This window comes from Leopardus geoffroyi, chromosome E2, assembly GCF_018350155.1.
Source record: "Leopardus geoffroyi isolate Oge1 chromosome E2, O.geoffroyi_Oge1_pat1.0, whole genome shotgun sequence".
NCBI lineage: Eukaryota > Metazoa > Chordata > Mammalia > Carnivora > Felidae > Leopardus > Leopardus geoffroyi.
Genome location: NC_059335.1, coordinates 35,701,253 through 35,845,431, shown reverse-complemented (window position 1 = coordinate 35,845,431; position 144,179 = coordinate 35,701,253). Strand labels below are relative to the sequence as shown.

Here is a 144,179-nt window from a genome sequence, read left to right as displayed (position 1 = left end):
AGCTCATCATGGGTCACTCACCCTCTCTTCTCAATCACAGTGCATGACACTATGCCTCCTATTAAATCCCTGGACAAGTACCAAGGTCAATCAAGATGGCTATGTCCTGAAGGAACACTTATTAAACATGCTTATGACTACATGCCAAGAGGCAACTGCTCTTCTGTTCTATCAGATCCTCTGTTCTCATCGGAGATTTTACAACACTTCTCTTAGATTTCCAGATTAAATTGTGCATCTGGTAGGCTCTCTTATCACTCAGCATGTCACGGAGACAATATTAGGAGCACCTTAAATTACACTGTTGCCCCCTCTACCTCTAAAACGAAGGAATCAAAATGGACCTCATTTTTCTAATCCCTACAATCACAGAAGCCTTCTTTCCTGAAGACTTGTATAATGCTGGTTTCTTAGTCATAGATCTGAACATATGGCTTGGTAATATCACAGAGAGAGAAAGAAAAGAATTAGCATGCAAATGGAGATGAGTCTTAGTATTTCTTTATATATACCCCCATATCATTATAAACATGATGTGCCCTAGCCCACAGAACATACATACAATAGTTCATCTTCAGGCAGTCCTTTTAGGGAACTTTTTAAAAAATAAGACAGGCCATTTTATTTTTATTGACAATAGAAGGAAACCCTAAATCATATTCTTAATTGATCCATGTGACTCTACCATCCATTAATGTATCTAATTCCATTTTCCAAAAATACAATTTCATTAGAAAAATGAAAATACAGTTATACAGAATAAGTGGATGTCCCACTTCCTTCAACATATCTGATAATTTGATTCTTTTTCTAAGTTGCTTATATTAACTACCTGACCTATCTGATCAAATAATGTGGTAGACAGAATAATGAGTTTCCAAAAATGTCCACATCCTAATATCTGGAACCTGGTGACTATAAAAGAACTGTGCAGATATAATTAAGGACCTTGAAGTGAGAAGATTATCTTAGATAATCTAAATGGGCCCAATATAATCCCAAGGGTCCTTATAAGAATGAGATGGGGGGGGGGGCAGGGAAAGAGTTGTTATTCAATGGGTATAGTTTCAGTGTTCCAAGATGAAACTGTTCTAGAGTCCTGATGCAAACAAATGTGCATAGAGTTAACACTACTGTAATACACTATTAAAAATGGTTAAGATGGTAAATTTTATGTTGTGTTTTTTTTTTTTTACAATAAAAAAGGGTAAGGAGGAGGCAAGAGAATTAACGTCAGAGAAGGCAAGGTGACAACAGCTGAGGTTGGAGTGGTGCAGGGCTACAAGCCAAGGAATATGGGAAGCCCCTCTAAACTTGGAAAGGGCAAGAAATGGATTCTTCCCTAGAGCCTCCAAAAGGAACATAGCCCTACTTACACCCTAATTTTATCCCTACAAGATTCATTTAGGACTTCTGACCTCCAGAATGTAAGATAACAAATTTGTGTTGTTTTAAGCTAAAAATTAATTTGTTACAGCAGCCCTAGGAAATTAATACAGATAATGATAATTCCATTTGCCCATTATTTGACACGACTTTTATACATTATACCCTTGTGTTCTTGTAACCTTCATCTGAGTTCAGCAAAATCTATGATTTCTTTTCTTCAGATAAGGAAATCTAGCTTTAGAGAGTTGAACAGATGTGTCCATGAGCAAACAATGAGTTAGGACTGTACAGCAAATCTGAGTCTTATCCAGTCACCTCTTTGCTCTAGCACACTGTCTGTGATAACAGGTCCCATGTTCACCAATTGTTGTATCAAGACTTCCGTTTATTGCCTACTCTCTCAAGATATGAAATGATAGAAATGGACATCGTGGTCCTACTATTCTGGAAGTTCCCCTTTGTATACCTGTCATGATTTATAGGCTTTAGGGATATGCTCTCATAACCCTTGGTATGGACTGAATGTTTATGGCCTCAAAATTCATAGCCTAAAGCCCCAACTCCCAATATGATGGTATTAGGAGATGGGGCCTTTGGGAAGTAATTAGATTTAGATGAGGGCATGATGGTGGGGCCCTCATGATGGGTTTAGCGTCCTTAGAAGAAAAGAAGGTGACACCAGAGCTGCACTTTCTTTGGTTGGAGACAACATCCCCAGGGGATGCAGGTGTTCTTCACCGCATCACTTCCTCCTAAGTGGAGGAAGCCCAATTGATTGGTCACCACACAACTAACTCTGGGGCAACACTTGAAATGACGCTTTCTAGGTAGAACCAACAGGACACTGGGTGTTTTATGAACTTCATTTCATTTACTCTTCACAATCATCTGGTGATGCACATGCTCCAGGAATGCTGGAATGATTGATCAAGCAATGAAATGACTGATTTTACTATTTTCACTACATAAGACAAACTACTTTTTGAAGACATCAAAATCTTAGCTGCCTTTGTATATCCGTGGCCTGCCCATAAGTATTAGCCACATTTGTACATTTTAAATCTTACCTGCTTCAGCCTTCACAGTTAAGAGTTACAGGAATGGCAGGGATGCTTTGCAATTAGATTTTTACATCAGAATGGATTTGATTTTTGACATCAATGAACAAACCCATTTGTCTATTCCTGCATTTCAGTACTAGAAATCCATCATAGTTATCTGCCAGCTGTTGGTTCACCCCACTCATGGCTTCTTACTGAAAAATGCTTCCTAACCTCCAGCAAAGTCCTCACTACATTTGTAGTTTGCAGGTATCTAAAGAGCTTGCATTTTTAATGAATTCCTAATGTACTCACTCAAGCAAACAAGGAAATTATAACCATGGAACATTACATTTCAAACATTAATCATAATTACTTAATAATACCAAACAAGGAGATTTTATTACAAACTGAGACTTCTTATTTAACTTCAGAATCAGAATAATTGTCACATTTGCACATATTCTAAATGATACCACATATTTCCAAATGCCTACATTAAACAGTTTAGTCATAAAGAAATATTTTGTCAGCTAATTTAATTTAATTGCATGGCATAATCATTTCACCCATTTCTCTAAAAACAGATATTTTAATAGGAGAACTGCAAGGAGGTTATAAAAATCTCACTTTCTCAATTGCCAGGAAAGGTCTCTGCTGAAAGTTACCAGACAATTACAGATTCAGGGGGGTTCTATAGTTCTTCAATGTATTTGTTATATACCATTAGTCACCAGGTGAAGCCCTTCACTAATAGCAATACCCTTCAACAATAGCCCCAGAGAATTTAACACTGATTGATGGCAGGTCACCTGGAATTGGTTGGCAGAATTTCCAATTTTCTGTTGGGAAATTGCTTATTTCTCCAAGTCTATTCCCATTTTTACAAGTGGACAGAAGCTGAGATTATACATTATTATGTGTCTAAATATAAAATTGTGATGGATGGTGTCACACATTTAAAGAGAGTTAAGCATTTAATTTAAGATTTTAAAAGTTTAAAGAAGTTTAAAATGTATTTTTAATCTTTCTTGGGAATTCATGGGCTGATCCATATTGGGAGAAATATTGAGAGATTGCCTGAGGATTGCCACTTATATGGAGAATTATTTTCATAAAATTATCCTTTTAGATTCTCAAAGCTATAGTACCATAACTTTCTTTGTAAATGTATCTGAGAATCCCAGCTTATCAAAGGACCGAAGGGATAAATAGATTCTTTTCATGAGGGCACTACACTAAATGTGACAGAGAGGAGAGGAAAGTAAACAAAACTCAAAAGTCACATTAAAATCAGAAGACAAAGTATGCTATTTACATTAGATTGTTATTTCTTTGAAAACATATATTAGGTGTCAATCTTATTTTTATTGTTATTTTTTAAGTAAACTCTACGCCCGGTGTGTAGTTCAAACTCACAACCCAGAGATCAAGAGTCCCATGCTCTACCAACTGAGTCAGCCAGGCACCCCTTAGGTGCCAACTTTTAAGTGTGTATTTAGGAAGCTACAATATCATATACTACAGTAATATTACTCTGCAAGTATTTTTGCACACAGAAACGTTACCAAATTCTTGAATTTAATAACTGGCTACCTATATAAAGATCTTAGAGGTAGCAGGTAACAATCCAATGACAAATTTAAAATTTAGTCAATATGGGTCACTCTGCAGAAACAAACTAGCAAAACCCTCAAAATCCTTAACGCTCAACATGATTGCTTAACCTACCTGGGGACTAAAAATGCCTTTATGACTTTAGATTTTTTTACACACAAAAAACTAACTATAAAAATATAGAGAGGCACAAAGAACAAATATAAAATATTACAAAAAAATTCAAAGAATAAATGAAACTGAACTCTCTCCACTCAGAAATAATTACCATTAACATTTTTGTTTCTTTTTCACACACACACAAAAACACACAAATATGTATGTATATGGGGAGAGAGAGAAAGAAAATTATACTGAACAGTGAAAAGGCTTCTTTGCAAACTATACCTTTTTTTACTATTATGAACAACCTATCACATTAAAAAAAAAAAAAAGAAAACCATATATATTTATAAAAATGCCATTTTAAAGGCTGCACAGAATTTCATTATATGGTTATCCAATGCATTTGGTCAATAACCTACTGGTGAACATTTTGTTTGTTTTGCTTTTGTTATTTATTCATTCAACAAATATTTATGGAATATGTGTTCATTGCTCAATAGTTACCTCGTCCCAGACTGGAAATGCAAGGCCCCTGTTCTCATAGAGTTTACATTGTGGGGACTGAAAGATAAACAAGAAAAACAATGCACACAAATAAATATGGCAGTTGGTGTTTAAGTCCTGCAATAAAACTATCGTAATCATAATAAAGATAATCATAATCATAATAAAAATAAGAAGATAGAGAGTAGCAAGAAGCAGTGGCTGCTCTCTAGCAGGTGACCTACAATCAAGGATCTGAATGGGGTATATGGTGCTAGCCATGTGGAAATCTGAGTGACGAGCCTTTCAAATTCAGTTTATGAAAGACAAAAGAGGGAGTGTGTTTGACTTGTTAGTATAACAACAATTGTTTAAAAAATTAAAAACAAACCTTTGCATCTAGCTCTTTACACATACATTTATATCCATGGAAGACATTCCTAGGACCATATTTGTGAGGTCAAAGTTATGCTCATTTTTAAAAAATCAGAATCTCTCAATATTTTGTGAAAAGAATTTTTATGGAAATAGATTGAAAAACAGAAACCCTCCATGTTATACCTCATTACTTCTTGAGAATCTCTGCAGATTAGTGCACTCTCAAGCATCTGCTATGTATATTTCTGTCTTTTACATGTACAGCCAAGCCTATCATTTGACATTATTCAACAGTTGTTGGTGATGAAATGTCAGCATGCTGTGATTTGCAGGACAGTTACTTTGCACACGTTCCCTACCAGACTATGAGCTCAGAAAGGATAAGACCCTGACTGCACCACTATACATGACAGCACTGCACATTCTAGAGATCCTATGACTGTGTGACTGATGTTGTATTACATTACCTTTTTTATATTAAATTTACTCCTGAAGCAGTAAGAATGGTGACCATATAGTCTCTGTCTCCTCAGCATCCAACATAAATGCCTACCACGCAGTAGGTGCTCTACATGTACTTTGGATGAATGAGTAAATAAAAACATCTTCACCAGGGGTGCCTGGGTGGCTCAGTCGGTCAAGCATCCGACTCTTGATTTCAGAGCAAGTCATGATCTGATGGTCATGAGATTGAACCCCATATCAGGCTCCATGCTGGGTGTGGAGCCTGCTTGAGATTCTTTCTTTCCCTCTCCCTCTGCTGTTTCCCCTCAAATTAAAATATATATATACATCTTTACCAATATTATAACTGAGATAAGGACTAGCTAATAGCCAGAGTAATAATGATTTTTAAATGTTCAATAAGTCATCAAAATGGACCAATGATCTTTAGCCCCAGGAGTCTCTATGACTTCTACTTGTTCAGTGGTCACTCAAAGAATGGATATTGTCTTAAAGGTCTCTCATCTTAAAAATCATTTTAATCGTATGTACTAATACCACAGTTCCCAGCATGCTTTACAAAACAAGAAATATAAAATACTTCCCAGCAATTACAAATCATGTGTGTATATGTATTGAATGCCTACTATCGGCCAGGCATTGAATTAGGAGCTAGAGATGGTGTGCTGACATGGTTCGTGTGCATGAGAGGAGACACGTGAGCACATAGTTCCAAGGATGTGATACTTTCCCTTCTAGTTTTAGAAAGACAGTCTTCCCAGAGAATACAAAAATACTAATTCAAAGGGATACATGTACCCCAATGTTTATAGCAACACTCTCAACAATAGCCAAATTATGGAAACAGCCCAAATGCCCATTGACTGATGAATGGATAAAGAAGGTGTGGAATACTACTGAGCCATAAAAAAGGAATTAAATCTTGCCATTTGCAACAAATGGAGGGAACTAGAGAGTATTATGGTAATTGAAGTAAGTCAGATTATATTATTTCACTCATATGTGGAATTTAAGAAATAAAACAATCATAGGGGAAGAAAAGTAAGAGTAAACCAAGACACAGACTCTTAACTATAGAGAACTGATGATTACCAAAGGGAACGTGGGTGGGGATATGGATGAGACAGGTGATGGCGAGTAAGTGGTGCTCTTGTGATGAGCACCAGGTGTTTTAAGTGTTGAGTCACTATTTTGTACATCTGAAACTACTATCACACTATGTTTACTAACTGGAATTTAAATAAAAACTTAAAAAAAACAGTCTTGTTGTTTGTTTGTTTTGCATTAAGGAAGGGGATAAAAAAGGAAAGTTAAATTTACTGTCTCACATAAATATCAAACTGGCCAAATCAGCAGAAGTGGAGCCTCAAAGGCCCTGCCTGGTCTGTCTCCTGCCCATCTTTTCCATTTCTCCCGACACTCCTCACCTTTACTCATGATTTATTAAAAATAGATCTACCCTATGACGCAGCAATAGCACTGCTAGGAATTTACCCAAGGGATTCAGGAGTACTGATGCATAGGGGCACTTGTACCCCAATGTTTATAGCAGCACTCTCAACAATAGCCAAATTATGGAAAGCGCCTAAATGTCCATCAACTGATGAATGGATAAAAAAAATTGTGGTTTATATACACAATGGAGTACTACGTGGCAATGAGAAAGAATGAAATATGGCCCTTTGTAGCAATGTGGATGGAACTGGAGAGTGTTATGCTAAGTGAAATAAGCCATACAGAGAAAGACAGATACAGTATGGTTTCACTCTTAATGTGTATCCTGAGAAACTTAACAGAAACCCATGGGGGAGGGGAAGGAAAAAAAAAAAGAGGTTAGAGTGGGAGAGAGCCAAAGCATAAGAGACTCTTAAAAACTGAGAACAAACTGAGGGTTGATGGGGGGTGGGAGGGAGGGGAGGGTAGGTGATGGGTATTGAGGAGGGCACCTTTTGGGATGAGCACTGGGTGTTGTATGGAAACCAATTTGACAATACATTTCATATAGTGAAAAAAAAAAAAAACTTAAGGGTGTTGTATGCAAGCGATGAATCACAGGAATCTACTCCTGAAGCCAAGACTATACTGTATGTTAGCTAACTTGACTACAAAAAAACAAAAAACAAAAAAAACCCTACGATAAACCAAGCCCTTTCCCAGACTCAAGACCTTGGTATTACCTATCTTCTATGCTCATGCTCTGAACAATCTGCTCCTCACTTTCCAGCATGATGGGTCCCTGGTCTTTGAGACCCCACCATCAAAGTCCCCTTACCAGTGATGCATTTCCTGACCACCCCATGTTGTGTCTCCCTTCTCCCATACATGCTTATTTCTCCTTCACAGCCCCCATTTCATTTCCATCATAATTCTTATAACTAGCTGTGGTGCCTTTGTTCATTACTTTCTTGTTTCCCTGTTGGCTCCTCCCATCTCTGAACTATGAGTTCCAGTTACCAGGCTTCTCCTGCTGACCTCAGTGCCCAGTGCCGTACCTGCTGTATAAGGGACACTCAGTAAATATGAGGATAAAAATACATCTAAAGGAATGCAAGAATGCAGGAGGAGACTTTGATTATAGGCATCCCACAACAAACCAGTTTCCAAATATGACCTACAGCATGTAACTTGAACAACATTCCACAGAAAGGAGCATGCCCTAAAGAACTTCTTAATGCCTGCTCCTAAGTTACCATATATTTGAGCACACACTCACTAAAGTGAATGATACACAACATGCAATGATACACTTTTAATCTTTATGCAAAGCATAATATAGCATAATATAAGAAACCAGTTTTTTCTTGCAAAACATCACAATTCACCATTCTAGTCAGAATAGCTACACACCAAGCCCTGCTGGCAACATGTTTACAATTTCTCTTTTTTTATGTAGTTGTTTTTTGATTTTTTTAACATTTACTTATTTTTGAGAGATAGAGTCAGAGGACAAGCAGGGAAGGGCAGAGAGAGAGGGAGACAAAATCTGAAGCAGGCTCCAGGCTCAGGGCTGTCAGCACAGAGTCTGACACGGGGCTCGAACTCACAGAGCACGAAATCATGACTTGGGCTGAAATCAGATGCTTAACTGACTGAGCCACACCCCTGTTTACAATTTCTTTATCCACCTCTTCTTTGTGTGCTGCCATCCACTTGCTAACTACACAGTCCTCAATATCAGATCAATTCCAGGAATCTGACTCCGGTAAGAAGCGAAGGTGCCCTTTTTCTTTAGCAAGTCCAAGAACTACTTTTACTGTAATTAGTCACAATGTAATTCTATTTCATTCAATGTATTCACTGTCATTTGAAATTATATTTTTTATTTATTTTGTCTCTTTCCAATCACATGGCAGATACATGAGAATAGAAATCTTGTCCCAATTGTCCTCCTTATATCTCATATACCTCTCCTTATATCCGCTCCTTTTATCTCCTCACCCTACACCATCCCCAGTGCAAATAGTACTGGACTCAAATCTGGCACTTGATAAATTTCTGAATGAAAGAACTGATTCAATTCATTCTGAATTGAATGAATGAACAAATGAACTGGCTCTCAGTGTTGCCTATGGATTCCATGTGTAAGGCAACTTTTTCTTTCAGTTTGTTTCATCAACTTTAGCTGTTCTGGGGTTACCCATGTAAATCGGAAAAATGTAGAATCCTAGCTTCAGTCAACAGTCTATAGTTCTAGAATAAATCCAAATTACATGATGTTAGAATTGTGTCCTATGTTCCTCATATGCAAACTAAGTGCAGCAGATGCTGCCATGGCTCTGAGACCATCTGCAGCTCCTTATATACCAAGGACTGCTTCCTGGGTCTGTTTTTAGAATATGGTAATACGACAGTGTGTAGGAATTAATGCCCCAGAAGCAGCTCTCAATCAATGAGCGGTAGATGTTGGAGGATTAAATCCCCGGCTTCCCCAGCCTTCAGTGGAACAATTCTGAGGCATGTTCTATAGAGGACCTCCAGTGGTATTTGAGCTCCGGTTGCCCACAGCAGACACCACTAATTAATAGAATTTTATTTGGTTTTCCTCCCTTCCTGTCTACCTTCCCCATTCCCTCAAAGAAAATAGAAAACCTGGGATCATTTCCCTGAGATTGAACCCAAAACCCTGTCTTTGGGTTTCCTCTTAGGACATTACAAGGTTAGACATTGGAAAATAATACAAGTACCTATCACATAAGGCTGTTGAAAAGATTCATGGAGTTAACACAAGTAAAGAATTCCTGGGATGTAGTCTGTGGTCCGTGAGTGTTATCTACTAGTTATTTCTAGTATTACTTATCTCCTCTAACCTCAAAATTCCCCTTAAATTTGCCAATCTTGGTTCTCTATTTAAGCCCACACCCTTATTCTTGATAGTTGTCTCAATCCCCAATTAGTCTCTGAAATTTCCAGACTAAGTTGAACTCCTTCTGAACCATTGGTAGTTGCCATTCTATTTGTCCTTCCCAGAAATAAACCAAGGGCCATCCTCAACAGCTTCAGAGGCAGCAAAGCAAAATTGCACAGATACAATTAAAAAGACTTACATTACTGCTAAAAAATAGATGAAAAGACTCAGATTTTCCAGCATGGACTTTTTTCCTCTGGAAAAAATGTATTGCTAAAGCAACTCCTAGGTGGGCATTTAAGGACCGTTATAGTAGATCCAACTGACCAAGTATATATGTTGCTGGGTAACTCACTCTCCTTTTTTACTGGTATCAGGGCTCTAACTTTCTTGGATTAATTTTCAGCTAGGATTCATTCTAGAACAACTACAGAATGTATGACTTTACAAAGCAGCTGTGTCAATTCCCTTAAGGTGTTATGAGCAATGACTTCACTATATAAAAATCCTCTGAATGTAGGCTGGTAGTCAGCTTCTTGCTGTCCATTTTTATCCTCTCTCCCAACCATCAAAGGATATCAAACATTATGAGTATACAACAAATACATCTTGATGGGTTGGTATTAAAATTATGAAACAGTAAATTGTCTTTTACATACTGGTATCTATGAAACAATCAGATGATCTTTATGTAGACTAGTTGCCCCCAAATAGAGATATTAAAATACCTTTATGATGGATTAGTCGACATAATTGTGATGTGTAAAATGACGATGACTTCATTTTTTTTCAATTATTTTAAATTGTGGTAAAAGATACATAACACAAAATTTACCATCTTAACTATTTTTAAGTGTATACTTCAGCAGTGTTAAGTGCATTCACACTGTTATACAATCAACATCCAAAATTCTTTTCACCTTACAAAACTAAAACACTATACCATATTACACAATTCTTTTCCCCTCCCTCTGAGACCCTGTCAACCAGCCTTCTATTTCCATCTGTATGACTCTGACTATTCCAAGAATCTCATATCAGTGGAATCCATAAAGCATTTGTCTTTTTGTGTCTTAACATTATGTCCTCGAGGTTCATCCATGTTGTAGCATGCATCAGATTTTCCTTCCTTTTTAAGGCTGAATAACATTCCGTTGTATGCATATACCACATTTTGTTTATCCAGTCATGTGTCAGTGAGCACTTAGTTTGCTCCCAACTTTTGGTGATTATGAATAATGTTCTTATGAACATCATTGTGCGAATACCTCTTCGAGACCCTGCTTTCAACTGTTAGGTATATACATACAAAGGGAATTGGTGAATCATATAGTAATTATGTTTTTAATTTTTCTGAAGAATTGCTATGCTGCTTTCCCGAACAGCTTTGCCATTTTATATTTTTACCAACAGTGCACATGGCTTCCAAGTTCTCCACAGGCGACTCCATTTTTTAAGCTCTGAATGTTACCACATCTTGGACTTCATTTTCTTTTAAGCTTACTTATTCACTATAAGGATCCTGTTTGCATACTCTTATTTACCTTCGAACAATTTTTGAAAACTAATATTCACTGAGTATCTACTTTTAGTCCTGGGTGTTTTTTTTAATAAGTACTAGCCCCTATCCTCTAGAATCTCTCTGACTAGTTAAGACATAAAAAGATACTTGAAAAAAAAAATGTAATATGAAACTGTCATCATACACATATATAAAAAATACTATAAGAACTTGTAGAGAGTGATTACCTTTGTTAAAAGAATGTCCGTTGAAGTTTCAAAAAGAAGATAGCATTGTGGTTAAATCTAGACTGCTGAAAAATTTCAAGTTGAAAAAAACAGTGTAAGGGAAAAGTGCATTACAAATTCGCCATAACATATACTAAGGTAGATGAGTATGAGAGACTAAGATCAAGCCAGTGGCAAAGACAATTAAATGTCATGCAAATGTCTTTTTTATGTTTGCATCAACAACGCATGTATAAAAATTTCATTCATGAAAATATAAAATGGAATGGAGATAAAGTCTACCTACCAGGATTAGTTGCTTTTTCTAAACCAAGCCCAACCCAGACTCAGACTACAAAGCTTAACACTGTTGTCAAGCCACTGAAATTCACTAAGTCACCTGGGATTGTGACAGGGGCAGAAAGTAGACATCCCACAGTCAATCTGATATGGAGTGTTTAAAGTGTTTAAAAAGCCTAATGAACCATGCATCCATTAATCTGGTTATGTCGTAGAACCATTGTTACCCTAATTAAGGGCCTCTCGGTATGGGGCACCATGATAGACACTCCTGAAAAAGAGTCCTCATCATACTTGCATGATTAAAATCAAAGTCACAGAAAACTGATGCAGACAGATTCCAAGGACATCCAAATGTAAAGTTCCATCCAATTATAAACCCATATAAAGGTATATTTTACCTACATGTGCACATACATATATATTGCACATATATATATCTTTCAAAACTATTACTGAGAGTATATACATATATCTTAGGAAAGAATGCATACTGTAGAACAGAGGATAAGTAGGTGTCATTGGCAGGTATGTATACTAATAGAGTGGATCAGTGGACCTTTGGGGAAAAGTCATTACTTCTTGCATTTATCAGGAAAGTTCACTCAAGGATGTTTTGGGAAAGTTCAATTTTTAAAGATAATCATCTCCTTCCTACACTTTGCACATAAAGAGGTAACCATTAAGGTAGTAAATCATAGATCACAGTTAGCATAACCTAGATAGCAGAAAAAGGCATTTTTCACAGGTAAGAAGTAAGAAATTTACTACCTAAGTAATTTTATCAGGTGACTGATAATTTTCACCCATGGAAATAAAGTATGAAACACAAACCTCTCCCTCATATTTGGGTGCATATGAGCTAACCTTATTTTCTCTGTCCCCAGAGCCAACACTTGTGTAATTATTTGATATATATAATTTTTTTTTATCAAAGGCATTGGTGCACATCAGTGAGAACTTTCAACCACCTTGAAAATGACTTTTAGAATATTTCATTAGCAGACTGTCTTTCAGAGCCTGAGTTGACATTCATGTTTCTTCATACCAGTCTTTCATCCATAAAACCCTTTGTTCTACTGAACAGTTTCCAGACAATGTAGGCAATAAAAAAAAAAAAGAAAGGAAAGAAAGCATCCATTCCCGTATTTGATCAGTTTTATTCAAATCTCATCTATTAATAATCTTTTGAGATCTTTCTAAGAATTTTATTTCCTTTCTTTTGGTATCATATTATTTCCTAAAAAAAGCTCTCCAAATTTAATGAAATGGAAACTTGCTATTTCATAGGAAATAGGCAAAACTCATGGTTAAATTTTTTTCTATTTCTATCACTTTCAATAAAGTTTATGGGAAAATAACTGCTGTGATGAGCTCAAAGATTTATTTTTAATTACAAAAAGTTGAATTTTTAGCAAATAATTAGGAAAAAACACCCAGTTGCTTAAATAGCATTTTATACGCACCAAAATAAATGTTTAAAATGAGATAATCTGAATAGCCAATTAGATATTTTTAATATTTTAATAAAAATAAAATGTCAAATGAGTATTTTGAGGAACAAAAATATTTATAACATATCCTATAAATTGGGTTTGTTTTAGAACCACAAAGACAGGACTATGTACAACATAGAAATCCATGTGTCTAGTCTCTGCAATGCAAGAATCATGCTGGCTTCTTCAACTCTTCCAATATTTATGTGCAGATCTATATCATTTTAGCTGATGTAGTTTGGAAGCTTAAAAATGAAGCTGTTACTAAACAGGTAAAATTTTGATGTGTCTTGGCATGCACATGTACACACTGTGTGAAATATGTACATTTCAGAAGCAGAAAATTCTGCTTCTGCCTCACAGCTAGGCCTAATAATTCTACTACAGTAATTTAAACAACCATTTGGAGTTTGCTCTTAAAAGTTAAACGCAAGCCATTAAAATCTGAGAAAGAGCAAGCTCAATTTGATTTATTATCTTTTATATGTTATGCTTCTGCCTATTGGATAAAAGGCTCCAGCAGCCAGACTGAAATTTGCCAGGTTCGTTTTCTTAATAGAGATATTGATTTTGCCTTTTGTTCTAGAACTTAGAATATCCCAGTTTTATTATGTTTTAATATTTTGTTGTTCAAGCTAGTTTACTTTTATGGTACTTCATAATATTATGTTTTGTGAATGAAAGAAGAAGAAGAAATAGAATTTGCTTTCAAACAATGTAACTTAGAAGAGAGAAATGGAAATTATCAAAAAATTGAAGAGTTAGAAGCAGCAAGATTCTCTTTATACTTTTCTTTCAAAAAATATAACTGAAAGCTCCTAAACATGTCAAAATACTTCTTTCTTAATTTAAGCTTTTACTTTAATTCTAGTTAGTTATCATACAGTGTTATATTAGTTTCAGTTATACAATATAGTAATTCAGCAGTTCCATAAATCATCCTGTGCTCATCATGACAAGTGCACTCCTTAATCCCCATCACCTATTTAACCCATCATCCCCATGTCCCCTCACTTCTGGTAACCATCAATTTGTTCTCTATAGTTAAGAGTCTGTTTCTTGCTTTGTCTCTCTTATTTTATTTCCCCTTTGCTTGTTTGCTTTGTTTCTTAAATTCCACATATGAGTGAAATCATATGGTGTTTGTCTTTCTCTGACTTATTTTGCTTAGCATAATACACTCTAGCTCCACCCATGTCATTTTAAATGGCAAGATTTCATTCTTTTTTATGGCTGAGTATGGCATTGTATATATAAACCATATCTGCTTTATTCACTCATCATTCAATGGACACTTGAGCTGCTTCCACATCTTGGCCATTGTAAATAATGCTGCTATAAACAGAGGCTCATGTATCCCTTTGAATTAGTGTTTTTGTATTCTTTCAGTAAATACCAAGTAGTGTGATTGTTGGATCCTCAGATAGTTCCATTTTTAACTTTTTGAGGAACCTCCATACTGTTTTCCACAGTGACTACACCAGTTGACATTCCCACCAATGGTGTATGAGTGCTCCTTTTTGCATGTTACTGTCCAGTTTTCCAAACACAGTTTGTTGAAGAGATATTCTTTTTCCCACTGGCTATTCTTCCTGCTCTGTCAAAAATTAACAGACCATATGAGTTCATTTATGGATTTTCTATTCTGTTTCATTGATCTATGTGTCTATTTTTATGCCAGTACCATACTATTTTACTACTGTTTTGAAATATAATTTGAAGTCTGGAGTTGTGATGCCTCAAGCTTTGCTTTTCTTTTTCAAGGTTGTTTTAGCTATTCGGGGTCTTTTGTGGTTCCATATGAATTTTAGGATTGTTTGTTCTAGTTCTGTGAAAAACACTATTGGTATTTTGATAGGGATTGCATTAAATGTATAGATTGCTTTGGATAATATAGACATTTTAACGATAATTGTTCTTCCAATCCATGAGCATGGAATACCTTTCCATTTCCTTGTTTCATCTCGAATTTCTTTCACCAGTGTTTTATGGTTTTCAGAGTACAGGTCTTTCACCTCTTTGGTTCAGTTTATTCCTAGATATTTTATTATTTTGGGTGCAACTGTAAATAGAATCGATTCCTTGATTTCTCTTTCTGCTGCTTCATTATTGGTGTAAAGAAATACAACAGATTTCTATACATTGATTTTGTATCCTGCAACTTTACTGAATTTGTGTATCAGTTCTAGCAGTTTTTTGGGGGAGTCTTTAGGGTTTTCTATATATATTATCATGTCACCTCCATATAGTTAAAGTTTTACTTCTTCCTTACTGATTTAGATGCATTTTATTTCTTTTTGTTGGCTGATTGCTGAGGCAAGGACTTCCAGTACTATGCTGAGTACAAGTGGTGAGTGTAGACATCCTTGTCTTGTTCTTAACCATAGGGGAAAAGCTCTTAGTTTTTACCCATTAAGAATGATGTCAGCGGTGGACTTTCCATAGATGGCCTTTATTATGTTGAGATATGTTCCCTCTAAACCTAATTTCCTGAGGGTTTTTATCATGAATGGATGTTGTGCTTTGTCAAATGCTTTTTCTGCATCTACTGAAATGATTGTATGGTTCTTATCCTTTCTCTTATTGATGTGATGTATCACATTGATCGATTTGTCAATATTGAACCACCTTTGCAACCCAGGAATAAGTACCACTTGATCATGGTGAAGTATTTTTTAATGTATTGTTGGATATGGTTTACTAGTATTTTATCGGGAATTTTTACATCTGTGTTCATCAGGGATAATGGCCTGTAGTTCTCTTTTTTAGTGGTGTCTTTATCTAGTTTTGGTATCAGGGTAATGCTGGCATCACGGAATGAATTTGGAAGTTTTTCTTCCTCTTCTATATTTTGGAATAGTTTAAGAAGAATAGGAATTAACTATTCTTTAAATGTTTGGTAGAACATGAAGCCATGTGGTCCTGCACTTTTGTTTGCTGGGAATTTATTGATTACTGACTCAATTTCTTTGCTGGTTTTCAGTCTGTTCAAATTTTCTATTTCCTCCTGTTTCAGTTTTGGTAGTATTTATGTTTCTAGGAATTTATCCATTTCTTCCAAGTTGTCCAATCTGTTGGCATATAGGTTTTTGAAATATCCTCTTCTGATTGTTTGTATTTCTGTGGTGTTGGTTTCAAACTACTTCTTAAACAAGAGAATGAGATGCTCATGGAGTACCTTATAGCCAGTTAGACAGGAACTACTTTTCAGTCTTAGACATCAGATACTGTAATATCAGACTGGAAATGGAACCAGTTAAATTGGAGGAAAAAACATCAAAAAAGCCTTCTGAAGGAAACTCATGGAGAGAAACAGCTTAGTAATTAACTTAAATTCACATGACAGGTGTTCCAACATTTACAAAGTTAAGATGACTTGTCAAACAAGAATCAAACTCTGTCCTAATAAGAGGGGTTAAAGCTCATTTAAAGAAACTACTTACTGAAGGTGCAAACAGGATGGTAAACATGAGATGTAGAGTATATACTGAAGACATATGGGGTCATCAATGACTTTTTTTAGCTTTCCTAAATATAACCAAATCGTGTTCATATGTCAGATTATGCTTTTGGAATGTTTCTACGGGTTTTGAACATTTGAACATTTTTGTATTCAGTAATTTTCACTGAGCACCTTTGATGTTTCAAACAGTGAACTAGGCATTGAGGTTATATTGACATTTAAAGTAGAGTCCCTACTCTGGGGCTGACAGACCTTACATGCTCATACATCCTCTTACAGACTGGTCCTAATGAATGCCTCATTATACTGGCCTGGATTGTATCCTATTCACAACCGAGGAAAACTAGAGAGAGAGATCATGGGAAACTGAGGCACTATTTTGAGTGAGTCACTTTGCATTTCTCACCATATAATCATAAATAAGGGTCTGCCATCTTAATTCATATCTGCCATACATTACCCAAAATTAATTTCCAGTCACTCCCCAAGCTCTCCCTTAACAGCATCTCCTCCTCTTCACTGCTGCTGCATCCCTGATTTACTCTCCACAATCTACATGCTACCCCACTGTTGCCCTGAAAGCTCTTCCACCAGAGTCCCCAGTGACCTCTTGTGATGAATTCCAATAGATATTTCTCAGTCTGTGCTGTATTTCATTTGCCCCTTTGATGTGCACTCCCATCTCTCTCCCAATCTGCTCCACACCAGAGGCTGATCTGTACAGACTACTTCACAGATTCTCTTGCTTCTGATTGGGCGTGGCCAGTGGAGAGTACATGCAAGAGAGTGAGGGAAGAATCAAGATAGTGTCAGGGTAATCCCCATCCAGCCTCAACCTGCAACGTCTCTCAATCCAAGGTTGGAGCTCTCTTGTGCCAGGTTCTGGTAACTGCTCCCTCTTCTTGCCCCATTGGGCTGAGAAGCAGTCATGATCTCACCCTCTTACCCTCGCCCCAGTGAAAGCCACTGTCACATGGAATTTCCCCCACACTTTGGTAAACAGTCACTTTATTAAGTTCTCCTCAAATTAACCCATTTGAGAGCTCAATCCGTTTCTGGCTGGCAACCTGACAAACTACAGTCCTTATCGCACTTGCCTGCTCTCCAACATTTGATAACCAATGTCCACTCTCTTCTTATCTCTGACTACTTGCTCAGTCTCCTTAATGAGTCTGTCTTAGTGTGGTCAAGAAAGAGTGACAACATTAATCTTCAACAGCCCTCCCCCATAAACATAAACATAACAGTCTGAATAAAAACAATGTGCTTTGATGGAAACATAACTTCAAGACAAGTTCCCTGTGCAGCGCCCTTTCTCTCCCTCCCTCCCTCCCTCCCTCCCTCTCTCTCTCTCTCTCTCTCTCTCTCTCTCTCACACACACACACACACACACACACCCACACACACACACACACAATCCAAGTTTATTTTATGCTCTTGGGCACCTCCAAAGAATAAATTCTAGATTCACTCAGTGATTTCTCATGCTCTGCTTATCCCTTAAGTAATGTCACTTTCCACATGTACATTTTACATTCTCCATGCTTTTTTTTTATTTTATACATTCTTACTGTGATACTTTAAGTATATGGGTTCAATTTACATACAAATGCTGAACACTTTCCAAATTCTTACCACTAAACCAGTCCTGTCCTTCTGAGTACTGGGCAGTCCCTTTAGGAGGCTCCAAAGAACCTGAAACTCAACAAATTCAAGCCAGAATCATTAAGATCTCCCAAAAACTTTTGCATTCTCCTATTCCCTATCCCAGTGAATGGCACTGATATCAGCTCAGAAGTGCAAGACAGAAATCTGTGAGCTGGCCTTGATGCCTCTTACTCCACTGCCCTTTACCCATTAAATCAGCCAGACATGACCACTGCTTCCATCCTCTTTTTTTTTTTAATGTTTTATTTTTTAGAGAGAAAGAGGCAAAGTATGAGTGAGCAGGGGGAGGAGCAGGGAAAGAGGGAGACACAGAATCTAAAACAGGCTCCAGGCTCTGAGCTGTCAGCACAGAGCTGATCGCAGGGCTTGAACTCATGAACCGTAAGATCATGATCTGAGCCAAAGTCAGACACTTAACTGACTGAGCCACCGAGGCACTCTAGTTCTATCCTCTTAATTACATCTTAAACCTACCTTTCTCCTTTCCTCAACCTCATGGCCTCCTGACTATACCACCTGAATCAAACCTCACCATTCTATAATCCACCTTCCATATCTCATCTTTCTAAAGAAAAAAAAATCTTATCCTGTTACTCTCCCTCTATATCCTTCAATGACTATATTGCATTCAGGAAAATATATTTGAACTTTCAAAACCCTGGAAGACCCCTACCTACATTTCTAGTCTCATATCTTCACAATACATATATATCATAAAATCTTGTCACTTACAATTAACGTTATATGATCACGTACACGTATATATGTACAGGCATATTTCCAGACTCTCCATTCTGTTACAGTGTTCTATTTGTCTATCTTTATGCCAATAACTGTCTTTATTGTAGACTTATAAAATTCTCTTTGCTACCAACACACACAAGCCATAGTCTGGGTGCTCAGTGCTGTATATTTCCTCATTGGTACCACTTAGTTCACATGTCACAAGTTTGTGTGTTGTATTTTCCTTTTCATTCAGCTCAAAATACTTTCTAATATCCAAAAAATAGAAATGGAAGGAAAACTTCCAAACTCTTTCTATGAAGGCAGCATTACCTTGATTCCAAAACCAGAAAAAGACCCCACTAAAAAGGAGAACTACAGACCAATTTCCCTGATGAACATGGATGCAAAAATCCTCAGCAAGATTTTAGCCAACCAGATCCAACAATACATTAAAAAATTACTCACCACGACCAAGTGTGACTTATACCTGGGATGCAGGGCTGGTTCAATATCTGCAAAACAATCAATATGATTCATCACATCAATAAAAGAAAGGACAAGAACCACATAATCCTGTCAACAGATGCAGAGAAAGCATTTGACAAAATACAGCATCCTTTCTTGATAAAAACTCTTAAGTAGGGATAGAAGAATCATACCTCGAGATTATACAAGCCATATGTCGAAGACCCAATGCTAATATCATCCTCAACGGGGAAAAACTGAGAACTTTCCCCCCTAAGGTCAGGGACAAGACAAGCATTTCCACTCTCATCACTGTTATTCAACATAATATTGGAAGTCACAGCCTCAGCAGTCAGAGAACACAAAGAGATAAAAGCATCCAAATTGGCCAGGAGGAGGTCAAATCCTTCACTCTTCGCAAATGACATGATACTCAATATGGAAAACCCAAAAGATTCCATATCTAATTCATTCATGCCATAATTAATCCATGAATTCAGCAAAGTGGCAGGATATAAAATTAATGCACAGAAACAAGTTGCATTACTATACACCAAGAATAAAGCAACAGAAAGAGAAATCAAGGCATCGATCCCATTTACAATTGCACCAAAAACCATAAAATACCTAGGAATAAATCTAACCAAAGAGGTGAAAAATCTATACGCTGAAAACTATAGAAAACGTATGAAAGAAATTGAAGAAGACACAATAAAAATGAGAAAATATTCCATGCTTCTGGATAGGAAGAACCAATATTGTCAAAATGTCTATACTACCCAAAGCAATCTACATATTCAATGCAATCCCTATCAAAATAACACAAGCATTCTTCACAGAGCTAGAACAAACAATCCTAAAATATGTATGAAACCAGAAAAGACCCCGAATAGCCAAAACAGTCTCGAAAAAGAAAACCAAAGCAGGAGACATCACAATCCCAAACTTCAAGCTGTATTACAAAGCTGTAATCATCAAGACAGTATGGTATTGGCACAAAAAGAGACACTCAGATCAATGGAACAGAACAGAGAACCCAGAAATGGACCCACAAACATATGGCTAACTAATCTTTGACAAAGCAGGAAAGAACACCAAATGGAATCAAGACAGTCTCTTCCGCAAGTGGTGCTGGGAAAACTGGACAGCGACATGCAGAAGAATGAACCTGGACCACTTTCTTACACCATACACAAAAATAAACTCAAAATGGATGAAACACCTCAATGTAAGACAGGAAGCCACCAAAATCCTCAAGGAGAAAGCAGGCAAAAACCTCTTTGACCTTGGCCACAGCAGCTTCTTATTCTACATGTCTCCAGAGGTAAGGGAAACAAAAGCAAAAATGAACTATTGGGACCTCATCAAAATAAAAAGCTTCTGCACAGTGAAGGAAACAATCAGCAAAACTACAAGGCAACCGACAGAATGGGAGAAGATATATGTAAATGACATATCAGATAAAGGGTTAGTATCCAAAATCTATAAAGAACTTATCAAACTCAACACCCAAAAAACAAATAATTCATTGAAGAAATGGGCAAAAGACATGAGTAGACACTTCTCCAAAGAAGACATCCAGATGGCCAACAGACACATGAAAACATGCTCAACATCACTCATCAGGGAAATACAAATCAAAACCACAATAAGATACCACCTCACACTTGTAAGAATGGCAAACATTAATAACTCAGGCAACAACAGATGTTGGCAAGGATGCGGAAAAAGAGGATCTCTTTTGCATTGCTGGTGGGAAGGCAAATTGGTGCAGCCACTCTGGAAAAGAGTATGGAGGTTCCTCAAAAAATTAAAAAGAGAACTACCCTATGACCCAGCAATTGCAATACTAGGTATTTATCCAAGGGATACAGGTGTGCTGTTTCAAAGGGGCACATGCACCCCCATGTTTATAGCAGCACTATCAACAATAGCCAAAGTATGGAAACAGGCCAAATGTCCATCAATGGATGAGTGGATAAAGAAGATGTGGTATATATACACAATGGGTATTACTCAGCAATCAAAAAGAATGAAATCTTGCCATTTGCAACTACATGGATGGAACTAGAGGGTATTATGCTAAGTGAAATTAGTCAGAGAAAGACAAATATCATATGACTTCATTCATATGAGGACTTTAGGATACAAAACAGATGAACATAAGGGAAGGAAAGTAAAAATAATATAAAAACAGGGAGGGGGACAAAACATAAGAGACCCTTAAATATGGGGAACAAACAGAGGGTTGCTGGAGGAGCTGTGGGAGGGAGGATGGGCTAAATGGGTGAGGGGCATTAAAGAATCTACTCCCGAAATCATTGTTGCACTACATGCTAACTTGGATGTAAATTAAAAAATAAATTAAATAAAAAATTTTTTAAATGCTTTCTAACATTCCTTTTGATTTCTTCTTTAATCCATGGGTAATTTAGAAATGTGCCATCGAGTTTCCAAGTATTTAAGGGTTTTCCAGGTATCTTTTTGTCATTCGTTGGTAATTCAATTCTGACATGGTCAGAGAACACACGTCATGTTTTGATTCCTTTTAAGTTTATTGGGATTCATTTTATGGTACAGAATATGGTCTAACCTGATAAATGTTCCATGACTCAAAAAAAATCTGTTTATAGGAGTATTGTTTAAATTTCATTTAGATCAAGGTGGTTGATTAGTACAATCAGTAAGCCTTCCATAGTTTTATTGACCTTTTAATTTTCCTTTTCAGTTACTGAGAAGAGATACTAAAATAACCAACTATAATTGTGAATTTGTCTAGTTCCCCTTGCAGTTCCACCAGTTTTTACCTCATATATTTTGAAACTCTGTTATTAGATGCTTGAACAAATAGATTGTTATGTCCTCCTAATGAAATTGAGCCCTTTTTATCATTATGAAATGATCTTCATTTACCCTTGTAATATTCTTTGCTCTGAATCCTATTTTATCTGATATTAATATACAGTCTAGCTTTCTTTAGCTAAGTGTTAGCATTGTATACCTTTTTCATTTCTTTTATTTTAAATCTATTTCCATCTTTGTAAATTGTGTGTCCTATAGGCAGCATATAGTGGGATAACGCTTTTCTATTCAATCTGATCATCTCTGTCATTTAGTTGTTTTTTTTTTTTATTTTAGCAATTACCTTGGGGCTATACACACACACACACACACACATATATATAGACACATATATATACATATATCTTATGTTTAAGTTATCACAGTTGATCTTCAAGGTGTATTTTATCACTCCATACGAAGAATTAATATCTCACAAGAGTATATTTTCATTTATCTCTACTCAGCATTTGTCATACATTTCATTCTTACATGTTACAAATTCCACAATACAATGTTTTATTTTTAAGAGTCTACGACCTCCTATATCAATTTTAAAAATTAGAACATAGGGGCGCCTGGGTGGCTTAGTCGGTTAAGCGTCTGACTTTGGCTCAGGTCATGATCTCACGGTCTGTGAGTTTGAGCCCCGCATCCGGCTCTGTGCCGACAGCTCAGAGCCTGGAGCCTGTTTCAGATTCTGTGTCTCCCTCTCTCTCTGCCCGTCCCCTGTTCATTCTCTGTCTCTCTCTGTCTCAAAAATTAATAAACGTTAAAAAATTTTTTTAAATAAGAACATAATCTTGTACATTTATCAATGTAGTTAGCATTTCCAGTGCTTTCCATTCCTTTGTGTAGATTCATGCTTCCATCTAATATGATTTTCTTTCTTCCTGAAGAATTTCCTCTAGCAATTTTTATAATAGAAGTCTACTGGTAATTAGTTATTTCAGCTTCTGTAATTCTGAAAGTCTTTATTTTATCTTCCATTTTCAAATACATTTTACTAGGCATAAACTCTAAGTTGACATAGTTATTTTGTTTAATTATATAAAGATGATATGCCTCCATTTTCTCAATTACATTCTCCAATGAAAAGTCTACTGTTATCTTTCTCTTGTAGTGTATGTATTGTGGCTTTTTCTTCTGCCTCCTTTAAGAATTTCTCTTTATTAGTGGTTTTAAGCGATTTGCTTATGATGTGCCTTGGTGTAATTTTCTTCATTTTCTTTATGCTTGGCATTATTTGAGATTCCTGCATTTTGGGTTTATAGTTTTCAACAAATTTGGAAAATTTTTAACAATTATGTCTTCAACTATACGTTCTGTGTCCCTCTTCTTGCAGACTCTAATTACATGAATATTAGGCCATAAGTTGTCCCACAGCTGATTCTTTTTCTCGTTGCCTTCTGTTTTGGATATTTCCTATTGTTTTATCTTCAAGTTCACTAATCATTTTTTCTGCAATGTTTACTTAATGTTACATTAATTTCATTGTGTTTTTTTCATTTGAGACACTGTAGCTTTCATCTCTAGAAGGTTTATTTGGTTTTTTTTTAATTTTTCATATTTCTATTTAACTTTATGAGTGTATGGAATAAAGTTATTGGAACTTTTTAGTGTCATTTTTGGTTAATTCTATTATTTGTTAGTTCTGGGTTAGTTTCAATTGGTTAATTTTTTTCAATATAGATTGTATTTTCCTGCTTCTTTATCTGCCTCACAGTATTTTATTGGATGTCAGACATTGTGAATTTTACCTTCTTAGGTGTGGGTATTTTTGTGTCCACAGAAATGTTCTTGAGCTTTGTTTGGGGATGCAGTTAAGTTACTTGGAAACAGTTTGATCCTTTCAGGTTCCACCTTTAATCCTTATTAGATAGGACCAGAGCCATGTTTAGTCTGATGATAATTATTTCCCAACACTAAGGCAAGACCTTTCTTAGTATTCTAACTCATTGCACCATGATTTATGAAATCTTCCACTCCAATTTGTGGGAATAAGCACTATTCCTGGCCCTGTGTAAGATCTGAGTACTGTTCTCTTTAATCCTTTCAAGTGGCTCTTTTCCCAGCTGTGGGTAGATTTCTCACACACAAGATGCTGATCAATAAATACTTAGCTAAATACTCAAAAAATACTCTACAGATCCCTAGATTTCTCTCTGTAAGCAAAGCTCTTGCAGCTTCGGTACTTTTTCCTGAAAACTAGTTGCCCGTGTCTCTCCAGACACAAAGCCCCATCTTCTCAACTCAGGGAGTCTTCTAGGCTCCATATGAGTTTTCCCTCCAGCATTGGAGCCCAGAGACTCTCAGAGGAAATCATAGAGTTCATCTCATTTTTCCCCATCTCCCCAGGATCACTGTCCTGCATCACCTTATGCCCAGTGTCTCGAAAACAAGTTTTGTATTTTTTGTCCAGTTTTTGTTTCTCGGGTGGGATGGTAAATCCATTATTTGTCACTCCATCTTGATCAGAAGTATCTCTGAATAACCTAATTTAATCATTTATGAGAGCCCTAATATTACTACTATTTTGAGTTCACTATGTGCTAATTTCTTGACATGTTCCTTTCCACTTAATCCATTTAAATTTTCAACAACCCAGTTAGATGCTGTAAGTGTTTTATAAATGGGAAAACGGAGTTCAAGAGAATTTTTCTTCATCATCCAGCCAGTAAATGCTGAAGCCATGTTTCAAACCTGGACAAGTTGATTCAAGTTGATATCCATACCTGTATATATACCACATTATAAGACTAACCACAACTACAACATTTTTAATCATATGAAAGATTTATAAATCTATTTTTGAGTCTTTGGCTGCATGATGATTAATTTTGTGTGTCAACTTAACAGAACTTAGGGATGGATGCCCAAATAGATGGTAAAACATTATTTCTGGATGTGCCTGTGAGGGTTGTTCTGGGAGAGATTAGCATTTGAATTGGTGAAGAGAGTAAAGCAGCTGGCTCTCCCCAGTATGGGCATCTCTTGAGCAAGCAAAACAAAAAGATGGAGGAATGATGAATTCATCTTCTTTCTGCCTGAGCTGAGCCATCTACCTTCTATCTCAGACATCAGCTCTCCTGGCTCTTAGGCTTTCACACTCAGATCAAAATTTGCAACACCAGCCCCTCCCCCTCCCTGATTATCAGGCTTTCAAACTCAGATTGAATTAGACCACCAACTTTCCTGGTTTTCAAGCTTGCAGATGGCAGATCATGGGACTTATCGGTCTCCAGAACATATTTATAATATGTAATTATAAATTATGATAATATAAATGTATATGTTATATATTTATATCATATATATTATATTGTATTATATTATGTATTCGTTCTGGAGATATATAGAGAGGGGTGAGGGAGAGAGAAAGAGAGAATCCAACTGGTTCTCTTTCTCTGGAGAACCTTGACTAATACAAGCTGTTACTTAATAGAAATATAGTTCATACCACCATCTGGCACAACACACACACACCCCTGTATAACAAAACTAAAACCAAAATTTCATGCCAAAATATTTACTGTTATTATCGCTGCTGATCACTTATTTTTCTTTTTTCTCTTAAGGCCTATCTGAATTCCTAAAGTAATTTTATGATTAATAGGTTTGACTCTCAGAAAGACAAAATGATATAATGTTAATTGAATCATTTATTCTAAGCCCTCCTTCCGAAATTGCAATCTTTCCTCCTGACTTTTGTTTTAATTTTCTTTGATTGAAATTCTGCAGGAATCAAGTAGATTCAAGGACTAATTATAAGTTGGTCATACTTATCCCAAGCCTTGAAGTTTTGAATTATTATTAATAGTCTCACTCTTATTGTCTTTATTTTTCAGCTTCATGAATTTTACCACAAATTGGTGCAGGTATACCTTGTTTTATTGCACATTGTTTTACCTTGCTTCATAGGTGGTATTTAAAATTTGAGAAGAGAGTTTATCTTAAATATAAGAATATTAATTAATACTTTAGCACTCTTCTCTTTTGGTGCCTCACATGGGGTTTCTTATTATCACCTGTGTGCTCTCTATTTTTCATATTTAAACTTCCAGATAAATAATATTATTGGTTCAGAGCATCATGAATACTCCTCGTGGGTCACAGTTTTGTTCTATATCATTTTATAGGTCAACTGGACCTCCAAGTGCAATCAGTTATGACCAGAGAAACAAGTTACAGAGACAGGGAGAATGACAAATTCTTTAACAACCCCATCCACAGAGGGGCATATTTTTTTCTGGCAGAAATTCAGAGCAAAATCATCTTCCCTCCTCCATTTTATTTTAAACTACATTTCACTGTATGTAAATAGCATTGAATAAATTTTATGCAACCACTGGTCATGTGATTTCTTATTTCTTAATGTTAATAATACTGTATTCCAAGTTTAGAATAAATAAAAATGCAAATATTATTTAGCAGAAAAATATTTAATTAACGTGGTATTTTTATTTCCTATTTGCTTGAATCAAGCAACTCTGAAGTTGGGAGAGTATGTTGAAAATCCTTAAATCACTTAAAATAATTTACACCTGGGGCGCCTGGGTGGCGCAGTCGGTTAAGCGTCTGACTTCAGCCAGGTCACGATCTCACGGTCCGTGAGTTCAAGCCCCGCGTCGGGCTCTGAGCTGATGGCTCAGAGCCTGGAGCCTGTTTCCGATTCTGTGTCTCCCTCTCTCTCTTCCCCTCCCCCGTTCATGCTCTGTCTCTCTCTGTCCCAAAAATAAATAAACGTTGAAAAAATAATAATAATAATTTACACCTGCTATTAATTTTATTTCATAAGTGAGTAGTTAATGCAGAGTAAGCAAGTTTGTCACTGCTTTTTAATTAAACATAAGTTGAATGTAAAGAGCGAATTATTCAGCATATGAGAGATATATCTAATGGCTATATAATTAGATGAAAATCACATAAAAAAGGAATGCCCAATTTACTTCTTGGTATACTAGTTACATAGGAAATATGCAGATATTTCACTCACATTTATCAAAATAGCCTACAGCAAGATAATTACAGATCACCTTTGAAAATAGTGGCATTCAATATACATATTGATATCAATCTTCCTTCAAATAGCCCATTAAGTGGAAAACTCTGACACAGAAAATAGTTTATCTATAAAAATCAAAATGCATATCTCTATTTGCAATCTTAATTGACTATCACTCATATATCTTCATTTATTAAAGTTAAATAATTATTTTCTTTGCTTTGTTGATAATTAAACAGCGATAACAAAGTTTCTCAATTAAATCATGATGGTAGCTATCAATTTATAACAATAATAATGATGATATACCAGGCAATCAGAAACAATAAAATCTGAATTCATTGTACTAAAATAAAACTATATGACTAAGTTTTATTTGAGTGTATTTAAAATTGGGTAAACTTTTAATAACAATTTTTTAAATAATCTTTTTGAGAAGGTTGCAATAAATTGGTGAAATATAATATCAGAACTTTTGTTCTGTGAAAGTAACTGGCTGGCTAAGTACTGCTATTAGGAAAAATAAACATGTCCAGTCAATTCACAGTATCTACTACCTACAAGAATACCTCACAGATATTTGGGTTTGGTTCCAAACTACCACAATTAAACGAGTAACACAATAAAGTGAATCAAAGGTATTTTTTGGTCTTTCAATGCATATAAAAGCTGTTGACACTATACTATAGTCTATTAAGTGTACAGAGCATTATGTGTAAAAAAAACACAACAGTGTATTTAAGCAATTTATTAAAGACAACAGTGGAGTTTGCTACATTGATTGATTCTTCTTTCATAAACAATTTTTCTATAGCATGTCATTTGTTTGATTACATTTTACCCACAGTAGAACCTTTTTCAAAATTGGGAGTCAATCCTCACAAACCCTGGTGCTGCTTTACCAACTAAGTTTACAGAGTATTCTAAATCCTTTGTTGCCATTCCAACAATCACAGAATCATCACCAGGAGCAGATTCCTTCTTGAGAAACCATATTCTTTGTTCTTCCATAAGAAGCAACTCCTCATCTGTTAAAGTTTTATCAAGAGATTGCAGAAATTCAGTAACATCTCCAGGCCCCACTTCTGATTCTAGTTCTCCTGATATTTCCACCATATCAGATACTTCCTCATCTGAATCCCTTATAATCATCCATGGGGAGTTGGAATCAACTTCTTCCAAACCCCTGTTCATGTTGCCATTTTGACCTCTTCCCATAAGCCATAAATGTTCTTCATGGCATCTAGAATGATGACTCCTTTCCACGAAGTTTTCAATTTACTTTGCCCAGATCCATCAAAGGAATCACTCACTATCTATGACAGCTATAGTTTCATGAAATGTATTTCTTTTTTTTTAATTTTTTTTAATCTTTATTTTTGAAAGAGAGACAGAGTGTGAGCAGGGGAGGAGCAGAGAGAGAGGGAGACACCAAATCCAAAGCAGGCTCCAGGCCCTGAGCTGTCAGCACAGAGCCCAACGTGGGGCTCGAACTCAAGAACCGTGAGATCATGACCTGAGCCAAAATCAGACGCTCAACCGACTGAGCCACCCAGGCACCCCACGTGAAATGTATTTCTTAAATAATAAGACCTGAAAGTCAAAATGATTCCTTGATTCAGCAGCTACAGAGTGAATGCTGTATTAGCAGGCATGAAAACATTAATCTCATTATACATCTCCATCAGAGCTTTTGGGTGATCAGGTGAATTGTCAATAATCAGTAATATTTTTCAAGTTACCTTTTTTTCTGAGCAGGTCTCAACAGTGGGTTTAAAATATTCAGTAAACCATGTTACAAACAGATGTGCTGTCATCTGGGCTTTTTGTTCCATTTATAGAGCACAGGCAGGGTCAATTTAGCATAATTTTTAAGGGCTCTAGAATTTTTGGAATAGTAAATGAGCATTGGCTTCAACTTAAAGTCATCAGCTGCATTAGCCCCTAAGAGAGTCAGCTTGTCCCTTGAAGCTTTGAAGCCAGCCTTTGACTTCTCTCTAGTTGTGAAAGTCCTAGGTAACATCTTCTAATGGAAGGCTGTTTCATCTACATAGAGAATCTGTTGTTTAGTGTAACCACCTTCGTTGATTTTCTTGGCTAGATCTTCTGGATAACTTGCTGCAACTTCTACATCAGCATTTGCCGCTTCACCTTACACATTTATGTTTCCCTTAAACCTCATGAACCAACCTCTGCCGGTTTCAAACTTTTCTTCTGCAGCTTCCTGCAGAAGAAAAAGAAGTCTCAGCCTTCATAAAATTAGAGTTAGTGTCTTGCTCTGGATTTGGTTTGGTTTAAGGGAATATTGTGGCTGACTTAATCTTCTATCCAGACCACTCAAACTTTCTCCATATCAGCAGTAAGCCTATTTCACTTTCTTATCATTTATGTGTTCACTGGAGTAGCACTTTTTTTTTTTAATTTTTTTTTTCAACGTTTATTTATTTTTGGGACAGAGAGAGACAGAGCATGAATGGGGGAGGGGCAGAGAGAGAGGGAGACACAGAATCAGAAACAGGCTCCAGGCTCTGAGCCATCAGCCCAGAGCCTGACGCGGGGCTCGAACTCACGGACCGCGAGATCGTGACCTGGCTGAAGTCGGACGCTTAACCGACTGCGCCACCCAGGCGCCCCTGGAGTAGCGCTTCTAATTTCCTTCAGGGACTTCTCCTTTGCATTCACACCTTGGTTGTTTGGCACAAGAAGCCTACCTTTTGACCTATTTCAGCTTCAAACATGCCTTCCTCACTAAGCTTAATAATTTCCAGGTCTTGATTCAAAGTGAGATACATGTGGCTCTTCCTTCCACTTGAACACTTAGAGGCCACTGTAGGGTTATTAACTGGCTTAATTTCAACATTGTTGTGTCCAGGAATAGGGAGGCCCCAGGAAAGGAAGAGACAGGGAACAGCTGTTTGGTGGAGCGGTCAGAACACACAACAACAATTATGGATTAAGTCTGCCACCTTACCATGGACATAATTCATGGTGCCTCAATACAATTATAATAATAATATTCGAGATCACTGATCATAGATCACCATAACAAATGTAACAACAGTAATGAAAAAGCTTGAAATGTTGCAAGAATTACCAAGATGTCACACAGAGACACAAAGTGAGCAAACGCTGTTGGAAAAAACCGGGCTTATAGACTTGCTCAACACAGGCTTGTATAAACCTTCAATTTGTAAAAATGCAATACAGTGCATTTGCACTGTTAATATTGCAATATAGCAATATTAACTATCATCACCATGCTATAGATTAGATCTCCAGATGTATTCATCTTATAACTGAAAGTTTGTACCCATCTCCACACTTCCTCAACCCACCCCATTTCCTGGTAACCACCATTCAACTCTGCTTTTGTAAGTTTGACTTTTTTAGATTCCACATATATAAGTGAGATCATATAGTACTTTTTTCACTTTGTGTGGCTGATTTAATTTAGCATAATGTCCTCCAGGATCATCCAAGTTCTCACAATTGACAGAATTGTATACAGGCCACCACATTTTCTTTATCCATTCATCTTTTGATGGACACTTAGGTTGTTTCCATATCTTGGCTACTATAAATAATGCTGCAATAAACATGCGGATGCAGATATCTATTCAAGATAGAGATGTTTTTTTCCCTTGGATATATACCCAGAGGTGGGATTGTTGGATCATATGGTAGTTCTATTTTTAATTTTTTGAGGAGCATCCATACTGTTTCCATTATAGCTATTACCACTATACATTCCACCAACAGCACACAAGGCTTCCCTTTTCTTCCCATCTCACCAACACTCACTTTCTTTTCTCTTTTTGGTAAAACCTGTCCCAACAAATGTGGGGTGGTATCACACTGTGATTTTGATTTGAATTTCCCTGATGATGAGTGACGTTGAGCACCTTTTTATATACCTGTTGGCCATTTGTATGTCTTCTTTTAAGAAATGTCTATTCAGGTCCTTAGCTGAGTTATTTGCTTTTCTGCTGTCACATTGTTTGAATTCCTCTCAGTCTTTTCTACTATACATGTTGTACTACATATAAAAGCTGAGTTTTTAAATTTTAAGAATAAAATAAAATGTTAAAAAAATTTAACTCTCTTACTAAGAGCAGAAGATGAGAAGAAGTGATAGCTAGAGTTGTACTTCAACTCGAATAACCATCCTCTATCCAACTCAGTATCAGGCTCCTTGGTGCCTGGCTTTTCTATTATCTTATGAGGTCCAGTTAACACAACATTCCTCACAAAATCTTCATTACACCAAGTAATGTAAATGAATATCTGTTCCTTCTAACCAAATTGTGTTAACACAGTGAGGTTCCCCTTTTTGATCAGGACAATACAAATATGTGTGTAATTATATATAATGCCCAAGCATGATGATATACAGTATAACATGACAATTCATATACTCTCAGTTGGAATGAAAACTGTTCTACTTTCCTGCACAAAAATTTTACTTGTAGTAAGTTATCCAAAAATTATAACTAAGATTAGGTGTAAGGATTTAGTGAAGAAATTTTTTAGAGGTTTGTATACAAAATTCCAGTAATAATGGGGCGCCTGGGTGGCTCAGTCGGTTAAGCGTCCAACTTCGGCTCAGGTCATGATCTCGCGGTTCGTGAGTTCGAGCCCCGCGTCGGGCTCTGGGCTGATGGCTCAGAGCCTGGAGCCTGTTTCAGATTCTGGGTCTCCCTCTCTCTGACCCTCCCCCATTCATGCTCTGTCTCTCTCTGTCTCAAAAATAAATAAACGTTAAAAAAAAAATTTCAAAATTCCAGTAATAAAAGATTGGTGTGGTGCCTGAGTGGCTCAGTCAGTTAAGCATCCAACTCTTGATTTTGGTTCAGGTCATGATCTCAGGGTTCATGAGATCAAGCCCCATGTTGGGCTCTGAGCTGACAGCACAAAGCCTGCTTGGGATTCTCTCTCTCCCTCTCTCTCTCTCTGCCCCACCCTCTCCACCCCCTTCCCCAGCCTCTCTCTCTCTCTCTCAAAATAAACAAATATTTTCAAAAATAAAATAATTAAATATTGGTAAAATAAATTGTCATATGATAGATTTCTATAGACTCCATGAAACTAGTGTTATAAAATAGTTTTATAGGCCTAGAAATATGAAAATGAAGTATTAAATGACAAAAAAATTATCACAATATGTATAGTTCCCTTAGTTAAAAATAAAATGCAGATCTTAAATATGTATATACAAATACATAATCTAGATAAGTACTGAGGCCAACATGTTAAAAGTAGGTATCTCTTAGTGGTGAAATTGTGAGTGATTTCATTTCCTTATTTTTTGCATGACTAAATTTTCTAAATTTCTTCTCTAAACATGTTTAACTTGTATAATCAGAACAAATTAAAGTTTTAGAAATATGAAACCAGTGATTGTCCCTAGGTGTTTAGGATTATGCTTTTCCCTTACTTGTCTATAATAAGCAAGTATTACTTTTATAATTGAAAAATAAATTGTATTTTTAAAAAACGGCCTAAGTATAATGTAAAATGAGAGAAAAAGTTTTATTCTAAAAGAGACTTTATCAGGATTATGATATGCTGTTGATAGATCCTGCATGATGAGCCATTCCAGTGTTACACATACCACTGTAGAAACAATTTTCCCCCCAAAATTAGTACAATATAACCTGGTTCAGTGGCAAGGATTTCCAATTACAAACTGATCTTCATTGCCTTTGTAATATACAAAGGTAATTGTCCTCTATGGATATGAAAAACAAACTCAAAGCTATGTTACAATAAATCCACCATCACTAGCATTGCTTCCAGGAATGCCATTCACCATCCTCCCAGAATAAATCGTTCTCTCTGAAATCCAAAAGTTTGGTGGTAATTCGAACATTGTCAACGCATCAAACTATATTGTTGCTAACATCATCAACAGGATATGTTACCTACATGGCAACATGTGAAAGTGCTCATTTAATAAGAAAAATGTTGGTTTTGGATGGCTATAGGAGTACTTTTAGTGTTAAAAGACCAATCAAGGCTTTCAAATAGATACCTTTCTGGAACTTCCAGTCCCTTACCATGGTTTTAGTACAGAGTATTACTGCTTCACTTATTTATGTTTCTTTATATATGAGTCAAAAAAAATCCAGCATTGTGTCTGTACTAATATGTCTAATTTTTCTCCATAGAATCTCACAAAATTATTTCCCCCCACAATAAATAATTCTTTTTCAGACTCCATGTTTCATGGATTTCATTCATCCCCAGTCATTTTCATGTTTGTGTCAAAAAAATTCTCAGTTAAAGGATATTTCTCCATAGACTGATGTTATGGGTTTGATTCTCCAAAATCAGCTAATACTGCTTGATTTGAGGCTAACAGACTGGCCTTCTAATCATCTATTTTACAAATGGTGATAGTGACAAAGGGACTAAGACAAATCAAAACTACCCTTTCCCAATTTACTGAAAAACAAATAGCAACACAGCACCTTCATTCATTCAACAAACACTGAGACCTAACATGTGCCAAGCACTCTTAGAAGTTCTAGAAATATAGGGGCACCTGGGTAGCTCAGCTGAGCGTCTGACTCTTGATTTCAGCTCAGATGATGATCTCATGGTTTGTGGGATGGAGCCCCACACTGGGTTCTGCACTGACAGCTCAGAACCTGCTTAGGATTCTCTCTCTGCCCCTCCCCTGCACTTACTAGCTCTCTCTCTAAAACTACATTAATTAATTTTTTAAAAAAAAGAAGTTCTAGAAATACACAAGTGACTATAACAATGTCATTACCTTTACGGAGCTCATATTTTAGAATTGGCTTTAAATATTGTAAAAGATCAGAATCCTTAACTGCTGCCCCAAGGCAAGAATTCTCTAACTGCTCGATTGACTCTTAGTGGATTTTTAAAATACCTCAGGGGTATCCAAAAGAGACAAGATAAGGATCCCCATACCCTTTCCTCTCCATTCTCCAGCATTCAAATATCTAAGAAATTACCTGCTTCAAGCAGGGGAACTTCATTTTAAGTTCAACATATTAGAGTTCTGCAAAAGATTTCACTTGCCAATTAGATTCCATTTGAGGTGGGGGGGGGGGAGGCTATAGATAGAGGAAAAGCAATGACCCCAATGACTAAGGTTTCATAATGGCCCTCCAAAGAATCAGATGTCACTCAGGCCACAGAGTGTCACTGTTTTCTGAACTGCAGAGCTTCCTGAGGATATATCCTCGAGGATATAACCCTGTGCCTGCATAGACTCTATGAACTTCTAGAGACAAGAGACTCACTGACTCCAACACACCACAGCACTGCCCAGGGACTCAGTGAATTCATAAAAATGACCCACTTTGACCCACACAAAAGGCCCCCCTGAATTCTAATTCTATTCACTTCTCTAATGTAGAGAAGTTTTTCACTGTCACCACTATCCATTTTGCTTCCACACTAAACCTCTCTTTCCTTTTTTTTTTTTTTTATCATTTTATTTTTTTCATCATGAGAAGTGTACTCTTTAATCCCCATCCCCTCCATATTGACCATCTCTTAAGCACTGGTTCAAAACCTATCACCCTCAACTCTTTTTCCAACCACTAACATTATAAATAGATTTGTGCAGATGCAACCTGACAGCACACTTCTCACCCTTCTCCGGGTGTCTCTGATGCTCTGCTCAACACTTATGCAGGAGCAACCTGAAATGCACCTTTTGAGATACTTATTAAGATTTTCAAAAGGTCCTAAAGAACCAGCTGTCCTGCATCCCTGACAAAGTTGGTTACACATCCTTGTATTGACAGTCCATTTTTCCCTGTTCTGCCACCTCAATCCCTCACACCTGCTCCTTGGGATCACATTCTTAAATTAACAACCTGTGCAAATAAGCCTTTGACTCTGGCTTTGAATAGAGGGAGGGGTAGCTTCTCTGTTGTCTTAGAAGGCAGCTTGAAAAGTGACGTCAGCAGATGGCCTTCTAGGAGGTCTCAATGCTTGTCCCCCAACAAAAACAATGATTAAATAACTACCTACCAATGAAAATAGCTATGGGAGAACTCAAGTACAATGAAGAGGCTGTAACAACTGGAGAATAGCTATGTGAAAAAACACAGGAAGCATCTTACCTATGTTACCCTATCTCCTAGTCCAGCACATCTCTTCCCCACCATGGGGGATAAAGAGTGCAAGACCCCCAAAAGGCTTCACCACTAAGGACCCAGGCAGCCCTTACCACAGTCCTGGACACCCGCAGCCTTGGTCACCTAGGAACCAAGCAGTCTTTGCCAACACTGACATCAGTGATAGAGCTACTCTCCCAGAGCCAGAGATAAGGCACTCCCCCCAGCTGCCGCCCTTGCATCCACCCACAGGAGAAGGTCTTTCCCTACTGAAGCCCTTTTAAGTCAAGAAGAAGTGACTGCTCCTTAGGGGTGCCTGGGTGGCTCAGTTGGTTGGGCAGTCAACTTCAGCTCAGGTCATGATCTTGCGGCCTGTGAGTTCAAGTCCGGCATGGGGCTCTGTGCTGACAGCTCAGAGCCTGGAGCCTACTTTGGATTCTGTGTCTCCTCTTTCTCTGCCTCTCTGCCTCTCTCTCTCTCTCTCTCTCTCTCTCTCTCTCTCAAAAAAAATAAACATTTAAAAAAAATTTTTAAAAAGAAGTGACTGCTCCTTAAATTCACACAGTATAGAAGTTCTTCAAAAAATTTAAAAAATACAATGGCAATATGATCCAGCATCCCATTTCTGGGTATTTATCCAAAGGCACTGAAAGCAGGATATTGAAAAGATACTGCATCCCTATGTTCATTATAGCATTATTCACAATAATCGACATATGGAAACAACCTAAATGTCCATCAGTGGATAGATGGATAAAGAAGATGTAGTATATACATACAATGAAATATCATTCGGCTTTTAAAATGAAGGAAATCTGCCATTTGTGACAACATGGATGTTGTCCATGTTGAGGTATTACGCTAAGCGAAATAAGCCAGACTCAGAATGACAATACTGCATAATCTCACTTCTATGTAGCGTTTCAAAAAAGTCAAAGTTAGAGAAGTAGAGAGCAGAATGATGGTTATCAGGGGCTGGTGTGAAGGAGAAATGGGGAGATGTTGGTCAAAGTGTACCAACTTTCAGTTATAAGATGATGAAATTCTTGGAATCTAATGTACAGCATGGTGACTATAATGAACAATACTGTACTCTTTACTTGAATCTTGATAAAAGGGTGTATCTTCAGTGCTCTCATCATATACAAAAAAAACAAAGATGGAAACTGTGAAATGATGAATATGTTAATTAGCTTGATTGTGATTATTTCACAATGTACACATATATAAATTACCAAGTTGTCCCCATAAATATATACAATTTTTAATGGTCAATTATACCTCAATAAAGCTGGGGGAAAATAAGAAGGCAATTTGATGTGGAGAACATAGAACCATGCAGACCCAGGTTCCAACCTTTGTTTACAACTGGTTAGCTGTAGGACTTTGGACAAGGCTCATAATCTAGGCACCTTTTAAGAAATATGAAGAATAAATAAGGTAATATAGTTGTTAGCTTCCAGATACCAAGACTTCCTTCCCTAACCCACAAACAGCCATTTTCAGCAGCTTATAGACTCCCTAAAAATAAGAAAGTAAAGGGTCGCCTGGGTGGCTCAGTTGGTTAAGTATACAACTTCAGTACAGGTCATGATTTCACAGTTCCTGAGTTTGAGCTCCGCATTGGGCTCTCTGCTATCAGCGCAGAGCCCGCCTGGGATCCTCTGTCCCCCTTTCTCTCTGCTCCTCCCCCACTAGTTCTCTCTTTCTGTCTCTCTCCCCCAAACTAAATAAACTTAAAAAAAAAAACTAGAAATTCAATAAAAGAACAACTGAAACATACAAAATATTCTCTTATAAATGGCGTTTCCTCTTTTTTCCCATAAGTTTACTTGTTTATTTGGGAGATTTTCCCCCTTTAGAATTAGATATCCTTATCAAACATGCCTTTCAGGTAATGTTAGTTCCGAGTAGCTACTATTTTAAGAACATTTCAGATTCTGCAGTGGAGGTCCTTTTAATTTTTCAATGAAATTACCTGAGCTTGGCAGTAACTCTTTCGAGAAAATAGGTAAAGCAAGAAGTAAAAAAAATAATAATAATAAACAGTGGTTTGAGAAGATAGCAGGAACAGAGGAATGTGACCAAGGGTCAGCTGGAAAATAGAAGAATTGCTGAGAGTCACTGAGGTCCCAGCTGCTATTAGCTTGCAGGTAAATTCTGGTGAATTCAATCAGCAAAGTTATAAGAATGTGCCTTCTCTGATCCTACCAAAGCATCCTTCACTGGCTTACTATTCTCAACCCCATCATAAATAGCACTTACCACACTAAAATTTCATTGTTTATTTCCTTGTCTATATCATTCATTAGAAAACTCTACAAAACATAGGGACCTTCTACCCAGGGAAAAAAGTAGGTGTTCACATATCCACTATTTTGCATATACTTTCAAGAAGTTCATTTACCTAGATTAAGGATCTCTGTATTTGACTCTGAACATCTTGACAGAAGTGCTCAAATCATGGCAAACTCTGTCTCCAATGCCCAGTTCCCAGTACACGGAATCTACTCGAAAGTATTTTGGGAAGAATTAACGAAGAAATGTTTTTCAACCTGGGAAAAGAACTGAATAAATCATAAAAGGGCTAAGGTTTGGCAGAGCAGGAATCATGAATAAACAAAGGGATGAGGAGGTGTCAAGATGAAATGGTTTAGGTTGTGTGAAAAGGCAGATAGATAAATGAGAGAAAGGCAAAGAAGATTGACGATCTGAGAAAATTATGAGCATGTTCAGTATACACGAAGAGAGTGAAAAAGAAACTGGGGAATCTTGTAGTCAAAGAAAGCAATCTCTGGGGCACCTGGGTGGCTCAGTCAGTTAAGCATCTGACTTCTGCTCACGTCATAGTCTCACGGTTGCTGAGTATGAGCCCTGCATCAGGCTCACTGCTGTCAGCATGGAGTCCACTTTGGATCCTCTGTCTCCTTCTCTCTCTGCTCCTCTCCCCCGCCTCAAAAAGAAATAAACATTTAAATATACATCTATATTTAAGAAAGCAATCTCTGACACTGGAAATATTTTGAATTGTTGTCACATGACTGTCAGCAAGAGAAATAAATTCTTTGTGTAGTGGGTAAACTAGTCTTTGTATACAAATAGAAATGTAGGCTGGGAAAATTATTCAAGACTCAATATATAAGGAGTAGGTCAGTAGATCTTATTTATCCTATAAAGTGGAGATTTTAGACCTTTCAGATCTTTGTTGTTTCAAAAAAAAAAAAAAACAGGAATCAGAATAAGACTTTAGCATCCTATGAAGAAGGTTTATCAAGTTGTCTTCATTGAGGTTCAATCTTAATTATTTTCTACAGCCTAAAAGCCATGACCAGGAAAATAATTATGTGGTGGATTTTGTTCTTGCAAAATAATTCTTTAGCTCTCTAAAATATAGAAATCTAAGAAAATACTGAATATAGCCACCCATCCATCCACCCACCCACCCATCCAATTATTCATTGAACAAGCATTGTTTACCAATATATCCCAAACACTAGTACATAGAAGTTCCTCAATGAATCAAACACTTAAGAACTGAGCATTGTGCTGATGGTAAGTTTACAAAGATAAACAAGGCACCATCCAAAGCATTGAAGAGCTCACATTTTTTTTTATTTTTTTTTACATTTATTTATTTTTCAGAGACAGAGAGAGGCAGAGCATGAGCAGGGGAGGGAGAGAGAGACACACACACACAGAATCCGAAGCAGGCTCCAGCCTCTGAGCCGTTTGTTAGCACAGAGCCCGACGTGGGGCTCGAACCCACCAACTGTGAGACCATGACCCAACCCAAAGTCGGACACTCAACCGACTGAGCCACCCAGGTACGCGGAAGAGCTCACAATTTAGAAGAGAATTAGAAATGTAAACGAATAGCTATAATGCATTTTGAAGATGGATATGTAGCTGGGGGTGTATAACTCTCCCTTTTTAAAAACTACTTTATTAAGATTATGATAAATTCAGATTAATTGGGGGCAGATGTGGAGAGAGATTGGCAAGAATCATTAACATTTATAAACAATATATTAGTCAAGTCAGATCAAATTTTAAAAGTAATTTTTGTACTTATGTGCATTTGAAAGACTCTTTACCATAAAACTGATAGTCTTAACCATCACGACTTAACTATGGTTTTTTTCCAGTGGGGCTAAATAGGTTACACAGACTTCATTTCTGGGCAAGACATGCTGTGATGTGTCTTGAGTCAGCATTGCAAAGGCTAGTCAAGGTTTCATATCAACAGCCCTCCTCACCCAGCATCTGTGGGTGACTGATACTAAGCCTTTTAACAACTTGCAAGGAATCATGTTTAAAAAGAAAAATAGTAAAAGAAAAAAAGAATAAAAATAAAATAAATTTATGACCTTGGCTTTCCAACTTTTATCTGTGCACTTCTTGTTCAAATCATGTCTCCTGGGTCTCTCTCTGCACAAAGGGGAATGTTTCTCTCTTCTGTATGACTAGGATGCCTGCATTTCTCTCTACTCCCAGCCCCAGTAGGATGTCGACTTGTGATCAACAGAAAGAATAGATCATGGAGAAATGGGCTATTTTTCCACATGGCATGTTTCCCCATGACTGCCTTTTTCCTGGTCTGGAAGAAAAGTTTCCATGACAACCAAGTAGCTAACATTCACTCCCCACCAGCTGACTTGCTTGCCTACCAAATGATCAGCTGGATATTGTGTTAAAATTATTTTACAGAGACTGGCTAATCTGCAGGGATTATTTGTCTGTTTATTTTTGAGAAACTGGCTCCTTGGTGAAACTTCGTAAGTGGACCTAACTTCCTTTTCTGGTGCTTTAAAAGCATCATCTCAACTAAACAAAACAAGCTTAAGCCAACATTAGACAGTCACCTCCTGGGACATAAAATATGAATGTGAACCTTCCTTCCCCATGAAGGGCACATAAGTGCTTTGAGCAAGAACTAAGCTGTATTTTTTTCTCCGTCCTCATGTGCCTAACACATGGTCTGGCAGGTGGTATACATAAAATAAATGTTGAACATCCCATCACCTGATCTTCTCCAAACAGAGTATTTATGTTTAGGCTGATGGGCTGAGGCAGAATCAACTTCCTAATAATGTAATAATCTTAATTTTTTAAATGTCTGTCTATAAAAAGGATGAAAAAAATCACAGTAGAGTATCAGTATATACAAATTGTTAAGCCTGTGCATATAAGAAAGACTGGAAGGAAATATACCAAAATATTTACAATTGTTATGTTTTGTAGGTTGAACTATGACCGTGTCTTCTGATTTTTCTCATTTTAATTTTTTTTCTTTTTTGCTAAACAAACTTTTCTGTTGAGTACTGTTTTGGTCCCTTCAGGCTGCTGTAACAAGATACCACAGACTGGGTGGTTTGTAAATAAGAAACATTCATTTCTCACAGTTCTGGAAGCTGGGAAATCCAGTATCAAGGCACCAGTACGACCACATTTTGTTAAGGGCCCTCTTCCTGGCTCTTATCTTATGCCTTCTTGCTGTGTCCTCACATGGTAGGAGGTCTGAGGAATCTCTAGGGGTCTCTTCTTTTTGTTTGTCTGTTTGTTTGTTTGTTTGTTTATATTGAGAGAGAGAGTGAGCAGGGGAGGGGCAGATAGAGGGAAAGACAGAATCCCAAGCAGGCTCTGAGCTGTCAGTGCAGAGCCTGATGTAGGGCTCAAATTTACGAACCATGAGATCATGACCTAAGCCAAGGTCAAGAGTCAGATGCTTAACCGACTGAGCCACCCAGGTGCCCCTCTTGGAGGGAGGGGGTCTTTTCTATAAAAACATTAATCCCATTGAAGAGGGCTCCACTCTCAAGACCTAAGCACCTCCCAGGGCCCTACCTCATAATACTAACACAACAGGCATTGGGACATCACCATTTGAATTCTGGAAAGACACAAACACAGATCACAGCAAGAATCTACAATGTTCAAGGCACTGTACTATCACCCAGGATAAGAAAGATTAACAAACCTCTCTCATATTCAGAGTCATGAAAAGAAGAGGTAAACTAGGCAGAAAACAACTTTCTAGGATTATCTACTCTGACATGCATATCAACTGGTATTATAACTACATCCTGTGGTGTGATGAACATCAGATAGGGTTGTGGAGGGAAAAGCATGAACAAATCCTTTTCTCGTTCTCTAAAGACAAATCTGATCTTAAGTTAACTTGCTTACTTTCTCCTGAAAAATCTGATAAAGGTGAAATCTCATCTGTATTACAGGCAACATTTTTTATACAATGGATAAAAATGGCCCATTATAAATAAATTTCATCTGGCCTGGAGAAGTGTGAATAAAGTATAAATACCTGGTGGGAAGCCATAACTTTATGATTCCTTGAATACACAGATTCATAACTGGGCATATCCTTTGTGGAGGCCTGACAGCTATGCATAAGCCTATTAAGAGAGACCTTGGTCCCTATGGGGTGAGAGGCCTCTATGTCAGGGCAGCTATTCCATCTGTCTAATAGAAGTTGTGTTCCCTCACACCCAAATTCTCCTGGAGCACGGAGAAGAGAAAGGGTACAGGTGGCAGGAAGAGTCAAAGAGTGGACTATTATAAGGATTATTCCCTCTGAAAATAAATGCCTGACACCCAGCTAGATGCTGTTTATGCTTCTGGACCAATATCCACCTGATTAAACTGGCACCAGGTGCTACCTGTTCAAGTCTTGTGAGTCTGAAAGTCTAGTTAAGAACATCCCCCTCTAGCACTTGCACAGAGTATGAGGAGGAAAGCCAATTTTAAAAGAGCTGAGATCATTTCCTCCATTATTTTTTCACCAGTAAACACATAAGCATGACTCCACATGAGCTCCCCAAGGGGATGTTTCTATAGCTTTTACAACATTCTTTACTGAAGTCAGTCCTGAAGCTAGTGGGTCCAAGTGAGGACACTAGATGTGCCACTCAAATCCCCTTCAGAAAGGTAAGAGTATTTCCCTAGTTGCTAGTCATGCTACTGGCAGGCAGGCAGCCCTCAGCTATCAGCCCCCTTTGGAGACTGATTGCCTTGGTGGAAGAGAGCCCTTGCACCCAATCATTGAACAACACAGGTGTATAAAAACCCAGGCCCCTGACCCCAACCAGAGATCCCCCTAAAGGATTATCCCAGCTTCAGAGCCCCCTATAGCATAGCTGAAGCTTCCACGAGGCTGTGCCAAAGTCCAATCCCTCCTTCTGCCCAATCTCTATTCTAAGAGGGCTCCCTGAGAAATCTGCACAGCCATTTCCATCTGTGACAACCCCTGATCAGAAATGTTTGTTAGGCACCTTTCATGTTTCAGGTACCAGAATCAGCATCGGTAAATAAGATACAGTCTTTGCATCCAGGAAGCCTCCAATTTAGGGGCAGGGGTATATCCATTAAAAGCAGTGTAATAAGTGCTGTGATGGGTAAATGTTATGAGGGCCATACGAAGTATTCCTAACTGAATCTTTGGACAGTTAAGAAAGGATCTGTAGAGGAAGATATATCTATACTGGCTTCTAGGACATATGTGGAAGCTAGGTAGTCTAGAAAAAAAAAAAGGAAAGAAAGAAAAGCAGAACAGTATGAAATATGATGACACTGTAGAAGAGGCAACTTCTTTTCACTTATAGAGTAGAAAGTAGGAGAGAGGTGATATCCCATGCAAAATATTTATTAAAAAATACTCATTTAATGACTATTAAAAATACTCATCAAAATACATTGAACTGTATGCTAAAGGAAAGGAGAGGCATGGATGGTTGGTATACATTTGTACTTTATCAATATCTCTATGCCTACAATATGGAAAGTGGATTGGAGGAGAGGGGGATGGAAGACGGGCCAGTGAAGATTGTGCTGGAGTGTTCTTGGCAGGAGGGGAAGTTAGCCTGAACCAAACTGGGATAGAAGGAGTGAAAAGAAAAATTGAGATATTTTGGAGGTAGAATTGATAAGACTTGGAGATTCACCGAACATGGGATTAACAGAAATCAAGGGATCAAGGGAAACCTCAAATTTGTGATTTAAGCAAATGGGCAGAGAAGGCAAAATGTAACAATCAAGGCAGGATGTTTTAGTGATTTCTAGTGTTTTAGTGACCTGTTTGTGGGACACCCAAATAGATATATAAAGTTAGCAGCTTAATGTGGGGCTAGGAGAAAGAGGAGAGAAAAAGAGAGAGAGAGAGAGGCAGGGAGTGTTTGTGTGTGTATACATGAGTAATAGAGAAAAACACTTAAGAGTACTGGCCCAGCCATAACCAGAATTTGTAACAGTCTTTTGGATCTCCACAGTACAATATTACTCAGCAGTTATGAGAACATATTTAGAGAGAACAAAGCTTTGAAGTCAGGCGTACCTCAGCTTTTATCTCAGCTCCATTACTTACTTGCTACAAAGACTTGGGCAGCTTGCATATCTGGGACTCATTCTCCCCATTTCCCCATTAGAAATGGGGCTGCCAGGGTGCCTGGGTGGCTCAGTCGGCTCAGGTCATGATCTCACAGTTCATGGGTTCAGGTCAGAACTTGCCTGGAATACTCTCTCTCTCCCTCTCTCTGCTCCTCCCCCATTCATGCATGTGCTTCTCTCTCTCTCTCTCTCTCTCTCTCTCCCAAAATAAATACATAAACTTAAAAAAAAAAAAAGAAATGGGGCAGCTAATCACACTTTATAAGGTTGTCATAAAGGTTACATGAGATAATACACATAAAACAATCTGACACATAGCAGGCCTTCTGTGATTCTTTAGTTCACCAACTCAAATGAATTCTAGTGATCTCTGCAGTGTCCCTCCCCCTTCTCAGTACCTCCTGACTCCAGTTTCTACTTTAAACTCATACTGTTAACATAAAGCATTGTTTCAATTACCTGATAAAGATAAGATCCTGCCCCCACTCTCCCTTTCTGCGGTCTGGCCCTGCAGGTGTTCTAAGCCTCTCCCGCCTTGTCTACATCTAATTTACTTCCCTTCAGTTGAATGTTATCACAAGTCATGAATTATTCTCACTTCGTGTTTACTGCAAACAGATAACCATTATCTCCAACGTGCCTGCTTGGTTTTATCTTGGTTCACATTCTGCAACTTTTTAATTATTTCATTTTATTTCTCTACATTAGGTTGTTTCTCTTCTGCATTGACACTTGGATTAAGAGAGGAAAACAAATTTGTAATTTTATACGCCTTTTCAAACATATTACTGCTGGAAACAAGCTGAGGCCTGTAAAGTATGTTTTGATTGTAAAGTTCAACGACCGTATCAAGATTCTTTGGCTGGTAAAGGCGAGGTCTTTCAGATTCTCCTTTACAGGGAGCTGAGTTAATTTCAGCAAGGGATCACAGTCAAGTGAACCAAGGCTTGGTTGGTTCCAGAAGACAGGGCTCCCTCATTTGAGGGTTTACGCAGGGCAGCAGAAGTAGATGGGATCAAAGGGTAGGTATCAGACCATATCCAGGAAGGGGAACAATGGCCAAACCAGAGAAGAGAAAGCAGTTGCCTTATTTAAGGGAAAGGCATAAAATGAGGGGTGGATAAAGGAATCAATACTGTGGAATTAAGTAAACCTAAGAATATTTGGAGAGGGTTCAAGTCTGAAACTTTGAACATGGGGCAGGGACATTTAAGTACCCTTTAAGGGATATGGTCAAATATCTGCAAGTAATACAACTCAAACTGTAATAGAAAAGGACAGGTCTTTTTGTTCGCAGCCTCAGGGTGGCTCTTTGATTCCCATTCAAGACAATTCTATTAGAGCCTATAAAGGATCCTGCATTCTATCCTTACCTGCTCCACTTTGCCCTGTCCATCCCAACCCTCCACCTATGTGTCCACTTCCCACCCCTCACAACACACACCTAAAGGATTTAGTTTCTCCTTTCTCTGCTCTTGATCACTCCACCTGACTACACATGCCATCTATCCTCCCCTGGATTGTACCTCCCATGGATCTTTCTGCCGATTAAGTGCTCTGAAAGAAAATATAAAGATAAAACAACAAACTCCTCCTCACCTTCCTTGTTAGCCACACGAATCAGCCCTGAGCAATGGAACTGAGGAGAAAGGGAACCAGAATTTTCTGAGCATCATCGATCTGAGTGCCCAGCACTCAAATACTTTACATTCCCTATCCCACTGAATCCTCATGATGCTGCAATATTTACATCTGGGGAAACTAAAAGTCCCTTGATTGACAAAGCTGGTGGATAGAAGACCTGGAATTTAGACACTGGCCCTTCTGAGCCCAAACTCCATTTTTGACAAATCCTAATTTACGAATTTCACTTTGATGGTGCAATATTAATCGTTTCTCCACAGTGAATTGACAGCCCTCCATTACGAGCTATTTCTCCCCTTGTGTCAATGTCTTTCTGGTCCAGCGTAAGCACAAAGTGAACTAGGGAATCATATTAGAGAGCAAATAGCTCCCAAGTCCTTTATTCACAACTCTGAGTCTCTAGTACGCTTCCCTTTGCTCCTATATACACTGAAATATAATGTATTTTGTGATGTTAATACTGGAGTGGCATTTACAGACCCAAAAGCTGACACTCAGCTTTAAAATTCTATCATGAGATAAATATCCCTCTTCTGTGCCAAAAGGAAAAAAAAAAAAAAAAAACCTCAAAATGAAAAAGCAAGACATTTAATCATCATCCAAATGAACAGGAATGTGAGGCGCTGTGCTGGCTAGTTTGATGCCAAGTCACCTCTGCCCTGTCTGAAGCTCATCCACCACTTCTGTCCTCAGCTGTTTGTTTATTCAGTCCAAGGGCTTCACTTCCTGTTTGATATGCATCCCATGAGCTGCCCGTGCCAGACATCCTGAAATAAATTACCAAATGGACTCTAGGCAAACTTCTTATTCTTGTTATGAATTTTGAGAAGTATAAAGAACTTCCCATGGACCACAGTGTCATCCTTTCAGTTACACTGAGGCAAGGTCAGTTCTCCTCTTCTGGAGGATGTATCTCCAAGAGCCCAAGAACAAAGAGCCGTAGTAAGACCTCCAGTGTTTACAACCCCTTTTGCAACATGGTTCAGAGAAAAGATCATGGGCTTTGGAGTCAGAAAGATTGAGTTCAAGTCTGAGTTTTGCTACCTACTTACTCTATCTGCAACCTAATGCAATGGCACTAATTTCTTTTTTTGTTTGTTTATGTTTATTTATTTTTGAGAGATAGAGACAGAATATGAGCTGGGGAGGGGCAGAAAGAGCGGGAAACACAGAATCTGACTTAGGCTCCACGCTCTGAGCTGTTAGCACAGAGCCTGACATGGGGTTCTAACTCATGGACCGCGAGATCATCAAGTGAGCCAAAATCAGACTCTTAACCGCCATCCAGGTGCCCTGGTACTAATTTCAATGACCCTTGGGATCTTCCCATATAAGGTAGATAAGCAATCACAGTGGAAAGAGTGGTGCAGTAATTCAGTGAGACCATGTCTGAAGGGATCCTGAGCATATATATGGTCTATGTCCAAGAAATGCTGGGCCCCTCCCTGCTTTGAAAAGAGGTATCAATCACCTTCATCTTCCTAGCAACTCAATGGAACAGAAAAAAGATGCAACATGTGGAATATGTTGATGGAATTGATAATATATGATGAGGTAAAATAATATGCTAACTGCCCTTCAGAAAATGGAGGGAAAATTTTTAGTTTTGCCAGGTCACCTGAATAGTCTCCCCAACCTCAGAATTTTTTTCCCATTAATCTGGTTTCAGAAGCAATTAATGGTAGGATTACTGGGGTAGGACTCAGCTTCACCCCTTCCCTAGCTCCCAAGAGAGTTAGACAGTTATAAAGCTGAGCCATATTCTTTGTTTACCCAGAACACAGCACCACTGGGGGGACATTGCAAGGATCCTTCAACACAGGGTGGGGAAGAGGGGAAAGAGCACTGGCAGAAGAGCCAGGAAGCTTATGTTCCACTGCTGCCTCTGCCCTTAACTCACCCAGCATTCCTTCTCTCTTCTTCTGTTTCTCAAATTTGCATCTGAAAAGATGGCATGGGATCAGTTCAGCTGGTGTCATATATGCTCTGCATCATAATCATGTGGTCAACATTTTTTTTTAAGTTAACAGACTTTAGGGGCACCTGGGTGGCTCAGTCAGTTAAAGATCTGCCTCTTCAGTTCTGCTCAGGTCATGATCTCATGGTGTGTGAGTTCGAGACCCATTTGGAGCTGTGTGCTGACAGCACAGAGCCTGCTTCGGATTCTCTGTCTCCCTCTCTCTCTCTCTCTCTGCCCCTCCCTCACTCTCTCTCCTAAATAAATAATTAAGCAAACAAATTTTTTTAAAAATTAATAGGGCGCCTGGGTGGCTCAGTGGGTTAAGCATCCAAATTCAACTCAGGTCATGATCTCATGGTTTGCAAGTTCGAGCCTTTCATCAGGCTCTCTGCTGTCAGCAAGGAGCCTGCTTCAGATCCTCTGTCCCGCTCTCTCTCTGTCCCTTTACTGTTTATGCACATTCTCTCTATCAAAAATAAATAAACTTTTTTTATAAAAATTAACAGACTTTCACGTTTAGACTAGTTTTGGGCTCACACAATATTGAGGGAAAAAGAGAGTTTCCCACCTGCCCCTCCAGGCACACATAGGCAGCTTCCTCCCACATTCACATCCAACACTAGTGTAGTACCTTTGTTACCAATGATGAACCAACAATCACACATTTTTGTCAACTAAAGTCCATAGTCTATATCAGAGTTCACTCTTGGTGTTGCACATTTTATGGGTTTGGACACTGTATAATGATATGTATCCACCATTATAATATCATATAAAATAGTTTCACTGCCTACAAATCCTTTGTGCTCTGCCTATTCATCCCTCCCCACCCCCACCCCTGTCAACCACTGATCTTTTTACTGTCTCCATTGTTTTGCCTTCTCTGGAATGTAATGTAATTGGAACCATATAGTATATAGTCTTTTCAGACTGGCTTCTTTCACTTGGTAATATGCATTTAAGTTTCCTCCATGTCTTTTCATGGCTTAATAACTTGTTTCTTTTTAGCCCTGAATCTGCTGTATGAATGTACTATCATGGTGAACGTTTTTTAAATAGGAAGCCCAAGATTTACTGCATCAGAGTTTTTGCATGTATCTTAACAAGGTCCTCAAGGTGATTCTGATGTACATCTGGGCTAGATGATTGGAAAGATTTCTCCTGGATTGAAAAAGTATATGCATTAATACTCCCTAGATTTGATTATTTTCCTTTGAGGGAAAATATTTATTTCCTCTAAGATGGGCATGGCTATGCTCCACCCCACAGCCTCTACTCAGCCAGTGAGGCCCAGCCCAGGGAGAATATAGGAGAAAGAGTAAGTTTTGCTTTCAGCTCTTGATCAGTTGGAAGGAAGGAAGGAAGGAAGGAAGGAAGGAAGGAAGGAAGGAAGGAAGGAAGGTAAGGTGTAAAGACAGAGTGGTAGAGAACAGTAAAAGTAATAAGATATCTGATACCCTAATTTTTGCCACATGACAGACACTCTACAGAAATGGTCTCTTTAGCTTTATTTCTAAGGTAATATTTACCCATTTATAAGGAAACCAAGATCAGCGACCTCAGGTAACATTTGCAGTTAAGAGGTCAAGATTTCATCTAATGTCTGCCTGTATTCCTGTATTATTATTTTACCCATTTTAATCTAGAGGACAAGGACTACATATGTCCATTTTAAGCTAAGTATCTGACAGACACAAAGTACACAATACTTACAAAATATGTCCTAAATGAGTAATTGTTCACAAGGAGTATACTGCCTCCTTTTGAATAGATTGACCATAAAAGAAAATAGAGAAAAATTAGTTAATATTCCTGGTATTTTTATGTGACTCAACTTTTGACATTTCTTGATAGCACAGGCTTCAGACAGAGACCTCTCTTAAAGCCACAGATGATTCGTAAAGTCTGTTAAACCCCCAATTCATAATCACACTAGGTAATGGTGGTTCATTTTCCTTAGCTCAACTTGACACACCTTTTGATCAAGGAGAGCTAGGCTAATGGTGTCTGCAATTTATCATGCTTCCAGAAGAACCACGGATTCCATTCTACTATGCCTCAAACACATTTCCAGCTTCTTTAGACTAAGCATCAATTCCCTCAACATTAAAAAACAGCCGACAATGAATAAAGAAGAGGGTTTGCTTCTAACTATACAGAGTGTGTTTCTTTATAAATCCTCTCCGAGGGCTCCTAACGACATATAACTCATATTGTAGTCATAGAATGAGCCACATTTGCCCCTGGGCCTTCTCAGTCTAGTAACACATTAGACATTTGGGATGTGCTTTAATTCTCTCATACCACTCACCGCCTTATATTTCCAAAGAGCTAGTAGCTCAGTGCGAATGAGGTCAAGGTCCCAAGCTTGATTTCTCATGGGCACAAATGATTATCCCTCTCTTGTTTAGACATATAAATATCACTGAACCTTGCCAGTTCTGACTGTTTTTTCTTCACAGACAAATTTTTATAGAGAAAAGAGGGTCATTTCATCCTCTGGGTCTCAATGTCCTACTCCATAAAAGGAGAATAATAAGTCCTTATTACCTAGCATGAAATATCCAAAGAAGTATCTAAGAATATATTTTTTATGAATGTACTTATTAAACATTATAGAAAGAAAAAAAGGAGGAAGGGGAAGAAGGAGAGGGGGAGAGAGGGTAAAAAGTAAGGAAAAGCTTTGGTAGGACGATACTAATTGAGTATCATAGCGGCTTTTCATTATTCTTCCATACCCAATGTCCATCTTCCATGTGCGTTTTAATAGCAGCCTGCTAGTTTTCTCAAAAACTCACATCCTCCCACTTTGTGTTTATGTGCTTTGATACATCTCCTAGATCTAGAGGTGGGCCTAGGTCACAGGTCTCACCCATCCATTGAGTTCCATTTTTTGGCCACGGTGACTATTTCAGGATTGGCACAGACCTACGTCAATCCAAAGTCAGTCTCAGAACTTATCCAAGACAGTTGGGCAAGGGGCCTTCTCCATTGACTTGGAAAGAGAAAAAGTGAGTCAGCAACATCTTGGAACCATCCTGAGTTGACAGCCTGCCTGAAAATGAAACCCAATAGAACAGCAGAATCTAAGGATGCAGAGAACTCACCTGTGATGATACTGATTGAGCCCCTAGATCTAGCTATACCTAAAGCTAATATTTTCAATTGTCAACCTATAAATTCCCTGCTTATCTGAAGCTGTTTTAGAGTTGGCTTTCAGTCACCAAGCCTGGAAGAGTCCTGAGTGACAGGAGGAGAGAAAGTAGGAAAGAGGTTTGAGTACCTCAGATCAGCTACCACATGCACTTCTGCCAGCCTGCACATGGAAAGAGAAAGAACAAAAGCAGCACTCACAACTCATTTCAATCTTGACTCTACTAACCACTAGTGTTGTAAGCAGTGCTGAGCAAATTATTTAATCTCCCTGAGCTCTATCTTTGCAGTAAAAAGGAGAGATAGTGAATCCCCCATGGGATTATCCAGGGGATTAAAGAAGATGAAATATGTTAAGAATGTGGCACACTGTATGCACGCCACATACTGTGTCCTACATTCCTGATTACATCTTGGACACCAGAGACGAGAGGAAATTGGACAAGTTCACAGTGATTGTGCCCTTGAGGCTGTCAGCCTGCATGCCGAGTTCCAGGTTCAGTTTTCCATTTGTTTGCGTTCCATCCCAGTGTGACTAACTAGATTACCATCTCCAACCAGCTGGAGTTATTGTTTCATTTTCCATAAAACCCAGAATCCTTTTATCGTCATAAGTATTTTTTTAAAAAACCAGGGTGGTGGGGCGAGGTTCTGCAGCAGAGAAAATATCTCAGGCAGTCAGAAGCACAGTAAGAGGGGGAAAAGTTAATCCTTCATCCAGAGAGCTTTGTAAAGGTAGGAGTCTGTTAATAGAAGGCACAGATTTGGTCTTTTTTTTTTTTAATTTTGTCAGAAAACAATGAAGGAAACCCTGAGCAATTCAGGAAGCATATTTTTTTTAAAAGACAATGAGGAACCTGCACATATTAAAATAGAAACCAGGGGCATCTGGTTGGCTCAGTTGGTAGAGAATGGGACTCTTGATCTCGGGGTCGTAAGGTCAAGCTCCACACTGGGTGTGGATATTACTTAAAAAAATAAAATCTTTTTAAAATTTTTAAAAATAAAAAAATAAAATAAAATAGAAACCAAACTCAAAGATGATAGCTCCTAATTTCTATACTTCTTGTATGTTGCCAAGCTCTCTGTGTACTCAATCTACAACCATCAACATCCCAGGAAGTGGATGTTTCATTTCATCCTTTTACAAATGAGGCTGGAAAGAATCAGAGAAGGCTCAGAAAAGTTTCACATGCCCACTGTGCTTCCCGCTCACCCCCATTAGTGTCTTCTTATCACAAGCCATCACCCTTGTCCTCCTGACCTGAGGAGCTGGTGTCTATTTAGCAACCTGACAATCTAGGTCCCAAAGAGCATCTAGAATGGTCTTCACAAAAACAAATACTAATAAATCAGATTATCCCCCACTTAAAATGACCCAATAGCTCTGGAAAATATGTGGGCAGCTTCTTTTAAAACTAAACACACGGGGCGCCTGGGTGGGTCAGTTGGTTAAGTGTCCAACTTCAGCTCAGGTCATGATCTCGCAGTTCGTGGGTTCGAGCCCCTTGTTGGTTTCTGTGCTGATACCTCAGAGCCTGGAGCCTGCTTTGGATTCTTTGTCTTCCTCTCTCTCTGCCCTATCCCCACTCATGCTCTGTCTCTGTCTTAAAAATAAACAAAACATAAAAAAAAAAAAACCCACGCAACTACCATATGCCCCAGCAATTGTTCTCTTAGGCCTTTGTCCAAGAGAAATGAAAACTTAGGTTCACACATATACCTATATACAAGTATTTGCAGCAGCTGTATTCAGAATAGCCAAAACCAGAAACAACTCAGTGGGTGACAGTTAAAGAAACTGTGGTATATCCTCTACCATGTAGTATTACCCAGCAATGAGAAGAAATAACACATGCATACTGACATACTGATTGTGGAAAAAAGCAAATCCCAGAAGGTTGTATACTTTAAATTTCATACATATAACATTTTTTAAATGACAATATTATAAAAATGGAAAACAGATTAGTGGTTGCCAGGGGTTAGGGCTAGGTATGGAGGTGGCAGAGACTTGGATGTGCCCATGAAAGGGCCATACAAAGTCTCTTTGTAGTGATGGAACTGTTCTGTAGCTTGACCACAGTGATGGATACATGACTCTACATAGATAATAAAACTGCACAGGCTAAATATGCTCACAAGTGCATGCATGCACACACATGTACAAATAAAACTGAAGAAATCAGAATAAGATCAGTGGATTGTATCAATGTCAATATGCTGATGTGATATTGCATTACAACAATGCAAGATCCAAACAAGCAAGGAAACTGAGTATAGATAGGCAAGAGCTGTTGGCATTGTTGCTTACAACTTCATGTAAATTTACAATTATTTCCAAATAAAAGGTTTGATTTTTTTTAATCACCCAATGTCTTCCCATCACATTAAGAATAACACTGCAGATGGGAGGAAGAAGTCAAACTTTCACTCTTCATAGACAAAATGATACTCAATATAGAAAACCTGAAAGATGCCACCAAAAATGTTGCTTGAACTAATACATGAATTCATCAAAGTCACAGTATCTAAAATCAACATACAGAAATCAGTTGCATTCCTATACACCAATAATGAAGCAACAGAAAGAGAAATCAAGGAATCAATCCCATTTGCAATTGCACCAAAAATCATAACATACCTAGGAATAAATCTAACCAAATAAATCTAACCAAAGAGGTAGAAGACCTATACTCTGAAAACCACAGAACACTTATGAAAAAAAGTGAAAAGACACAAAGAAATGGGAGAACGTTCTATGCTCATGGACTGGAAGAACAAACGTTGTTAAAATGGCAATACTACCCAAAGCAACCTACACATTCAGTGCGATCCCTAATCAAAATAACACCAGTATTTTTCATAGAGCTAGAACAAACAATCCTAAAATTCGTATGGAACCACAAAAAAAAAAAAACCCAAATAGTCCAAGTAATGTTGAAAAAGAAAAGCAGAGCAGGAGGCATCACAATCCCAGACTTCAAGCTATATTACAAAGCTGTAATCATCAAGACAGTATGATACTGGCACAAAAACAGACACTCACATCAACGGAACAGAATAGAGAACCCAGAAATGGACCCACCAACATATGGCCAACTAATCTTTGACAAAGCAGGAAAGAATATCCAATGGAATAAAGACAGTCTCTTCAGCAAGTGGTGCTGGGAAAACTGGACAGCAACATGTAGAAAAATGAACCTGGACCACTTTCTTACACCATACACAAAAATAAACTCAAAATGGATGAAACACCTCAATGTAAGACAGGAAGCCATCAAGCCTCGAGCCATCTCCTCGAGGAGAAAGCAGGCAAAAACCTCTTTGATCTTGGCCACAGCAACTTCTTACTCAATATGTCTCCAGAGGCAAGGAAAACAAGGGCAAAAATGAACTACTGGGACCTCATCAAAATAAAAAGCTTCTGCACAGCAAAGGAAACAATCAGCAAAACTAAATAGCAACTGACAGAATGTGGGAATGACATATCAGACATATCAAACGACATATCAGATAAAGGGTTAGTATCCAAAATCTATAAAGAATTTATCAAACTCAACACCCAAAATACAAATAATCCATTGAAGAAATAGGCAAAAGACATGAATAGACACTCCTCCAAAGAAGACATCCAGATGGCCAACCGACACATGAAAAAATACTCAGCATCACTCATCAGGGAAATACAAATCAAAACCACAATGAGATACCAACTCACACCTGTCAGAATAGCTAAAACTAACACCTCAAGAAATAACAGATGTTGGTGAGGATACACAGAAAGGGGAACTCTCTTACGCTGTTGGTGGGAATGCAAACTGGCATAGATACTTGGGAAATAAGTGTGTAAGTTCCTCAAAAGTTAAAACTAGGGGCACCTGAGTGGCTCAGTTGGTTAAGCATCCAACTTTGGCTCAGGTCACGATCTCATAGTTCGTGAGTTTGAGCCTGGTGTCTGGCTCTGTGCTGACAGCTGAAAGCCTGGAGCCTGCTTCGGATTCTGTGTCTCCCTCCCTTTCTCTGCCCCTTCCCTGCTAGTGCATGCTCGCTCTCGCTCTCTCTTGCTCTCTCTCTCAAAAATAAATAAACATTTTTTAGGGGCGCCTGGGTGGCGCAGTCGGTTAAGTGTCCGACTTCAGCCAGGTCACGATCTTGCGGTCCGTGAGTTCGAGCCCCGCGTCAGGCTCTGGGCTGATGGCTCAGAGCCTGGAGCCTGTTTCCGATTCTGTGTCTCCCTCTCTCTCTGCCCCTCCCCCATTCATGCTCTGTCTCTCTCTGTCCCAAAAATAAATAAACGTTGGAAAAAAAAAATTTTTTTTAAATAAATAAATAAATAAATAAAATAAATAAACATTTTTTAAAGCTAAAAATAGAACTACCCTACAACTCAGCAATTGTACGACTAGATATTTATCCAAAGGATATAAAAATACTGATCCAGGGCGCCTGGGTGGCGCAGTCGGTTAAGCGTCCGACTTCAGCCAGGTCACGATCTCGCGGTCCGTGAGTTCGAGCCCCGCGTCGGGCTCTGGGCTGATGGCTCAGAGCCTGGAGCCTGTTTCCGATTCTGTGTCTCCCTCTCTCTCTGCCCCTCCCCCGTTCATGCTCTGTCTCTCTCTGTCCCAAAGATGGATAAATGTTGAAAAAAAAAAATTTTTTTTTAAATTAAAAAAAAAAAAAAATACTGATCCAAAGGGGTACCTGCACCCCAATGTTTATAGCAGCACTATCGACAATTGCCAGAGTATGGAAAGAGCCCAAATGTCCATTGACTGACAAATGGATAAAGAAGATGTGGTATATAAACAATGGAATATTACTCAGCCATCAGAAAGAATGAAATCTTTCCATTTGCAATAACATGGCTGGAACTAGAGTCTTTATGCTAAGCAAGATAAGTCAGAGAAAGACAAATACCATATTATTTCACTTATCTGTGGAATTTAAGAAACAAAACACATGAATATAGGGGAAGGGAAAGGAAAATAAAATTTTAAAAAAAGAGGAAGGCAAACCATAAGAGACTCTTAACTATAGAGAACAAACTGAGTGTTGCTGAAGGGGAGAAGGGTGGGGAGACGGGCTAAAAGGGTAATGGGCATTAAGGAGGACACTTGTGATGAGCACTGGGTGTTGTAAGTAAGTGATGAATCACTTAATTCTACTCCTGCAACCAGTGCTATACTATATGTTAACTAACTTGAATTTAAATAAAAACTTGGAAGAAAAATCAGTTGATCAATCAATCGTCTTTGGGGGAACAAAAAGAGTAACAGTGCAGATGGGTAGTGGGAACAGAGAGCTGACTCCAAAGAGTGATGAACAGTCCCACAACCACCACCAGGGACCTAGTTACCATCACACCCAGGAAAACTGCAGCTGCCCCAATCACCCAGGCCAAATCTCAACAGCCACCCTCAGCTTTGCCCACATCCATCCCCCGCCCCCCACCCTCAGTGGCTCCAGCAGTAGAGGACTCAGGTGGGTGGTGAATGCCTTCAGATACAAGAAAGTCTTTGCAAGGGCAGTTTGGGAACTGTAAAGTAAGAAATAGGTGTGGCTCCATCAACAGGGATGACACCGGGGAAGATATATTTGTACAGTGGACTGCCATAAAGAACCCTGGAAAGTCCCTTGGCAGTGTGGGAGACAGAGACTGTGGAGTCTGACATTGTTGAGGAGAAAAGGTGTGGAGGTGGCAAAAAACACAGGCCATGGTGGAGCTCAGGGCAGGGCAGTAAATCTGCTGCAGTCTGGAAGTACAGTAGATACTACCCCCATCCCAAGAGCCTTCCACGCAACCCCAGTAGCATTACCAGAAGGGTGAGTAGGGGAGAAAATCCTACAGGGATCTCCAAGGCTAGGCCCTACTCCACAGCCCCACCAGGGGGGCAACAGGTCTCACCTTCCTACCTGTGGAGACCCCAGGGGCACCACCAGTGTTCCAGCCCTCCCCTGAAGGGAGGAGGAACAGAGGGGCTTGATAACCAGGATACGAGAACACGGCAAACTAGTGAAACAGAATATGTATGGAGTTAAAGACCACTATTCCACAGGGCCCCCTCCTCACCCAAAGACAGCCTAGAGAGGATGGCAATGAAGGAAATGAGGACAATCAAGGAGACCCAAGGTCAGCAGCCACCTTGACATGGGTACCCCTATATCCGCAACTACCAACGTAGGCACCAGAAAACCCTAAACCACAAGATGGCAGAGACAAAAATGACTGATCCACCTGCTAACAATCCATCTGCCCCCCAAGATGGCTCACCATCTCTACCATCATCCTGTTTAGTCATCCAACAAGAAAAAATGACCATGAAATTTCAGCAATAAGAAGTGAGTGAAAGATTGGAGCTGAAGACCTTAAGTGCTTGCTTTTCTCCCATGGATCAGACAACTAGAACTATCTATCTATGCAGCATGGGGTTTTTATTATTTTTAATTGGACTCCTCTTCTGTGTAATGACAAACTTGGTTTGTTTGTTTTAAGCCTGGTTTTTCTCCATATAAGGTTTTTTAATTGTTTTCTATCTGGTCAAGTCGAGATTTTTACCAACATCACTTTAATTTGTAACAAGAGTTTACAACTTGATTTCTTCAAGCGAATCCAACTACAAGCACTTATTAACAAAGGTCTTAAATCATTAGATAGATAGATAGACAGACAGACAGACAGACAGACAGGAACACACCATTGTATTACTTGCCCTGGCTTACAGAGCCCTACTCAACCTGGGCTCTTTAGACCTCTCTGATCTCATCCATTGCCATGCCCTCACCCTGCTCCTGCAAGCATCCCTAGGGCCTTGGCAAGATTTGTTTCTTTTTGTTGAAATGTTCTTCCTCTAACCTCTGCAGGATTAGTTACTTCTTGTCACTCAGTTCCCATCCCAGCCTGGTTCCTTCTCGGGGAGGCTTTTCCTAACTACACACTCAAAGGCATCTAGCCACCCTGTTACATCTGCAAATTAATTATCACTGTGGCATATATTATTTTTTATTTTTTCATGTTGTTTATATTTGCTAGAAAGTAAGCTCCTTGGGAGCAGAGATTCTGTTTGTTATTTTCTGCTGTATTTCCATCATCTGGAACAGTACGGCACACAGAGTAGGTACTCAATAACTGTTTATTGAGTGGATATAGACATGCACGCATGCGTAAGTTGTGGAGAGAGGTCTTGTTTAGTACCTAGTCATATCTTTCGTGGCATTCAAGGTCCCCACCTGTCTCCAGTGAGTTCAAAGTCCCCAGTGAAATATTACTCTCTGGTGTTTTAATCAAAGTCTTAATATCAGTAGGACAGCCCGGACCTGAAGGAGACAATAATTCAGAGAAGAGACACATTCCAGAGATGGGCAAAAGAATGGGAAAGAACCCAGGAATATAGGTGGTAATGGAAAGGTGGACAGAATGGAAAATCCAGGTAAATTTAGCAAGCACACACTGACCACCCCTAGCTTCCAGGCACTGAGGTATACACTGTAGAGATAAGCGATGAGAAAGTCCTCATCTCAAGCATACAGGTGGTCCCTGAGGCTCTACCGGAGAGGCCCAGCAGGAAGGGACATCATCTGAGTGACCCGACAGGTAAGGCTGGACAACTCGAACAGAAAGGCGAGAGCTGAAAGAACTTTAAAACTGTCATCTTGCAGATGACAATCAGTGGGCAATAACATAGTCAGGGACCAACCCAGTGACCCCTACTCCCCATCACCTGGAACAGGTCCACTTTTACTTATATCGCTTACTGGGCTTCTCTGATCAACAAATGATCCCACAGTCAAAAAGTGTTTGAAGCCACTCTATGTAAGCAGACCCAGATCTTGGGCTAGCTGGACAGCAAAGGATTTTGAAAACATTCCATCATTTGAAGACAATATTTGCTTCAAACCTCTTTCACTTCTGTCTTTACAAAATAAACAAACAGAAGCAATGTACTGACATTCTCATTTTCAAGTCCCCAGTGGGTTTCACTGTCAGAGTCACCTGGGGCTATCAAGTTGCTTCCTTCACAACTGCTGGCCAGGCCAGGCCCAGAACAGGCTATCATATGCTTTGCACATCCCATTCCAAATGGAAAAGAGCTCTCTCATTCTTCAGAACAGAACAAAGGCTGGTATTGATTTCTCCATGAGCAATAGTGTTTAACTCTTATGCTTTTAGCCTGATGGGCCCTGGAAGTTTCAAGTATTCTTCCTGGTAAAGACTAAGGCATCTGTCTCTCTCTTGGACTGGGGATGTTTGTTCCCATGGCTTCTCAGATCTGCAGTAGGAAGCACCATTCATGGGCTGAAAGGCCATACTGCAAAAAAGCAGCACATTTTGTGTTTTCCAAATTCTCACATTCTCACCTGCTATCATGCCTTAGTCCTTCCCAGGACTGGCCATTCTGGTTCACTAACTGACCAGATCAAAGTCAGAAAAAAAAAAGTGGTAGCCACTAAGATAAGTCTAGGGTTCCACAGGTTAACACTGGACATTCCAGTCTATTTTCTGATACAGCCCTCTTGGCAGCCATATGTAAGGGTGAAGGCAGGGATTTTCATACCCATTTTGCAGATGAGAAAATTGATTCAACAAAGCATTAGGAAGTTCAGGCAAGTTTCTAGTTCTTGAAGTTCTATCCAGCCTGTTGTACTTCTTCTCATCAAAACCATTTGGCTATTTTTCCCCTGAAATGAAGAGTTATTTGAACCAAACTGATCAAAGTGATTGTTTCCTTTAATCAGAGCCAACTTTAACCCATATCTAGTAAAATTTAAGGAAAGAAAGGCGCTGGTCTTGACATAAATCTCTTTCTCAAATCTGCACTTTCCCATAGGACCAGCTGGAACAGTTAGTCCTTCCAGGCCAAGACTCCATCAATACTGGAAAACATGTATCAGCTTTTCCTGATACAGAACTTACAAATACAGTTTGCTCAAAAATAATCTCATAAGGTAAAAAGAATAATGATAAATAATTTGCTTAATGTTTCTTGCCCTGAATTTCCACACAACCCTTGTTATTTAACTCTTACAACAGAGAAGTAAATATTCGTAGCTTATTTTACAGAACAACAGATGAAGAAATTGAAGGGCACAAAATTAGTTAGACCACATGAGATGACAAACCTAATAAAGGACACATCTGAATGCAAGCAGTTTAGCGGCCTCTAAAATCTATTCTCTGAGAGTGCCTAGGTGGCTCAGTCGGTTGAGCGTCCAACTCTGGGTTCAGCTCAGGTCATGATCTCACGGTTCATGAGTTCGAGCCCCGCATCTGGCTCTATGCTGACAGCATGGGGCCTGCTTGGGATTCTCTATGCTTGCCTTTCTCCAACTCACACTGTCTATGTTTCTCTCAAAATAAATAAATAAACTTTAAAAAAATAAAATCTGTTCTCTTACCCTCATACCATGTTTCTCAGACAGAGAGGCTGAGAACAAAGTACCTGCCTGCGTTCAGCACAAAGGATACTATCCAATTTACCCTTCGTTCCACAAATATGTATTGAATGATAAATGGCCCATATCAGTCTGCTCACTGGGGCCAGAGCAATGAACAAAAACAAGTCACCGCCCTCCTGAGGCTGACATTCCAAATGCAAACATTAATGGTTTATAAATTATTATTATTCCTTGCCATCTATTCTCCCCACAAAAAAAAGAAAATAAGATTTCTTTATATACATATCACAAAATGAGAAATTATACCTCTAGTCATAGTTAAATGTGAAGGCAGTGGTTCTTGGGCTTTTTATTCCAACGTGCTATTTTAAATACCTGAGTCACCACCCTCATTCACGACTGTGACACAGACAAAGCAGGCTGGGGTTCTGTATAATTCCCTGCACGTTAGCTGTATCTTAATTGCTTTTGCTCTTTCTCAAGACAGCACAGCAGAATGGAAGAAAGTATTCTGTTATTATAGGATAACCATGAATCCATAAGTAATTATTTGCAAACTTCAATACTTTTGAATGTTACAATGAATTGTAACAAATTACTTGTGACCCACCTACCCAGTAAGGTAGATATTGAGATACTATATTCTGAGCCAAGTTACTATTCCCAGGAATCCTATAAGGTTCCTGCCCTGGAGAGAGGAATAACTTAGTCAGTTATCATAAACCATACATACATTATCATGGAGATATATATATATATTGGTACCGGTCTGGAAATGCATAGCATTCAGGATAATTTTTTTAAATTTCTTCAGCTTAGCACACGATAGCAATGTGAGAGGTCAGAAATGGCCTTCCAAATAGGAAGGAAGAAGAGGGAATCAGGAGGCGTGCAAAACCCTTCTCCAATCTTGCAGATATGCCTTCAACCAGGCTTAGTCTATGATTCAGACCAGAAAGGAACATGAAAACTGTTACTAAGATTCTTCAAGGCTCTCATCTTTTTACTGTATGGAATCAAACATTTTGGGTGAGATCAGAAAAGTGGTGCTTTTATTGGACTTACAAGGTGTTTCCTCAGCTGCATAGCCTTAGAATCCACCTGAACAAACTGGTGTCCCTGCAGGAAACAGAATTCATCCAAATCATTCAGATGAAGACATTTTAATTTAGGGACTGCTTACAGGAGTATAGGCATACCTCGGGGAACAAACCAAAGATAGTGGGGCAATAAGAAATAACAATATGAAGACATTAATATCCCTAAAACCAGAGCTGGTGAGAACTGGAGCCATGGAGAAGTTTCCAGAGGAAGTGGCAGGATGCAGTTCTTGCCTCACAGGGCATCCAACACAGGGAGGAAGCTAGAAGAGACGTTCCCTCGTCCTCTCTCTCCCCCCACATTTCAACACACTGCCACTGCAGCCCAATGGTTAAATCCAACAGTGAGCCAGACAGCAAGAAGGTCTGGGTGCTGAAGTCTCCAAGAGTCAACTTTGCAGCACACGGGAAAAGCAGAAAAGGAAAAGAATAGAAGAGTGGATACAAATTAATCAAAAGTGGGGGTAGGAATTTACTCATCCTTCCAGCCCCATATCAGGCCAACCTCTCCCTCCCCTGCTGTATCTCTCCCCTGACCTACTGGCCTTCTCAGCAGCTGCTCTCTTTTCCTGAGAGTTTTTTCACATGCCACTCCTTCCTTCTCCCCTTCCCCATTCCTGTGAGAGCTTCCCCACCTCCTTGGAGGCCTCACTTAAACATCCTTTCTCAGGGAGACTTTGGGAGACTTAAACATTTCAGAGTCCCAATCTATAAAGGGTTCACTCAAAATGAAATGAAATGAAGACAAATTAAATTACCAAATTCCTGTCAAGTAAGTAATGTGGTACTGGGTGGAATCCAAGAGGATGGATCAGCTAAAACCAGACGGTTGCTAAACTTGCTTGCAAAAGGGTGCGTTTGGTTAACTGAAGGACTTCTACAATGCTGAATGGGGTGGGCAGTTGAGAGCCAGTGCTGAATCACCCAGGACAGGAAAGGAGAGCCTCGGCACAGGCTCCTCCTATTCAGCCCCTCCTGCAAGTACCTGTGGAACAAATGCCCTCACAAATATCCATCTGGTACATTAGCATGTACCTTCCCTACCCAATACTGGAAGATTCAGCCTTGTTCATTCCCCTTCAATACCATATAGTTCTTAGCTCACTGTTGGGAACCTCCTAGGTAGATCTTCCAAAGTTGCAACAAATAAATAAAAGAATGAACCCAGGATATTTATAGCTACATAGATATAGAAATACACTTACAACACACACACACACACACACACACACACACACACACACACACATCAAAAAAGATAGACTGCATTTTATCTTGTGACAATGAGATACCATGTGCAACTCTGAGTCTGATTCCAGGAATCTTCATCTGAAAGGGACTTCGACTAGTCACAATACACATAAGAGAAGTAGGAGCACTCTAAAAATCTAATCTTTGCAGTAGATCACTGGCTCGCTCCAAATCTACTTCTTAAATGCTTCTTTTTCTAAATACTATCAAATGCATTTGCCCAGAAGAGTTTTTCTTTTAGCTGTGATAGGCAGCTTACTCATTTGTATGTGTACACCATGTCTACCGCTTCTATCCCAATCATGAGATGTTGAGATTGTGAATGTTTCCATGAACTGGCAGGAGAGAATGAGAGATAATGAAATTTACAGTTTAAAACCAAAACCTCACGTTTTATAAGTCTATTTAAGGGAATTCTTCAACCAAAGTAACGCATATGCTCATCATAAATGTGCAGCTACAAACCAAGGCACTCTGTTAAACCTTTACCTTAAGTAAATAAACTCAAAAAAGTAAAAGTAAGGATACTTACAAGTTCATCTTTTTCTAAAGAAAAGGCCATTTCCCCAACTAAATTCTAAGAAATTTTTAAAAAGAAAAAAGAATTTTGTATTTCAGAGGCACTTTCTAGTTTTGTGCTGGCAATATACACTCCTATGACAAGTCGGCCTCTAGAAAAATGAGTTTATATTGATGCATCTTAACAGCATGAAGGTATAGCTCTGATTACATCAATACCTGCAAACAAGAATGCAGGTGGACACTGTTTAATGCATTGTAAACATGCTGTGCTGAGACTTAAAGGTCCTAGGGATGTCACACAGAAAAGGATCCATGCATGTCCTTTCTCCCTTCATTTGGACGGCAGTTTAAAGTCCATGCTAATATCATTTCCCATTTCCTAGGAAAGAAATTAAAAGTCAGAAGCAATTTAAATTACTTGAATCCTCCCCCATGAGAGGAATTTGTATACCTCAGAAATGAATGTGGCTCTTTGATGGGGAATGCTTATTTGCTGTTGACAGCTTTTTAGTGAAAAAGATAGAAATCAGATTGAATTTCGACAGTGAGAAATTGAGAGCTTGTTCTGCCAGCAGGAGGCTGAGGCCTCTAATTTTACCTCTGCAAAACAAAGATGAACCAAGAATATAATCTACCTACTTTTCAAAAACAAAACATAAAAATTCTTCATGTAGCCTGCTTCAAAGTAAGAAAAATTGCACAGAGGGCCAGCTCCGTTCTATCTGTCTTGGTATTAATATAATAGCTGGACTGTATTCAAAACCAGATAGAATAGATTCCAAATTCCATTATACTCTCTATTCTGAACTTTTTATTTGAACAATGAAGTCCACAGTAACCCCATCAAACTTCCTTAAACCAAAGGTCTGACAATCCCTGAATACCAAAATATCTCTAACACATAAAATTAAATTCTATTCTACAGGCAAAATATTGATCATCAAAGATACATTTTTGCAACAGTGGCGATATACAGATAGCCTTCGTTAGACTCCAGTAAGCTCCTAATTATATATAATAAATCCAAACAGACAATGCTCATTTTGTAATAGAAATAAAATTTGGCTTTGGTGAGTCTGTCAGATTCTTCAAAGACATTTAGTTTCTAAAAGCCAGATCTGAGACAAAGGCAATGCTCATAAATTTCACATCCCAAATGAAGCCTGAGGCAGAGAAACGTCATAACAATTTTCCAAGTTGGTACACTATGGCTGTGGAAGAGATTTTTGCTAATAGAGGTTTTTAACATCAAGGAGTATCTGTTTTGATACTATGACCCTATGTGTATCGTGTTAGGAAAAAATAAGGTAATGTTATTATAGACTCAAAACAGGACTTATCAAGTAACATCCCCTGGGCTCTCCTTCCCCCCTCCCAACAGAATAAACAGAGAAAAATATAATAATAATAACAGCAACTATTATTACTACAAAACTGCCAGGCAGAAAAGCATGTGATGATTCAGGAGACAAAATTAATCAAACCCAAAAGTAAATATGATGAAAGGAGGTAGTACAGTATGTTAAACAAAAATCCAAAGCAATTATTGGGATAGAAGGAGGAGAGGAATGCATAACTACAAAATAATGTAGATACTATGTTTGATTGAGAAATGAAAATAGTGTTACAGATATATACAGAATATTCTCTTTTATCAAGTCTCAACCATGTATTTACAAAACTTTCAAAAGAAACTTCCTGAATATTTAAGCATTAACACTGCATGTCAATCCAACTAAAGAAAATAATTGAAGTCTAACTGAACTTATTAGTTCAAAATAATTAATTTTACTAAGTTACTGAATTTGCATTAAAAGTAATATCAGAATAATGATTTTAAAAAAAGATCTGAGGGCTCATCCAGTTCAGTCTCAGAATTCTATAATACAGAAAGTGAGTCTACTGAAAAAAAGTAACAGATTTCCATTTCCGGAAATATAGTTGATTATACTGAAAGATCTCCTAAAAACAATTAGAAATATTGAAAAAAAATAGCACACATCCTTTTAAAGTGTGTTGGCTGGACAGAAAGAAAATGATCTTCCAATAGAATATGGAATGAAAAACAAAAACAAATGTATGGGTAAAGCTAAATACATATTAACTGAATCAAACAATAATACCATTTGGGATACAGCAACACAAGTTGGTGGTAAATAAATAGGAATAAAGTGTTCGACAGCCCTAGAATTTTTATAGAAGCAGTAAAAGTACTAAATTACATTGCACTAAGTTAAACATGCATGTTTTAATTTTTAGAGGAATCACAAAAAAAGAAGACTGACCTTAACAATTTAGCAAGTGATGGAAATTGAATAATAACTTTTAAAATGATTAATCAGAAAAAGGCAAGGTAAGTAAGAGGAAAATGAATATTGCCAGCAGGACAAATAAAGAACAAACAGTAAGCCAGTTATTAGAATAGTTCAGTGTATGGGAATGCAAGCTGGTACAGCCACTCTGGAAAACAGTATGGAGTTTCCTCAAAAAACTAAAAATAGAACTACCCTATGACCCAGCAATTACACTACTAGGCATTTATCCACAGGATACAGGTATGCTGTTCTGAAGGGACACATGCACCCCCATGTTTCTAGCAGCACTATCAACCACAGCCGAAGTATGGAAAGAGCCCAAATGTCCACTGATGGATGAATGGATAAAGATGTGGTATATATATACAATGGAGTATCACTCGGCAATCAAAAAGAATGAAATCTTGCCATTTGCAACTATGTGGATGGAACTGGAGGCTATAATGCCAAGTGAAATTAGTCAGAGAAAGACAAAAATCATATGACTTCACTCATTGGAGGACTTGAAGAGACAAAACAGATGAACATAAGGGAAGGGAAACAAAAATAATATAAAAACAAGGAGGGGGACAAAACAGGAGAGGCTCATAAATATGGAGAACAAACTGAGGGTTGCTGGAGGGGTTGTGGGAGGGGGGATGGGCTGAATGGGGAAGGGGCATTAAGCAATCTACTCCTGAAATTATTGTTGCACTATATGCTGATTTGGATGTAAATTTTTAAAAATTTTTTTTAAAAAAGGAAAGTTAAAAATAGAACTACCCTAGGATCCAGCAATTGCACTACTAGGTATTTACCCAAAGGATGCAAAAACACAGATTAGAAGGGGCACATGCACACCAATGTTTATAGCAGTATTATCAACAATAGCCCAACTATGGTGAGAGCCCAAATGCCCACTGACAGATGAATGGATAAAGAAAATGTGGTGTACATACATATGTGTACACACACACACACACACACACACACCCTGAAATATTACTCGGCCATCAAAAAGAATGAAATCTTGCCATTTTCCATGACACAGATGGAGATAGAGTGTGTTATACTAAGCAAAATAAGTCAGTCAGAGAAAGACAAATACCATATGATTTCATTCATATGTAGAATTTAAGAAACAAAACAGATGAAATTAGGGGAGGGGAAAAAGAGGGAAACAAACCATAAGAGACTTCATGCATAAGCGAGGGAGAGAGAGGCAGAGGCAGAGGGAGGGAGAAAAATCAATGAGGGGCTAAATTCCACAACCCTGGAATCATCATCTGAGCTGAAATCAAGAATTGGATGCTCAACCAACTGAGCCACCCAGGAGCCCCCAGGAGACTCTTAAAGACAGAGAACTGAGACTTGATGGAGGGAGGTGGGTGGGGGATAGGCTTCATGGGTGATGGGCATTAAAGAGGGCACTTGTTATGATAAGCATTGGGTGTTGTGATATATCACTGAATTCTACTCCTGAAACCAATATTGAACTGTATGTTAACTAATTAGAATTAGACATCAAAACTTAAGTACAAAATTGAAGCAACTTAGATGATTGGATATTGGCACAAGGAAAGATTAAAGAACCAATGAAAGCTTTTTCTTTTTTAATCTGTGTGAGACGATGGATGTTAACTTATTGTAATTATGATAAATCATTGTGCTATACACCTTAAACTTTGTGTCAATTATATCTCAATAAAACCGGGAGGGGGTGTCCAGAAGTAAAACTTCAATGCAGTGTGAAAAATTTTAGCCTTTGTAATAACTGGGTCAAATGTAATGGTGAGTCAATTGCATACACAAGTTTAAAAACTGACACCCCCCCCCACTTCACACCATATACAAAATTCATTTCAATTTTACATGAACTGTAGATCTAAAAGTCAATGATGGGGTGCCTGGCTGGCTCAGTTGGTTAAGTGTTCAACTACTGACTTCAACTCAGGTCATGATTTCTCAGTTCATGAGATCAAACCTGCATTGGGCTCTGCGCTAACAGAGCGAATCTTGCTTGAGATTCTCTCTCTCCCTCTCTCTCTGCCTCTTTCCACCCCTCTCTCTCAAAGTAAATACACATTTAAAAGTCAATGATGCAGAGCCTGAGTGGTTCAGTCAGTTAAGCATCTGACTCTTGATTTCAGCTTGGTAATGACCTCATAGTTCCTGAGTTCAAGCCCCATGTAGGGGCTTAGAATCCACTTAGGATTCTCTCTCTCCCTCTCAATCTGCCTCTCTCTTTCTTTCTCTCAAAAATAAATAAATAAACATTTTTTTAAGTCAATGATAAAACAGTAGACTCCTAAAAATAAAAAATAAGAAAATATCGGGGTGTCTGGGTAGCTCAGTTGGTTAAGCATCTGACTTCGGCTCAGGTCATGATCTTGCAGTTTGTGAGTTTGAGCCCCGTGTCAGGCTCTGTGCTGACAGCTCAGAGCCTGGAGCCTGCTTTGGATTCTGTGTCTCCCTCTCTCTCTGCCCCCACCCTGCTCATGCTCTGTCTGTCTGTCTGTCTCTCTCTCTCTCAAAAATAAATTAAAAATAATTTTTTTAAACAAGAAAATATCTTCATAACCTTGAAGTAAAAATATTGTAAGTGGGACGCAAAACTGCTAATCTTAGAAGTAATTTCTGCCTTATCATATCACTTTGGGCCCAGTTAAAGGTCACAGCAAATATCACAGGACATGGCTTCCAGACTGCCTGCCAACAGAGATAAAAGAAGCAAGCAGAAACAAGAGGAATAATCCCCAGTGAGACAAATTTTGGCCAATGAGAGATAGAAGATGGAAGATAAGAAGGAGTACCTTTTTCTCTCCAAGGTACTATTTTAGGGAACAGCGTCTCTGTTCCAAAGCATCCTATGATCTCAAGTAGTTGGATCTGCTGAGCAAACAGCTATGTCTATTGTGGCTTATTGCAAAGCAGTGGCCACCTTCCTTTGAATGCCTTTCATCTTTCCCTGACTCACTTTCTTTTCCCCGATCCCTTTAACTGCCAAGTGAATATATGCTGATTGCTTCAACACTAATCCTTGCCCCAGCCTCTGTTTTGGCACAGACCTGTGACAAATGCATTGATGGATGGATAAATGAATACAACAAATATTTATTATTATACCAAGTATGTCAATAATTATAACAAACATTATTGTAAAAATCACATGCAGCTTCCTAACTTTGAGTCCAGTGAACATAATTGTGAAATTCTTTTAAATATATATTTAACCCTTTTTTTTTTAATTTTTGCAGCTTTATTAAGATAGGATAGACATAAAACATTGTGTACATTTAAGGTACACAATGTGATGATTTTATATACATATGTGTATAATATATACAAATACATATAGTTAATACAGGTAATTAACCTTATTGTAGTATAGAGTATATGTTTGTCCATATCGCAAAATGATTACAATAAGGTTGATTAACACCCATTACCTCACATAGTTATTTTTGTGGTGAAAACATTTAAGATTTACTCTCTTACAACTTTCAAGTATATAAAATAATATTGTCAACTAGAGTCACCATGCTGTACATTAGATCCCCAGAACTAATTCCTCTCGTAACTGAAAATCTGTACCTTTGAACACCTTCCCCTATTTCCCCCAGCCCATCCAGGTTCTAGACACTGGGAAATCCAAGATCACGTCACCAGTACATTTGGCATCTGGTGACAGCCCACTTACTGGGCTACTATTGTCTCCCTGAGTCTTCACGTGATGGAAGGGGCTCCCTGGATGTATTGTATAAAGGTACTAATCCAAGCTGTGAGAGCTCTGCCCTCATGACACAATCACCTCCCATAGCACCACCTCCATAGTCCATCACTTTGGGGATTAGGTTTCAACATATTAATTTGGGAAAGACCCAAGCATTCCATCTACAGCAGGGTTGATGCAAAACAAAAAAACAAAAAACAAAAAAAAAAAAAACAAACAAAAACAAAAAACAAAAAATTCCTGTGTAAGTTGGAATAGAGGATGGTAAAACTTGGTGAAGATTTCAATAGTATCTGTATCTAAAGAAAGGTAAAATCTTTCAAATTGCTTTTTCTTTTTGGCACCTCTTATCTCCTTGTCTGCAAAGATCATTTGCGCACTGGCCCAACTTTGAGAAAATAAACATTAGGCTAAAAGGTTTACTCACCCTGTATCATGAAAAAGAAAAGGCTGGCAAAAAAAAAAAAAAAAAGTCTGCCAAAAATGCTTCCAGGAAAAACTTAGGAGTATGTTTCTTTCTCTCCTCAGAAGCAAGGCTCAGGGAAAATGTCAGGAAGACCATGCCAGAGGGAGACTACATAAACCTGGCAGGGGCAGCTAAACCTAAGGTTATGACAGTGGGAACAGGAAAAAATCTCTTTTCCACTTGCCCTGCAACTTCTGTTGTTCTGCAAACTGAATGAAGAAAACCATCTGACAGAAGAAATAAAATAATGCACTCCTCTCCAACTGTATGCCTATGAGCAGTAATATATAGAAGCATCCATTTAGGAAACAATTCTCAGAATGTGGATTTTAGAAGGGAAAATCACAAGAAGTAAGTTGTTGTTCTTAACTTTAGTTACTGGACTTTGATTTTTTTATTTAATCCATTGGATTCAGGTTTAGGATTCATATTTGAATTAGATTAGGTCCTGTGCTGAATGTGCCATTCAAAAAGTTACATATAATTTTAATGTACATATAAAACTACAATTAGGGGCACTTGAGTAGCTAAGTGTCTGATTTTGGCTCAGGTTATTATCTCACAGTTTGTGGGTTCGAGCCCTGCAACAGGCTCTGTGCTGACAGTGCAGAGCCTGCTTGGGATTTTCTCTCTGCCCCTCCCCCACTTGCATGCGATCGCGCGCGCTCTCTCTCTCTCGCTCTCTCTCCTGTTTCAAGATAAATAAACTTTTTTTAATTTTTTTTTAATGTTTATTTTTGAAACAGAGAGACAGAGCATGAACGGGGGAGGTCAGAGAGAGAGAGACACAGAATCTGAAGCAGGCTCCAAGCTCTGAGCTGTCAGCACAGAGCCCGACACGGGGCTTGAACTCACGGACCGTGAGATCATAACCTGAGCCGAAGTCAGACGCTTAACTGACTGAGCCACCCAGGGGCCCCTAAATAAACTTTTTAAAAGAACTACAATTCAGTATATGTGTCTGTGTGTGTGGTCACATGTAGGGTTTTTTTTTTATAAGATTTAGGAATTAAGGGGTTCACTGTATCTTGTTTTTTGAAACAATAATAGAGTTGAGAGAGCATAGGCAATTGGATTCTGAGACTCCTCTTAAAAGACAAGAATAAACAAAATAAGCTATTTTTGAAAACGACATTTCATCTGGCTTTTTCTTACTTTCTAATTCTCTACTTGCTTACCAAAAGGCTTTAAGCATTTTTTGGAGCAGGAGGATTAAACAAAAGGCAAGCATGTTTCTCTACAGACTTCCCCATGTTCTCTCACCTCAACTTTTAATTAAAATATTGTCAGTTGGGGACAAGGGGAGCAAAATACAAAGGCAATTATATACAGGAAAAAAAAAAAAAAAGCCTATTTCACCAGAGCACAAGCTATTAGCACTTTCTTAGCTATCCGATCATCTGAATTTAAAATCACATGCTTAGCTCCTGTGAGGCATGAGCAACCAACTTTGCAGAAACAAGAGTCAACACCAAAGCAGAAAAAAGGAGCAGGGTGCCCTTGTGAATACACAAAGGCCACAGCTAAAGAGAGGGTGTCAGGCAGACTACAGTAAATCCACACACGCCCAAGCATCATCATGAGGGGCACCAGTGGCTATATGGATCACAAGGTAGACACATGAGTACCTAGAGAAGCAGAAACCCTGGTTTTGTACAATGAAGAGCAAGAGAAACTATGGCCAGTGAGTCCATTGGTCCCAATTCCCACCGTGTGGTTTACATACCATGATTCAAGCAGTAACTTAAAGAGGTGATGGATTCAAACGGAGCAAGAGTCAGGCTTGCCCCTCTACCCACCACTGACACTCCCCGAGGCTTTCTAGAAAACCCTAAGCTCACCATTTTGAAAGCCACTGATCTGAACCTAACTGTTGGCGGTCCTTAATTCTCTCTCTAGAGTGCCTGACAGATTTCACTTTCGGTCAGCACTGCCCATACTCTGCAAATAGGTGACAGATTTCAACTGACTGAATATTTCCAATCAACTATAGGCATCTATTTTGTTTGGCTTGGGTTTCCTAGTTTGTGTGTTCCTTTGTAATGTTACATCAGAAATACACAGGTTTGAAAGACATTGAAGAAGACACAAAATAAAATGGAAAAAGATTCCATGCTCCTGGATAGGAAGAACAAATATTGCTAAAATGTCGATACTACCTGATATAGGCCAAGATGGCAGAACAGCATGGAAGCTTTTTATGTGTCTCGCGCCCATGAAATACAGCCAGACCAACACTAAACCATCCTACACACCTAGAAAACCGACTGGAAGATTAACACAACAATCTGCACAACCTGAACCACAGAATTCAGCAGGTACGCGACATGAAGAGCTGAACTTGGGGAGCAAGAAGCCCCAAAAGGGAGGGAACCCCTTTTGGGGGCAGAAAGAGGACAGAGACTGGGGAGGGGGATCATACAGGAAAAGCACCCCTCCCCAAAAGCAGCTGGAGAGAAAGTGGAAAATTGGAAACAGCCACAAGGACTAAACTAAAAAGGGAGAAAAGAGAAAGGAGAGGGTTTAAATTCCATTAAGACTGTAAACAAGAGGAGCACAAAGGCTCCAACTCCACAGCTCAATACCTGGCGGTGTTCTGGTGGGAAAGGTGATTCCCCAAGAACAGAGTGGGGTCCGGGAGGTTCTCGGGCCACACGGGGAAGAGCGGTTCCACTGCTGGAAGGACATTTGGTAGAGACTGTTGAAGCCACCTGGTCCCAGCAGACCCTGGAAGGCAGCCACATTCACTGGTGCTGGGGCAAGGTTGTTGAGGGTGAAGGCTGGTGCCAGATGTGTGTTGCGATTTTCCATGGTCCCTGAAATGCTGAGGCTACATTGTCTCGCGATTTTGAGGTGGGGGGGCAGGCTGGCACCTGGCCGCAGTCTCGGGGCACTGGCAACAGCGGGTTCCAGCGGGCGTTCCTGGGTGCAGGAACATTCGGCCATTGCTCATTCAGCCATTGCTCCGTCAGACCCTCCCACAGAGGAGCAGAGCGGGTCAAAGCCGCAGTCCTTCGGAAGTAAGGGGCCGGGGAAAACAGCCGCATCTGAGACAAAACTTGGGAGAGAGGTACTGCCTGGGGCCTGGTCACGAAGAGTGGAAAAGCGGGGAGTGGATGAGAGCTGAAGACGGAGGACCAGGGCGTGATTGCTGATCCGGGAGAACAGATGCGGTGGCTGGATGGCACCATTTTTTCACCTCTCCTGCGCATGTGCACCTACAAGCACTGCAACAATCCACCCCAGTAAGCTAGCAGCGCCATCTAGAGGAGAGCGGAGCTGTTACACCGTGCCCGACCCAACTGGGCCAACTTCGCTCTTCAAGAACACAAACCTCACCGCCGGCTTAATTTATGGACTATAAAGAACTACATGGACTGACCTCTAGGGGAAAACGAAGCAATTTCAGTCCTACTTCAATCTGTTAGCAAGTTCATCTCTTCAATTTTTTTCCTCTCTTTTTCCTTTTTCTTTTTTACAGTTCTTTTCTTTTTCTTAAATACAGAAAGAGAGGGGCGCCTGGGTGGCACAGTCGGTTAGGCGTCCGACTTCAGCCAGGTCACGATCTCACGGTCCGTGAGTTTGAGCCCCGCATCAGGCTCTGGGCTGATGGCTCAGAGCCTGGAGCCTGTTTCCAATTCTGTGTCTCCCTCTCTCTCTCTGCCCCTCCCCCATTCATGCTCTGTCTCTCTCTGTCCCAAAAATAAATAAAAAAACGTTGAAAAAAAAATTTAAAAAAAAAATACAGAAAGAGAAAAAACTCATTTTTATTTTCAATTTTTATTAAAAATGTCTTTAATTTTTATTACTATATTTTTTGCTTTTGTGTAAATTTCTTCAAATTCTACTTTACTTCCATCATTTGATTTTAGTCTACTTCAATGTACTCACCTTTTCAAATTTTCAAATAATTTCCTTTTTTTCTTTTTTCTTTTTCATTTCTTTTCTTCTTCTTGAATGCAGAACAACTTCATTTTTACTTTCAATTTCTTTTAAAAATGTTTTTATTTAATTTTTATTACTATATTTTTTGCTTTTATGTAAATTTTTTCAAATTCTATCTTACTCCCATCATTTTATTTCAGTCTACTACACTGTATTCACCTTTTCAAATTCCCAAACGATTTCTTTTTTTTTTCTTTTCTTTTTTCTCTTTTTTAATCTTTTTTCTTTTTTGTTTTTTTTCTTAAATACAGAAAATGAAAAAGTTCATATTTCTTTTTTATTTTTATTAAAATAAGTTTCTAAATTTTTTTTCTCCTATATTCTCTACTTTTGTTTATTTTAGTCTACTTTAGTGTATTCATTTTTTCAAATTCTCAAACGATTTCCTTTTTTTTTTTATCTCTCCCCCCCTTTTTTGTTGTTGTTGTTGTTTGTTTCTCTAATCTGTCAAACCACTTTCTACACCAAGACCAAAACACATCTAGGATCTAGCATCATCTATTCGATTTGTGTGTGTGTAATTTTTAATATTTTGTTAATTTTAATTTTTTTAATTTCAATTTTTCTCTCTTATTACTTCCTTTTCTCCCTTCAAAATGACAAAATGAAGGAATTCACCCCAAAAGAAAGAGCACGAAGAAACGACAGCCAGGGATTTAACCAACACAGACACAAGCAAGATGTCTGAACCAGAATTTAGAATCATGATAATAAGAATACTAGCTGGAGTTGAAAATAGATTAGAATTCCTTTCTGCAGAGATAAAAGAAATAAAAATAGCCAGAATGAAATTAAAAATGCTATAATTGAGCTGCAATCATGGATGAATGCAGCAGCGGCAAGGATGGACAAGGCAGAACAGAGAATCAGAGATATAGAGGACAAAATTATAGAGAATAATGAAGCAGAAAAAAAGAGGGAGATTAAGGCAAAAGAGCACGATTTAAGAATTAGAGAAATCAGTGACTTATTAAAAAGGAACAACATCACGGGGCGTCTGGGTGGCACAGTTGGTTAAGCGTCCGACTTCAGCCAGGTCACGATCTCACGGTCTGTGAGTTCGAGCCCCGCGTCAGGCTCTGGGCTGATGGCTCAGAGCCTGGAGCCTGTTTCCGATTCTGTGTCTCCCTCTCTCTCTGCCCCTCGCCCGTTCATGCTCTGTCTCTCTCTGTCCCAAAAATAAATAAACGTTGAAAAAAAAAGGAACAACATCAGAATCGTAGGGGTCTAAGAGGAGGAAGAGAGAGAAATAGGGATATAAGAGTTATGTGAGCAAGTCATAGTGGAAAACTTTCCTAACCTGGGGAAAGACACAGACATCAAAATCCAGGAAGCACAGAGGACTCCCATTAGATTAAACAAAAACCAACCATCAACAAGGCATATCGTAGTCAAACTCACAAAATACTCAGGCAAGGAGAGAACCATGAAAGCAGCAAGTGAAAAAAAGTCCCTAACCTACAAGGGGAAGACCAATCAGGTTTGCAGCAGACCTATCCATAGAAACTTGGCAGGCCAGAAAGGAGTGGTGGGATATATTCAGTGTGCTGAATCAGAAAAATATGCAGTCAAGAATTCTTTATCCAGCAAGGCTATCATTCAAAATAGAAGGAGAGATAAAAAGTTTCCCAAACAAAAATCAAAGGAGTTTGTGACCACTAAACCAGCCCTGCAAGAAATTTTAAGGGGGACTCTCTGAGGGGAGAAAAGATGAAATATATGTATATATATATATATATATATATATATATATATACACACACACACACACACACACACATATATATGTATATATATGTATATATATATACACACATACATATATATGTGTATGTTTATATAAATATACACATATATATGTGTGTATATATATATATATATATATATATATATATACACCAAAAGCAACAAAAGATTAGAAAGGACCAGAGAACACCACCAGAAACTCCAACTCTACAAGCATCATAATGGCAATAAATTCATATCTTTCAGTACTCACTCTAAACATCAATGGACTCAATGCCCCAATCAAAAGACATAGAATGGATAAGAAAATGGATATCCATAGAATGGATAAGAAAACAAGACCCATCTATATGCTGTTTACAAGAGACCCACTTTAGACCTAAAGACACCTTCAGATTGAAAATAAGGGGATGGAGAACCATCTATCATGCTAATGGTCAACAAAAGAAAGCCGGAGTAGCCATACTTATATCAGACAATCTAGACTTTAAAATAAAGACTGTATCAAGAGATGCAGAAGGGAATTATATCCTAATCAAGGGGTCTATAGACGAAGAAGACCTAACAATTGTACACATTTATGCGCCAAATGTGAGAGAACCCAAATATATAAATCAATTAATCACAAACATAAAGAAACTCATCAACAGTAATACCATAATAGTAGGAGACTTCAACACCCCACGCACAGCAATAGACAGATCATCTAATCAAATATCAACAAGGAAACAATGGCTTTGAATGACACATTGGACCAGATGACTTAACAGATATATTCAGAACATTTCATTCTAAATCAGCAGAATATACATTCTTCTCCAGTGCACATGGAATGTTCTACAGAATAGACCATATACCAGGACACAAGTCAGCCATAAGTAAGTACAAAAAGATCAAGATCATACCGTGCATATTTTCAGACCACAGTGCTATGAAACTCGAAATCAACCACAAGAAAAAATTTGGAAAGGTAACAAATACTTGGAGACTGAAGAACATCCTACTAAAGAATGAATGGGCTAACCAAGCAGTTAAAGAAGAAATTAAAAAGTATATGGAAGTCAATGAAAATGATAGCACCACAACCCAAAACCTCAGGGATGCAGCAAAGGTAGTCATAAGAGAAACGTATATAGCAATCCAGGCTTTCCTAAAGAAGGAAGAAAGATCTCAGATACACCAACTAACCTTACGCCTTAAGAAGCTAGAAAAAAACAGCAAATAAAACCCAAAAACAGCAGAAGGCAAGAAATAATAAAGATTAGAGCAGAAATTAATGCTATTGAAACCAAAAAAAAAAAAAAAACCAGTAGAACCAGAAGCTGGTTCTTTGAAAGAATTAACAAAATTGATAAACCACTAGCCAGTTTGATCAAAAAGAAAAAGGAAAGGACCCAAATAAATAAAATCAAAAATGAAAGAGGAGAAATCACAACCAACACAACAAAAATAAAAACAATAATAAGAGGCTATTATGAGCAATTATATGCCAATAAAATGGGCAACCTGGAAGAAATGGACAAATTCCTAGAAACATACACACTACCAAAACTGAAACAGGAAGAAATAGAAAATTTGAACAGACCCATAACCAGTAAGGAAATCCAATTAGTAATCAAAAATCTGCCAAAAAAACAAGAGTCCAGGCCCAGATGGCTTTCCAGGGGAATTCTACCAAACATTTAAGGAAGAGTTAACACCTATTCTCTTGAAACTGTTCCAAAAAATAGAAATGGAAGGAAAACTTCCAAACTCTTTCTATGAAGGCAGCATTACCCTGATTCCAAAACCAGACAGAGACCCCACTAAAAAGGAGACCTATAGACCAATTTCCCTGATGAACATGGATGCAAAAATCCTCAACAAGATATTAGCCAACTGGATCCAACAATACATTAAAAAAAATATTCACCACGACCAAGTGGGAGTTATACCTGGGATTCAGGGCTGGTTCAATATCCGCAAAACAATTAACGTGATTCATCACATCAATAAAAGAAAGGGCAAGAACCATATGATCCGCTCAATAGATGCAGAGAAAGCATTTGACACAATACAGCACCCTTTCTTGGTAAAAACCCTCAAGAAAGTAGGGATAGAAGGAACATACCTCGAGATGATAAAAGCCATATATAAGCAACCCAACGCTAATATCATCCTCAATGGGGAAAAACTGAGAGCTTTCCCCCTAAGGTCAGGAACAAGACAGGGATGTACACTCTCACCACTGTTACTCAACATAGTATTGGAAGTCTTAGCCTCTGCAATCAGAAAACACAAAGAAATAAAAGACATCCAAATTGGCAGGAGGGGGTCAAACTTTCACTCTTCGCAGATGACGTGATACTCGATATGGAAAACCCAAAAGATTCCACCAAAAAACTGCTAGAACTAATTCTTGAATTCAGCAAAGTTGCAGGATATAAAACCAATGCACAGAAATTGGTTGCATTCCTATACATCAACAATGAAGCGACAGAAAGAGAAATCAAGGAATCGATCCAATTTACAGTTGCACCAAAAACCGTAAGATACTTTGGAATAAATCTAACCAAAGAGGTGAAAAATCTATACACTGAAAACTATGGAAAGCTTATGAAAGAAATTGAAGAAGACACAAAGAAATGGAAAAAGGTTCCATGCTCCTGGATAGGAAGAACAAATATTGTTAAAATGTCAATACTGCCCAAAGCAATCTACATGTTCAATGCGATCCCTATCGAAGTAACAGAGCTAGAACAAACAATCCTAAAATTTGTATGGAACCAGAAAAGACCCCAAATAGCCAAAGCAATCTTGAAAAAGAAAACCAAAGCAGGAGGCATCACAACCCCAGACTTCAAGCTATACTACAAAGCTGTAATCATCAAGACAGTATGGTACTAGCACAAGAACAGACACTCAAATCAATGGAACAGAAGAGAGAACTCAGAAGTGGACCCTCAAACGTATGGCCAACTAATCTTTGACAAAGCAGGAAAGAACACCCAATGGAATAAAGACAGTCTCTTCAGCAAGTGGTGCTGGGAAAACTGGACAGTGACATGCAGAAGAATGAACCTGGACCACTTTCTTACACCATACACAAAAATAAACTCAAAATGGATGAAAGACCTAAATGTAAGACAGGAAGCCATCAAAATCCTCGAGGAGAAAGCAGGCAAAAACCTCTTTCATCTTGCCCTCAGCAATTTCTTACTCAACACATCTCTGGAGGTAAGGGAAATAAAACCAAAAATGAACTGCTGGGACCTTGTCACAATAAAAAGCTTCTGCACAGCGAAGGAAACAATCAGCAAAACTAAAAGGCAACTGACGGAATGGGAGAAGATATTTGCAAATGACATATCACATAAAGAGTTAGTATCCAAAATCTATAAAAACTTAAACTCGGGGCGCCTGGGTGGCGCAGTCGGTTAAGCGTCCGACTTCAGCCAGGTCACGATCTCGCGGTCCGTGAGTTCGAGCCCCACGTCAGGCTCTGGGCTGATGGCTCAGAGCCTGGAGCCTGTTTCCGATTCTGTGTCTCCCTCTCTCTCTGCCCCTCCCCCGTTCATGTTCTGTCTCTCTCTGTCCCAAAAATAAATAAACGTTGAAAACAAAATAAAAAAAAAAAAAACTTAAACTCAACACCCAAAAAACAAATAATTCAGTGAAGAAATGGGCAAAAGACATGAATAGACACTTCTCCAAGGAAGACACCCAGATGGCCAACCGACACATGAAAACATGCTCAACATCACTCATCATCAGGGAAATACAAATCAAAATTTCAATGAGATACCACCTTATACCTGTCAGAATGGCTAACATTAGCAACTCAGGCAACAACAGATGTTGGGGAGGATGCAGAGAAAGAGGATCTCTTTTGTATTGTTGGTGGCAATGCAAGATGGTACAGCCACTCTGGAAAAGAGTATGGAGGTTCCTCAAGAAATTAAAAATAAAACTACCTTACAACCCAGCAATTGCACTACTAGGCATTTATGCATGGGATACAGGTGTGCTGTTCTGAAGGGACACATGCACCCCCACGTTTCTAGCAGCACTATCAACAATAGCCAAAGTATGGAAAGAGCCCAAATGTCCATCAGTGGATGAATGGATAAAGATGTAGTATACATACACACACACACACACACACACACACACACACACACACACTAGAGTATTACTTGGCAATCAAAAAGAATGAAATCTTGCCATTTGCAACTACGTGGATGGAACTGGAGGATATTATGCTCAGTGAAATTAGTCAGTCAGAGAAAGACAAAAATCATAGGACTTCACTCATATGAGGACTTTAAGAGACAAAACAGATGAACATAAGGGAAGGAAAACAAAAATAATATAAAAACAGGGAGGGGGACAAAACAAAAGAGACTCATAAATATGGAGAACAAACTGAGGGTTGCTGGAGGGATTGTGGGAGGGGGGATGGGCTAAATGGGTAAGGGGCATTAAGGAATCTACTCCTGAAATCATTGTTGCACTACATGCTAACTAATTTGGATGTAAACTTTAAAAAATAAAAATTAAATTAAAAAAATAAATAAATACACAGGTTTAGGAGTAGAGAGGGGACCTAAAGTTCCCTCGTCCCTCAAACACAGCAGTACTGAAGCCAGAAGACTTCAAATTCCAGGAATCCGGGCTGCAGAGTGACAGAAACATCTCCAGGGGCTTGTGGGGACAACTTGGCAGGCCATAGGTGTGTGACTACAAATTGGGAGAGATAAAATGGGTGGCAAAGGCACAGAGGGGAAGGATCTCCTTCTGTGGAGAGACAAAAGGAAGAGAAAGAGTGGCTGTGGAAGTGTAGGATTGTATCTGGACAAAAGAAAAACCATGGACCAGGAAACGGAAAAAATGGAGAAAGAATCAATGTCTAACTCAATCCAGAGTTGCGAGGCTTTCTTCAGACTGGGGCCTGCAGCTCTATACATGTGCCTAGAGGGGGAGGGGCAGCCCTGGGCTTGGTAGCCAGCTCAGAGGCACAGATGGAGAGAGCAGAACCACCCCTTGAGTGCTGTGGGAAGAAGGTATATAGCCGCTCCAAGGACAAAAGACCCTGCAGGCACCCACCAGCCAGAGGCCCTTTGTCAACTGTCTGGGCAGAGTGGCACTACCCCAGAACCAGGGTGTATGGACCAGGATCCTTTAAGACATCAGGGTTTGAATCCCAGCTGAGTGCCTGAGACGTGCGAGAGACTGGAGTGAGGTTAACTCATGCCCACACGTTACTGTGAGGACGGTCTGAACAGAGTGGTTTGGGTCACTCAATACGGGGAGGAAAGACCAGGGGTGCCTCCATTTTTCTCCCCATTACCAATAAGGTGGGGCTTCAAGGATCAGGACAGCAGGCCCACAGTTGAGGTGGAACCTGCCTACACCAAACCACGCCCCTCTGTGCCTGGTAACTGCATATCTACCGGCCAGAGATTGACACTGACCACGCCCAACAGACCCTCCTCCAGACGAGCGCAGCTCCGGTTCCAAGGCACCATCAGGTATCAGTCCAGTGGCTTTGCATCTTCTGATTTGATTCTTGGTCAATTCTTATTTGATATATATATATATATATTTTTTTTTTTCAATTCCTTTTCTTCCTCTTATTTCTTCCCTTCTCTATTTTGGTTGTTGGTTTGTTTAAGCAGACATTATCAATCTATTCTTTTTACTCTTCTGTATCTCCTTCTTTATTTTCCTGTCTCTCTCTGAATTAAGCCATATAGTTTCTCTGATTCTTTGCCTGGTCAATATTTTTTTCTTCTTTTCTTTTTTCCTGCCCTGTCATTTCTTTCTTTGTATGGGATAAGGCTTCCTCCACCACCCCTCTCTTTTTAAATATTTTACAGGGTTACTTCAACAAACAAATCAAAGAACACCCAGTGGAAGGTCCAAACCACCACTGTGAGTAGGGAGATAAAGCACAACAACAGACAGCACACAACACACTCCAAAAACACCTCCTGAAGGGCCAGACCCTGGACAGCCTATGACCTCTTTTCAATACAGTGCTCACAATTGCAGGACACATATCAAGCTACTAAAACACATAAAGGACAGAAAACTAGCCAAACTGGGCTTTTGAGGAAGCCCAATCTTCCAAAGAAGACATCCAGATGTCCAACAGACCCATGAAAAGATGCTCAACACCACTCATCATCAGGAAAATACAAATCAAAAACCACATTGAAATACTACTTCACACCAGTACTTCACACCAGTCAGAATGACTAAAGTTAACAATTCAAGAAACAATAGATGTTGGCGAGGATGTGGAGAAACAAGAGCCCTCTTGCATTGTTGCTGGGAATGCAAACTGGTGCAGTCACTCTGGAAAACAGTGTGAAGGTTCCTCAAAAAATTAAAAATAGAATTACCCTACAACACAGAAATAGCACTACTAGGAATTTATCCAAATGATACAGGAGTGCTGATTAATAGGGCACATGTATTCCAATGTTTATAGCAGCACTTTCAACAAATTATAGAAAGAGCCCAAATGTCCATCAACTGATGAATGAATAAAGAAAATGTGGTTTATATATACAATGGAATACTATTTGGCAATGAGAAAGAATGAAATCCTGCCATTTGCAACAACATGGTTGGACCTGGAGGGTATTATGCTAAGTGAAATCAGTCAGAGAAAGACAGACATATGTTTTCACTCATATGTGGAACTTGAGAAACTTAACAGAAGACCATGGGGGAAGGGAAGGGAAAAAAAGAGTTTCAAACAAAGAGGGAGGCAAACCATAAGAGACTCTTAAATACAGAGAACAAACTGAGGGTTGATGGCGTGTGGGGGAGGGGAGGCAGGGAAGAGGCGAAAATGGGTGATGGGCATTGAGGAGGGCACTTGTTGGGATGAGCACTGGGCGTTGTATGTAAGCGATGAATAATGGGAATCTACACCTAAAGCCAAGAGCACTGTATACACTGTATGTTAGCTAACTGAATGATAAATTATATTTAAAATAAGTAAACAAAAATTTTTTTAAAAATTTTTAAAAAGAGTGATGGGAATGGAAAAAAAAGAAAGAAAGAGAGGGAACATAAATTATATATATATCAGGAATAAAGAGGAAATATTACTGCAGATCTATAAAGATGTTAAAGAATGATAAGAGAATATATGGACAACTTTATGCCAATGTATCTAACAAGTTGGATGAAACAGATACATTTTTTGAAAAATACAATTTACCGAAACTTATACAAGATAAAACAAAAAATCCGAAGAGCCCTATAGTTTTACAAATTTATTATAAAAAAAAACATTTTCCCTGTTTGTATTTCATACCTGATATTTTAACAGAGTGTCTTAATGTAAAAAAAAAAAAAAAGAAAAAAAAAAGAAAAGAAAAATACACACGTTTATAAAGGTGGTTACAACAAAGGAACATTAATGCATATTTTTAAACATCTAGTATGTGAAAAGTGCTTTAAACATATAGCTCACTTAATCCAGATGAGATGAGCATTCTGTCATACACATGGGAAAACTGATCTGGATCATGCTGCTTGGCCTCTCAGAGCTTCAAACACCTAACAAAGAAGGAAACTTAGAGCTGAAATCATGCACACATACAACACACAACACAACACCACACACACACACACCCTTATTCCTTCAACAAATGATGACCCATGGGGGCCCTAGGGATCAAAAGTAACTTTATTTAAGTCTTTCTTTTTTTAATGTTTATTTATTTATTTCTGAGAGAGAGCAAGAGAGAGAGCACACCAGCAAGCAGGGAAGGAGCAGAGAGAGAGAGAAGAGAGAAAATCCCAAGCAAGCTCCATGCTGCCAGCACAGAGCCCGACAGAGCACTCAAACTCACAAACTGTGAGATCATGACATGAGCCAAGATCAAGAGTTGGACACTTAACCAACTGAGCTATCCAGGTGCCCTACTTTAGGTCTTTTTAAGCAGGCTAAGTCATCTACTAATGTTTATCACAAAAAGAAGGAATAAATTTGAACTGATGATTGGGTGTAGGCTTTGTTTTAAAGAGGATCTGATTCCCGTATTGGAGTTTTTAGTGGCAAGCAAAATTGATTCTTCTATGTATAATCAGAAAATATGTGTGCTTATCTCCACCACCTACTAGATTTGTGTCTTTGGCAACTTATTCAACTCCACTGACACCCAGCTGTAGAATGGGGAGTCACAAAGACTCCACGTGGGGTGGACTAGGGCTCTGAATTTGATAACAGATATAAAACACCTAACACAATGCCCAATAAATGAGTTCCTCTGCCTGCCCCCATTTTACATGGACAAAGAAATGCTGACCCTGAAGATGGAGAAGGAAAATAAGCAATGATATAAGGCTACTTTAGAGTGGAGACAGTTTTAGGAGAATCAGAAAGCAGTTTCCAATAATGGGCCCCATCCACAGACAGCCCAAGATGTAGAGTAACAAGCATCTTAGCATTTTCAACATTTTTCTTCCATCATGTTAAAGGGTGAGTGACACCAGCAGGTGCAGAAGTCATCTTATCGGCAATTCCCACAAAACACCCTGGCCAGGCATGATAGCAGACTCTGAGGTAATGCAAAGTTATGTCAGTAAACAAGGCAAATATAGCCCATTGTTCTGAGATGCAGCCTGGATTCCAAACACACTCCTGTGTAAATACATGTGACTGAGGGAGGCAGGTAGGGGCGGGGCTGAGTGGACAGGGCATCATATGACAATTCAAATAAGCCCCTTTGACTCAGGATTGCATGCAATCAGGAAAGTCTGAAAAGTGAAAGGGAGACATCTAAAATATTTGTGCTGGACAATTTCCAGAGGTGCACTGGCCCATAAGGATTTCATGATTCCAGCAAACTGTTTATTCTACATAATGAGCAGTCATGCGGGTAAGTAAAGAATCTGCAGAAAGAGTACCATGCATTTGCCAAGTGTTAATGCAGTTTCTAATTGAGCATCTCCAGTTGCCCATTCAGTGTTCATACAATCAAGTGAGAAAGTCTTTCCTAATGTCCTAAAATCTTCTTCACTGTAATCAGCACCCATCGTTTCTGGTCTTACTTCTAAGGGCAACATAAATCAAGACTCACTCTCCACAGTGCAACTCTCCAATATTCTAGTTCTTCATTCCTAGAAATGTCCTAGTTTGTCAACCTTTTACCTACAGGACCCCAGAAATACTTACTTCAGGCAGATAAGGGCTGAAGGACAGTAAAATTTTCACTTTGTTGCTTTTAATATGTTAAGTAGGCTCTACACCCAACGTGGGGCTTGAACTCATGACCCTGAGATCAAGAGTTGCAGGTGCCTTAATATTTTACTTGCATTAACTCATTCCAAGCACTCAATTTTCTGACAAACCATGTATCAGCTTGATGATAAATACATTCATCAATGAAAAGGCCAAAATTTACTGAGTTCTCGGTATGTGCTTTAGGAGCTTTACGTTATTTTTATTGCTTTATTTCATCTTCTTATCTATCTGGAAAGAAAGTGTTGTTCAAACCATGTATGAGTGAACAAATTAAAGCCAGTCTAAGGTCACAGAGATAGAAGTTACAAATTTCCAAGATCAAATGCAGCTCTGTCTGCTCTAGAGTCCATGCTCAAGCCTGCCAGTTTCTTATGGTCCTTGTTCAGTTGAGCTACAAAGCCAACTATAGTCATCTCCCACACAGGGTTACGCAGGCTTAATTTTTTGTTAATCAACAAAGCACTCTGACACACATCAATTAAAGAAAAACAGTAATTTTCTTAACTTCAAATCTGTGGTGTGCTCAGCCTCCACAGTTCTATCTGGGAGAAAGGAAAAGAACGAAAATGAGCATGAGAGAGCGGGAGAGAGAACTTGCCCTTGAGGGACTTTTGATAGAATTAGGAATTTGAAATAAATTAACTTAATTAGGTTAGAAAATATTACCAGGCACACCACTGTTGTTCAACATAGTACTGGAAATCTTAGCCTCAGTAATCAGACAACAAAAAGAAATAAAAGGCATACAAATTGGCAAGGAAGAAGTCAAACTTTCACTCTTCACCGATGACATGATACTCTACGTGTAAAACCCAAAAGACTCCACCAAAAAAACTTCTAGAACTGATACATGAATTCAGCAAAGCCGCAGGATAAAAAAATCAATGTACAGAAATCAGTTGCATTTCTATACACCAATAATGCAGCAGCAGCAGAAAGAGAAATCAAGGAATCTATCCCACTTACAACTGCACCAAAAACCATAAAATACCTAGGAATAAACCTAACCAAAGAGGTAGAAAAAATTACAAGGCGTGACATGATAAAATGTTAAAAAGTGTAAGGCCATGTAAATTCAAGGAACATAAAATCAACATGAAATGAGGCAGCCTTAGAAGGCTCCATCTAAGAGCTGGAATGTAAATCAGTTCTCATAGGGTAAGTCAAATAAGGATAGTCAGGTAAGCAAGTACAGACACTGCCGTTATTCAGTCTACCAGCCAGTATTCTTGATTACATGTCTCAGGAACCAATTCTAACTTACAAGAACTTATTGGAATGATATACTACACCTCATACAATCAACAGGAAGTGGAGAACAAAGGTAGGAAAATGGACAGGAAGCAAGAGTGGCTACAGATCAGTAAAACACAGCCAAGTTTATTTGGTAGGATTAGTCTGAAGACTCCACCACTCACTAGCAACCAGAAGTCTCTGGACAGCTGATACCACCATAAAGGACTCTTCCCTCAGCTGTTGTAATCATGAGTTTCTAAACTGCCCTTCAACACTTGTATAACTCCCTCAAGATTACAAACAAAAAAGAAGATGGAGGAGGAATGGGGGGGAAAAGGAAGAAACATAAGAAGGGAGGAGAGGATGAGAAGAAATAAAGACAAGGGGGAGAAGGAAAAGTCCTTGTTAATAGATTCCATAAAACAGGTGTCTTGGATGCCCAAGTGGGGAAAGAAATATCCCCCCCCCCAATTCCTTAACCCAACCACCTTCAGCTTCTGAAACATGAGGCACTCCTACATTATATATAATAGTGAACCTATTCTCAACAGAAAGTGTTCATTCTGGGTAGCCTCAAAGTTTAAACTCCCCTCCTCCCTTAAAAAAAAAATCTCCAAAAGGCCTCGAGATTTCAACAAGTGCTCAACTCTTAGTTTGTTAAGAAGTTGTGCATTTTATGTATGGTTAAACAATGTTTGTTTGAAAAGAAGACACATGAGGATCCTGAGAAACTTAACAGAAACCCATGGGGGAGGGGAAGGAAAAAAAAAGTTAGGGAGGGAGCCAAACCATAAAAGACTCTTAAAAACTGAGAATAAACTGAGGGTTGTTGGGGGGTGGGAGGGAGGGAAAAGTGGGTGATGGGCATTGAGGAGGGCACCTGTTGGGATCAGCACTGGCTGTTGTATGGAAACCAATTTGACAATAAATTTCATATTAAAAAAAAAAAAAAAAGAAAAGAAGACACATGAAATTTAAAGTATCTTAAGTTTGATTTTAGTGTTCCATGTATTCTATACAGAAATTCTCTAAGAATTTCTAGGATCTTTTAATGCTTCAAGAACCAGCATCATGATTCCCAAGGAGAAGTATAGCAATGCTGGAAATTCTGTGTTCCTCCATATTAGCAGTTTTATATTTTCGAAGAGCTTCAAAATGCCACATGGAATACATCCATGGGAAAGCTAGAAAACACTGAAGTCTTAGGAAAGCAAATTCCCTAACGTAAAAGAATTTTCTGTCGGTGGGCTGCTGAAATTATCATGGAGACTAAAGCACAGAAACCAAAGATAAAGTCAAGTCACTAAAGACTGCCTAGAAGATGGAAAACAATATGGAGGCTCCTCAAAATAGTAAAAGTCATATGATCCAGTGATTCCACTACTCAAAAAAAATACAAAATTCCATTTACCCAAAAAATATGAAAACGTGGATTCAAAAAAACTCCCTATGTTTATTTCAGCATTATTTATAACAGCCAAGGGGCATCTGGGTGGCTCAGTCAGTGACCTGAGCCACTGAGTCAGTGGCTCAGACCTGAGCATCCAACTTCGGCTCAGGTCATGATCTCACAGGTCATGGGTTCGAGCCCCCGCTCTGGACTCTGTGGTGACAGCTCAGAGCCTGGAGCCTGCTTTGGATTCTGTGTCTCCCTCCCCCACTTGCTCTCTGTCTCTTTATAAAAGATAAAGAAACATTTTTTTTAATTTTTTAAATAAAGCTTTACAATATCCCAGATATGGAAGCAACCCAAGTATCCATCCAGAGATGAACGGATAGAGAAGATGTGGTATATATATCTATATAATGGAATATTATTCAGCCATAAAAAAGAATTAAATCTTGCCATTTGCAATAATACGGATGGATCTAGAAGGTATAATGCAAAGTGAAATAAGTCAGAGAAAGACAAATATCAGATGATTTCATCCATATGTGCAATTTTTTTTATTTTTTTAAGTTTATTTCTTTTGAAAGAGAGAGAGAAAGCACAAGAGCACATGGGAGGGGCGGGGAGAGAGGGAGAAAGAGAGAATCCCAAGCAGGCTCCCCACTCTCTGTGTGGATCCCAATGTGGAGCTTTAACTCACAAATTACAAGATCATGACCTGAGCCAAAATCAAGATTCGGATGCTTAACTGACTGAGCCTCCCAGCCACCTCTCACCAATTTAAGAAATAAAACTAATGAAAAAAAAAAAGAAAGAAAGAAAACTAATGAACAAAGAAAAAAAGAGACCAAAAAACCCCAGAACCTTAAAGACAGAGAACCAACTGGTAGTTCTCAGAGGGGAGGTGGGTGGAGGATGAATAAAATAAAGGGGCTTACGAGCACACTACCACGATGAGCCCTGAGTAATGTACAGAATTGTTGAATCATTATATTGTACACCTGAAACTAATGTAACTGTTAACTATACTGTATTTTTTAACAAAAAATAAAATAAATATTTTTAAAAGAATGCCTATATCCACATAGACAATGACTCATATATAAATATACTGTGGCCAATAGGGTAAGGAGATTAAAATTATTGAGACCCTACTCTGTGTCTATCCATGTATCAAGAATTTTACATGTATCAATTTGGTCAGCAAATTTATGTATGTGCTTTAATTTCTAGCCATTTACTTCACCTCTTTAAGCCTCATGTTATCCATCAGTAAAACTGGAACAAATATTCTTACCCCAATTATCACACTGGATTGTTAAACAGATCAAACAAATGCATAAACGTAAGAAATGTTTCAGAAACTCACAGGCAAGGGGCTGTGCTGGTGACAGTTACATTTGATGGCTAAGCCCCCATCTGAGCTCTCCAAACATTCAGGGCAATGTTCTGTTCTTTGCTTTGCTGCTCCTCTGAGAATCTCAAGCTGGAAGCTAGCATACTTTTAAATGCAGCTCTGCTCGCTCCAGGACACAAATCCACTCTGTAAAAGATAAATTGAAGCTTGTTCCTAAAAGTACACTGGAAGCTACCAAGGGAGAAGACTTATCAAAGAGAGGACATCAAGATGTCACTCATTCCTCCCATCTGTACCTGTGATTGAGAAAAATGTTTCCTTTAACACAACTTGATATTTGAAAAGAAAATGACAAAATGAGATCCCTTCCCTTCATCATTTACATTATGCCATAGGGGTACATATTTGATCTAAGACATTTTGATTTATGCCGGTTGGTAGGATGCACCCAATAATGGAAACAGTCTATTCCTAGGAAATGTGTGTGTGTAGATATATATACACACATATCCATATGTATATGTGTGCGTTAGATCAAGTAACTCTCCTGCTCAAAAGTACCCAAATGTTTCCTATCATATTAAGAATGAGATACAAATTCTTTACCATGGTAGGTCTACAAAGTGGCCGTTGAACATCTCTCCAACTGCATTTTCTGTGACGTTCCCCATAACTCACACCGCCCAAACACGTTAGCTGCCTTGTTCCTTGAGCAATTAAAAATACACCTGTCTTGGAGGCTTTGCTTTTACTATTTTTTTGGTATGAAATACTGTTCAGCCTGTATTGTGTGTTTCAGTCCTAACCCTCCTTCAGGTGTCTCCCTTCAGTGTCACCTTCTCAGATGTGCTATCCAAACATCCTTTCAAAAACAACACCAAGGACACCTGAGTGGTTCAGTAGGTTAAGCCTTTGACTTCAGCTCACATCACGATCTCACAGTTTGTGAGTTCAAGCCCCACAGTGGGCTCTGTGCTGACAGTGTAGAGCCTGCTTCAGGTCCTCTGTCTCCCTCTCTCTCTCTGCCCCTCCCCCGTTTGCATTCCCTCTTCCTCTTTCTCTCTCTCTCTCTCTCAAAAATAAAAAAAAAAAGGTAACACCCTTGGTTACTCTTCCACTTACTTTCCTTCATCTCACTTATTACCATCTGAAAATACATTATATATTGGTTTCCCTGTTTGCTGTTTATCTCCTCCACTAGAATCCAAGTTACACAAATGCAGGACTTTACCTATTGTGTGCCTGGCATTATTCTAGGCACTAAATATGAATACAGTGAACAAAAAAAAAAAAAAAGACAGCCAATGGGTATTGTGAGCAAAAGAGCGGAAAAAGTTTGAATGCACATCTCCATGTCTTTCCCAATCTCAGGTTACTTCACTACGGGCTCTCAAAAAACCACATCCTTTTCTTTCAAATTGTTGGTCTATATGTATTTATGAATTTATTAGTAGATGAGTGCCTGTCTCCCCACTAGGGCTACAAGCTCCATGAGAACAGAGATCACCTCTCTTTTTTTATTTATGTTTGTCTCCCTAGGTCCTTACAATGCATGTTGCAAAAGACAAACATTTGCTGGTTGAGCCAATGCACGCACTGATGAATGCATGTCTGGTAATGACCCAGTTATGGCCCAAAGCTGAACATTTGCCCTCCACTATTGAACAAAAGGCTTCCCCATGAAATAATTCCCATTACTTAAAACAGTCATTTATTTTCGTCATATACCTTCTTTTGGAATCGAGGTGTCTAGGAAGCATGATATGGAGAAGAGTAAAGATTGGTATTTAGACAGCCCCGGATTCAAAGCCTGATTCCCTCACCTAATAATCTCATCTTATAGTTTATATCTCTCTCAGAGTTTTCATATACAAAATGGATATCCCAATACCTATGTTTTAACACCATGAAGTCAAAATAAGTTCAGGTATGTTTAATCTGAAGATAAACTATGGCCCCTCTGGGCCAATCTCTGTGCTGTCCAGCCCTAAAATTAAACTTGGGAATTATGAAGAGAATCCATTCTTCACATGGATCTTTAAAGATATATATTTAAAAGGATCAAATTCCTAATTCACAGCACCTCTCGGGAATCCTGTGGCCATGGGAGATCCCTCATAGGACTTTCTCAAACTTTCCACCAGTCCCATAACTCTTTCTCCTTTTTCTCTCGCTTCTTCATCATTCCATCTTATTTAGGCTTTTTATTGTGATCTCCTGTTCCCCTCCCCAGGTTCCCTTCCTCCTCTCTTCATCCAGGCCTCACAGTTACCAAGGGAGATACAACTACCAAGAACAAAATAAAACGAGCAAAAAACTCATCCAGTTGGCAGAATGGGAGGAAAGCAACACCAAAAATAACATAGATCTTATCCCTCAAACTAAAAACCAGAGAAGAAAGGAACCAGCTTAGATTCCTGAGCTAAGAAACACTGCAGCTAAGATTAAAGCTCGGGTTTGATTCTGGGGACACACTGGACCTTATTGGGAGATTCTGAAACCCTAAATCTGCCTACAGCTTAGGTTCACCTGAGATCACATCCTAGTCGATGAAGCAGGAGGGAGGAAGTTCATGCTGCTTAGTTCCTTTTGGCCCCTTTTTGGAGGATTCTAAGTAAAGGAACATGAGACACATTCACATATGCATTTATATTTACTCCTTTCAACTGGTGGCCTCCAGAAAGAGAGCTCAGTGGCAGGGTTTGATTTAGCAGCAATCAGCTCGTTGCCATGTTAGCTCTGTTTAAAAAGGGCAAGCCACGTCCATCTGCTCCAGCCCATCGCGTGCTGCGCCGATTTGGTGAGGTTTATCATCTGTCTCTAATAGCAGTGGGCCCCAGAAATGGCACAGAGCAATTTTCTGCTTTCATTTCCACAGCACTTGAGAAAAATCTGGGGGCATTTTTTTAGTCTGAGGCAATATTTCTTAATGTTTTTATCTCTAAGAACTGCTACTTAATTCTCTCCTTGACTCACTTTCAAAGTTTAAGGCAGAGTAGACTATCTGGTGGTCCGGGTCTGACCAGGAGGAATAAAAAGGGGAACTAGAGGGCTGAGCAAGGTACTCAAAATAGGGTAACTGAGAAAGTGGGTCAGCCCAATCACAGAGCAATTTCTGGCTGAAAAACAGAACTACTTCCCCATCCTTGTATCTGGCATAAGTTTACAGAATTATTTCCTTGATTCATATATGTTTGGTGCCTCAGATTCTGGCATTTCTTCTGTCTTTGTCATAAATGTTAACATTTCTATCCATCTTTTTAAATTTATAAGTTCAGGGGTGCCTGGGTAGCTCAGTCGGTTAAGCATCCAACTTCGGTGCAGGTCTCATGATCTCATGGAGCATTGCGTTTGAGCTCCATGTTGCGCTCTGTGCTGACAGCTCAGAGCCTGGAGTCTGCTTCGGATTCTCTGTCTCCCTCTCTGCCCCCCTCCCCCACTTGCACTCTTTTCTCTCTCTCTCTCAAAAATTAATAAACATTAAAATATAACAAAGAAATGTAGAAGTTCATATTCTAAAAGCATAGCAGCTAGCTTGTTGATGCTCTCAACATTGAGAGAACTGCTAAAACTTTTCATTGCTTGCAATCTCCTAAACCACACATTCTTAGCTGACATAAAGTGGCACATGCTATTGAACTTGCTGCCGTCAGGTGATATAACATAATCATCCTTCAGAGCCACTTAATTTTCTTTCTACTGCCTATATTCTAAGGCTTCCACAAACCTGGTGGTTTATTTAGCTATCTGTAATTGTCCACATACTTTGTTTACAAAGCATTCACTTAGACATGATATTCCAGTCAATACCCTTGTACCTTAATATTAAGATGCTATTGAATAACTGATAGAAGTTTGTTCCTTGGCCTCCTGATGGTAGAGATCTAATGTTTACCCTTTGGATGGCAACCAAAATTGACCTCAGGACTTGGAACCCCACTTCAAGTTCCAAACGGAGTCAACAATCCCCTTATGGCTCAGCCCTCATAAAAACGCAGATGTCCTGACTTGATTCCATTAAACCAGGTGGTTGCTGCCTTCCTAATGTCAATAAAAGGGTTCCAGGCACAATGTGGAAGTATATGGCTTGGAAACAAGGAGTTACTGAATAAGTTCTCTTAAGTCCATTTTCTCTACTGACCCTTCTTACACCACAAATGTTGGGGCATTACATTAAGGAGAGGAGAGACCCTGTAACATGAGGGTAGTGAGAAGGACTGAGTGAAAGAAAGAAAGAAAGAAAGAAAGAAAGAAAGAAAGAAAGAAAGAAAGAAAGAAAGAAAGAAAGAAAAAGAAAGAAAGAGAAAGAGAAGAAGGAGGAAGATCAAGAGGAAAAGATAGTTCCACATCTCTCTCTTCTCAAAAATACACATAGGGTCCTTTCAACAGGCTGGTGAGATTCAGTCATTGAAGCACTTCTTCGAGACCATCCAATTGAAACCCTCCCTGGCAATAATAAGGAAACTGTGAACTATTGAGAAATTATATGGCTTTCGGGGTCAGCTTTCCCAAATCCCCACCAGTGCTCTTCTCACTCTACCTTGCTATTTTTTGCTAAAATTTTAAATTTACATCTATCAAGGGGCACCTGGGTGGCTCAGTCTGAGTCTAGATTGCGGCTCAGGTCATGACCTCGTGGTTTGTGAGTTCAAGCCCTGTATTGGGCTGTGCGCTGGCAGTTTGGAGCCTGCTTGGGATTCTCTCTCTCTCTCTCTCTCTCTCTCTCTCCCTCACCCCGCTCACTCTCGCTCTAAAGTAAATAAAAACGTTTAAAAAATTAAACTTACACTTATGGAGAGTTTATTAACACTGAGCAGAATCACTATGCATATAGTATTTGATTTAATATCAAAGCATTCCTTTTAAGCAGCCACCAGTACCATCTGAGCAAGGCCACTTACCATCCCTAAGGTCTCCCCGAACCTGCCGGTGCGGGAGCTGGAGCAGCATACAACCACACTGCCTCTCAGATACTTTTTCACACACGGTGATTGGAGCTCAAACCTTCTCATTGGCTCTAAGAGCAAAACCACAGATGTTCCTACTCCAACACAATAAATAATGTGCTTTTCTGGGGGATACATTTTAAAAACAAGCCCAAAAGAGAGCTTTACAGAAGATGCAAACCTTTGTGAAATAAAAGGTATTTTCAGCAAAATGGAAAGTCTCCCGTGCATATTATAAGTAGTTTGGTGTATGAAGACAAAATTCTGGCAGGAAAAAACCTGGCTCGTTATGTAGCCATAATTTAAGAGTTGTACCCAACAACAGAGTTAGAAAAAAGAAAGAAACCACTTATAGGAAGTTATCAACGAATATAGATCTATTACACTTTGAGTGGAAATGATCTATTTATAGCACACAAACGTGTCATGTCTTCTTGGCTATTTTATGTTCCCATTCAGGAACTTTGAAAAAAAAGAGCGGAGAATAGCAATTGCAAATAGTCTGATTATCTTGACAACTGCCATCCAGCCTCTCAGGCTCGACACTCCTGCAAGCCTCTTCAACAACCCCATGAAATTCGGAGCCTCGCTCGGTTCCACTACCTACAGGGAAATACAATTCTCATCAGGAGCTACCTGTGGCTGATGCAGCTGACAAATGTTATCTAATCGAGTCTATAACCATCTCAGACAGGTGCGTCTCTCTCCCAACCTAGGAAATCGCCCTGAATAATTCATTAATATGTTTCTCTAAGCGAACATACCTGAGGAAAAGAATATCATGTTGTGGCACTTTTTATGTAGAAAAAGTAAGGGCTTTAGGATCTTCAAATTCTCACAGGAAATATCACAAAACCCTTTTTTTCTGCTAAAGAGAAATCAGTATTAGGGAAATGTGGGCCTTGCCGCTCTCTAACCAACCTCCTAGCTGATTTCCACATCCATGCCTTGGCTCTATCCTGCTTCTAAGATAATGCTCTCCATTGGTTTAAACTCATTTCTTTTTTTTTTTTTTTTAAGTTTATTTATTTATTTTGAGAGAGACAGAGACAGCACAAGTGGGGCAGGGGCAGAGAGCAAGGGAGAGACAGAGAATCCCAAGAAGGCTCCACACTGACAGCGCAGAGCCCAATGGGCTCAAATCCACAAAGCTGTGAGATCATGACCTAAGCTTACACCAAGAGTCAGATGCTTAACCAACTGAGCTACCCAGGCACCACCCTCCCCCAGCTTTTTTTAACGTGTATATCTATTTTGTGAGAGAGAGAGAGAGAGATGGGGGAGAGACAGAGGGAAAGAGAGAATCCCAAGCAGACTCCAAGCTACCAATGCACAGCCTGATGCAGGGCTCAAACACAAACCAGGAGATCATGACCTGACCCAAAACCAAGAGTCAGACACTCAACCAACTGAAACACTCAGGCACTCCAGGTTTAAACCCATTTCTAAGTCTCCACACAGACACAAGCACACTCACTTTGTAGCTCTTGAGGATGGTGCCTCAGATCCTTTCCCTGCCCACATGAGAGGGGAGTCCAGAGAAAGGGAGACCAGTCCCTTCTGGTCCAGCCTCTGTGCTCCCACCCACACACTCACTTGCCCCTGTCACCACTGGAAGCTAGCTTACTTGAGTTCTAACCATTCAGCTCTCAGACCAGAGTTGGCATGGAATATGTTCCCCCCTCCTTAGGCTCCAACACAAGCTGCCTCCTTTTATCAGGGATTCTCAAATGTAAGTGTACACCTGGAGAGCTTGTGCAAATATACATCACAGGGCCCCAGCCAAGAGTTTCTGATTCAGTAGTTCTGGAGGGGATCAGAAAATCTGTATTTATAACAACTTCCCAGGTGATGCTACCGGGGATCACATTTTTAAGAACCCTGAGTTATATTAATGTTTCCCACACTGGCTTGTTCTTAAGAATCACCTGAGAGTATGTGGGGGTGGGTGAGAGCAGGGAATGCAAAGTTTCAGACCCCCTCTCCTGGCAATTCCCATTCAGTAAAGCTCCAGTTTTCACAGGGTCCCCAGGTGTTTATTATAAACAGACACATGGGAGATTTTGAGCTGTCAAGAGCAAAATACAGCTCTGAACCCACAGGTTTCACATCATCACGATTTGGGGAAATGGCTGACGCAGGTAAAGAATATCTACTACGATAGATCACTAACATGCTCACATTCACCATTTATGTATTAGACTGTAAGTTCTTTGAGGGAAAGGCTTTATGTCTTTCCTCCCAGATTTGCACAGTAAAGACTAGTAAAAAGAAGGAAGATACGGAGAAAGGGAGGGAAGGAATGGGGGTAACTTTAAAAAATACATAAGCCCAGGCCCAACCTTATAGTAGTTCTGATTTAATGGGGCTGGAGTGGGATCCAGGCATTGGTAGTTTTAGAAAGAATTCTAGGGAATTGAAATATATAGCCAAAATTGAGAACCACTATGATCTGCTGCTCTTAGAATGAGCATTTCTGTTTTGTGTTAAAATGAAAAGAGCAGAGAGTGACTAACGTTCCAGCTGAGCCCTATCATGCTGCATGTATCCCACTGGGCAAGTCACGTAATCTCTCTAAATTTTAGTGTCCTCATCTGTAAAATGAGGATAAAATACCTACTGCATTCAGTTACTCATGAAGAGTAAATGAAATAAGAGTCTCCATTCAATCCACTCCTTCACTCACTCATTACTTCATTCACTTAACAAATATTTATGGATCACTCACCACATGCCAAGCACTGTTATAGGCCATATGGATGGTGCAGTGACCATGACAGACCAACACATCTCTGCCTTCGTAGGAGTTAGCCATGTCCTGGAAACACGGTTCATGTTCCACAAATGCTTATCACAACAGTTATCCCAACTTGAGATAATGACTGTTACCTACTCAACATGAAGTGCTAGAACAGAAAGCAACATGCTTTATACATTCCCAAGAACTATTCAAATTAATAATTATAGTGTAGTTATGGTTATAGTTGATACTATATTATGATCAATATTATAAATTTGAGGTTCATTTATTTTTTTCCCTTTTCTGTCCACACCCAAAGGATGATATGGCCATGGAATCGCAGAACATAAGACCTGAAGACGATGAGTGCCTGGCTGGCTCAGTTGGAGAGCATGTGACTCTTGATCTTGGGGTCATGAGTTCAAGCCCCACATTGGGTGTACAGATTACTAAAAAAATAAATAAAGTTAAAAAAAAAAAAAAGACCTGAAGAGGATCATAGAGATCATTCAATAAAACTCCTTCATGATATAGATGAGAAGTCCACAGCCCTCTGAAGTGAAGTTCCCTTCTATGGGATTTGTTAGTTCTTTCAGGTCAGGCCGGGAGTATTTTTCATCAGTGAATACTACATAAGTGCTTGGTCAGTGCCTTACAGAGTGTAGGCTTTAAATAAATGTTTGTTGGCTAAGAGAATGAATGAAAAAACATATAAAGGTCAATGGTAATCTTTGTTTAAGGACTGCACATTGAACATTAGGCAGCCAAGTGGGCAGCTTTTCAATTTGGCATTTTAATACATGACAAAAAGCCTATAAATATCTCATCTTCTCTGAAATAGCACCATAGGTAAGCATGTTATAGTATTAAATACATTTTATAAGAAATAAGTCTCTTTTCAATGTAAATTAATAAATTTCCTTTTCACCATATTTTTAGCTATCTAGGTCCTTAGCCTTTACTTAATGATGATGCACTTGATTAAATAAAATGAAAGAAAAATGAAAGTTCTTTCAGACATTAAAATGAATAATGAGTTTAGACTTAATCCAAAAGCAATTTAACTTTAAACATTCATATGAAATTAAATGAGCCATTGAATTTGCTATATAAGCAAGCATTAATCTTATCACACTATGAAAACTAGAAAGTTATACAGTGACCCATTAATTTCAGAGCCTAATACAAGGTCTGTTTAATGCCTGTACTCCATTAAAAAGTCTGATTCCACAATATAAGTGCTTTTTCATAAAAGTTTAAACTCAATTCATTTTTTTTTTTTACTGCTCCAATCATGTGATAATCGACTCTGACAAGATTATGGTTGCAAATCTGAATATGGTATGTAATGTTATGTGAAACAAATTTTGCTCATGGCCTGCTTCCATCAAAAGAGAAGACATTTATATCATTGGCAGGAATGAACATAAATTATTATAGCCCACTCTCCCTCCATCCAATGGTGTTTCCTCTGAATAAAGTACTTTATAATTCTCCCATTGCATGGATAGATATCCCTGTGATGTAGAAGCAAAATTTCTTCAGAGTTACACAAGCCAACAGTGGCATTCCAGTACACATCAGTCATATGCTATAAGCAGATTCAGTTCAATGCTGAAATCAAACAACATATGTTTATTTTTACACACTTAAAATATTTCTCCATGTAAAAAAAAAACTGAATTTTGATTTCATCAGGAATTCTTATATCCCAACTTTAGACTCCACATGCAACAAGCCCATTTTGCAGGTGAAAGCACAGTTGAATAAAGGGTAAAGAAAAAAAAAGCAGCAATGTTGTGCTTATTACCTTATAAAGTGTGTCGCTGAATGGAAAATCTATCCTTCCCATTCTACATAACATTTCATGAATGTTGGAAGATCTGGAGGGAGAGAAGAGGACGAGTAGAAAAAGTGAAATACATGTATTTTGCTGGAAGGAAGAGGCACAGTCAATTTTATTATATGCCATATGACAAACTGATTATTTCATAATAATAGAGGTGACCAAAGAAGTAGAATGTGTCAAGAATATGATCAAAGTGGTGTGGACTCACATGTACTACTTATTTCATTGCATTGGGATTAGATTAAGGAATTACATAGTTTACCTATTTTAAACCCTCATTAATAAAAATTAGTTCTTATTATTTAGAGAATGGCAATATGTTTTCACTCTTATGTGGATCCTGAGAAACTTAACAGAAACCCATGGGGGAGGGGAAGGAAAAAAAAAAAAAAGGAGGTTAGAGTGGGAGAGAGCCAAAGCATAAGAGACTCTTAAAAACTGAGAACAAACGGACGGTTGATGGGGGGGTGGGAGGGCGGGGAGGGTGAGTGATGGGTATTGAGGAGGGCACATTTTGGGATGAGCACTGGGTGTTGTATGGAAACCAATTTGACAATAAACTTCATATATTGAAAAAAAAAGAGAATGGCTAATTCACCAGCGACCTAATATTTGATATTTGAAATTTATAGCAGTAAATTTAAATAATGAAGTCTATTATGAATTTATTCATCCTTGGGCTGGCATTCAAGGCCTCTATGAGCAGCCTCCTAAATTCAAAACATGGCAGGAGGCATGTCCTGTGTCACTCATTCAGCCAAAATAAGGCCAATCAAGACCTGCTCCCACCAATCCAGTGGCTTAAGCCAGACCAAATACTACCTACCAGGCCAGCACAACAGTCCTAAAGGGAAGTCTGAAGGAGGCTTAGCAAAAGTATGTTTTATTTCCTTATATTCACCAAAAAACTTAAGCTACTTTCACAATCTCTAAGTATTCATTCACCCTTAGTGACGAATACTTTAACATTTTTAGTTCTCCTAAAAGGAGAAATGAAGATTCATAATTCCCCACTTTGAAAATTAAAAAACATAAGTTTTGGAGTTTAAAATTTAAATAAAAGGGATTGTTGAGTGTCAAACTTGCTTCTGTCTATAACGCCCAAGCAAGTTATCACTGTTGTAAATATTTCCTAATTTTAGAACTAAAACCCCTTCATATCTTGGAAGGCCCCTCCTTTCATGAGTCTTTGTGAGATACAGGGCTTCCCAATATCCTGCCAATAAGTTACCATTTTTTCACAAATTAGACAGAATTATTTCCCCATCAACTGCCACCAAGAACTCTGAGTGACACGATATGGCCTTAAAACTCCATTTCCCTATCTCTGAAATTGGGGATATTATGACCTGTGCTGCCAACCTCATGAAACTGAGGGGGTTAAATGACATAACAGAAATTAAATTACCTACAGAATTGACAAATGCCTTCCACAAGACTCTGTGCTTCCCTCTTAACATTCTCTGAAAATATTGAGAAAACATATTTCACAAAAATCTCCTAGTTTTTGTCAAAATGGAAATGATTTCTTCTTTTTTTTCAATGTTTTATTTTTGAGAGAGAGACAGAGACAGAGACAGAGACGGAGAATGGGGAGGAGCAGAGTGAGAGGGAGACACAGAATCTGAAGCAGACTCCAGGCTCTAAGCTGTCAGCACAGAGCCTGACATAAGGCTTGAACCCACGAGCCATGAGATCATGACCTGAGCCAAAGTCAGACACTTAACCGACTGAGCCACCCAGGTGCCCCGCGGAAATGATTTATTCTTAAACAGTTATTGTCAAGATCAAGTGAGATCATATATGTAAAAACAACAAACCAATCCCTAGCATATCAGAAGCCCTCAAAAACATTTTTCTTCTTTCCTCTTAATAAGAGAAAAAGAATGATCCAATTTCAAACTTTATGATGATTATGAGCCATCCAAAACCATAGAATGTCTAGTTGAATATACTTTGCAAGTACAATCAAAGATGTATCAAAAAGCAGAAGTAATGTAAATTGATAAGAATATGAAAATATAATCACTCCTTCCTGGTTTATGTTCTCTTATTAGCTGTAGGATCTTTTTAACTCACTTAACCTCTTTGATCCTCAGTTCCTTTATTTGTAGAACAGGGATAATTACATCTACCTCTCAGAGTAACAATTAGGATAGAAATACAGAAGGTATGGGGCTATGGTTTATAAAACTCTTACATGTTGTGCAGACACTATTTATCAATCATTGTCATCAACTTAATACTTACTGAGATGTACCTGCTCTAAGAACCATCATATGTACACACACACATACATTAATTTTACTTACCCATTGTAAATATACTAGGCTGAAGATATAAAATACAAGTATAATGATATGGCTCTTAATTTTTCTCTTGACAAAACTCCCAGCAACAAGAGATGTTGCCAATAATGTAGTGGCCCCTTGCTTAAGATCGACAGGATGGTATTGTTAGGACTCCAGCAAAAACCAGGAATTAAAACCAGGAATTAAACCATGTTGATTTCAAGCTTCATTAGAACTTGGGCAAGCATGCCTATGAAGACCACCTGAGAAAAGGATATACCTAGCCAAGCTCTCATTCACCATTAACCACACTCTGTGTTTACCACAGCAAAACACAACCCCATTATCCTATGGACTTCTTGCTTGGAGTAAATCAGATTTTCTTTTGCATTTATCTTTAATCTTATCATAAATTAAGAAAGTCAACTGAAAATATCATATTTGCTAGACTGTATCAACCAAAACTTTAAAATAATAAACCAATGATTGATGATAGATAGATATTGATCAATCAATTGACAGATCAATCATACCTGATAGAGTTTTAGCTACTTGACTGTATGTGAGGTAAGCTATGGAGAATTTCATTCTTTAGTTTGCTCCAAATCAATAATTTCTCAAAAACATGGCCTCTGAGAAAATGTACTTCCAACCAATAAAACTTAAACGGACAGTCCTTGAAGGCAACTCATTAAACTTTACAAATGTAGGGTGAAACAACTTCCTTAATGTGGAAAATTGTGACTAAATAATAGGACAAAACCATGAGGAAAATTGAGATATTTTTCATTAGTCTTTCTTAAAGGCATCATAAATTATGTATATTTTAAATAAAATTACTAAAATCACTTTTTTGGAAGTCCTTCTTAAACACTCAGGTTAAAGGTGTTCTATAGAAAGATCATCACTGTAAAAGGGTGTGCTTATCCAAGATTAAACATACAAGGATGCTATTAGGGAAAACACCTATGTGAGAGAAAACAGAGGGCGCTAAAAAGGCTAGGCAAACCATCGAGTACAAAGCACTCTGATCCCAAATGAAGGAAAGGAGGAGAGTAGGTTGGGTTAAGGCATCCTAGACTGTCATGCAGTCATAGGAAGTTTTGGCAAGACCATCAGGGAGTCCTCAAGCCAAAACTGCCATCAGAAGAGTCCCACATCTCCTTGGAATAGGCCACCTTACTATCCTTCACTCCTTCACTGTCCAGGAGCAGCTGGTAGGCAACATCCCCTGAACACACAAGCTTGGATTTCAGAATGCAGCAGCTGATGCTCTTGGTCAATTACACTTAGAGATTTGCAAGGCACAATCTCATGGCTGCCACTAGGGCATTTCCAATTAAATATATATTTAAATACATAGGGCATTTCCAATTAAATATATTTCACATATACATAATACATATTATATATATATACATATAATACTATATATGTTATATATATGTTACATGCATATCCTTTTAATTTATTTCATTAATATGATGATCATTATGGAAAATAATTTCACTGTAGTTAATAAATACACCAAGGGGGGAAATATCTTCATTTGCTCCAGCTACTGTGTTTGATGAGAACTGTTTCTTGAAATAATGGTTAGTTGACCAAGTGAAATATACTTTCTCCATCTCTCCCTTACCCTCACAAGGAAAAAGAGCTGTTAAAATATTTTGTTGATGTCTGGAACAAAAGTTGTTCTGTGTTTATTAACAGGTAGAATAACTATTGCATTAAACACTAACACATGAGAGTGTGGCTCACTCTCTCATCTTTCATTTCCTTGTTCAGTGTGGCTAGATTGGTAAACTGACTAAGAGTCTAAAACCTCAGGGTTCCTTCATCATTTTTTAATCTCCTATATATTTCAGCAACCCACAGAGCAATAAGGTCCTGTAGTCTAGATCTGGAATTTGAAACTAAAACTGCCAGTTTTAGTTTAAGCCTAAGACATATGCTCCAAATTTCCTTTCCCAAAATGTTGTTCTGAGGAGCAATGAACCCTGGTCCAAGTGCACTTTGTTTCCGTTTCATTTTACTCATTGTGTTCACTTCTTCTGCAGGAACCTCAAAGAGATGGAGATACTTGGGTCTTGAGATATAATTAAATTTCGGTACTAATTTACTATTATAGATTATAATAAATTAAAGATTCACTTATAAATAATATACCAAAAATGACATCAGCAAGATAGAGACTAGGAGATCCCAGCCCTTACCCACACTTATACGCAACGATAAAGTCAACTATCCATGGGTGAGAATAGCTCTGGGAGAACCCTGGAGTGTAGTTCAAGGGCTGCATTGACCCAGGGGAGCACAGAGACTGGGAGTAACAATATATAAAGGGGTAAAAGCATTTACCTGTATTGCCCCCTCTCTGGCCTGGCACGTCACCATAAGGAATCCTGTCAGCCATGAGTTCTTCCCATGAAAGAAGTCAAGCAGAGGACCTCAGCAACTTTGCCACTGAGGGTCACAGCAGCCTAGCTTCCACTTCAGAGAACCCCCACAGTCTTCATGCAGACCCCAGCTGCTGGACCTGCCTAGAGCCAGAGGCACCGCGTCCCCTTAAGATGGAGCTGCCAAGAGCCACCTCTCCTCTCCTTGGAGTCAAAAATACTTCTTCTCCCACCTCACTGCCAGTGATGCCACCCCTGTACCTGAGAACTGACACCCACTATGAATCATGTGCCTACATATGGTCCTGGCACCCACTAGTTCCACCACACATGCACCCACTTGCTCAATGGACCTGCCACCCACTGCAGCTACACACATGCACCCGCCGGACCAGGTGCTTGCTACAGCTGTTTGGACATCTACATTCCCACCAGACCCAACACGCATGCCTCCTTCGATTGCACCACTGTAAACCCCCAACATTGGCATCCCCATGCATCCCCCAACATACATCTGGATGAGGAGCCACTATTCAACTCGCCCAGCTGACATCCTTACACAGCCTGTAGGAGGTCTTTCCCTACCTCAGCCAGTGCATAATATTTAGAAGGGATGACTGCTTCTTCAAATATGAAGACAATGGGCATCTGGGTGGTTCAGTCGGGTAAGCATCCCACTTCGGCTCAGGTCATGATCTCACAGCTCATGAGTTCAAGCCCCATGTTGTGCTCTGTACTGACATCTCAGAGTCTGGAGCCTGCTTCGGATTCTGTCTTCCCCTCTCTCTGCACCTCCCCAACTCTCATATTCTCTCTCTCTCTCTCTCTCTCTCTCTCTCTCTCTCTCAAAAATAAATTAACATTAAAAAAATGGGAGAACAATAATGCAAGGCTGCCAGGAACAGGAAAAACCAAGGAACCATGACACCACCAAAGGAACATAATAATTTGCTATAGCCAACATCAAAGAAATGAAGATCTACAGATTACCTGAGAAATAATTCAAAACAATTTTTTTAAAGATCACTGGGCTACATGAGAACACTGACACAAAACTCAATGAAATCAGGAGAAAAGTACCTGAACAAAACAACAATTTCAACATAAAGACAGATATCTTAAAAACTATTACACAAATTATGGAGCTGAAGACTACAATGTCTGAGATAAAAACACAATTGAGAGCTTCAACAGCCTACTCAATCAAGCAAAGAATGAGAAATTTTGAAGAGGGGTATTTGAAATTATGCAGACAGAAGAGAAAAGAAAAAAGATGAATGGGGGAAAAAAAGCCTAAGGAATGTATGGGATACACATTATGGGAAGAAGAAGAAGAAGAAGAAGAAGAAGAAGAAGAAGAAGGAGGAGGAGGAGGAGGAGGAGGAGGAGGAGGAGGAGGAGGAGGAGAAGGAGAAAGGGGCAAAAAACTTATCTAAAGGAAGAATGGCTAAAATTTTCCCAAATTTTAAGAGAGAAATCAACATCCAGATTCATGAAGCCCAAAAGACCTGGATCAATCCACCAACCCACCAAGACATATGACAATTAAATTGTCCAAAGTCCTGGGCAAGGAAAGAATTTTGAAAGCAGCAGAGAGAAGTGACTCGCCACATATAACGGAAGCCCCGTAAGATTATCAGTGGATTTCCCAGCAAAAATCTTTCAGGCCAGGAGAGAGTATGATGACATATTCCAAGTTCTAAAAGGAAAACACTACCAAACAAGGATTCTATACCTGGAAAAATTACTCTTTAAAAGTGAAGACGAGGAAAAAAAATGAAGGAGAGATAATGTCTTTCCCAGACAAACAAACACAGGGAATTTGTCACCACTGGACCTGCCCTACCAAAATTACTGAAGGGAGTTCTTCAAATTAAGAAAGTGCTGGGGGCATCTGGGTGGCTCAGTCCATTGAGCATCTGACTTTGGCTTGAGTCGTGATTTCGCGGTTAGTGGGTCCAAGCCCCCACATCAAGCACTCTACTGTCAGCACTGAGCCTGCTTGGGATTCTCTGTCTTCTTCTCTCTCTGCCCCTCCCCCACTCACTCTCTATCTCTCAAAAACAAATAAACATTAAAAAATTAAAAAAAAAAAAAAACACTTGGGTGGCTCAGTCATTAAGCATCTGACTTTGGCTCCCGTCATGATCTCGTGGTTTGTGAATTCGAATCCCACATCGGGGGAGCTCAAGCCCTACTTCAGGTAAGCTCCTGCCCCACTTCACTTTAAATGGATATAATAAAATAGAAAGATTAAACATTAACAAACTAAGCATTTGAATAAAGATGTGAGCAAGTTTTAGCGGCGCCTGGGCGGCTTAGTTGGTTAAGCCTCCAACTCTTGATTTCGGCTCAGGTCATGATCTCAAAGTTGGTGGGATGGAGCCACACAACAGGTTTTTACTGACAGCATGGAGCCCATTCAGGATTCTCTCTCTGCCCCTTCCCCACTCTCGTGCCCGATCTCTTGCACTCTCTCTCTCTCAAAAATAAGTAAACTTAAAAAAATATAAATAAAAATAATAAAAAACAGCAGAACAAAAATGGAGGAAATGAATGGAAGGAAATAAAAATGAAAATTAACAAACTGAAAAATAAAGAAATTAAAGGGAATAAGAACCCCATTGTTCCTTTTTTTTATGTTTGTTTATTTTTGAGACGATGAGCTTCAGCAGGGGAGGGGCACAGAGGAGGGGGACAGAGGATCGGAAGCAGGCTCTACACTGACAGCAGTGAGCCTGCCTGATGCAGGGCTCCAACTCAGGAACCTGTGAGATCACCCAGGCACCCCCTGCCATTGTGCCTTAATTGACATACTTAAAAGACAATGTGTTCAAGAAAATAATCAGTACACAAAATTTTAAACAGATGCATAGCTTCCTTAAGAAAAAATAATTAACATACAAATACAAAGTGGAAATTACTAATACAACATAAGTATCCCAAACCATATTAACTATCTGAAGTTTATTTATCTTGAGAGAGAGAGCGCGCACGCATGTGCACGTGCGCTCATGGGGGAGGGGCAGAGACAGGAGCCAAGTACTGACAGCACAGAGCCTGACACAGGGCTCAATCTCATGAACTGTGAGATCATGACCGCAGCCAAAACCAAGAGTCTGACACTTAACCAACTGAGCCACCCAGGCCCCCCCCCAATCCATATTAAGTATCTAAATGTTATTACATACTCAAATTCTCTGACACCCAGGCCAGTTTGATTCCAAGTTTTACTACAATGTAGGGATTCCTAGCATTTTGATGGATGAGTTACTTGAGAATTAATTTTATAACTCACATTTGATGTCTTTTTTTTAGAAATTATGGTTTTCAAATATCTATGTCTAATCAGTAGAACTTTCAAAATCAATTAGAGCAAAAAGGTGAATGTTTAAATATACTTATCATCTGAGGCAGGTGTTCTCATCGACATACGATACCCCGATTCACAAATATAAGGTCAATATAAAACTGTATGTCTTGAGAAAGGAGAGAAGTTTAGGGTGGCAATGTACATGATAAATTGAAATACAATATCACATATTAAAACTCAGCATTACAATCGGCTTTTCTTCACAGGGTACCCCAATTCTAGTTTTGTACACGGATTCATGAGTTTTCATAGGTGACTCTATACATAACCGCATTATACATATTTATTTATAATTTGTTCACAGAAGTGTCCTAGAAAGTAGTCATTTCAATGGCTAAGTTATCTTTCTTAAGGCTGTAAATACCTACCGATATCCATGGTCTTTGTAACACAACTAAACTGGACTCCTCAGACCCACATGTCTAGGTAAAACTACATGACTGAGTTCTGGCCAGTGGAAGGGTTCAAGTGGTATTTGCCACTTCCAAGCCTAGACCCCTAAAACCAGTATCACATTGGTAAATATTGAACAACCACCTATTGCGGAGGGTGGCAGCAGAGTCCTGGTTTGTAGTATTTGCCAATTTCTGTGATATAAATATTCCCACCATGCCTAAATTCAAGGTAGCAACATAGCATCACTAAACATGGAGTTGGAAAGATGTATTGTATAGTATTTCTACCATACAAATATAATAAATATAAATAACCTCAAGAGCACAAAAAAACAGCAAAATGTAATAATATAATTAGGAAATGATGATATAATATACTAATATATTAGTATACGAATACTAATATAAATTAGTTTAACTGGAAGTGCATATAATTTGATTTTTAATAATCATATTTAAAAACAAACTCAAAAATTCCTAAAAAAACAAGCTCTCACAAGCCAGTATAAGCCAACTCCAGCACACCACTGCTAAAAAACCTTCCATGTGATATTTCATACCCTCATTCCTTCCTTGTTCCCTAGCCAAATAAATGCCTAGGATTCAGTAGAAGTTTGGGGATCCGTAGAACCACAAGAGTAAGCCTGGGTCCCCGACTGACTGCAGGGAGCAGATTCCCATCTCTCCTGATCCTACTCACCCACACTGGATTGAGAGTAAGAAATAAGCCTTAGTGTGTTAAGATATGTGGGGTATATGTTGCAAGAGCTGATACTGACTACCCAACTAAATGCACCATTATAAAAACAAATGAATTCTCTCACTCATCAATTCCCACATTTTGTGAATTGCCAAACCCAGATGCGAATGTTTTATAAAATACAGATTCCTGAGCCCCTGGAGATTAACATTTTTCAGGTGTAAGGTCCAAGACTTTTGGGAAAGTCTTAGACAGGTTTGGGAACCACTGATCCAATTCGACCTATTTCTGCCCAACTGTTTTTAACCAAAGCATCTTTACAGCTTTGCAAAAGGAAAGTATTATCTAAAATAAACTGGGGTATGGGACGCCTGGGTGGCTCAATTGGATGACCGTCCAACTTCAGCTCAGGTCATGATCTCATGGTTTGTGGGTTTGAGCCCCACATCAAGCTCTGTGCTGGCAGCTCAGAGCCTGGAGTCTGCTTCCGATTCTGTGTATCTCTCTCTCTCTCTCTCTCTCTCTCTCTCTCTCTCTCTCTCTGCCCCTCTCCCACTCATACTCTGTCTCTCTCTCTCTGTCTCTCTCAAAAATAAACAGTTTAAAAAAAATTTTTAAATAAATGGGGGCATAACTAGAATAAGCCTATCTCAAATTCGAAATTGGTTGAAGTTTTTCTTTCATCTTAAAAATGCATTCAAATTCTATACATTTTGTTCCATAGTAAATCTGTATTACTTTAGTATTATAAAAATATTTCAAGTTACTTACCAGTTAGGTTTCTTGACTCCCTCCCTCTTCTCACTCCCCAAAAACTGTGAAGTAAAAGAAATTAATGCTTCAGGGATACATGCCTAGTGGGGTCATATGATCCAGTGCTACATTTGAGAACCATATCAATATTCCAGTGCTCTAATCCCAGGGGAAGTGCTCCTAATAAGCAGTTAACCAGACTGCTTGAATACCTCTAGAGATGGGGAGCTTATTACTCATTCAGGCTGCCTTTTTCATTATTTAATACCTCTGAACATTTAAGAGCTCTTCCTCATAAGAGCTAGAATATAAATCTATTATTTCAAGGCTTTATGTTTGTTCTTTTGCCCCCCCCCCACACACACACACAAATTAATTCCTACCCATGTGATAGTCCTCTAGTCCTGTAGGACAGCTATCATGTTCTACACCCCTGATTTTTCTATTCCACAAGCCTAATAAAGTTTGTAGAAAAACAAAAAGCTACTCTATTTGCCAAAGGAAAACAAAGAAAGATTTACAGAAAACATTTAGATTTAGTCCTATAGTAAAAGTAGTGGGTTGATAGGCAAGGAGGGAAGTAGGTGCCTGAGGAGGAAACTGAACAAAATTTCTGTTAAAGTTTGTTATATTCAAGATCTACCAGGGGCTCCTTGGGTGGCTCAGTCAGTTAAGTGCCCAATTCTTGGTTTCGATTCAGGTCATGATCTCACGGTTTGAGTTCAAGCCCCGCATTGGGCTCTGCACTGAGATCACAGAGCCCACTTGGGATTCTCTCTCTCCTTTTCTCTCTCTGCCCCTCCCCTGCTCATGCACTCTGTCTCTCAAAAAAAATAAATTAATTTTTTAAAAAGTTTTTTTTAAGATCAACCAGAAATTGAGTTAGGACATATAGGTAGAGGACAATAAGAGGAAAAAAAGTTGGAAAGGTAAGATAGTCTATTTCTTGGCTACAACAGCAGCATTGGGATCACCTGAGAAATGTTAGAAATATAAGGTGGGAATGAAATTAGGAGTGACAGAAGGTAGAAGGTGAAAGGCGAGATGTAGAAGAAAGAGGGACTCGGTGGGTGCTGTTATTTTTACTCTACACAAAGGAGAGTCAGGATACTAAGTAGAGGGGATAAGGTATGAAAACAGGAATAATAATAAAACTAAAAATAATACCAAACTGGGGTGCCTGGGTGGTTCAGTCAGATAAGCATCTGATTCTTGATTTGGGCTCAGGTCATGATCTCACAGGTTATAAGTTCAAGCCCCATGTTGGGTTCTGCACTGATAGCGTGGAGCCTGCTTGGGATTCTCTCTCTCCCTCTCTACCCTTCCCTGGCTCGTGCACACTTTCTCTGTCAAAATAAACAAATAAACATTAAAATAATAATAATAATAATAATAATAATAATAAATAATACCAAACTATCGAACACTGGAGGGAAGAAAGAGAGGAGGTAAAGAGGTGGTCAGATGAACAAAATTTTCCTATTTCATAAAAGGGTATAAATAATGTCTTAACTTGATAGAGGAAGAGTTGTAAGTGTATAACTTAAAGTTATGGAATAACCACCAGAAGATCCTAGAGGAAGGGCTTCCTCTAAGCTGTGGGACTGCAGGTAAAGGTATTATATCAAAATAAAATAGGGACGCCTGGGTGGCTCAGTTGGTTGGGCATCTGACTTTGGCTCAGGTCATGATCTCACGGCTTGTGAGTTCAAGCCCTGCATCAGGCTCTGTGCTGACAGCTCAGAGCCTGGAGCCTCTTCAGAGTCTGTGTCTTTCTTTCTCTCTCTGCCCCTCCACCACTCGCTCTCTGTCTCTGTCTCTCAAAAATAAACAAACATTAAAAAAATGTTTTTAATAAAATAAAATAAAAATGCCACAGGCCCCACCCCAGACTTACAGAATCACACAATGTATTTTAATAAGATCCCCATGTGATGAACACACACAGTAAAGTCTGAGAAGCATGGATGTAATAGACAAGCTAGAGTCTTGGCAAATGCTTTGGCACTCAGAGGAGAGAGAAACAGAAAATTTGATGTCACAAATACAAAATCCACAAGAAATGATCATGGGAAAAATCATAACTTTTTTAGTATTTTCAGTGCTTACAGTCTCTAAAAGTTATAGCCACGCTCTTTGTTATAGCTAAGACTTGAACTTTATCTCATCGGGAATGGGGAATCATTGAGCCAGAGAATGACACGGGTAAACCTGAGTTCTAGGACCCTCCCTTGGGTACACATGGAACGTCAGAGTAGGAAGTACAGTGCTTCCAGAGCACCGCTAATTTTGCGCAGTTTTGTGTGATTCCCCAGGTGCTGGTGAATACAAGATGGTATATAAACATTCCGTAACTCATATATGTTCCTTCTTTAAACAATTTAAACAGTTTCGTCTTGTACGATGAAAGCAGTCTCCTTTCCTCTGACCCTGGAGATTTCTTTGTCCCTCTGCCTGTATCCAGGGTTACAATGCCAATCCTCATTTCAAATTCAAATTGGCCTTTGTCTCTAGTGCAAAGATGTCACTGAATCTGTTTGCTCACTGGCATGGTCCACTCTATGTATGAGAGAGCAGTTAACTAGTGCTGGATGAGGATTCTGGGTCTGATGAGCATGTTTTGTTTCCTCTGTGGTGTCCTGGACCCCAGAGTCCTACCTATTTCAGAATAACTAAGGATTCATACCCGCTTTTGTAAATTAAGAGAAGCAGACAAGAGAGAGGAAAAGGTGAGGAAAAAAAACACCATGATGTATCTATATTATTATTCATGCTTGCCCAGTGTGTTGTGGGCCACCCTTTCCCCATCCTCAATCCCGTGGTCTAGGAAGACCTCCTCCACCTGCCATTCGAGGAGGGGGATGGAGGAAGTCAGCTCTGCCAATAAGAGCACAGCATCAACCCCGCTCAGTGATAGATTCAGCGTAGGAATGCACCAAGCCTAACTAGTGAGAACCACACCTAGGACTTTTGTAGAAATCATCAGGAAACAAATCGTCTTCCTACTTTACACTGGTGTCAAAATTCCAAGCATATATTCCTAGAGCCGCTGGTGGCCATCTTTGCTCCACTACACTCCCAGAGCCCATCTGACAATGAATTATCCACAGAAGAAAACAGAACTTCAGGATGAGAAGACAGACTGCTGATGATGTTATGAAGTTCTGCCTACTTGAGTCATGCATGAAGGCTGTCCTAGACTTGGCCTTCACTGTTTAGGAGCCAATAACTTCCCTTCAGCTTAAGCATGGTAAAATTTAATGTATGATATTTGCCATCAAACAATGTCTTTACTTATAATAAGGAGATGAAAAGGGAAAAAAATCTATTCAGGCAAATGACATGGATTGAGTTTCAGACTGCCCCTCCCTGGATCACAGAGACAGCACACACTTGCTGGGCAAAGCACAAAGCCAAAATAGGCAAGGAGAGGGCTAACTAAAGGCTGGCATCTAAAGCTGCATTGCCTGAGTTTGTAGTTTGGCTCATTAGTAAATTGAGTGATGGTGAGCAACTCATTTGACCCTTCTATGTCTCTGTTTCCTCACCTACAACCTGGAGTGAGTGATAGAAAACTCTGCAAGGTTGATAAATGAATACACTGAGGTAATAACATGAGGCACCTAGAAGAGTGACTGGCACTGAGAAAACATTTGTGAAAGCTATTTTTTAAGTTCTTTTTTGAAAGAGAGAGAGAGAGATAGAGTGTGAACAGGGGAGAAGGGCAGACGGAGAGGGAGAATCCCAAGCAGACTCCACATTCAGCATGGAGCCCAACACCAGGCTCGATCCCACAACCGCAAGATCATCACCTGGGCCGATATCAAGAGTCAGATGTTCAGTCGGCTGAGCGACCCAGGCACCCTGGCTATTTTTTTAAAATCCTTCCTTCCCTCTTCTCTTCCTCCCTCCTTTCCTGAGTCCATTGCTTCTTCTTCAAATCAGAGACTATACAGCACTCAGGAACCAGAGATGGACACATGTCGGTCTGGTCCTCAGGAATCTCACAGTCTGTTGGAGAAGACCTCGTGCCCACTATGTGTTTGCATCCACGTGCCACATGTACAATGGTTAGCGTAAAGGACCTAAGAACTCACAGAGAAGGAATTCTCCTCCCATCATCATAGTGGTCAAGGAAGGTTTCTGGAAAGGCATCACTCAGAGCATACACCACAGTCACTGCGGTATGGTGGTGATGCCATGGGCAAAGGCCCCCTTAAGAAGATTTATAGGAACATCCCACATCAACTCCCTCCCTTCTAATACATGAAGCATTTCAAGGTGGGCCAAATACAAAGCTGTGTAGGTAGTGTGAGCACAGCAGATGCTCAAATTAACATGACGTATTATTCCTGAGAAAGTATGTTTAAGCTGGGTTGGGACTTAAAAAAAAGATCTCTAATTGCTGCCAATGCTCTAATTGTCCTTGGAAATTATGAAGGTTGGGGCTTGTGAGTCAATATAAAGGCTAAAGTGGGATCCTGGTGGTTCTATTCTTAGGGTATGAAAAATCGAGTGAAAAAAAAAAAAAACAGAGTTAAGTCTGGTGATTAATGTGAACTAATAGGATCTCAGGAGTGTTTCAGTCCACAAAGGTGAGTCGTGGAACATGCCTCCAGATAGTTGTGGGAATTCTCCCCAAAGGCTCACCTCTAGCAATAGACACCCTGACAGAGCATGTTGCCAATTTCCATACAGCTGAACCACGGAGGCCAAATGCTTCTGTTTATGAAAACTATTCTGAGCTATAATTCTATAACATTTGAGTAATTCAGATGGAAAATGCAAAATAACAGATTTTAAAAATGGTGGACACACATATATATTCACACTCAAAACCCCACGTGTCTATCACAACTATATACATATGGTGCACTCACCCACACAAGGCACACAATGTATACCACAGGGATACTAACAGTCACAATATTATATTCATATACACACATCCTTCATATATTCACACATGCCACACATACCACTTGCACACATAAACACATATACACATAAACACACATGCCACTTGCATACACCTTTCCCACCACACTCACACACCCAAGACACAGCCACCATATGTGCCAGACCAGATAAGTCACTCCAAATTTACATATCAGCTCACCCCCCAGACAGTTATCCAAAAAAAGCACATTAGCACACACATACACTTCCTCCCTCCCTCTCTCTCTCCCTCTCTCAAATTACACCCCTGAACCTGAGACTGAATTTTTTTCTTTTAAGAGATATACAGCTTCATTTTTAATGTTTATTTATTTTTGAGAGAGAGAGAGAGAGAGAGAGAGAGAGAGAATGCATGTGAGCAGGGACAGGACACAGAGAGAGGGGGACAGAGGACCCCAACCAGGCTCCATCTTGACAGCAGCGAGCCCGCCCAATACCAGGCTCCAACTCAGGAACCCATGAGACCGTGACCTGAGTCAAAGTCGGATGCTTAACTGACTGAGCCACCCAGGCGCCCCCACACCTTCATTTTTAATTCAGAGAGGCAATAGGGAGGAACAGAGGAAGTATTTTCAAGTTTTAAATGACCAAGATGTCCCAATACATCAAGACTCAACAGGTTTTGCAAGACCAAGCTAAAGGTGTCCTGAGAGATGTTCGGCACATTTAATTCACTCAACGTCCAGGGATGACAATGAAGAGTCTGATAAAGCAGCCTACAGAGCCCTGCATAAGGCAAGCCCTCTGAACGCAGAGCTGGTGTGACAGTAATGGTGAGAAAACTAGTCTGTGTCTTCTCTTGTCTCTACCTTCATGCCTTTTCCAGGAATCTATTGGGCTCCAACCCCTCAGGTGAGATAAGGGCTGGTGAGAGGTGAAAGCACTCCATTTTTGCCCTAACAGTGGCAGCAGAAATACCCCAGGACAAAGGCCACAGCCATTTAAACTGGACTCCCCTGCATGGCTGTCACAGTAGAAAATTATAAGAGAGGAAGAGGGGATTCCACTGAGTAAATACTATGCAGTACTCCTGGCCTGAGTGCCCCAACCACCTTTTCTTGTTTATTCTTCACAGCAAAGTTCCCTTAATATGGTCCCATTCTACATGTTCTGTATATTAGATTGAGTAGCTTGTCCAAATGCACACACTTTGGGACTGGATTTGAACTCAGATCTCCCTAGCTCCTAAGACATAGCTCCTTCTCCATGTATTTATCTGGCCTGTTAGTACTATAGTTGGCATCACACTCATACACAGAGACTCAGGATGAGGCCGGTGGATATTTCCATGAAAAACAACCAAAGGGAAACCTCAATACCTCTTCATTCATGTTAGAACAAAAGTATAATGAATACTTACTGATTTTTAAATTGTTGGGAGTAGGCTGCTATACTGCCATGTGAATGATATTTGGCCAAGGGTGTCAGCTGGTATGGAAATGACCACTTCTGTGGACTTGTGCATACATGTCACTCCAAAAGAAAAAGTGAGAAGCATCCCCTGTCCCTACCACACTACAAGCTCCCCTCTCATTTGTCTCCCTTAAGATAAATGCATCTCATCTGGCTTTAACCTCTAGTGCTGGGTACATGGTACATGCCTGTAGAGTAAATGACTCAAGTAATGAAAAAAATGTACTGCTTTACATGAAACAGTGTAACCTTACGGAGCCCCCAAACCTGGCAGCAAGATCATTTGTGTGAAATGGCACACACTGGGATTGGGAATGAATCCACAATGTGGAGACAGAAATGGCAAGGCTGATGTTGCTAACTCATCATGCGAAAGCTTGGGTCCTTTGAAGTCAGAACATCCTCTCTGAGGAACGAGATCATAGATTTCTTCCCAGGAACCCTGTTTCTGACACCTGGGGGGAATCTGCCATGCCTTTTGGTTCAGTAATCCCACTGGGGTTTATAGGTTTTCTCTTAGGTACCACAGTAGTGAACAAGAGCACAAATACTAGCTCCCACCCAATGAATGAATTTCTAAGGGAAAAAGTTTTTCAATTTTGCAAAATTATGGAAAATGCTCTGAAACATTGATCCTCTAATCTGTTGCTATTAGGTGAAAGAATAGATGAACCAATTAATTAAAAGTAGAAGGGAAAGCAGGAAAGGCACAAGAAGAGAGGGAGAGAGAAAGGAAGGAGAGGATAAACAATGGAGTGAAGGAATAAATACTAGGTATTATTACAAGCAAAGCACTCTGCTCCACCCAATTCTTGCATTATCACATTGGATCTGAAAAACAGCTACTATTATTATCCCCATTTTTAAGATGGGTAAACTAAGACTCAGAAAAAATAAATTGCTCATGCAAGGCTCACACAGATAACACGTTAGGTAGTTAGGTTCTTGGCCCAATACCCACTCTATGGAACTTAAATTTTCTCTTTAAGGAAAGATTAGGGTTTTAAGAAGATTAATCTGCAAGCATTTTGAGAGACAGCAACATATAACACTGGGAGGCCTGACCAGCTGCTATAGGAATCCATGAAAGGGGCGCAGACTCTCTGCCTAAAAGTACCTGATAAAAATTTTGCCAGGAAATCAGTTGAAGAAATACCAAATACACAGTAAAATTAGTATAGATTAAGTGAGAATGAGGACATGAGAAAAAGGTTTAAGAATCAGTAAAAATTCCTGTAATTGGAAGGCATTTCTGGCATTTATTAATTCACTGAACACCTACAATGTGGACAGGTATATAGGGAAACAATCAGCAAAACTGGACCCCATTTGTGTGCATCACACAGCCTAGATGGGAGACTAACAAAAGAATTTCCATTCGTAGAAGTTTTTGATATGTGACATGATAGTGATAAGTAAATGGAAGGAAGAGGGACCCCAGTTCTGGACCAAGGGAGGACCCAGGAACTCTGTGCACAGGAAGAGATCCCTTACTATGTTCTGAAAACCCAAAAGAAGTCCTCAAGGTGAGAGAGTAAAACTGGGAAGAAAGAAAGGAACTAGAGAAATCTTGGAAGGCAATGGACATGTAAACAAGTGAAAGCTTGATTTTCACACTCTGACCTTACTTCTCACCTCTATCCCTTCTTCACAGTTAAGACCAGGCATCAGCACAGTCTGCCCAGCAGCCTCTACCCTGGGGTGAGCAACTGCTCTCTGCTTACAGAGAACTCATCAAAGCCATTTGGGACCATGGTCTGTTATGGCAACGGCTCCCCCGCGGCTTCTAAGTACGTTAATTTCATTTTGATCTGTGAAAAGATAAAGTATAATAGGAAAATGCTTTAAACAAAGGTAAGATCCAGGAATGTCTCACATTGCCACTTGAGCAAATGTTCCACGTGCCATTTTTATTAATGCTATCAGAAAAGGATTTTGCTGGCCTTGAGTGGGGAGCTTAAGTGTCTTTTCTGGAGTTGCTGTTTGTGCTGTGGGAAATTACATTTGCTCTCTGGGGTTCCTGTGTTGATGGAATGTATTTATTTCCTCCTGGAATAAAAGTAAATAATTCTGAAGGGAAACCAAAAAGTTCAGGCTTCCAGGACCACCCTTGTTTATTACCTAAATGTACAAGGAATCCATCACTTTGGAACTGGCCAGCTGTGAGGTGTACAGGTGATTGTTTAATAGTGATGGTCTGTATGGTCTCAGCCCACGATAGCTATCACATAATGCATACAGCTGTCAGGACTGGCACACAGCATAACACAGGAGGATGTCACAACCCAGAGTTAGGCAATCTTGCAGTGCCAAAGATAATGTCCACTGTCTTTCTCGTTAATCTTCTAACACAAAGTTTTGTTCTAAATCTTTTAAAAAAAGAAAAAAGTCAACAAATATATTTGCATGCCTATGTGTATGTCTGTGTGTATATTCAGGTATAAATAGCTAGACTGATAAAGATCATTCTCATTGAATGATTCCAGGTTCACACACCCTGCCTCCCCTACTTTCTCAAGATGAATCCAATCTTAAAAGATACAACTGTTTTATGCGCCATTTATGTGGAAAATCTGACCTGCAGGCCATTCGTGCCAGTTAATTAATTTTCCTTTGCTCGCCAAGGCAGCTGTCACGGAAGTGGAGGATGCTCTCATTTTATGCGTAAATTGTGTAGGGAAGCATTCTTAAAATTAGAATGCAAGAAGCCACTCAGCGCTAGCCCCTAAGGGAAAAAATTGGGAGGCTGGAAAATATTCTCAGCCTTCGGTCTCCCTTCCTTCCCATTCGTCCTCTATGCCCTCTCTCTCACAATCCTTGGATTATAAAATTTGTATAATAATTTTTCTTCTATCCACCTATCAGAAAGGGCCTCTTTCCGTGTATACACTCATGCATTCTGTCAGTCTGTCAGTCAATCATCTGTCCATCTGTTCATTCTATAATTTATTCATTCATCCATTCAGTCATTAAACTGTCAATTTACTACTTCTAAATGTGAAAGACTGTTCTGAGCCACTTCTTCTTGTCCATGTAGTACCTATGTGTACCTTACTCACAGTACTTCCAAAATCAGATCATCTAAATATGGTGCCATATCTGTCTCCCCCGTGGGCAAGAACCAAGCTCTTCCCCTTCCCTCCCTGAGCCATTGCTATTGCCTCTGACTAGAAACTTACCCTCATTCCTTTGATCTCTCTCTTCCTTTCCTTTAGAACTCAGCTAAAATGCCACCTCCTCAGAGGTCTAAAATGCCTTCTCATTATACTCCCTTGCAACATCCTGGTTTATCTCTTTACAGCATGTATCATTATGTGCAATATTCCATATATATCTGTTTGCTTTCTTTGTCTTTGTCCCCAATTGGCAGCCAGCTCCACGATAGCAGCACCAACTTGGTTTTCACTTCTGAATGCCTAGAACCTACAATACATTGAACAAAACTGTTACTCAGCAAATATTATTAGCGATCAAATGGATGGTCATTTTTATCTTTGCATCTCAAGCTAATTGTCCAGGACTCCACATGCAATAAATAGGCACTTAGTAAAATGTTGGCTGCTTAGAAATAACTGGATTCTATGAAATCCAGGCTGTGAATTGAAGAAATCTGGAGACAAATCCATTTCTATTTTCCATTTTCTATTTCCTTTGACACCAATGTCTGTCTGTCTCTCTCTCTACCTCTCTCTCTCTGTCTTTCTCTCTCTCTCCCCTGCCTGAAATCCTCTGCAGCCATTTGAAATTCTAAATGCTATTGTGAGGCCATCCTGGGCGAGATGGATAATGTTGTTTCAGCAAAGCATAAACCATGAAAGTACAACCAGCTGAGTTCTTAACACTTTTCATGATAGCTTCACATTTATATTAAAAATATGGGTAAGAATGGACAGAATGTATAATTTTAAGTGGGGAGTCACTCACCCGCTTACTTTTGATCTATCGCTTCAATTGGGCTGAGAAGGAAATTTTGACAGAGACAGAATTTTGCCAAGTGTGAGTGGAGAATTTGACCTGAAAGTGTAATTCTCAGATGGACATCATGGAACATTTAGCAGTCCCTCTTCCTGACTGCCTAATAAAATATTCTGTGTTCTTGAGTTATGAACCTAAATTAGGCTCCAAAAATATAGAAAGTGTTGCTCACATTCTGAAGCGGAATGTCGCAGTTGAACAAAAAAAGATGAGGAAGACAGATGGGTGATGCTTTTCTACTCCATTCCCAAACTTCCCATGTTGTTTGGGCTCAGGAAAGAATTGCCAACAGAGGACCAGAATGTTAACACATTTTGTCTTGTAAGAATAAGATTACATCGCAATAGGCAAAAACTTAAAGCAACCTAAATGTTCATCACCTGGCATATAGATAGATAGATAAAATACGATCAGTCAGTACAATGGAATACTACTCAGCAATAAAAATGGATGAACACTGACACATGCTACATGGGTGAACTTCAAAAACCTGCTGAATGAAAGAAGACATACACAAGAGACCACATATTGTATGATTCTGTTTATAGGAAATGACCAAAAAAATCAAATTTATACTCAGAAAGTAAATTAGAGGTTGCCAGGGGTTAGGGGTAGGATGGGGATTAGTTATAAGTGGACAAGAGGAATCTTGTTAGCTGAGTGAAAATGTAAAACTGATTTAAGGTGATGGCTGCATTACTTGGTAAAGTTACTAAAAATCACCAAATGGTACTCTTGAAATATGTGACTCTTATGATATATAAAGTACGCCTCAATGAAGTGGTTTTTAAAATCTAAGATTACATTTTTTCTTACACAATTATACCACATTCTTAGCTAAAGTCAGTGCTCCCTTCATGATATTAAAACACAATGAATTTGTTTACAACTCTTTATTTACTTATTGTCAAAATTAAACTTGTCTCTAAAAAATAAAATTAGGTTGTTGTTTTTTTCAGAATATTAATTCTGAAAAATGAATTGCCTAATGGAAATGGATGGGTTGAAAAACACTGCTTCTGAACCAAAGTTTTTTTTCGGGGATATTTTCAATAATAAAGTTTGGAAGGTTTTTTTCCCTTAAAAATGAAATATTTTGTCCTTTCATTTGGTTCATTTCACTTGATTTCAGAGATTCTAATTTCTTCTGGGCTAATGGGAGTGGTCAGGTTTTTGTACATCTTCTCAAAGGGAATTAAATTTGCAATTATTCCTAGCATACCATAGACTCTTGCAAACCCGTGTTTCGTGCAGGCTTCAGATCCCTACTGCAATTAGCATATTTTCAAGGTGAAGTGCAGATGTCAAATTAATGTGGAAGGCACCAGGATTGCCAAAGGCCCCGGGTCAATTGGTATTGGTCTAATTGGAAGACATGAGTCTTTCCTATGAAAAGGTTCTAGGGACTGACATCAGAAACAGGAAAGGTCCTTCATATGTGAGCAGGGATAGGGAGTGGGAAGGGGGGAGATGAAAAAAAAAAAGCTAGAGGGGCACCTGGGTGGCGCAGTCGGTTAAGCGTCCGACTTCAGCCAGGTCACGATCTCGCAGTCCGGGAGTTCGAGCCCCGCGTCGGGCTCTGGGCTGATGGCTCAGAGCCTGGAGCCTGTTTCTGATTCTGTGTCTCCCTCTCTCTCTGCCCCTCCCCCGTTCATGCTCCGTCTCTCTCTGTCCCAAAAATAAATAAACGTTGAAAAAAAAATTAAAAAAAAAAAAAAAAGCTAGAAACACAAGAGAGGACTTGTTTTATAGAGCTTCAGAGAAAAGATCACAAGGAGAATTTTGTTATCACTCCTATTTAGTTACCATTATGCGCCAGGCACTGTGTTGGGCATTTTATATGCATTAGCCCATGTAAGTCTGAAAAAAAGCTCCCTTGGAAAATTCTTCTTCTTCTGCAAGAATGTGAAGCCCAGAAAGATGAAATTTGCAATATATTATTACTGAGCACTTACTATATGCCAAGCACTTTTTTTAAGTTTATTTCTTTAATTTGAGAAAGAGAGAGAGCATGCAGAGCCCAGACAGTGGAGCTCAAACTCACAAAATCATGAGATCATGACCTGAGCCGAAATCAAGAGTCAGACAATTAACGAACTGGGCCACCAGATGCCCCCAAGCCAAGTACTTTTTTTTAATGTTTTGCTCATTATCAGATTCACCTCTCACAACAATCCATAAGGTAGATGTTATTACTGCCTGCATGTTGTGGATGAGGGAACTGAGGGAGAAGGAATTTAAGAAACATGCCCAAAGTCCCACAGTTAGTGAACCTCACAGGCCCGATCTCCATGTGACGTGGATCCCTGCACTTAACCACAGCACCACTTGACCTCATGAAAGCTCCAGCCCAGGGTGGAGGTTTGAACTCTGCAAGGGCTTGTGAAAGACTGTGAACTCTCAGGCTGCTGAGCCCTTGCCTATGCTGTTCCCTGTGACTCCAAATCCAGATCTTTCCTTCAGCCCTGTTTATTTTTTTTCCTAAGTTGGCTTCCATGGAGCTGTAAGCGAAGAGGGCAGGAGAGAATCCTACAGTCAAGTTTTTAAACAGAGCAGCTCTGGGGCGCCTAGGTGGCGCAGTCGGTTAAGCGTCCGACTTCAGCCAGGTCACGATCTCGCGGTCCGGGAGTTCGAGCCCCGCGTCGGGCTCTGGGCTGATGGCTCAGAGCCTGGAGCCTGTTTCCCATTCTGTGTCTCCCTTTCTCTCTGCCCCTCCCCCGTTCATGCTCTGTCTCTCTCTGTCCCAAAAATGAATAAATGTTGAAAAAAAAATTTTTTTTTAAATAAACAGAGCAGCTCTATTTACTTTAGGGAAGTTAGGGGTTCTTATGAGATTTCATTTGAACAAAAGACGCTCTGAAGTTATAAAGAAACCATGATTTTAGAGCCAATACAAGGATTACATCTTCTTGAGGGTGATTTGGATATCACCCCACAGTAATGAAAGGAAATGTACTCGGGCATTAGATTTGGGATTGAATCGTGACTCTGACCCACACCAGTTGTTTGTGATTTGATAGATTCATCTCTTCAATCTTCAGCCTCATTAATTAAAGGGGAAGGATAGTTGTTTATCTTACTGATGTTACAGGGAAGTTATGAGGATCAAATGAGATAATCTACAACAAAGTGCTTTGTATTCTATAAAATAGGCTTGAAATAATAATAATAAATACAAGTGATTTATTGAATCAGTTGCCTGGCATTGTGCCAAGTAAGCTCCTTTACATGGATTATCCTCCATAAACCCCACAATAGCTCTAAGCAATAGGTACCATATTATCCCTATTTAATAGACTAAAAAGCCTAAGCTTACAATTTACCTAGATGTCAGAGCAAGGAAAGTGGTGGCACTTCTAGAATCAGAAACAGGTCTTGATTCATTTTTTAATCACTCTTTTTTTTAAAGATACATGTCAATGTCACCTCTTTTTAGTAATTCGAAGTGAAATTGATCATTCCCACTTCCATTGTCTCGTGACATATTTGTGCCCCTTTTACGGAACCTAATCACAGTCAACCTTGCATTCAGAAGGTTGTGGGTTGTTGCCTGACCCTCACCAAACTACATGCCAAGGAGGAAGAACTGCATCTGTGCCCCCAAAACTCCCAGCATCTAGAGCACTGTGAGTGCTCCATAAGAGGGCATTCCCTTCTCCATAACCTCCCTACTGGGCAGAATTTTACCTCTTCCATACTCAGATCTACCCTGGGCTTCTTGACATTCCATGGCAAGTTCTCCTTGGCTTCTCTGGACTTGTGCCATTGCACAAAAATTTACATCTCGTTAAATGGCAAAATAATAATAGCTATAATAATAATAGTGGCTTATATTTATTGAGCACTTACTGGGTCTGAGGTCTGTGCTAAGTCTCATCTATATGTCACTTCATTTAATCTTTGCCACAAGCCTGGTCTAAACCACCCTCTCCTCCACTATGCAGATAGGGAGTTGAGACCTGTCTCAGCTAAGAATGTTGTAGAGTCCATTCAGAACTGAGGTTTGCTAGGGCACCTGGGTGACTCAGTCGGTTAAGCATCTGACTTTGGCTCAGGTTATGACTTCACAGTTTGTGAGTTCAAGCCCCACGTCTGGCTCTGTGTTGACAGCTCAGAGCCTGGAGCCGGCTTCAGATTCTGTGTCTCCCTCGCTCTCTACCCCTCCCCCACTCACGCTGTCTCTCTCTCTCTCATAAATAAATAAACTTTAAAAAAAGCTGAGGTTTGCTGACCCCACTGTCTTAACTCTTAGCCACAGACTACACTGCTGTACTTTTCTAGAATTCCTCTTGCAAAATTCTCCTCATTCCTCTAGATACATTCAACATGCCAGATCCTTCCTGAAACCTCCCCATTACATCAGCTGTTCAAACTTATTCTCAACCTCTCCATCATCCAATCCACCCCTACACATACTTCCTTTCATTTTTAGTAATTGTCTTTTCTGTCCACTTGGTTGTAACATCCCATTTCATTACCGCATTGTTCACAGCATCTAGCAACATGCCTAACAGCGAGTCAACACTTAGTATTAAGTTCTGAATTCTCCCCTTGCTATTCATTTATTCATTTATAATTCAGTAGATGTTCTCTATAAAAGGGCAGCTATACTATCTTTTCCCCAGCTCCCAGAGCAATGTTTCTTGGTTATGTCAAATAGAGCTGTCTTAATTATTTGACTCATCTTTTAACTGTTGGTTATTGAAAAACCTGTGGAGGGAAAGTCTCCACAGGATTTCTGACATATTTTGACAGGGGAAGGACAGGGCCCACATCCATGCCAGGGCCCTAGAATAAGGTGACTGTAACCAACTTTATCCAATGCTGTTTTCAACAGATTATGGAAATGGCTGGGATTTTAGAAAAGTTAACAATTTCTGAAATTTATCTGCTCAACATTTACTTGCTTATCTCAGAGACAGGTTTCAAAGGCAGAAGCTTTAAGGAGAAAGGGGTGGTGGGCAGGAGATATGTGGCTACTGGTATCATTGCTGGCCACCTTCCATCTACCAACCCTGCTCTGGGTGTTCAGCTTATGTTATTACCACGTCTACATCTCACAAAAACCATAGGAAGTACTACCGATTAACAATTTCCCTGAGTCTTAGGATTTCACAGTCCATTTCTTCCCATTAGAACAAAGATTTTTCAATATTTTAAAGTATGGATACATTACTGGGAGGAAGCATGTGACAATAAATACATGAAGGGTCTGAATTTTATCTCATTCAGCCTTTCAACATATTTTTGAGATCTTTTTAGACACTGAACACTGTTCTAGGAATAGGGGATAAGAGAATGAACAGAATAGACAAGATTCCTGCTATTATGAACTTTATATAACAAAAGGAAAACAAACTGTTTTCTTTGGTGATACAAATGGGGTATGAAAGCTGAAAAAAGACCAAGATTTTCAACACTGATCATGAGATGTTTTTCCATAGAATTAATACTTCCACATCAATTGTAATAGCCTGGAATATGACCTCAATATAATATAGACCATTTAATTACAGGGTATATGCTATATGGTGACAGATGGTAGTTACACTTGTGATGAGCATAGCATAACATATAGAGAAGTTGAATCACTGTGTTGAATACTTGAAACTAATGTAAGATTGTGTGTCAACTATGCTCAAATTAAAAAATTAATAAACATAGTCTATAATATATATAATTTTCTCTATGTATATATGTTTATATATACTTATATTTCCATATATAATACAGAACTTTAATAACTTTTTGTCAGTGTTATATACTGAATTTTGTGTCTCCCCCTCTCCCTGCCAATAATTCATTTATTAAAGTCTGAAGTCCCAATGTGATGATATTTGGAGGTGAGGCCTTTGGGAGGTAATTAGGTTTAAATGGGGCCATTAGTATAAGGCCCCAGAATGGGTTTCATGACCTTCTAAGAAGAAGAGAAATCAAGGTCTCTCTCTTTCTGTCTCTCCACCATGTGAAGACACAGAAGGTGGCCAGCTGCACGCCAGGAAGAGCGCCCTCACCAGGAACCAAATCTGTTGGCATCTTGATATTGAATTTTCTAGCCTCCAGAACCATGAAAAGTAAAGGTCTGTTGTTTAAGCCAGGCAGTATAGCAACTCAAGCTGACTAAGACAGTCAAGGAAATGCAGAATTGAAAAAAATTTTTAAACAAAATGTATACAGTAGCACATTTTTATAACCTTAATTTGAAATAATCTCAAATTTATGGAAAAGGCATTAATTTAAAAAAAAAAAACTTCTGTGTGCTTTTCATCAAGATTCCCCAGTAATTAATATATAGTCCCAACTGTAATTGTGAAATTTTATATTATGTATATAAAAATTACAAATTATATATATGTATATATAATGTATATATATGTACATATACATATATATGTATATACACACACAACACACACATACACATATGTATGCAATGCAGTGTGTGTGTGTGTGTGTGTGTGTGTAACGCTTGATGGTGATAAGATGATCCTGGACTTTGTGACTCTGTGTGTGTGTGTGTGTGTTGTGCACTATAAAGGACATTACTGAAACTACTGATGAAGTTTGAATAAGATTTGTAAATTAGTTAAAGTATAAATTAGAAAATAGTATTGATCATTGTACTCTGGTTTATAAGAAATGTCGTTGTTCTTAGGAAATACATACTGACATATTTAAGGTAAAGGGGTATCATGTCTGCAACTTATTTGCAAGGAGTACAATAACACTTTTAACTGGTATCAATTTATATCTCCATCCCAGACCACTTCCCTAATACAGAGACTCATATTTTCAATTACCCATCCTACACTCAGCTTGAACACCTCACTGGAATCTCAAACTAATAAACATGGTCAAAAGCAAGCTCCTCCTTTCACTGATCCTCCTCTTCCCCCATTTTCCCTCATTCTTTGCCATCTTAGAAAACAGGATCTCCTTCCTCCCAGCTGGTCAGTAGTTGAAGTAAGTCTTGATCCTGCTTTACACTCACATTCCACATTTCTGCCTTCCAAACAAGCAGAGACTGACTCCCCGACCTGCTCCTGCGCCTACTGCTCCACCGCCACAACCACCTTCCTCTCTTCGCGGATTACTGCAGGAGCTCGCACACTGTTCACGCTGCTTCTGCATTCCACCCGGAAGCCTTCTGCACCCAAAAGCCAGAATGAGCAAATCAGAACACCAGTCAGATCACGTTACTCCTCTGTTCATAACCCTCCAATGGATTCCCATCCCACTCAGAGTAAAAATCAGACATGAAAGTGACCTACCAAGTCCTGCAAGAACTGGCCCAAATTTACCTTTTCGATGTCATCTGTAACTCTCCCCCGTTTCACTTCATTCCAGGCACACTGACATCTTTTGTGGTCTTTCTTCTCCCTTTAGCCCTTTCCCTAGTAGCCCCACAGCTGGCCCCTCTCTTCCTGCAGATCTCTCCTCAAAAAGTACCCTCTCAAATGAGTGAGCTCTTCCTTGTACCTTTCAGCATAAAACAGCAAACTGCACTGACCAACATTTCCTTCCCTCATCCTGTTTTATTTTTCTCCATAGAATGTTTCACCATCTGTATGTCACAGCTTTACTTGTTCAACTGTTTATTGTCAGTCTCATTTCATCAGAATATAAATTTCATGAGGGCATGGGCTTTGTCACTAAGTGTACTGCTGTATCATGAGCAAATAGCTCCATTCTTTGCTCATGTGAGTGCTTAGTAACCTGCTGAATGGTTCAATGAACATTAAAATCACAGTAATATCTAAATACAGTTAGGGAAGACGAAACACAGACACATAGAATATTTATTCCACCTGCAGACACTACCGGCTGCCATTATGAATTCCAAGGCCTCTTGCATTAGCTCTAAAGTTAATAAAAAGAAAGATGTATCAGAGCAAGTTTTGCATTAAGATTGAAGAGATCCTGTTTCTAGTCTTGGCTCTGGACTTGAGGAACACACTTAACCTTGGTTTCACCATAAGTAAAATCAGAGAATTGGGGCTCTCTGGGGTCCTATCCAGCTCAGGGTATGTGATTCTGTGAGCCACCCACTGCTTTTAGAATCCTCAAATAAGTGCATATGGCTGTCATAAGAAAGGATTTCCAGGTTTAAATGCCTCATGTATTAGCATTCAAAACTCACTTTGGATACTCAAAAGGTGGTAGTTGAAAAACTGCTGCTTCCACTAATTACAGTTATTCAGATTTTTCATTATTATTATACAGAACAATAATTGTCATCACTTACTAAGTGCCCACATTTTAAAAACCTAGTTAAAAGAAAAAAAGTCTAATTACAGGGTAAGGATATTTGCATAAATTGATGGATTTCGGGCATATATTAAGGTAGTAACATATTATAAAGCCAGGAAGGTTAAGTTTCTCATGACTTGTTCCTATTTTTTATTTACTTTTAATCTAGTTAATTTTTTTAATGGGCTAACAAAGAAGCACTATCTTTTCTCCTTCACTCAGCATCCTGGCTGCCCATCGCTGCCACAGAAAGACTTTTATTTAGAGATAACGTAGCCTGACACAATGGTGCAATTTTGGAAGATAGCTGACCTGTATCTAAATTCTGATTCTGTCATTCACTTACTTTGTGACCTAAAATAAGCTTCCCACTTTCTCTTAACTTTAAGGGTTTTGTTTATGGAAATAATAAAAGCCAATCCACAGGCTTACAAAAGTTCTTACAAAAGTTCTTTTGTAAGATAATAAAATAAATTTGTAAAATGTGACATAGACTTGTCACCAGACAAATGCTAGCTCTCTTCTCCTCTCGTTCCCTTCTTTATGGCCTCAAAGAAATGGATCCCATTAAGAGAACATGGAAATTTTCCATAGGCAAAGTTGCCTACCCTCGCAAAGAAGAAATGACTACAGAATCCCTTTTTACTTCCTGCTTTGTCCCTCTAAAACAAATGCCTCATTTTACCATACTAATTCTTTCCCACAAAAATTTAATTATAAACCCAGGAGAAAATAACATTTTTTTCCTAGAGCACAAACTTGCTGAAATGTGTGTGTGTGTGTGCATGCATGTGCATTAATCCTTCCATTTCTATTCTCTTCAAAACAAAGCAAGCAACAAACAAAACAAACAAAAAGCAACAAGCTAGTACCCAATGGGCTGAACTTCCTTTGCTCTGTAGTACTTTAATTTTAATTTTTTCCCATTTACATTCTTATACTTAAAAATATTACACATGAAATTTTGAATTTCTGCCTTATTATGAAACATTAAAAGAACTGGCAAGCCCAGATAAACCTTTGCATATATGTCCAAATTATTTTTGACAAGGATGCCAAGACCATTCAATGGGGAAAAGACAGTCTTTTCAACAAATGGTGTGCCACCTGGATACCACCTGGAAAAGAATGAAGTTGAACCCTTACCTTCTACCATCCACAAATATTTACAGCAAAATGTGTCAAAGACCTCAACATAAGAGTTAAGACTATAAAAACTCTTAGAAGAAAACATAGAGGGAAAAATTCTTGACACTGAATGTAGCAATAATTTCTTGGACATGACACCAAAAGCACAGGAAACAAAGTAAAAAGAGATAAATTAAACAACCTCAAAATTAAAAACTTCTGTGCATCAAGGGACGCAAGCAACAGGATGGAAAGGCAACCAACGGAATGAGAGAAAACACTGGCAAATCACGTACCTGATAGGATGTTAACATCCAGAGTATATAAAGAACTACAGGCACACCTAGAAAACTGACCTGAGGATTAACATAACAATCTGCACAACCTGAACCACAGAATGGTGAACTGGGGGAGAGAGAAGCTGTGGAGGGCAGGGAGCTGTTTTTGCCTGCGGAGAGAGGACGGAGACAGGGGAGGAGAATACGGGAAAGGCACCCCTCCCCAAAAGCAGCAGGAGAGAAAGTGGAAAAGTGGAAACAGCCGCAAGGACTGAACTAAGAAGGGAGAAAGAAGAGGGCTTAAATTCCACTGAGACTCTATAACAGGGGGAGTGCAGAGTCAGAAACTCTGCAGCTGATAACTGGCGGTGCTCTGGTGGGAAGGGCGAGTCCCCAGGAGCAGAGTGAAGTCCGGGCGGTCCTCGCGCCACATGAGGAGTGGCAGTTCCCCCACTGGGAGGACATCAGGTAGAGGCTGTGTGCCCCTCCACACACAGGCAAAGGTGCCAGTGGATCCAGAGAACAACCACATTCGCTGCTACTGGAACAAGATTGCTAAGGATGAAACCTGGTGCCAGATGTGTGTTGTGATTTTCCACACTCCCTGAAACTCTGCAGCTCTACGATTGTGTGAACTTTTTCTGGGGCGGGCTGGCACCTGGCCACAGTCTCTGGGCATCGGCAGCAGCACAGTCCTGCAACTGTTCCTGGGCACGGCAGGCATCTGGCCATTGCTCAGTGAGACCCTCCTGCAGAGGGGCAGAAGAGATCAAAGCCACAGTCCCTCAGAAGTGAGGGGTCAGGAAACACAGCCACATCTGAAGTAAAACTCAGGAGGGAGATGCTGCCTGGGGGCTGGTCACGGACAGTGTAAAAGCGGGGAGTGGACACAAGCCAGAAACAAAGGATGGGTGCTCGATTGCTGATCCGGGAAAGCAGAGTTCGGATACTAGACACTGGATAACTGAGTGACGCCATTTTCACCGCTCCTGCACGTGCGCATACACACCTACAAGTGGCACAATGATCCACCCCAGTAAACTAAGCAGCGCCATCTGGTGGAGAACAGAGCCATTACACTAAGTCCCACCCAACTGGGCCAACCTTGATCTTCAGGAACACTAGTCTCTCTGCCTGCTTAGTTTACAGACTCTAAAACACTTCATAGTTTGCTGCTAGGGGAAAATGATGTAATTTCAATCGTATTTCAGTCTGTTCCCTGGTCCATCTATTCAATTTTCTTTTTTTTTTCTCTTTCTTCTTCATTTTTCTTTTTCTTGAATACAGAAAGAGAAAAAAAACAATTTACATTTCAATTTACTTTTTTGTAAATTTTTCACATTCTATTTTTCCTCTATCATTTCATTTTATTCTATTTCAGTGTATTCATTTTTTTTAATTTTCACATGATTCGTTTCCCCCCCTTTTTTTCTCTAATCTATCAAGCCCCTTTCAACACCCAGACCAAAACACACCTAGAATCTAGCATCATTTATTCATTATTTTGTGTGTGTGTGTTGTCTTTAAGTTTTTAATTCCAATTTTTATTTTAATTTTTTTTACCTTAATTTTTTTTAACTTCATTAATTCCTTTCCTTCCATCAAAATGACAAAACAAAGGAATTCACCACAAAAGAAGCAGGAAGACACAACAGCCAGGGACTTAACCAACATAGATACAATCAAGATGTCTGAACCGGGGCGCCTGGGTGGCGCAGTCGGTTAAGCGTCCGACTTCAGCCAGGTCACGATCTCGCGGTCCCCGAGTTCGAGCCCCGCGTCGGGCTCTGGGCTGATGGCTCAGAGCCTGGAGCCTGTTTCCGATTCTGTGTCTCCCTCTCTCTCTGCCCCTCCCCCGTTCATGCTCTGTCTCTCTCTGTCCCAAAAATAAATAAACGTTGAAAAAAAAAAAAAAAATTTAAAAAAAAAAAAAAAGATGTCTGAACCAGAATTTAGAATCATGATAATAAGAATATTAGATGGAGTTGAAAATACATTAGAATCACTCTCTGTGGAGATAAAATAAGTAAAAGCTAGTCAGGATGAAATAAAAAATGCTATAACTGAGCTGCAATCTCAAATGGATGCCAAGGCGGCAAGGATGCATGAGGCAGAACAGTGAACCAGTGATACAGAGGACAAACTTATGGAGAATAATGAAGCAGAAAAAAAAGAGGGAGATTAAGGTGAAAGAGCACAATTTAAGAATTAGAGAAATCAGTGACTCATTAAAAAGGAACAACATCAGAATCATAGGGGTCTCAGAAGAGGAAGAGAGGGGAAAAGGGGTGGAAGGGTTATGTGAGAAAAATCGTAGTGGAAAACTTTCCTCACATGAGGAAAGACACAGACATCAAAATCCAGCAAGCACAGAGGACTCCCATTAGATTAAAAAAAAAAAACCATCAACAAGGCATATCATAGTCTAATTCTCAAAATACTCAGGCAAGGAGAGAATCATGAAAGCAGCAAGGGAAAAAAAGTCCCTAACCTACAAGGGAGGACAGATCAGGTGTGCATCAGACCTATCCACAGAAACTTGGCAGGCCAGAAAGGAGTGGCAGGACATATTCAATATGCTGAATCAGAAAAATATGCAGCCAAGAATTCTTTATTCAGCAAGGCTGTCATCCAAAATAGTAGAAGAGATTAGAAGATTCCCAAACAAAAATTAAAGGAGTTCATGACCACCCTACCAGCCCTGCAAGAAATTTTAAGGGGACTCTCTGAAGGGAGAAAAGATGAAAATAAAAAACAAACAAATAAAGACCAAAAGCAACAAAGACTAGATAGGACCACAGAACCACCAGAAACTCCAACTCTAGAAGCATCATAATGGCAATAAATTCATATCTTTCAGTACTCTCTAAAGGTCAATGGACTCAATGCTCCAGTAAAAAGACATAGGGTAACAGAATGGATAACAAAACAAGATCCATCGATATGCTGTTTACAAGAGACCCACTTTAGACCTAAAGACACCTTCAGATTGAAAGTAAGGGGATGGAAAACCATCCATCATGATAAATGTCAACAAAAGAAAGCCAAAGTAGCCATACTTGTATCAGACAATCTAAACTTTAAAATCAAGACTGCAACAAGAAATGAAGAAGGGCATTATATCGTAATTAAGGGGTCTATCCACTTAATTAAGGGGTCTATCCACTTCCAATTGTTAGAAGACCTAACAATTATAAACATTTATGCTCCAAATGTGAGGGCACCCAAATATATAAATCAACTAATCACACACATAAAGAAACTCATTGATAATAATAACATAATAGTAGGGGACTTCAACACACCACTTAAAACAATGGACAGATCACCTAATCAGAAAATCAACAAGGAAACCCTGGTTTTGAATGACACACTGGACCAGATGGTCTTAACAGATATAATCAGAACATTTCATCCTGAAGCAGTAGAATATACATTTTTCTCCAATGCACATGGAACATTCTCCAAAATAGACCACATACTGGGACACAAATCAGCCCTCAACAGGTACAAAAAGACTGAAATCATACCGTGCATATTTTCAGACCACAACACAATAAAACTTGAAATCAACGACAAGAAAAAATTTGGAAAAGTAACAAACACTTGGAGACTAAAGAATATCCTACTAGAGAATGAATGGGCTAACCAAGAAGTTAAAGAGAAAATTAAAAATACATGGAAGCCAATGAAAATGATAACACCACAGCCCAAAACCTCTAGAATGCAGCAAAGGTGGTCACAAAAGAAAAGCACATAGCAATCCAGGCATTCCTAAAGAAGAAAGAAAGGTCTCAGATACACAACCTAACCCTACACCTTAAAGAACTGGAAAGAGAACGGCAAATAAAACCCAAAACCAGCAGAAGACAGGATAATAATAAAGATTAGAGCAGAAATCAATGCTATCAAAAAACCCCGTCAAAAACAAAAAACAAAAACAAAAACAAAACAAAACAAACAAACAAAAAAAACACGTAGAACAGATCAATGAAACCAGAAGCTGGTTCTTTGAAACAATTAACAAAATTGATAAACCCCTAGTCAGTTTGATCAAAAAGAAAAAGGAAAGGACCCAAATAAATAAAATCAAGAAGAAAAGTGGAGAGATCACAAGCAACACAACAGAAATACAAACAATAATAAGAGAATATTACGAACAATTATACATGAATAAAATGGGCAATCTGGAAGAAATGGACAAACTCCTAGAAACATATACACTACCAAAACTGAAATAGGAAGAAATAGAAAATTTGAACAGACCCATAACCAGTAAAGAAATTGAATTAGTAATGAAAAATCTTCCAAAAAACAAGAGTCCAGGCCCAGATGGCTTTCCAGGGGAATTCTACCAAACACTTAAGGAAGAGTTAACACCTATTCTCTTGAAGTTGTTCCACAACAGAAATGGAAGGAAAACTTCCAAACTCTTTCTATGAAGGCAGCATTACCTTGATTCCAAAACCAGAAAAAAACCTCACTAAAAAGGAGAACTATAGACCAATTTCCCTGATGAATATGGATGCAAAAATCCTCAACAAGGTATTAGCCAACCAGATCCAACAATACATTAAAAAAATTATTCACCATGACCAAGTGGGATTTATACCTGGGATGCAGGGCTGGTTCAATATCCGCAAAACAATCAATGTGATTCATCACATCAATAAAAGAAAGGACAAGAACCATATGTTCCTCTCAATAGATGCAGAGAAAGCATTTGACAAAATACAGCATCCTTTCTTGATAAAAACCCTCAAGACAGTAGGGATGGAAGGAACATACCTCGAGATGATAAAAGCCATATACCAGCTACCCAACGCTAATATCATCCTCAATGGGGAAAAACTGAGAGCTTTCCCCCTAAGGTCAGGAACAACACAGGGATGTCCACTCTCGTCATTGTTACTCAACATAGTATTGGAAGTCTTAGCCTCAGAAATCAGACAACACAAAGAGATAAAAGCATCCAAATCGGCCAGGAGGAGGTCACACTTTCACTCCGCACAGATGACATGATACTCGATATGGAAAACCCAAAATATTCCACCAAAAAACTGCTAGAACTAATTCATGAATTCGGCAAAGTGTCAGGATATAAAATTAATGCACAGAAACAGGCTGCATTCCTATATACCAAGAATGAAGCAACCGAAAGAGAAATCAAGGAATCGATCCCATTTACAATTGCACCAAAAACTATAAAATACCTAGGAATAAATCTAACCAAAGAGGCGAAAAATCTATACACTGAAAACTATAAAAAGCTTATGAAAGAAATTGAAGAAGACACAAAAAAAATGGAAAAAGATTCCATGCTCCTGGATAGGAAGAACCAATATTGTCAAAATGTCTATACTACCCAAAGCAATCTACATATTCAATGCAATCCCTATCAAAATAACATGAGCATTCTTCACAGAGCTAGAACAAACAATCCTAAAATTTGTATGGAACCAGAAATGGCCTGAATGGCCAAAGCAATCTTGAAAAAGAAAACCAAAGCAGGAGGCATCACAATCCCAGACTTCAAGCTATACTACAAAGCTGTAATCATCAAGACAATATGCTACTGGCACAAAAACAGACACTCAGATCAATGGAACAGAACAGAGAACCCAGAAATGGACCCACAAACATATGGCCAAGTAATCTTTGACAAAGCAGGAAAGAACACCCGATGGAATAAAGACAGTCTCTTCAGCAAGTGGTGCTGGGAAAACTGGACAGCGACATGCAGAAGAATGAACCTGGACCACTTTCTTACACCATACACAAAAATAAACTCAAAATGGATGAAAGACCTAAATATGAGACAGGAAACCATCAGAATCCTCGAGGAGAAAGCAGGCAAAAACCTCTTTGATCTTGGCTGCAGCAACTTCCTACTCAACACATTTCTGGAGGCAAGCAAAACAAAAGCAAAAATGAACTATTGGGACTTCATCAAAATAAAAAGCTTCTGCACAGTAAAGGAAACAATCGGAAAAACTAAAAGGCAACTGATAGAATGGGAGAAGATAGTTGCAAACAACATAGCAGATAAAGGGTTAGTATCCAAAGTCTACAAAGAACTTATCAAACTCAGCACCCAAAAACAAAGAATTCAGTGAAGAAATGGGCAAAAGACATGAATAGACACTTCTCCAAAGAAGACATCCAGATGGCCGACTGACAAATGAAAAAATGCTCAACATCACTCATCATCACAGAAATACAAATCAAAACCACAATGAGATACCACCTCACACCTTTCGGAATGGCTAACATCAACAACTCAGGCAACAACAGATGTTGGTAAGAATGCGGAGAAAGAGGATCTCTTTTGCACTGCTGGTGAGAATGTAAACTGGTGCAGCCACTCTGGAAAACAGTATGGAGGTTCCTCAAAAAATTAAAAAGAGAACCACCCTACGACCCAGCAATTGCACTACTAGGTATTTATCCAAGGGATACAGGTGTGTTGTTTCGAAGGGACACATGCACCCCCATGTATATAGCAGCACTATCAACAACAGCCAAAGTATGGAAAGAGCCCAAATGTCCATTGATGGATGAATGGATAAAGAAGATGTGGTGTATATTCACAATGGAGTATTACTTGGCAATCAAAAAGAATGAAGTCTTGCCGCTTGCAACTACATGGATGGAACTAGAAGGTATTATGCTAAGCGAAAGAGACACTTGAGACAGACAAATATCATATGACTTCACTTATATGAAGACTTTAAGACACAGAACAGATGAACATAAGGGAAGGAAAGCAAAAATAATATAGAAACAGGGAAGGAAACAAAACATAAGAGACTCTTAAATATGGAGAACAAACAGAGGGCTACTGGAGGGGTTGTGGGAGGGGGGATGGAATAAATGCATAAGGGGCATTTAAGGAATCTACCCCTGAAATTATTTTTGCATTATATGCTAATAACTAACTTGGATGTAAGTTTAAAACATAATTTAATTTAATTTAATTTAATTTAATTTAATTTAATTTAATTTTTAAAAATGCATTTTAATTCAAATGATCATGTATAAATGAAAAAAAATAACTACAATTCAACAACAATCCAATTTAAAAATGAGTGAAGGGGCGTACTTACCTGGCTCAGTTGGTGGAGTGCATGACTCTTGATTTTGGAGGTATGAGTTTGAGTCCCACATTGGGTGTAGAGATTATTTAAAAATAAAATCATTAAAAAAATTAAAAAATAAAATCTTAAAAATATATATTAAAAAATAAAATCTTTTAAAAAATCATATTAAAAGACAACAGAAGTGAATGGACAATTTTCCAAAGAAGACATAAATGGTCAAGAAGCACTTAAAAAGATGCACAACATCACTAATTATTAGGGAAATGTATATCAAAACCACAATGAAATATCACTGTTAAAAAAGAAAAGAATGAAAAGAAAAAAAAACAAGAGCAGGCAAGGAAGGAGGTGAGGAAACTGGAATCCTTGTGCACTACTAGAGAGAACGTACAATGATGCCGCCACTCTGGAAAACAATATGGCTGTCCTCAAACAATTAAAAACAAAATTCAATTCCATTCTAAAAACAGAATTCAATTCTTTTGGGTATATACCCAAAAGTGGAATTGCTGAATCAAATTCCACTTTTGAGTATATACCCAAAAGAATTGAATGCAGAGTCTCCAAGAGTTAGGTGCACAGCCACAGCCACAGCCACAGCGGCATTATTCATAATAGCTAAAAGGCAGAAGCAACCCGAGTGTCCATGGATGGATGAGTGGATAAACAGAATGTGCTGTCTACATACAATGGAACATTAGTCAGCCTTCAAACAAAGGAAACTGTGACTCATGCTACAACACAGACGAACCGTGAGAATATTATGCGGATTGAAATAAGCAGGTTACAAAAAGACAAATACTGTATGATTCTACTTAAATCAAGCACCAAGAGCAGTAAAATTCATAGAGACAGAAAGTAACAGAGTGATATCCAGGGCCTTGGGGGAGGGAGAAGCAGGAGCTATTTAATGGGTATATATTTTCAGTTGTACAAGATGAAAAGAGTTGTGGAGATTCGTTGCACAATTATGAGAATGTATTTAACCTACTAAACTATACACTTAAAAATGGTCAGGATGGTAAATTTTATGTATATCTATTTTATCAAAATTTTTCTTTAATTTTTTTAATTCAAAAAAAATCTGACAATAGTTAGTCGTCATGGGCATTTGTTGAATAGTTCGGCAAAGTCATCCCTGGTCTCTCAGCTTCAGCCTGCTTCACTGTCTCTTCATCTGCCTGACTTTGTTGTTAGCATTTTTGTTGCACGCGGGCATCAGAGAAATATCCTCACATTTAGTGTGAGGCCTGACCACTTTGTCTATAGGCTCTGCTATAATGTTCTTCCCTAGACAACAAGGCCTGTGCCTGTGCATTTGTGCTAGCTTGGCTCAATGTCACTGCTCCCAGAGGCCATCACTGACCACCCTATTTAAAATTGCAAACTCCCACTCTGGCCCTCCGCTACTCTTTTTCCTAATCACCTCTTTCATTGTCCTTCGTAGTAGATATCGAACTTTGACCTATTACTACCATAGTTAATTTAATGCTTCTTTTTCTTTCTCCTCCCACCATGAACCCCTTATAACATAATACCCATGAGGGAAAATATTTATATCTCTTTCGTTTACTGCTCCATTCCCAGCACCTGGAACAAAATGTGAGGCATGGGAGGTGGTCATTTTTTACTAAACAAATGAATGCATCAATCAATCAATCAATAGTTGATAAATATGGTATTCCTTGTGGCATGTGTGTACCTATACATACATATATGCATATGTGTGTACACACTGGAATCAGAGGTCATGAGATATCACAGTGCCTATTGCTGTCATCATCTGTAGGAAATACTCTTTACCCAGATCTCTAGAGTATCTCAGTTTCACGCACTGATTCTACAATATTCCATTTATTTTTTTAACTTTATTTATTTTGAGAGAGAGAGAGAGAGAGCAAGCAGGGGAGGGATGGAGAGTGAGAGAGAGAGAGAGAGAGAGAGAGAATGAGAATCCCAAGCAGGCTCCACACCATCAGCGCAGAGCCCAATGTGGGGCTCAAACTTACAAACCACAAGATCATGACCTGAGCCAAAACCAAGAGTTGGACACTTAACCAACTGAGCCACCCAGGTGCCCCTATGATATTCCATTTAGACACACTTTTTGCCATGGCCTCCAGAAAGCTCAGGGCCCCATTCTTTAGCACCATGTTTGTGCTCAGATCAGGCATACTGCTGCTGCATAGGAGAAGGCCCTGGGTCCAGTGCTAAGACAAGTAGGAGCTTTGAGGCAGGACACAGGCCATGTGAGGACAGTCAAGTGCCTACTACAGCTATGGCTGAAATCAGATGTAGGCCAGGGGTGTGACTTAGCAGTAGCATCATCTGGTTACTACTTACAGCCTGTATCAATAACTAAATACTTCCTATATGATCCATTCCCAGTGTCATTCAAACCAGACTTACTTATGTAAAAAATAGAAGTAGAAAAGTCTTCAGAGATAATGTCATCTGCTCCTCTCCTTGGGAGATTAGGAAACGGAAGGTTGAGGAGGTGAAGTGACTGACCCAAGAGACACTCAAATCAGAGACATCAATAACTCTCTGTCCTACTAAAAAATCCACTCCTTGGTTTCTTCCTGGATTTTTAATTAGGAAAGAGATCTCCTTTTTACACCTAAATGACCACTGACCTAATTGTGACAAACTGGACTCTGGCAGGCATTTTTTTTTAAGTTTATTTATTTATTTTGAGAGAGAGAAAGAGTGAGAGAAAGAGAGCCCTAGTGCGTGGGGGAGGGGCAGTGAGAGAGGGAGAGAGAGAGAGAGAGAGAGAGAGAGAGAATTCCAAGCAGGTTCTGTGCTCTTAGCACAGAGCCTGATGTAGAGCTTGAACTCATTAACCAGGAGATCATGACCTAAGCTGAAATCAAGAGTTGGTCCCTTACCCGACTGAGCCACCCAGCCGCCCCCAGGGCAGGCATTTTTAAAGAAACTATGCTCAAATACTTTCCAGTAATTCTCTGACATTATAGGTCATGATTATTCAATTCAGTTTTTTAAAGATGATCATCAATCCCTGGAAGAAGCAGCAGACAACTTAGCCGGGGCAAATCACTGGGCTTGTAGATGCAAAAATGGGCGTTAGGGAGGCAGCCCAGCATAATCGCAGATGAAAGATGTCGAGCAATAGTTGTCATGTTTGTAAAAACTTCTGGAGAACTGCATGTGTTATGTCCTTTGTGTACGCTTTGTATACATCTCCAAAATAAACATTCTCTTTCATAAGAGGAGCATCTAATCTCCAAAGTAATTTATGTGCATAAACTATGTTTTACAGCAACAAAAACGGATATAAAATTTCCCTTTTCCTAATTTAATTTTGCAATGAAGAATTATTTAGTAGATAGAAAATTGGGAGAGTCTTTTCCTTGTGCACTCACAACACAGCAGGAATATATAAATATGTAATGGGCATCTGGATCCCCCACATGCACAAAAGGCACCAGGGAAGCCATCCACACTTACAAAGGCCCTTTGCCTGATTTTCCTGGGCTTTGCTCCCTTATTAGAATGTCACCATGCTAACCTGTCCTCACTATACAGACCGCCTCTTTTATCCTTCTCTCCAGCTAAGGAGTTCTATCATAGCTAATATCATCACATTGTGCACATTAAATATATACAATTTTTAGTTGTCAATTCTACCTTAATAAAGCTAGGGAGAAGCTAATAATCCAAAGTATCTCTCAGTAAAACTAGTCCTTAGCAGGCTTTATATATATTTTAAGTAAAAGCTGATTACAACCAATCCTTTCTTTTAAGGAAAACTAAGAAAAAACACACTTGATAAATTTAATAAAAACTTATAATCTAGGTCCAAAACTTGAATTATAACAGGCATCAACTGGAAACAAAGCGTTCTCTTTGCAACACTTCTTAATGTTTTCTGGAAAGCTGTCAGAATATTTTTAGAAAATCTGCTTTTAAAAATGGACCAACTCAGAGGGAGAATGTCCATACACACAAAATGCTAAATATAATTTCAAAGTGATATGGACTCCCTTTCACGATCTACGGATCCCCTCGAATTCTAGATTAGGAAAGTATGTTGTCTGACTTTCTGCGGATCAAAAATATTTGCCAATAGAGTCACAAATATCATTAAAAAGAGCTTTATTTTAATGTGCTCAACTTTTTTTTAGTATGTTAAACTATTATGGTAACTAGCACCTCCCTTCCCCAAAAGGGTTAAACAAAACTCTAGAAAAATTTTTTATACCGATACACATACCTAACATTACTTTCATATATAATACAGGGGGTGTATAGAGTGAAAGTCCATCTAACTACAAGCACCTTGGAGCACCTGGCTGTCTTAGTTGGTAAAGCATGTGATTCTTGATCTCAGGGATGTGTGTGTGTGTGTGTGTGTGTGTGTGTGTGTGTACCCCTTATCAAATTCCCCTATTTCCTAACTGCAAATTATGTGACCTGTGTATACATTTGTAGATTTTTAATTTACTTCTTCGGCTAATGACTTCACTGAATTAATTACTGGAAGATAATAAAAACCATTCCTCCAACCAAATTATCAGATGTTTCAATGTTTTTACATTACCAAATTGTGCTCAATTATAACAATGGCATAGAATATGACAGAGACTTCTCTTTTGCTTTCCCTTTCGTGAAGCTTGTACTGGGCATTGAGAACTTATCCCATGTTTGAGCAGTTCAACATTCTGTGTAACATTTCCAAACATTCCCTCTTTCCTTTTCGCATTCTCCACTAAACTGAACATTTTGTGAGGGCACAGTCATGCCTACCTTGCTGAGAGTGCCTGACACAAAGCAAGTGTTCAATTTTAATAATGCTGCTGAATGTCACGGTACAGTAGTTTTGTCTCCTGCCAAACACCTTGTGGGTGATGTCAATAGGTTAGGGACTGGTTTCCTCAGAGCCCCAAGGTTCAGGCAGAAGTGGAAAAGGAAATATCAGAGCTGCTAAGGAGGAGGCCATCTGGAGGGTTCCAACCCCACCCCCTCTCCCTTCTTCAGGCAGATCACCCCTGCTTTAATCTAGGCTTCTACATAAGATTTGTCAGAATAGGGGCGCCTGGGTGGCTCTATCCGTTGAGTGTCCGACTTCACCTCAGGTCATAATCTCATGGCTCGTGGATTCAAGCCCTGTATCAGGCTCTCTACTGTTAGTGTAGAGCCCACTTAGGATCCTCTGTCCTCTCTCTCTCTCTCTGCCCCTCCACCACTCATGCTCTGTCTCTCTCTCTCTCTCTGCCACCCTTTGCTCATGCTCTGTCTCTCATTCTCTCTCTCAAAAATAAACATTTAAAAATTTTTTTAAATAAAAAGATTTGTCAGAATCAAGAATACCAGACTCAAACAAACAAAAAGTTTGAGAAGCCCTAGAACACATCAGACCCCATAATCATATTTTGGTAAGGTTAAATGCAATATTTCCTAATACTTTTCTTTTCTATGGACTGACCAATAACTTGAGAACTGAAAGGCAGAACTATTTTGTATTAAGTTCCTTCAGAGTCAAGAAATATGTCCCCATGTTCTTTAAAAGGAGATAATATTTGCAGATGTACTAAAATTTTCAAATAAACATTATGTTTTTTCAAGAGAATAAATTTTATATTATATCATTAAAATACATTGAGATGGGGTGCCTCGGTGGCTCAGCCGGCTGAGTGTCCAAATCTTGATTTTGGCTCAGGTCACAATCTCACGGTTTATGAGATCAAGCCCTGTGTCAGGCTCTGCACTGATAGCACAGAGCCTGCTTGGAATTCTCTCTCTCCCTCTCTCTATCCCCACCCCTGCTTGAGCTCTCATTCTCTCTCTCTCTCTCTCTCTCTCTCTCTCTCTCTGTGTGTCAAAATAAACAAATAAAACAAAATTAAATTAAAATAAGGTGAGATATAACTCTATTTTCCCTGTGTCATATGAATGGAATCAGCATATGTTAAGAACATGTTTAATAGTGTATGAATAATATGTGCCACAAACACTGGTAGATGAATCAGAAACTTCTAATAGAAGCAACAGAGTTATCATTTTGAACATGAGAACGCCAAAACGTATGTAACAGAAGAACAGTATCCCTTTTGTAATTTTATAAGATATATTTTATAACTAACCAATTCTTCAGCAACAGAAAAGGTTAATTAGATGATTACTAGCAGATCAATGATACTCAGAACTGATAAAAAAAAATAGCTCATTTTTCTGGAATATTTTTTTAATTAGTCTTCACAAGATTATCTACCCATAATTCACAGTTTCCTAAAAATGTAATAGGGGTGGTGATGTTAGCTGTGGAAGTGGTGTTGGCTGTGGAGACAGTGGTGGCAGCCATGGTAGCTCTTGGTGGCGGTGATGACAGAGGTGGTAGTTACAGGTAGCGGTGATGATACTGAAGGTGATAGTCATGGGTGGTGGTGGTCAGGGAGGCAGGTGGGGGAGATAATGGCGATGTCTGTGGTGGCAGTAGCTGCGGGTGGTGGTGGTGATGGTGGTAGTTGTGGAGACGGTGATGCTAGTTGTAGGTGGTGGTAACCATAGAGGGGTGGCCATTGTATAGGTTTGGCTGGACTGATGGAGAAATATAGACAGAGGAAATTATTCTTACCAGAAAATTTTAAGATCATATTATGTGATTGAACATGTTGCTTAAACATGACAAGATGTAGTTGGAAAATAGTTCATCATAAAACATCGACTGTAGCCAAAATCACCAGGGTTTTCTTTTCTGCAAATCTGTTGTTGCCTGTCACTGAGGGAAACCAATGAATGTGACATAAGAAAGTATAATATCATCCTTATTGTCCAGGTTAATTTTAACTAGCATCCAGGCTTTGGCTTTTACTCTCAGATGGGAGACTTTCGTGCCATGGACAAAAGCGTGACATCACTTGATGTAAGAGCAGTCTGTAGGCAAGCAAGTCTGGACTGGACTGGGCTGCTGGAGGCAGAGGAGGCAAGTCATGGCCACATTATGAATATATCTTGAAAGTACAGCCCACAGTATTCTCTGGGATTTGTGGGACGTGAGAGCGAAGAGTCTAGAATTTGGACCCGGTCTCCCAGGTGATTCTGAGAAAGCACCACACTTTGTAAAACCATGACGCTATGAGATCTGTTTTTTGTCTTTTTCAATCCTCTTGAGACACTGACAAACTGCTTGGCATATTGACGGTTTTAATAACATTTTTTAATGAAAATACATAAGATGAGGATATTTTCAGAAAAACTTCTGTATAAGCAAAATCATGCCAGGTCTTTATACTAACCCACGTTTCCGTCTTTCTTAATGGCAAGTCATGTGTTTTTTTAAATATGTATTAAGCAAATCCTTGTATTCTATTTTCACAATCTGTGTGCCAGTGCGCTCTAGTATAGTAAATCCAGAGCCATACAGCAGAGAATATTTTTGGAAAGAGTCTGATGTCTTCAGGCTGAATGAGACTCAGGAAACCTAAAAGCTTGGTTTTCATTAACATCAAACCTCCCGTTATAAAGAGGTTCATAGAACACTGAAGGCAAATGTGTCCAACCTTCATGAGGAATTGTCAGAAGGTATACACCTAAGTTAATCATCTCTCCACTACTCTTTTTTTTTTTTTCTTTTTAGCCCCTGCCCATGGTATGTATGAGGCGAGCAGCCACAAGCTCTTCTAAATGATGAGAATGGGTTTTAATTAACCGACCATCAATTGTTTTGTCTTTTTTCCTACAGAGATCTAGAGACATTTAAAAATGTTTTAAAGGCAGACAGCAATGTAACACTGACTTAGTTTACTAAAAATAATAAAGTGTTTTACACAAATTTAGTTTCAACTCATAATGAGTTAAAGCAATTTTTAAAAAGCAATAGTATCTCCAACACTCCAATTCTATTCCCAAGAATTCCTTAACCCATCCCATCCCTCACCAGTACCTGTTGTAAATACCAGGTCACACTGCATTTGGATCTCTTACTTGGAAAACTAATAAATAATGGCAAAAATCTTAGTCCTAAAGAAGTAAGGAATAGGAATGGACACTCAGCTCCAAAAACATTCATCCTTTGACTTCAGAAAATCTCCTGACCTTTTTTAAAAGCATCAAAGTCAGGGGGCGACTTGGTGGCTCAGTCGGTTAAGCGCCAACTTGGGTTCAGGTCATGATCTCACAGCTTGTGGGTTCGAGCCCCACATTGGGCTCTGTGCTGACAGATGAGAGCCTGGAGCCTGTTTCAGATTCTGTGTCTCCTACTGTCTCTGCCCCTCCCCCACTTGAGTGGCTCTCTCTCTCTCTCTCTCTCTCTCTCTCTCTCTCAAAATAAATGTTAAAAAAAAAAAGGAACAGGGGCGCCTGGGTGGCGCAGTCGGTTAAGCGTCCGACTTCAGCCAGGTCACGATCTCGCGGTCCCCGAGTTCGAGCCCCGCGTCGGGCTCTGGGCTGATGGCTCAGAGCCTGGAGCCTGTTTCCGATTCTGTGTCTCCCTCTCTCTCTGCCCCTCCCCCGTTCATGCTCTGTCTCTCTCTGTCCCAAAAAATAAATAAACGTTGAAAAAAAAAAGGAACAAAGTCAGAATCACTTCCATCCACCACTCTTAAAGAGATGGGTCTCTAGCAATAGCACTGCTAGGAATTTACCCAAGGGATACAGGAGTACTGATGCATAGCGGCACTTGTACCCCAATGTTCATAGCAGCACTCTCAACAATAGCCAAATTATGGAAAGAGCCTAAATGTCCATCAACTGATGAATGGATAAAGAAATTGTGGTTTATATACACAATGGAGTACTACATGGCAATGAGAAAGAACGAAATATGGCCCTTTGTAGCAACGTGGATGGAACTGGAGAGTGTGATGCTAAGTGAAATAAGCCATACAGAGAAAGACAGATACCATATGGTTTCACTCTTATGTGGATCCTGAGAAACTTAACAGAAACCCATGGAGGAGGGGAAGGAAAAAAAAAAATAAGAGGTTAGAGTGGGAGAGAGCCAAAGCATAAGAGACTCTTAAAAACTGAGAACAAACTGAGGGTTGATGGGGGGTTGGAGGGAGGGGAGGGTGGGTGATGGGTATTGAGGAGGGCACCTTTTGGGATGAGCACTGGGTGTTGTATGGAAACCAATTTGACAATAAATTTCATATATTGAAAAAAATAAAAATTAAAATTAAAATTAAATTAAAAAAAAAAGAGATGGGTCTCTGAGA

General features: G+C 39.1%; 1 pseudogene; it reads right to left on the bottom strand.

Moving 5' to 3' along the window:
* Positions 1-28,333: 28,333 nt before the first annotated feature.
* Positions 28,334-103,172, bottom strand: LOC123577832 (annotated as a pseudogene).
* Between the last annotated feature and the right edge of the window lie 41,007 nt (positions 103,173-144,179).